The sequence below is a fragment of the Macrobrachium rosenbergii genome, chromosome 55 (genome assembly GCF_040412425.1).
Source record: "Macrobrachium rosenbergii isolate ZJJX-2024 chromosome 55, ASM4041242v1, whole genome shotgun sequence".
Taxonomy (NCBI): domain Eukaryota; kingdom Metazoa; phylum Arthropoda; class Malacostraca; order Decapoda; family Palaemonidae; genus Macrobrachium; species Macrobrachium rosenbergii.
Window position 1 is genome coordinate 60,697,045 of NC_089795.1, and position 116,351 is coordinate 60,813,395.

A 116,351-nucleotide genomic window follows, 5' to 3' on the forward strand; every position below is an offset into this window, starting at 1 on the left:
GAAACTTTGCAGTGTCTAGGAAAAACTGCTGTCCTGCATTCATTGGTAGCAGATTCAATTTCCATCGTGTCTTTTTCTGTTACAGAACTTGTTTTCCAATAAACTTAATGCAGATGGAACCGACAGCTTTGAAACATGATTCTACACTTTGCTTGTTTATACGCGAAGGATTCTTGTTAAAATCTTGGATTTTAATCTTCGGTATCTTTTAGGGCATCTTTTGCTCATTAGCCGTGATAGATATTGGCTGAATCCCCATGCATTTCAACAGCCACCTAACTGTCCAGAAACTCTGAAATTATTCGTTACGAGCACAATGATAAATGATAGCTTTCACATCGCTTTTACAATTTACATGTAACTTTATGTTAGCATATGCAGAACTGCAATAACCTACCGAAGACATCGTTGTTGCCATTCTCCGAACTTCACTGTTCCAAGAGCGGAAGTTTTTATTATTTATATCCGTGAAACGACCTCTCTCTCTCTCTCTCTCTCTCTCTCTCTCTCTCTCTCTCTCTCTCTCTCTCAAGCTGACATCTGAAATAGGATTAAAACATATGTCATTATGCCGCAGTGAAACTTTGATTTTGCTTCCTTTTTATCCCTCTAAAGCGATAATAATAATAATAATAATAATAATAATAATAATAGGTAAGAAAATACAAAAGTTTTGATTAGCTTCGCTACCTGTGACTTCACGAAAGAATGTTGCATTTTACTAAAGAGTTTGATTCGTTGATTGATTTGGTCTTTACGCAGGCGTGACAACAAAGAAGGTCGTCTTATGGATTAAACAGGTTTTTAGAATCAAAGGTGGGTAGCCAAACTGCCCGACTCTGGGGTATTTTCACATTAGCGGGTTATACAGATACGTAACCTTGCTTTCTTGCCCGAGTGGGTTCATTTCTACTATTCAAAGAAAATGTGAGTTTGGGTCTTTTTTATGATAAGAGTTCTTCTCCATTGCAGCCCTAATAATTTTTTGGCATGCATTATTTGGAATGAATTTTCAGGCAACTCTTAAGTAATCGCTTTCCAGAAAACTCCCTCTTCATGTTTGTTCGAGACTAAAGTGCTAGCACGGGCTCTCTCTCTCTCTCTCTCTCTCTCTCTCTCTCTCTCTCTCTCTCTCTCTCTCTCTCTCTCTCTCTCTCTCTCCACACCTAGAAATACTATCTAAACATTCAAGCTTCGTTATACCAAAATCTTAGGAGAATTGTTTAAGATATATTGATAAGCTTGTCAAACTTTTGCATTTTGTATAATCTTGACAGTGGAAATCAAGGACTGTCAACAATGCATTTAAGCAGTTCAATTAAATGTGTACTTTATGCATGTATATGTTTGCACGCAGCTATTGCGCACATTGTGTATATATAGAAAACCATAATGTTTAGTATAAACTCACGTAACATACATACACTATACATATATATACAGTATATACACACACACATATATGTGTGTGTGTGTTTACGATGAGAAGATATATTTATTCACATTAAAAACAATGTTCAACCATGTTTGCGTATTTTCCAATAACGTGGAATATCTCAATAAGAGTCCCATTCATGCTTACATAGATTTTTATGGGAGTTGTGACTAGCGAATGTTCCTTCTTTTTTTCACACCGTTCGACTCATGACTAAATAAAACCCACAGTTCCTGACGGAATAGCCACAGAAACCTAAAGCGAGAGGAGATGAGAATCGAAAAAAATTACCGGGAACAGTAAAAAAATCTCAACATTCAAAAAGATGTCAAGCAAAACCGTCAGTGTCTAGAAAGCAAAAAGCTTTCTGCTTCTAGTGAGTAAGCCAAATCCATCTGGCATAAAGCACATTACGAAGGTGCTGCCAGGACGCACATGAACCGAGCACAAGATTGGCATCGTATTTGAACAGATCGAAAATACTATAAAACCGAAAGTTATCAGCTTGCCTTGAGTTATATAAATGAAACAGGTGTGTAACAAACTACCAGGAGATACAACTATTACATATTTCTTCCCTTTTCTTAACTTTACTACTGAGCAAGATTTCACCATTACTCCATATCATTTTGCTCTCTAGACAATCGTGGTACAATTCGTATGAGAGAGAGAGAGAGAGACAAAATGTGTGTAGTGGATATTTTGGGAGATCAAATTGTCCTCGTAATAACATTTTAACGTGTTTTTATGTTCTAGATTTACGCTAGTCAAAAGTTCCTGTAGCCACCTAATAAGTCATTGTAAACGAATATGAGTCTGTATAGGGATATTTTGTTTTACTTATACGAAGCTAAAGATATATCAGAATGCAAAGAAAATTTTGCTTCGTAACATTTATTAGGATTTTTATGTAAATATTCCAGCAAGTATATTTTCAAATATTACCAGTTGAGCGATCAACCTACTACTAGAGTCCAAACTTGAAGCTATTTCATTCCTTAACGGAACTCTTGAAATCCAAAATTTTTTTGCTTATTTCTCATAGTCGAAAAATCCACGGATTGGTTTTCTTGTAAGTTTCTCAGTGTGGAAGTTTGTCTCTGTCTGTCAGCTATACCAGTCATGTCTTAGATAGTACCATATATTGTATACTTGTATAGGAACTCTCACCCTTGTCTACTAAAGACATCGTGCCTATGAATGCCGTTTTTCTTTGAAAACCTTTCTTATGCATCTTAGAAGATAATGATGATTCTCGATGAATATAGACCTAAGATTGTTTGTCTCGTTTAGCACACTTAATTCACCATTCATTCATTCATCAGATTACAGAAGAAAAGAATCATTACTTCAGAGAATTTGGGAGGCTTTTTTCGTAGAGTGAAGAAGCTAATTTTCCAGTGCATTTTCAGGTCATCAAGGGAATTCGTTCCAAAATATTCTTCCATATTCTAATGACTAAAGTATGAACGACCTCGTTTATCTTTTACTGAAGACTTCCCACATTCTCTCTTGTCAAATGTGAAATGATAACTAAAGCAGTACAATTATATATTACCTAGTCATTTCAATCACAATAGCACTGACGTCATGTTTTTGCAATAACCATTTTTTCAGTATCTATTTTCTTACCTTTTCGGGAATACTTTTCAATCAAAGTATCTCTTGGATTTTAATTCAAGACGAAGCATTATCGATTCTATTAAGAGGCATAGATGCTCTCATGCCATTTTTCTTCTGAAATCATTTTCTGTATGATTACTACGTCGAGACTGGAAGTGCCCCAGTGCACATGTATGGCGATTATATAAAGGTTATTTGTATCTGAGTAGAAATAGAACTGTACATTTGTATGGCATAATCTTTCATCCACTTTTTCAGCTATATTCACCATTTTCCAAAATAATCTCATGGATCTAAGTTGAAAAGTCTTAACATTACACGTCTGGTCAATGCAGACGATATCCATAATTCCTTTTTTAAAAGTAATTTCAGTCCATTTTTGTCCATCATGAAAACTCGTAGGTAAGTTTTACATCCTAAAGCATTCTTCCATAAATTGTATTAGCGAAAGGTATCTCAGTAATTAGGACATATAAGAATTTTAATATGATATTTATCCACTAATGTAAAGCTCGATCATCTATATTACCGGTGATAGCTACGGAAATAATTTTTTATAATATGGAATTTTTTTAGACAAATTAGATGAACGGATATTTACAGTAATCTAACGAATCTCTCTCATATAGCCATCATTGCTTCAGTTTATAACTTCGTAAGCTCTAGGTAGCCCATTACACGCTCCAACAAAATTTCATATCAGTTTCTGGTAAAATGAAAGTAGTTATAAAATTCGCTCCTATATTGCGATTATTTCCCTTTCAGTGGATGACAATATTATGTGACTGAATGTTGTCGTCTTTTCCTTGTTTAATTTTTCACATCCCATTGCCATTTGTAACGTTGAAGAATGTTACTTTGGAAATTCAGTGATATGATGAATTTTATATATATATATATATATATATATATATATATATATATATATATATATATATATATATATATATATATATTATATATATATATATATATATATATATATATATATATATATATATAATATATGTATACATATATCTACATATATATATATATATATATATATATATATATATATATATATATATATATATATATATTTTATATATATATATATATATATATATATATATATATATAATTATATATATATATATATATATAATGTAATGAGTTAATTATATTTTTGTTTTCATTATGATTTTGTTTTTACATTCAACTTTGTTTGAATACAATAATAAAATATAAATACAAAATCAATTTGTTTTTCATTTTTATTTACACTCCTTCTGTAGTAGTCAAAATATGGTTATTTTAAATTCAGTGTGACATTAGTCAATTATAAATTTCCCGTCAAAAATATTCAGATATAGAACTAACAAAATTAAGCAATTTTCAAAATGTAATGTCTCGGTACCTTTTAAATTTCCTATCCAGAAACTTAGAGACCTACAATGAAATACTGTTGCGTTATCTACTGACGTCTGCTGTGAGGGTTAGTATTTAATATTCTCTCTCATTTTTCTTTGAAATAAGGAGGTGTTCAATACACTGCGAATAACAGAAAGTGAAGCACTGCAAAGGCAATTAACAAACAAAACAAAAGCAAGCTATCCTGTATTGAAGATTGTAAGGCTATCGTAAAGTCGTTTTATTCGTATGGCAAACAGGACGTAAGGCCGCCATCATTTTCACGAAGTTTATCGCTGGGACCTATGAGGTCATTCTGCTCTGAAACGGAAATTGACATTAAAAAGGTGTAACAAGAGGAACACCTCGCAGTTGCACTATGAATCAACTGTTAGGAGAGGGTGGAAAGTCAGATGAAAGAAAGAATATGAACGGAGGTACAGGAAGAGGAATGAAAGGGATTGCAGTTAGGGGCCAGAGGGACGCTGCAAAGAACCTTAAGCAATGCCTACAGTGCACCGCATGTGCACTAACGGCACTATCCTTTACGGGTGTTGCTGTTTCGAAAAAATGGAATGTGAATTTTAATCCTTTTCTGCTAATATTTTGAGATTTTTATATTAATCTGTGATATATAAATAGTTATATTAATTAAGATTAAAGTGTAATGCCATTTGACTTTTCCATCTGCAGTAAAAACATTTTATTTATATAGTACTTTTCACAAAATGCTAAAGAACGCTACCACAGGAACCGTATACATTATAATTAAATCATCTAAAGGAGAGTCATATAATTCAGTTACAAGATATGCAGGAATTCTGTTACTTCCTGTCATGTATTTGCATCAGAAGTATTTTTCTTAACATTAAAATGAATGATTGGGTTTTTAATTCCTAAAGCAGCTTTTTTTTTGTAGAATTTTACCTTACTGTACAATTCCCACTGTAAATATATATATTTCTAGTTTAAAATAATAGAGTATATGCCAAATAAGGAATAACTTTGTTGATAATGTCGTATGAAAATGTGATTTTGCAAAAACAGCTCCGATGGATTATTTCATTTGCTTAGAGTACCTGTGAGGACCCTCCATATATTGCAATCTTTATGCGCTGCAAACAAGATTTCGTACCACTGAACAAACCCGCGGTTAATCCTTTCCACGCTTGGTTTTTACCTCTGGTGCCATTTGTTACAAACATAAGTTTAGGTAACTTAGCAAGAGAAATCGGTTATTCCATGCCGTATTTTACGTACAGAGATACTTTTGGTAAAAAGCATCGATTTTTAGGAGTAGGGATCGATGGAGGATAAGAAAAGATTTCCTGTGGGAGAAAAGGGGTTCTTCGCCTCGACTGAAGGTAAGACATCCACTTGGTTATTTCATTCACAGAATCTACGCATCTGCCCATAAGAGGAAATGTTCCATACAGTTAAATAAGTATAATCCTTCGGGCCAGCCCTAGGAGAGCTGTTAGTCAGCTCAGTGGTCTGGTAAAACTAAGGTATACTTAAATACGGGTCATTACAATATTTCCTGTCCTTTCCTTCCGAGGTCGGGGAGGGAGCTATAGTTACCGTTTTCTATGTAATGAAAATGGAAAGGCATCAGGCCATCGCATCACTATTCACTATTTAGTTCAGTTGCTTTAGAGCTGTGAGTGTAGTAAGGTGTGTGTTTGTGAGCATTCCCTCCGGTACGTCATCTCGTGATTGTTCAGTGATATTTGAATTGACTCTTCGATTGAAGATTCAGTTCCCATTTTGCATTAAGTGCTAGTAATTTATCTTTAAATGAAAATAGTATGGTATGTTTAAAGTTGGGGGACTGGACAATCGACTCTGAAAAACTTAAGTGTCTAGTCGTATGTGCGGGCATCCTTTTTGTCTATTGTCAGAATTCTGTTTTATGTTTCATATCTTCCTGTCTGTTTCTGTCTCCGTCCATATCAGACATCATGACTGGGTGTATGAACCTGTAGGAAATTTTCCGCAAAACAATCTTTTGATACTGTTCTTGTGTATCGACGTACTTACATGTTTTAGTGCATCAACGTACTTCCATTCTTAATCACTAATAGAATTAGGACCAGGATCTTCTGAATTTTTTGTCATGAATTGCCCTCTATCAGGTAACAAGCAGACAAGAACTCTATATTATTTGTGTATGTTTATTCGTGTGAAATCCAAATATATCTGCGTCTTTATGAATTCTGTCTCCGTAGGGGGTTAGTGCCGTCATGGCTTCTCATGCAGTGCACTGTAGCCATAACTTAAGGTTCTTTGCAGCGTCCCTTCGGCCCCTAGCTGCAACCCCTTTCATTCCTTTTACTGAACCTCCATTTATTTTCTCATTCTTCTACCTTGCTATCTCCCGTCTCCTAACAGTTGTTTCGTAGAGCAACTGCGATGTTTTCATCCTGTTACAACTGCACCAAAAACCTTTCTACTGTCAATTTTCCTTCCAGCGCTTGGCCTTTGGCCTAAATTCTATATTCCTATTTGTTTATGAATATTGTAGAAAAATGTACTTGTCTATTGCATGTCGTAATAAGGGTAACTGAACCACACATCTGCTCGTGAATGCCACTCTTACATTAATTTATTTGATTTCTGCTAAGAAATATGTATGGACCTTGATACTCCCTCGTCCTGACCGGGTCTGTTTTATTCTCCCCGTTTTCTTCCTTTTTCAGAATCCCCTTTGCCCATTCTCCACTGAACATACATACTTACATACATACATATATATATATATATATATATATATATATATATATATATATATATATATATATATACTGTACATATATGAGCGCAAGCTTAGTAATACAGTGCTTGTTCCAAAATTTGGCATGTCTGCAGACTGCAGTAATTAAAGGCCAATTTCTATTCTCCCTGTGCTCTTCAAAGTTGCTGAAAGAGTTATTTTTAAGCCACTATATAAATATGTGGAATCTAAAGGATTGTTAGCTGATAGTCAATATGCATATAGAAAGCGATGTTCTTTTAGACCTGATATGCCATTTGCAAAAGAACCTTGGTAAGGGTTTTGAGTGCAGAGTAATTCAAATAGATTTTAGCGCTGCTTTCGATTTAGGAATCATAAGGCATCTATTTATAAACTTCAGAATTTTGGTGTGGGTGGATATGTTTTAGGATTACTTCAAGACTTCCTTTGCTGTTGATGAAATCTTTAGTGAACCAAGACCTATTGTGCCCGGAGTTCCGCAGGGTAGTGTTCTTGGTCTACTATTATTTTTGATGTATACAGTACAAGCGATATGGTTGTTGGCTTGGAAAACAAGATTGTTCAGTGTGTCGGTGATGCAATACTTGTGGGTGTAGTGGAGTTTCCACTTGTGAAAAATGAAGCTGCCCTTAGTCTCAATCGGGACATTGACCGGGGTAGTGAATGGTGTAGTCAGTGGGGTATGAGGCTGAACTCCAGTAAAATAAAAACGCTGTTGGTTAGCAGATCTCGTACAGATTTTCCACCCAATCCTCCCCTTAAGGTGGATGGGACTTTGCTGAATGGGTCTGAAGCTTTAACCATTCTAGGTGTAACTTTTGACTCGCACCTTACTTTTGAGAAACATCTAATGAAAGTTTCAGGAAATGCCGGGCGAAAGTTAGGTATCGTTCGTAAGGCCTCATATATTTATAACAGTGATAAAATCAGTGCAACCAGTTTTAGGTCATTAGTGCTTCCTTTACTTGCTAGAGAATACTGTCCTCTGGTGTGAATGTCTGCTTCTTCCAGTGATTTATCTCTTTTAGATAGAGTTGTTCGTGGTGGTGGGTTTCTGTTTCCTAATATTAGCAGTTGTTACTTCGACCATCGACGGATGGTCTCATGTTTGTCACTTTTTCATAAGTTGTATTTTAATAGAAAACTTTCATTCACAATTGAACCCTGATCCATTTTTCCTGTCTATAGCAACCAGATTCGCTGAACAGCAGTACCAATATGCGGTGAATGTGCCTCGCTGTCGAACTTCTTAGTTCCAGAGGTCCTTTATTCCTCACTAGAACAGACTCCCAGAGGATGTCGTGCAATTTGAACTTCAAAAGTTCAAGCGAAGACGCAATACATTACTACCCTAATGCTATTATCCTTGCATTTTAATACATATTTATCTGTTAATTTGTTTTTCCTTTTTAATAAGCGAGATCTCTTCATTCTGTATTTCTCTTTAACTTCTCTTACTTCCTAATAAGCACTATATTGGAAGCTTGAATTTCAAGTCAGTGGATTTGTGGGCTTGTTCCATATGAATAGTTTTCATCTTTGAATAATATATATACACATACATATACACATATATATACATATAAATATGTATATATAATACTTATATATATACATATATACACATACACACACACACACACACACACACACACACACACATATATATATATATATATATATATATATATATATATATATATATATATATATATATATATATATATATATATATATATATATATATATATATATATATATATACTGTATATATATATATAATATAAGAGTTTAAAAATGCCAAAATGTAGAAAATAAAGGCTATATTTCAGAGACCAACTGTCTCTCTCATCAGATGAGAGAGACAGTTGGTCTCTAGAATACAGCCTTTATTTTTTACATTTTGGCATTTTTATGAGCTCCTTATATTTGGTGGAATTCCGTTTTAAGGCCTTATATAACCAAATTTCGCTGAGGGCAAAAAAAAAGAGTAATCCCTTTGAAAATTTTATTGGTGTTAACAAATATATGAAGGAGCTCTGCCTACCCAAGAATTTGAGGATTCTATCTGCAAAAAAAAAGGGAGAAAAAATATATATAAACACGTCGCTCACCTACCTTGACTTAATTTTTAATGGTTCCCAAGTATATCACCTAAGTTAATTTCTAATAATGAATTTAAAGCCAAAAGATAGCTTAACCATTGTAACATTTAAAATTTCAGAAAAATCACACAAAAATCGTATTTATTAAAAAGAAAATGCAGTAAAAATATTTCGCTATATTTTCAATAAAAGAATGGTAAACAAAAAAAATCATTCACAATTACTTAATTTTTTTTACGTTACAATTTTAGATACTTTCAATATCCACAAAACAAAGCAAAAATGCAAGAAAATCTGTCAATAAACAAAAAAGTTATTAACGCGAGAATAGCAATAACTTATATTTGGAGAAAAACGCATTTAAAGTCCATCAAAACTTCCCGGAGGCATACGCCGACTCGTCCTTGGCCACTCTTACTCTGAATTTTGTTTAAAGGGGCATATCCATTTTCTGATCCTGTTTTTGTAGGAAAGTCTCCAAACACTGGTTAAGGCACGCCCAATATTTTGTTCAAGTTGCTTTTTATATACCCACAGTTATAATTTGCTACAGCTTGAGCTGCAGCAAAGTCAAGATAAGTTTTACTTTTATTTTTGTGTTCGGGGCACATCGCCCAGATACGGCTACGCAGAGATTCATTTGGGTTTTGAGTTTTGCCCCTCAGACACCTCATCATTATTTCGTCTTTTGCAGGACACTTGTAAACATCGTCCTCCATCTGCAATTCTTCTGGTGCCAATGAAAAGTGCCCCGCCCCTTTTTTTAGAATGGGGCCCTGGTGTCTCGCCCTTCGCAATTGCCCTTTGATAAAAACACCGAGATGCTTCAGATTTGGGGCATAAGTGGTGCCTTGGATTTTCATCAGTTGATGAGCAATGGTAAAGTGAGGAAAGGATGGCATCTCTCATCTAACTGGCACTCGTTCCAACCATGTCCCTGACGTGTTTTCCAAAATATGATGTTAAAGTTTTAATCACATTCATTGTTAATCTCCCTTTACCACCAAGAGTTTTCCTCATATTTGATGGAATTCTGTTTTAACAGAAAATATTTCACAGTCATTATATAATATATATATATATATATATATATATATATATATATATATATATATATATATATATATATATATATATATATAAAGAGTACATCAGGTCCATGTTATTAATTCTTCCTCAAATAACCAAGTAAATCATCTTAATTTTTTATGAAACGTTTCCATTAAAATATTTAGGATAAAAAAACAATGACGTCTAAATAAAGTTTCTTGGAAACGAAATTGTAATAATGGGATGGGTTTTCAGTTAAAGCTGCCTTCCACAGTGCTGTGCGTCTTGATGTACTGTACAACTATGCTCTTAAGTGATACAACATGATTGCATAGGATTTTGTTCAAATTTCATAAACTGGCAACTAACATGCTCCCTATTTATCTATTATTTCAATGCAAAAACAAGATTATTGCATACAATAAGGCCATAATATGTTTCATAAGAGTGAAATCTGTCATATATTTCAAAACTGTAAGAAAATATCACGTATAGCCAAATTTCAGAGAAAAGTTACAAAACATTTTCAAAACTTTCAGTCACTCTTCGCTGATGCATTTGACAAAAAAAGTCATCTTCAAATGTTGAATAAAAAACAAAAAAAATTGACATAACATTAATATTGCTTCCAATGCAACCATAAAATTTGAAATAGTCCTGTTTGATTGTTTTTACACCTCAATGCTGTAAAAATGTAAATAAGTAAATACAAAAGTAGAATGCATCCACCGACATCAACGGGTGAGCGGAGCGTGTGTGAAGTAGTTATTAAGGCCGTTTCACACCGGATGCGATGCTAAGCACGCCATGCTATGGTAGCCATGCTGCGGGACGTGGCTTTTAATTGGTGGCACTGTTTTAAGCGAGGCCATTCACACTGGGTGCACAGCTATGCTACTGATGTCTGCGACATAGCTTTCATAGCTTCCAAGATTGTTGGGCACACGATTTTTATGGATGTAGCTCGCCTCGCACATGCGCACTTGGATCTCACAGCAGATGTTCCCGCCTCATGGCTTAAATCTAAATATACTGTGAATGTTATATTAACGTGGGGGTATAAAGTATACCTCAGTAAATTTAATCAAAGTAAAATTTTATTTCCAGTAGTGCATGGTCAAGTTCTATTATTATTATTATTATTATTAAACAGGAGCGCTTTCAAATGGGAGAAGCAAATGTCCAAAGAATATAAATGATTTCATAGATTAATATATAAATTAACTTTAAATATAGCAGTATAGATGCATGAATTGTTTGCAGACATTCATAGCTTTTGGTGTGAATACACGCATAGCGAGGATAGCTAGCATGACTCCAGAGCATAGCACACTTGGCATCGCATCCGGTGTGAAACGGCCGTTAAAGTGGCGGCGCAACATGAACCACCTGGTGTAACATAGGTCTACAATGAGTAGCGACAATGAAATTATCTTGAAACAATTTATTTTATATCTGTCAGAGGAATATTTGGATTTCCATAAAAAATAATCTCTTATGTTTCTTAACCACTTCAAAAATTGTGGCTTACTAGGAAATATTCCACTCTGCAATTATTCTTTTATTAAAGCCAAGATTTTGTCCCTCGACCCATTTATGTTAGATTTCTTTACTTATGAATACATCACATTTAACATTCTCATTTCTGTATTAACAATTTCTGGCCAGAAAGCATATGAAGTTATCTACACATTCTCGTGTAAGGGCGTCAAATCGCCTCTCCGTTCCTTGTGTTTCACTCTACATTTGTACATTAATCATGTCGTATTTGTCACTTGTTATTATGTACCTCATTATATGTATCATTCTACGGCCTATTCGGAGATATATATCTGCCTTGTACATGTTCTGTAATGCTCTGTATGTCATTTTATGTCTTTCAACAAACACAATTATGTATATGATGCAGTTAATATCACTTTTTACCTTGATTCCACTTTATCCGCATTATAAATACTCTGTCGTGAACAATAGAGAATCAGTCTCACTTGACCGGTTTCTGAACCTCACACTGGTGACCCCATGAAGTGACTAACTACGCCACAGCCTACTGTCAAGAACAGTACTTAACGGACTAAAACATGGCATGAAGTTTAGGCCTCTGGTAGCTCCTTCCTGGCGGAAACCGTGCATTAATGGACTAAATATGGTAATAGACTCTCAAAGGGAACGTTTTGCACTACAATCAGACCATTAACTGACTCAACACGGCGCATTTTCCCGCATTTCGGTGCTTGAGTAGTAAAGATGGCAGAAGATGAAATTAATGCGAATGCACGATTTTCTTCTGTCGCCCCTCGCCGACAAAAGCAGACAATTTCAAACTTCTTTTTCATATTAAACGCCGATCATGGTTCCTGCGCACAGAAGTACACTTCACATGACGATTCATAACAGGCGATGCAAGGAAATCTAGACATCACCGTGGTAGCGCTTTCCAGTAGAGTGGGTTCAACAGGACTTCCTTGGCCCCCTTCGGACGTTGATGCAGACAAAGTCACACGTGGCATTAAAAGATAAACTAATTCAAGACCTACTCACATGCCCGTGACGGAAAGAGCACAATTCTTGGCCTGGCATCCCAAGAGAAAGCATCACCCAGAGAGGCCTGGGACGAACTGCAGGGGCTTATAACATTACCAGGCCGAGATGAGAATGGGAGGAGTTCTTGAAAATCGACCTGGCAAGGGCGATCTTCCTTCAACGCCCCCGCAGGGAAGTAAGAGCCAGATAAGGGACGCTGACGCCTCGGTTCATATTATTATTACACAGACGTCCCCAGAAGGTACACGAGGTCACCAAGCCTCGAAACACACTGCCACCCTTGCAGCCGCCGCCCTGGAAGCCTGCAGCCTGACAGAGAGCAACAATGATGACGACGGAGAGATCAACGTTGTCTTCAAAAAGAAACCGAAAGAGAACAGAGGGAAGTCATTTGCGACGTGGAGCTTCTACTACAAGAAATTCGGTGACAAAGCAAAGTACTGCAAACACCCCTGTACCTTTAAAAAAAAACGATGTCAGCGGCCACAAGTAACAGCAGTGGCCGTGAAACCGATCTCCCCCTGACCAGCAAATTTTTTCATCAAAGATGAAATCTCCAAGCACCACCTGCTGGTAGACAAGGGGGCAATGCAATCCGTCTTCCCGCTGACAAAGGAAGATCTTAAGAAGAAACCTGACTCAACAAACGCGCTCATCGCAGCAAAGAGGACACCCATCCACACATACAGCACAACGATACGGATCATCTTGATCCTGGGCCGCAGATACCACTGGCCCTTCGTCGTTGCGGATGTTGAGTTCCCGCTGCTGGGCGCAGATTTCCTAGGACACCACAGACTTCTCGTCGACGTCGGAAAGGAACAACTACTGGACACAGGAACCTGCCACTCCCGCTAGCTCGCAAAAGGACCAGGGATGCCCACCATCTGCTCCACAGCCTCCAGCAGCTACATGTCCTTCCTACAGGAGTTTCCAGACGTGTTTAAACCGGAGCTAAGACAGTCACACCAGGGGCTTCAGCAAAGCACCGCATATTCCATCACATCACCACGGCAGGCCCACCAACTCATGCGAAGTTCTGGCGCCTGTCCCCGCAAAACCTACAAGATGCCAAACGGGCCTTCGCAGAAATGGAACGGATGGGCGTCTGCAAAAAAGTATCAAGCCCATGGGCATCACCCCTCCACATGATAAAGAAGGCGGATGGCACGTGGAGACTGTGCGGAGATTACCGCCGCCTAAACGCAGTGACAACACCAGACCACTACCCCCTCCCAAACATGCAGGACCTGACGAGCACACTCCACGGGGCAAAGATCTTCTCCAAAATGTACCCGCTCAAATCATATTTCCAAGTCTCTGTACACCCCGACAACATCCCAAAGACCGCCATAATAATGCCCTTTGGGACATATACATTCTTCTATTCAACCTTCGGTCTCAGAAACACAGGTGCCACATTCCAGCGACTGATGGACACCATTTTGGGGGACCTGCCCTTCTGCGTCTGCTACGTCGATGACATCCTGATCTTCTCCAGGTTGCCCAAGGAACACCTTTGACATGTCCGGGCAGTCCTAAAATGTCTACAGGAGAGCGGCCTGGTGGTGAGGTTCGACAAGTGCATCTTCGGGAAGGAAAAATAGATTTCCTCGGGCACGAGATCTCACCTGCCGGAGTACGTCCGACGGCATCTAAGGTGAAGGCCATAGAGAAGTTCCCAGAACCCCAAAACATCAAGGCCCTGCAGGAGTTTCTTGTGATGATAAATTACTACAGACGGTTCATCCCCAACATCGCCTGAATCATGTACCCGCTAACATCAGTCCTGAAGGGAAAGCCAAAGGCGCTGACCTGGGAAGCTCCGCAGCAAAAGACATTCAGCGAAACGAAGGCAGCCCTTGCCAGTGCCACGACTTTGACACACCACAACCCCGCAGCCGCCCTCAGGTTAACAACCAACGCCAGCAACATCGCCTGCGGTGCAGTACTGGAGCAGGCACTGAATGGCGCCCCTCAGCCCTTGGCCTTCTTCAACCGCAAATTCTCACCAATCGAAACCCGCTACAGTGCCTTCGACAGGGAACTGCTGGCTATCTACCGGGCCTTAAAGCACTTTAAGTACCTGCTGGAGGGCACCAGATTTACAATCCTGACGAACCACAAACCCCTGGTACATGCCTTCGCAAAGCAGGGAGACGCATGGTTGGCAAGACAGCAGTGGCACCTAACCGCTATCTCAGAATTCGGCTGCACCATCAAATACGTCCCTGGGAGAAAAAACCCATTAGCCGATTACCCTGTTGAGATGTAAAAAAACTCCTCCAGCCTTGGCATCGGACTAAGACCTGGCTGGCAAAGCAGATAACCCTGAGACAAGCCTTCCACAGAACATCACTGGACAGCACTGAAGTGGGAAGACGTGCCTCTTAGAAACTTTAGAACAACGCTCCCTTCGACACCAGCACAGGGCCCCTCGCCCTTGTGCCAGCTCCCATCCTTCAGACTATAAATGGCGCCTTATGACCAACAAGTTCGTCTGGCTCAGATCAACACGGACGTCATGTTGTTGGGCGAGGAACTGCATGGTGTGCTGGCGAGCAAACATCTGCCATTAACGGAATCAGGATCGGCGAATTTTTGGCAACTACATCAGTGCCATTAACGGCCATATCCACACGACGCATTGTCGGCCCCTTCCGCAGTCCGGAGAGCAAGATACCTGGACGATTATAGACCGCTGCCACCCATTGGCCCAAAAAGCAACCTGACATGATGGAGGTATCCACAACGTTGTGTGCAGAGGTTTCTCCCAGCTGGCATCAGCCGCTTCGAGTGCCTGACAGCATCACCACGACAGGGCCCTGCCTCTCCCTCAGAACAATGCTGGGTCTCCCCTGGCACGCCTGCTGACACGGCGCTGCACAGAACAACGGCGCATAACCCCACAGCGAAAAAGGCATGATCGAGAGCCCACCGCCTCTTAAAGCAGCTAATCATGGCACGCTGCACTGACGAGAACTGAATGCACAGCGCCCCCTGGGCCCTCCTGGGTCTCCCACTGCATCTAAAGCAGTTGGTGACGCCTCCCAGCCGAAAAAGTTCGCGGGGAAACATTGGTCATGCCCGGAGAATTCCTTCCTGCCGTCAGAACGGGGTCTCTAGATACGCCTCCCGAGGTTGAGGGAACTCACGAAGTTTGCCTCCGCCATAGGACCTTCACCAACAGGACTAGCAGATACAACCCACCACCTTAGACTCCCCGCCATGGCGCTGCGCTCAGGGTGGACTCTCCTTGGCCGCCCTTAATGAGACCCTACTGGGGGCCCCACAGAGTCATCAGGCGGGCGCCTAAAGCACTCCTGCTGGACATCCATGGGCGTGAGGACTGGGTAACAGTTGACATGCTAAAACCAGCATTCCTGTTGGACAATGAAACCAGCACAGAGACAGGTAGGTGACCCAGAGTTCCCCCTCAGCAACACCCCACAGAAACAGCCGCCCCCACACCGAAAAGAGGTCCAGGACAGCCCAGGAAACAGCCTGCACCAGAACTAGAGGTTGCGTCCACACCCTGCCCGCAGTTCTTGAGAAGTAGGGGCCCACCCTAGTCGCCGCAGTGCCTCCGTGACTGAGGTGTCATCCAGTAATTTCTACAATTACTGTCTTGGGGAGGGATTGTAAGGGCGCGTCAAACCGCCTCTCGTTCCTTGTGTTTACTCTACATTTGTACATTAATCATGTCCTATTTGTCACTTGTTATTGTAGATTTTTATGTTATCTCTATATGTTCATTCTGGCCTTTCGTCGATTCTTTATATATATATATATATATATTGTATCATTATATATATATTATATATATATATATATCTGCCTTTGTATATGTTCTGTAATGCTCTGTAGGCTATGTGTCATTTTATGTCTTTCAACAAACACAATTCTGTATGGACGCAGTGGGCGGCCGCAGGTCGTCACTTTAGTAGCAGCCTGATACCTTTCAGGCATAGATCCTTTGTAAGCTTTACCATTGATAAACTACCTGATTTCTGTGAAATGCAGAATGAGAGAATATGTTCCAAAAAATTACGTATCTTGGTAGCTATATCTCATAAAATCAGCGAAACTTTGGTGTAACCATATAGAACTCAGAGAAGAGTTTACCAATCAGCGCCTCCTTACAAAACATCATCATTCATAAACTGTATATCCAGGAACTGCTCTACTTGAGAGAGTTACCGATTTCTCCATCGGTGGTAATTCGTCCCTAACTCCTAAAAGCTGACAACAACCTATTGTGAACAATAAAGAATCAGTCTCACTTCTGACCTTTCTTGAACCTCACACTCGCACTCGAGGTAGTTACGTTGACCAGCCCGAGGAGCATGTTAAGCGCGCAGTCATTGACGGCACCGCTAACCTTATCACACCGTAAAAAAATAATAATAACAATAATTTCAAATCACACAGGTTACAAATTATACCAGTGCATAAAAGGGATCATATTTATATAAAATAACCTTTGGGAAAATAGTGTTAGCTGTGAATTCGCTAACTTGTCGACATGTATGACATTGTAAATAAAAAAAAGTTTAACACTATTTGGCAACGTTACGTTCAGTCTAAGATTTTGTACGATACAAAAAGAATCAAGTCGCCTCAGATTTGAGCATGGCTGTGCAATAACCTTAATGTAAAAATCACACCAAATACCAAATTTCTATACCAACGCATAAATAAAAAATATTTTCTAGATGTCCTAAAATAAACGAAATATTGCTCTAAACAGTATCCAAATCTGCCAAGACATTATTGGAACACAAGTCAGTGTTGAAGTCACTTGCCATGCCTCGTGAAGGATAGTTCCCTTACAGGGGCGCTGTTCAACAGTTGTACTGACCGTAGTCATATTGTTCTTAGTTTAGACCGAAAGTAAGTATCTTTCAAGCGTGAAATTGTGCATACGTACATGAATTACGTAGGTGAAGACGTTACATCATTGCTTCCTTCAGAAAAATTTTATTTTTCGCTTAAAAGTGTATATTAGTGTAGTCTGCCACAGGGACCTTGTGTCTTCTCAGTAGGCTATCTGCCACATTTCAAAACTGTCAAGTGAAAGCTTAATTACGGAGAGGGCTTATAAACAATCTCCAGTTATCGGTAATTGAAGAAATATTTAGCCGTTGGCCTCTGGACTTCGACTAAGGCTAAACAAAGGCCGGGGTGAAGGCTAAACAATTTTATTTAATTTTGTACCTTTAAATGTCTTTTTAAACAGTTAACGATAATTTGACTTAATAACCTATCAACTGTCCTTAAAAATTCAGATGTTTAATTGGAAATAAGAGTGGCTAGGATAGGCCAACACTGCCAGATTAACAATTTTGCAGCCTGAACAACTGTTAATATTTTCGTCGAAATTTTCGAGACATTGAATGTTAATTAATGGATTAAAAACTCGAAATTAATGGATTGAAAATGGTTACAAATTGGTGTTGTCTATTGTCAATCAAATACACTATTAGTTAATTACTATGTCGTAAGGTTTGGCTCATTTGGGCTCTTTTGATGACAGCTTTGACTATTAATGGAGAGTTCCGTTCTGAATTCAGCCGTGAATTAGCCTAACCCAACTGAATCATAAGTGAATTTATTACACTTCATTAGCATTTATTAAAAGCCTTGTTTTACTGTTGTAATAGTTTAAGAAAAGTTTTAATTTTTTTAGGGTAGATTGTTTGGTTTTGGCTAAAAATTTTCCAAAAGATTTCATCATTAACCTAACCAACCCCAAACCTAATACAACCCAAGGAATTGTGCCATGATTTGGCTGAATAACTGCGGATTGGGTGGCATAGGCCAAGTGTGCTATTTTGCTAAAAATTGTGGTAATTCTATATATTAGCTCTGTACCTGTTTTTACATTTTCAACTCATTTTTTCTACACTTTTAGAGGTTCTGATACTGGCGGTCCATCTGTTTGTTGTCAGCCAAATGGAATGACCCTTCGCCGTGTTTAGTATTGGCCCGGGGTGGGGGGTTACCCATATGTTAAGTTATTGCACTTGCCGGACGGGATATGGACCGTTTGAAACAGGCGTACCCGTGCTCTGTCTTGTGAAGATCGCATATGGAAACCCCTTGTTGGATGGACTTTGGGGGTTAATTACAGGTTAATTAGACTTGAGCGCCAAAAATTAAAGGTAAATTCATAATTAGCAACCAAAAAACTGTAGACAAAGTAAAGTTATAGTGCTGTCAGCAACGCGGAGCTACCCTATCGTAACCTTACCTAGGGCATTGTGCTCTGACCTGTTCGGGGTGGGTTTCAGACATGCCTGGTTGTGTTAAGATATTTTATCTGCCATTTTTGAGGTGGGGTATATTCCCTGGGTTACAGTGGACCAGTCAAGTTTTAATTGTTTTAACAGCTAAGCAGGAGAGTCCGAGGGAAATTGTGTCGAGTGTAAAGGACAGAAAGTAGAGCACCTTGAGCGGAAGGAACTTGTATGGGCATGCTGTGTCCCATTGGTTGATCACTGTTACTATTCATTTTTCCAAGTCTACAAAATACATTGTGTTATAAAGTAACCTGGTCTAGGGCATTACACCCCACGTGATCGTGCATAACCCAGTAGGCATTTGATTGACAGGCCAGATCTGATATCCATTTGCCATCAGACAAAATCCTTAAGCAGTTGACAATACTTTACTGAAGCCTATACTGTAGACAATTTATACTGAAGGGTGATGTCAGTGCATAATTGTCTGAACATACATAAATTATTGGGGATACCCTATCCGGTTTGTAGTTCTATCAAGTAGAGATATAATGCTCTTATGAAAGTAGAAATTACCGCTGGAACCTTGAACGAACTTAAAATTTACTCTGGTAACTTTGGTTTTTTTTTTCCAGTGTCATACTAAGAAACTCCAGTCAAGATCAACCAAAACATGAGACCAGGGGCGTTCCTAGATATTTTGGGGCCTGGGGGGCACAGTCCCATTTAGGGCCACTCTTATGGGGTGGGAGGCAAGCGAAGCAAGCCAAAGCAGCCGGGGGGGCGGCGGGAGGTTGGCTGTAAGCCCCCCGGGAAAATTTTTAGAATGTGAACAATTGTAGGATCATTTTAAAGGCACTTGTAAATGCAAATTTCAGAAATTTTGTTTCTTAAAACTAGGTATACATTGAGTAATTGAAGATCCACTTAATATATATATATAATATACATCCTTACAGGATAATTAGGACCCCTATAAGCAGTAATCAATTGCCTTAGATCGGCCCTGCCCTTAACCCAATCAACGTTACCTACCCTCCTGCGATCCGTATGAGAAGGTCTATAATGGACTCTATGATTGAGAGGGGTCCCCTGGAGAGCCTTATTTCTTTTACATAACATTTTTGTTCACAAAATTGGAAAATGGGCCCCTTTAGTGGGCCCCAAAATTTCAGGTCCAAATATAAATGGAGCCCTTGACCATTTTGGGGCCACTGGATTTAGCTTGTCCTGTCATAGCTGCAAAGGTTAAATTTTGCGTTTTGGGGTCCCCCCCCCCTCACTTGGGGCCTGGGGGGGCAATTTCAAACAGACCCCCCCCAGGAATGCCACTGCATGAGACAGTGTTTAAAAATGAATCTTTCATGTTTGACAGTGGACATCCATACAATGCGATAGGTATTTTGTGAATTTTCTCGGTTCTAGGGGAAAGATGATTATAGGTTTGAGGTATTGGTTATACAATGGTCTTCTGTGAAAAGGATAGGTACCTAGATTTTTTCCAGCAATGGAGACTCACTATGGATGTAATATATGTTGGACCTTGGCCAGTCCAATGAGAGCTGAATAAATCAGCTCAATGGTCTGATTAAATTACATAGGAATAATAAAACCTTTATTTACAGAAAGAGCACTTAATTGTTTAAATTACATAGGAATAATAAACTCTTTATTTACAGAAAGAGCACTTAATTGTCATACAAAATTTCCTGGTACGACAATAACACTCAGTTTAGCTTATGTTTTGTAGGTGAAATGTTTTGCATGGTGTATCAACTTTTATGAGGGTTTACCATGTACTGTATGGCCCCAGTTGCAGGGTTTGAAGCCTAATGCTTTTGGTGTGGCCTTGGATCTCTTCCTTCATAGCTGTCTAACTTCTCCAACTCGCCTTGTTTCAATATCCACCTCACTTTGGAATAAGCCCTTCAGTTGAACCTTGTTCATCCTTGGAAATCTGGCTTTGAAAGTAGACAGGTGACTTTAATCTATTGCCTTTTTGTTCTTGAAGGTCCTCACCCTCACTAGCTTTAAAAAGAGTTGGCATTAATTTTTATATACCCTAAAATAAATTGAATAAAAATGACATTAAAATTCATATACAGTAGTATTCTTATTGCATGTCTAAAGTCTGAAAATAGGTGGATTTGTATGTTGCTATTGAGTAAACATAGACATGATTATGGTTATTAAATATTTGCTCTTGGTTGAAAATTCTGAGCAATAGGCTTTTCTTGAACAGAGGAGAGGTACAGTACTTGTAAGGTTTTTAATTATTTTCCTTTGTCTTCCATGCTTTCAAAATTACTATAAATGCCTGCCTGCCATGCTTTCAAAATGACTATAAATGTCTTCCTGCCCACACCTGCCAATTCTAAGTGTGCCATAGGAGCACTTAAAGACTGCCGTCCAGAAGCTTTGGTTATCCCTTCCTGAGAATTTTGTGCACAGTTTCAGGACCAGTTATGCACTGTCCATTCCTCTTAACCCAATATTTGTTTGTTGAGAACCCATTGCAACATGAACAGTAACCTAAAACATCTTGTGCGAGTCCCCAAACTACAATTGAAGGCAGTGAAGAAATTTTCAGAATCAATGTCATTTTCTTTAGAAAACTTTTATAAGAGCAACACTTTTTTTTTTTTTTTTTTTTTTTTTTTTTTTCCCCCAGTCTCATAAGCCCAGAATTCATAACAGTGTGAGCTGGTTAAAATGTCTTTTGTAGCTAAACCCTTTAGCATTTTAAGGATTGCAAACTTGCATAGACTGTTTATCCATGTGATGGTGTGTTGCTGTTAGCATTCCCAATAGCTAAAGAACTAGCATGTGGGTAATTTTTCTTTAAATAGGACTAGAAATTCTACATATATCTGTAGTGATCTATATGTATTCACTTCAACATATGAGTGACGTACTTTGTAGTTCACTGCTACTTCCTTTCCCCAACTCTCTACCTTCCATCATTTACAAAGCAGTCAATACTTCTTTCAGAGTTCCTCCATTGCTTTCCCTCTCTGTCATATTACATTTCCTCTGATTTCTGTAGCATGAGGACACTGGACTAGTTGCCTCCAGAACTGTGCCTTTGACTTTGCAGGGTAAGGACCCTGGGTTCTCTGTTTTATTGGTCTGTTGGTCTCTGCATTAAAAGAATTATGGTACTCAACCTTGTTATTGTAATACCAGGCTGTTTAGCTACATTTGTAGACTCGTTGTGTTTATGTTGCAATATCCTTGTAGCTCTTCCTAGGTGTTTGGTTTTCTCATTATTGTCATGATAATCTTTATCATATCCCAGCTACAATATCCTTTTAGTCATGTAGACATATTTTTTACATCACGATTTCTTGTTCTTGCTTAGACATTGTCTTGTGCACTTCCTCTCTGAATTTCGCCTGGTTTTTCCCTCCTTTACATCATAGTTGGTCACATTGAGCTAAAAAATACTTGGCTTCTTGACTGTTGTCTCACCAGATTTTCTTAAAAGCTGAGGTGAAGTGTATTTCAAAGAATTTTGAAATGCTTCTTGAAGTATAGCAGACAAGTTACCATTCCTACAGTACTCTCTGAGTTTGCCAAAATAATGAACTCAACCTCTAAAGTACTGTACCTTGAATATAGATACTGTACTCTTTGACATCTACATAGTATGCTTGCGGGAATCATTTAGGCACTTGTTTTTCATTTTTATATCAGCCTGATCATTTTCAAGGAAAATTTAAGTGTAATGGAGTCCAAAATTGTCTGTTTTATTGATGTGCTCTGTTTTGATTTGGTTCACCATAAGGATCTTTTATAAAGTTAATTTAGGTAATGGAGGCTGCCATCTAGGTCACATTCACATTTATGTTAGTAACCAGTAGAGGAAAGCTGTTGGCTGTGATTTTAATTAGCTTAGAGATATATCTGATGTTCCTCACAAAAGTGTTTTTGGATCTGCAATGATTTTTTTTTGGCTTCTCTAGTACAGTATCAAACTTTCAGGCCACGAAAACAAGATTTAGTATGCAAATGGTGCCACTCTTATTGAAGTTGTCATCACGACCTTGATGCAAAATTAAGTGTGTAGTAGCTAACCTTCATGATTAGAGTGTTAGAGTGAATCTAAGTGGTGTTAGCTAGAGGGAATGAAGCTGAACTCTGGGGAAACCAAGACTTATTCAGTAGCCAGTGCAAATCCATGATTTGCAATGCAAAGATAGCAATGTACCAAAGATTCTGAATGTGACATTGCTAAGTGCAAGTTGTTCCTTTTTCTAATACTTGACCCTTCCAGTCACTAGGCCTTTGCAGCAGTTGTCAACTCCTCGTCCATCTCCATTTTCAGTTAACCCACATGCAAAATTTTTGAAGAGCAGTACTTTAACAAATAAATGTAAATCTTATTTATAATAAAGATTGATCCTTTGAGCCAGCCTTTTGAAAGTTAAATTAATTATAGTTTAGTGGTTTGGTTAAACTTATAGATTGTAATAATAGTGTCCTGTCTGTACCAGAGACAGAGGTGTGATCAGCAATACTTTGTTGTTTGTGTAGCTACTGTTTATGCTATGGTACGCAGTTTGTTCTTGTTTTGAAGCAGAGAACATACATTTTATGTTGGTATGCCCAAGGAAAGGCAAGACACAGAAACACAGATCAGAAGGATGTTAAATATTTCTGAAATCTGTCACAGGATAAGTGATGCCAAGAGTCATAGGGAGCACTTGTACCCTAGGCTAGTTCTGTATCTAGGTCCACTTTTTAAGATTTTCCAGGCATTTTACTGCTGCTTTCACATGTGCTTTTTCTAAGGAACTATTGTAGACCTCTACTCATCACTGAAGAATACATTTACAGCAAATCATAATAGACATATAACAACAAGGCCATAAGTAGTCAATGTTTGATTTGCTATAGAGGAGTTTTGGGACTCCCCAAATTTCTCAGAATGGTTAAAAGGACCCTAACCTAGTGAGAAGGACTATAAGCAAAGTTCTGTTAAAGGTTTAGAGTAATGAAAGAATAATTCTGATGTGAAACAGTGGGTAATCACCCGTAGCCTCAGGTTGCACTGCTTGACAACTGTTTCCTTCAACTGAAGAGTTTTGGAATAACCTTACTGCCTCTGCAAATCATGGACCATAAACTACCTTGTTTTTTTCGGTATTTATCACCTTGCTTTTTTTCGGTATTTATCTCAAGACTGCCAGAAAAGGACACTGATTCTGATTTCTGAATCTGTTCATACCTATCATATGTACTAATGTTTCAATTGTCGTGTATGTTGATATGACTGATGTGTAGGCTCCCTACTGTAAAAGGCCCCTGTACAAGACCAATTTGTGAGTGCATCTTTTTGGAGTGTTTTAAGTGATGGTTGGTAAAATAGAATACTTGGTTGAGAGTTATCATTCATAATACCTTGGTACATTACATCAGAGCATTAAGTATTTAATGTCAGTGTATTAAAACACCTAAGTTATTGTAATAACTAGAACATTGCAATTTATGGTAATTTGTTTACTGTTTGCAGATGACCTCCAGTAACTTGTCAGTGATGTATTACTGTGGTGGGATGACAGTTGTAAGGACTAGCTGTGAGACCTTGGGAAACATGCCTTCTTCAGCAGCAAATGTCAAGGAACAGTAGGTGTAAAAGTACTTCACGGTAATAGACTCCACCAGTAAACTAAAACTACAAGGTAAACAGTCTAGAAAGGTTAAATTGTAAATATTTAAATTACCAGAGTTGCATTTAACTGGAAAACACTTTTGTAAATATATTGTAATACTGACAAAATATGAACATTGAAAAATGCAAGTGTACCCTAAAAGCATAAAGGATATGAATTATAAAAGTTGTATAGTGTTAAGAGGCTGACAAGGAACACAATCAGATGACTTGTCATGGCAAGCATTGTAGTCTAGCAGTGTTACTGTCTCAGTAAACTAATTTTTTGAAATGAACCTTACCTCTCCATTATATAGCGTTTACCTCTGCGCCAGCAGTAGTTCAACAGATTGAAAAAAAAAAAAATGAGAACATTGTTCTCTATAAATATCAGTCTTCTAGCCATTTACTTCCCTCGCCAGGGGACCAATAGGTGCAAACACTCATAGCTGGTCAGCCTACTTCTGTCTTTGGTTTCAGTAGGAGTTCGACAGATTGTAATGGTTTTCTGTTGGTTTATTTTTAATATTCATTAGGTAAGAAATTTTAAGGTAAGAGTTGCCGTAGTAGGCATTAATCCAGTTTTATTGACCCTCGTATGTTTTTGCTGAGGGAAAGGTTATGATTGGAACTATATGAATCGTAGCTGAACGAAATGCAGTAATTGATCACAAAAGGAGAGAGCTTGTTAGGTTGTAGAAACAACTATGTAGGATGATACTTGTAAGACTCAAGTTAAACGGATGCATGTCTTGTCTGCTTCCCCATTTAGTAACTGGTTAGGTCCTCTGGTGCTTCTCTTTGATCTGTTACTCCAAATGAGCTTCCCATCGATTCAGGGCATTAGATTTGATAGGATAAAGTAATTTTTTATGTTTACTTGTCCTAAGTTTAGTGGGATATTATTATTGTTACTAATGTTTTCATTTCTGCGCTACCCTCTCGAGAGGTTTGGCAAGTTCGGGTTTCCTGCGTTGGAGTTAGGGTCAATACCCGTCATTTCTTGCCTTGTCCTTGGCACGTCCTATTTTTCTACGTCGTGGCTTGAAGTGATGGAACCGGGATATGTCAGAAAGCAGTACAGATCTGTGCCTGTTGCCCTTCCTCTGTTCCGTCTGGTAGAGCAATTTGTTCTCCAATAGGATCACTTGGGTATGTAAGAGTTTCCCAACATTTTTTTCCTCTCAAATTTACCGTATTGGATCGGCTTGGTAACAGTGATGCTACATCTCTTTCTGGTAGTATTTAAGCGAGTTTAAGCTGCCTTGTCGAGGACAGTTACCTTTTACTTTTATCAGTTTCACTTCAATCCCCTGTAGCTAAGGATCGTTCACGGTTTAAGGCTAGTATAAGTATCAGTTAGGATCTAGTGAGAAGCCTAGACTGTCTTCAGCTTTCCTGTATATTGTGGATTTTTTCAGCCAGGGCGATAATGCACCTCACAGTTTTGATGCACCAGTAGCATGTGTCTAGTGCAAATTTGCACATTTTGCTGCATTCTTACACATGCATTTCTATCACTTACCCATAAACCTATCGCTTGGGCATCTATGGCTTGTATGCCTATCATGTGTGCCTATTGCGTGCACGCCCATGGCTTGTGTGCCTATCGCACATGTATCTATGGCTTGTATACCTCTCGCGTGCATGCCTATGGCTTGTACACCTATCACTTGTGACCCTATGGCTTGTACTCGTATTGCCTGTGCGCCTTTAGTTTGCTGTGCACTTATTGCCTCTACACCTATCACTTGTGTGCTTTTTTCTTGCGCATCTAATAATTGTGCTCTTAACACGTGTGCATGTGTCCACTGCTTGACTGTCACCTGTACAGAATCCTGGCATGCGCTAGCGTTTAGATTTGCATTTAAGTAGGCAGGTGGTTGCTGTTACTAGTCTCGACATTCTGTTTTGGGAATTTCGACTCCTTTTCCAGTAGCAAGAATTTCTATCAGTATTTTTTTCTGATTCCCCCTTTGTTTAGGAATGTTCTCGTTATCACAACATTTTCTTGATCAGAATTTAGAACATTTGGTTGAGCCAACAGGTTTCCAACCGAATCAGTCTTCATTTTGAGCCGGAGCAAGTGGTTTTGGCAGCGATGATTAAAGAGGAGTTTTCAACCCTCAGTGGAAGCTTATCAGGAGTTAGTTCAGTGCAGTCAAGTGCTGCTCTTCTGCCATTGAGTGTGGTAGTCTTTGCCCCGGTCTCGCAGGCGTATTTTCAGTAGCTAAGACTTATCCTGCCTTTTCTGTGACGGGAGGGCAATTGCTTGTGCGTCTGTTGATTGATGAATCAGGTGTCTGATGTACAACCAGTGTATAAGTGGTCATAATTTCTTTTTTGAAGAGGTTAATTGCTTTCTGTAAGGAGATGTTAATGTATGATTTTGTGGAAATACATGGAACCTTTTTCTGAGCTGCATATCATTAGGTGGCTTGTGTATGTTCAAGGCTTTAATGCAGTTCAAGTAAACAGAGCCTTTCTTGAGGTTTTCTTTCTTGCTGCCATATACTGTATTAGAGAAAGGGAACTACTTTGTAATCTAAGGGTCTCTTTCCAAATAAGGGTTTAGCATTGGGGAGTACTAGTCCCTGCAAAGGTTTGATTTTGGAGTTAAAGGTATCCACACTGTTAAGGGTTTTCTTGCGGAGAAAGTTGGCCTTTGTGGCATTTATTGTTGCTGATCGCTTCTAAGAGGTTTTCAGTCCTTACAGGAGTTTTTTTTTTTTTTTTTTTTTTTTTTTTTTTTAGCAAAGCAGAAGTCTTCTCATCAAGGTTGTATGATTTTGGGGAAGTCTTTTGACCTGGCAAGAATTAGGCTTGGGTTGTTTCCTATTACCTGAACATGGGTCAGCAGGTTGTCTCTTATCAGATTCGATGTTAGTTTAAGCTCTCATGTGAAGAAGGATCCAGTTCTTTAGATGCCTCAGTGTAGGCCTGGGGTGTAACCATGGGAGATCTAGAATTTTGGGAGTTTACCAGTATTGGAGGTGGTCTGTTGCACCTATAATCCCGAATTTTTAGCAATCAGAGGAACTTCAAGCAGTGTGTATGTAAAGCACAAATAGCAATGTTATCAGACAAACAATCTTTCCTTCTTTAGGTATCTTAAGGTATATTTATACTTACTGCATATTTACTGTATACACATATCTAGGTATACATACATAATGTGTAGGTTTTCTGTATATTTATGCATTATATATAAAGTATACTTAGACATCTTTAAATATTTTGAGTTGAATCTCACCTACTGTTAAACTTAGCTTATATATCCACACTGATAGGGGAGTCGGCATTCAAATGAGATTGTACGGCTGCCATGGTGTATAGGTGCTTGTTGGTATTTCATGGTTGTCTGCTGCTATCACAGTAGTGCACATTAATTTTTCCTAGGATGCCTCAACTAGAATCAAGGCTAAGAATGTCAGGTTCTGTAGGAATGATTACTGTGTTAGCAGGATGTTGATTTTTTAGGAGATACACACTGTTTACGTTAGCTGCAGTGGTATAGACAGTCAACCCCTGGGATTTGCAGGGGATAGGGACCACAACCCCCACGAGTAGCTAAAATCAGCGAATACTTGACACCCCACTAAATATGCTTATACTTGAATATTGTATAGTAATAATTTTATCATGAAAAATGTATTTAGTCACAAAAATACAGTGATTAGTGAATATTTCCCTATGAAAAATTCTGCGAACAGGCAAATTTCCCACGAGTAATGTGGATATATGTTCCACAGAAAAATCTACGAATGGGGGAAGCCACGAATCCAGAATTGCAAATAGGTGGGGGTCAGCTGTATTGTGATCTTCAGAATAGATGTGAGGAAGTAGGGATTTTTGAAGGACTTTCTGCTGAAGTTCATTAGTTTAGGAAGAGAAGGGAAGCAGATAGATTGCAAAAGCATGTAGTTAGGTCAGGTTATCAACCTGTCATTTTTCCCCCTTCTCCAGGTCCTTTGTCTGTAGTTATCCTTCCTCAGCCTAGGCTTTTCCTTTGCTAATGCTTTAGTTAGTACTGAGGCTTCCTCTTTAGCTCTGACTTCTTCTCCCCTTTCGGTTCAGGAAAAGCGTATTGAGAATTTAGAATAGGACGTAAACCTTATATTGGTCAGTACAAGGTTTGTTTGAATTGGTTAGGGAACTGGTCTGGGTCCCCCCCACAGTGTGCGATCATTTTCGCGTTCCCTTATAAGAGGTAAGATGTTGGTGCCCTCGCCCATCTTTAGCCCAAGCCTAGGACTGCCCTGCGACGGTTGGAAGAGTCCGCTGCCAGGGAACCAAGTCGTTCTCTGGACACCCGAGTAGGACACCTTTGACGAGAGGTGAGGGTTGGGGACCCTGGCCTTTTGGGCCCGGGTCCTGACGAATCATCCATAGTTTTTGGTTTGGTTTAAATGGCGTGGACATTTCCACATTCGCAAGAATTTTACTGCTTAGGTGAGTCTGAGAAGGGATCTCGTTTTGGAAGGGGTTCGACTGAAGCCCCAATTGTGGAGTTGTAATTGGTTGAGTCGCCACCCGAGATAGTTTGGACCTAAGAGATGGTGATGGGATTTTCCCACTGCTATCTTGAGGCGGAACTATCTCTGGGGATCAGCCCATCGGAATCCAGGGGCTGGTTTTTGGAGGTGGGACTCCCTTTTGTCCGAAGCCCACCAGTACGGTTGGAGTGGGAGTCAGTCCCCATTAGTGGGGGGCAGAACTCCCAGCAGGCGCGGATTGGCTTATACCTGGGCCACTGCGGCCGTGACTGGTGCTATCCTGAAAGGGTAGGGTATGGGGTGGACTGTTGTCAGTCAACTCTCACTTGTGCCATTGGTGGAGAATGCGTGAATATCTGACTGATCTACGATACTTTCTTGATATGACCAAGCAGTTTTGGGTGGTGGATGAACCAGTTTTGTGTGGTGGTCTGATGTGTGCATGCTTGGCATCTTGGGGTCTCTTCGTGGGCTTTGGGAGTGTTGGGTGGGGAAGCTGAGCAGTAGAGCTGCCCAGTTGTCTTTTGATATGCTGTCGGGGTCTGTGTGGGGCTCTTGGGTGTCGGTGTGCACTTTTGGACCTTTGCATGGACTGGTTTAAACTTATGGAATTGGCTTTTAGTTCTCCCTCCCTGATCCATGACGAACGCACTGGCAACGACTTCTGGCATGAACATGGATGGGCTTGGCTGTTGGACAGAACCAAACACTGAGACACCAGGGTGTTAATAAATCTGTGGATTTGATTCAAATAATAGGGTCCTTTATTGCACTAATGTAAACTTATCATTAGATTACGAATGTTTTATACAGTGTAGGAAGCAATTCGGCAAAGTGGAAAGGATTAAATTAATTCTAGAAAAAGATAAACAGTCATTTTGTGCTTTTATCAAATTTTCCTCTCCTTGGAAGCTAGTGGAGGCACAACAAAGACTCCATGGCCACATTCTGAATGACTCAGTTGTCAGCACGAAAGTGTTTTCAGTGAAAAACTTGAATGATGAGCCATTTGACTTTGTTCCAAGTACAAAGAACATGGACCAGTCCCATGTACCAGAGAGCCTTCCCCCCCTCTATGGCATGTTGCTATCTACAAGGAGGAGGGAAAATTTGATAAAAGCTGCTGACTGCATTTGAGAGCAAGGTTGGTTCCATTCCCATTGGAAATTTGAAACAGTTATGGAAAGAGTCTTTTAATAAAAAGCTGGAAATGAGACTCAAGCAGTTCTGTTAGCTAACTTTAAACCTCCTGAAAGTGGAAATATTGAATCTATTTCATCTCAGATTCTTTAATACACTGAAAGGAGTAGTTTCTTCAAAAGATCTGCATGTTTTTAAAGGAGGAGATTCTCCATCGATGCCCTCCTTGTGTATCTCATGTAAAAAAACTGGGTGGTGATGCAGCTATCCTCTTAACCTTCTCCTCCAATTACCTTCCTGATACCATCATTGTTGGCCATGAGAGGATGCAGGTTAAAAAAATATAAAAAGAAGTCCTAGACAGTGTCGCAAATGCTTTGAATATGGCACATTCAAAACTCTTGCGATAACAATAAAAAAGATGTCCTGTGTGCTCTGCAGAGCACGATAATTTGATGATTGCAAAGCAGCCCGATACTGTTTTCTTTGCAAGGGTGATCACACACCAAACTCTAGGGCTTGTCCCAGATATAAATTTGAACAAAGTGCGGCGGTGGCAGATAATGAACATATTAGATTAGTGAAGCAAAGCGCCTTGCAGTAATGGGGGGCAAACAAAAGTGCCAACACTCGTATGCTTCTGGTAATAAAACTTATGAAAATCAACAATGTAAGGTCACCAATAACTGTGTCTGATGGAAGATATCACAAACCTGGTTTTCTCGAACCATAAATACTAATGAAAATCTCCAAACTGGTGAGAACTTTCGTCGGCAAGTGCTTTGAAGTCCAGTAGCAAAATTGTACTTCCAAAGCACAGAAAATTTATCTTCCACTACATCCACAGCTGTCGATTCATCTCCAAAAATAAGGGTGAATTGCAAAATATTCTGAAAATACTTCAAACCAAAATAAGCTAAAGGAACAATCCCAATTAGATAGAGCTTAGTTCAGAGCCATCAATCGCCACAGCCACAAACAAAATAATAATAAAACTACGGTTGCAACTACCAAGAAACGCACAAGAAATAGTTCCCAAATAATGATAATTTTATAATAAAAACTTAAATGGTTCAGTGTTTTGGAAGACATCTCCTCCTAGAAAGATGGTTCCAAAGTAGTCTCAGAACAAAAACATCCGAGCTCAATTCAGTCTTGCCGCCTAAGACAAATAGGATTAGTGGTGCACAGAACACAGCAATAATTCTGAACATCAGGTTCATAATAAAAAATATGAAGATCAACCAAAGACCCTGAACACTCAATTCAGATGAAAAGGGGTTAAGAAAACAATCTCTTATAAAGGAGAATTTCCCACTCCACCTAGGAACAGTACTTCCCCTCCAAGGAGTGGGAAGTAGCACATTTTACCACCTTAGCATTCTTGCCGACATTCTTCAGTGGGAACTGTAAAGGTCCCAGAGTCCATAGAAGACCTTAAAGTTTTAATGTACATGAATTTAATCCAGGGATTATATGCCTACAGGAAACAATGTTAGGCAACTCTGTTTTATAATCCTGGACTAAATTATTCAATATTTAAATCATATCCCCAATTGGTGATCGTGCCCATGGAGGTGCTGCAATTATTATTAATAAATCTCTACAGCACTCCACAATACAATTAAATACAACACTACAAGCTGTCGCTATTTCAGTCATTTTGGAAAAGAGATAACAATCTGCCTCATATACCTTCCACCAGACCTTGATTTTAACATTGGAGATATTCAGTCGTTACACTGACCAACTTCCAGCTCCTTTACTTCTGCTAGGTGATTTTAATGCCCACAACTCCCTTTGGGGGAAGTTCGGTTTTAGATAGTAAAGGGAAATTAATCGAAGACTTATTGACAGGAATGATGTTACCCTGTATAATAATGGGTCAATGACTTTCCACAACATTCACGATAATCATTTCTCTGCACTGACCTTAGTATTTTCTTCAACTAGTATCCACCTTGATTTTAATTGGTCTGTTAATGAAGATTTAAATGGAAGTGATCACTACCCGATCCATTTGAAATATGCTCTGAATGCTCCATCTGAAGTTTTACCTAAGTGGAAGGTAGAGGACGCAGACTGGGATAAATTTAGTAAGGGTGTCAATCTAGATAGGAGTTTGAGTCCTTTCATTCTCATCTAGATGCCTATGATTACTTTATTGAATCTACTTTGAAGAGTGCTGAAAGCTCGATTCAAAAACAAAGGCAAACCTCGTAGACCTGCAGTTCCCTGGTGGAATAAGACATGTGGTATTCTGAGAAAAAGGACTAGGAAATGCTGCAGACGTTACAAGACTGTGGCCTCTCAGTCTAAATTAATCTACAAACGTGTTTTAGCCAAGCAGCGGCGCTTTTTATAAAAGCCAAAAGAGAATGTTGGCTTTACTATATTAATGGAATAACTCAAAGACCCACTAAGAGTGGTGTGGCGCAAAATAAGGAAACTGAGTGGAAAATTTGTAAAGTCATCATGTTGCCCTCGACAAAATAAATGACACTCTAATCACAGAGCCCACTGAAGTTGCCAATGAGCTAGGAAAACACTTTCTAAAGTTTCCAGCCCCTAACAATTATTGTCAAATTTCAAAGGGTAGGAATTCAAATGTATCTGAAGTTTGATTGGAAAATCTGAACCATACAACTACAGAATTTTCCCTAAGAGAACTTCGTGAGGCGCTCTCCTCAAAGTGAATCCACAGCTCCAGGTGAGGATACAATCATATGAAATGCTGAAAACACCTCCCAGATGATGCCAAAAATATTTACTGAAGATTATAAACAAAATATGGGAAACTGGAATTTTGCAAGGACTGGAAAATATCCATAATTGTCCCCGTTAAAAGCCTAATAAAGATGCTTCCCAAGCCACCAGCTATAGACCAATAGCTCTTACCAGCTGTGTATGTAAGCTGATGGAGAAATGATAAATACTAGACTGGTTTGGCACCTGAGACCAAAGGATTACTATCGCCATTTCAATTTGGTTTCAGAAAAACCGCTCCACCCTTGATCCTTGCTGAGGCTGACCAACCAAATCCAGCAAGGATTAGCCAAAAGTGTCAGACCATTGGCATATTTTTTGACTTGAGAAAGCATATGACACTACCTTTTGAGAATTGGCATCATGGAAACAATTTACAAGTGGGCATATGTAAAGAATGGTCAGGTTTATATATTCCTTTTATCAGACAGACTTTTATAGTAAGGGGGAAACTCCTTCCTCCAACCTTTTATGCAGGAGGAAGGAGTTCCCCCAATGTAGATTTTAAGTGTAACACACTTTTTCAGTGGCAATAAATAGTGTGATTGAAAAATCCCTCGCCCCCTGTTAAATGCTCGCTTTTGTCGATGACCTTGCAATATACTGCACAGGATATGTTCCTGTCACGTATGTAAACATTGCAAAGGTCTATTAATGCTATTACTAGTGGGCTGATGAGAATGGTTTCAAGTTCCCTCTTCCAAAACAGTTGCAGTAAGATTCAAATGAGGTGCCTAAGGCGTGTGGAAGAGGTTCGCACTTAGTTTAAAAGGGTCCATCCTTCCTTCACGAGGAGTGAAGTTAAATTTCTGGGGATGACTATTGACCATAATTAACATGGGCTAGCCACATAAATGCCCTAAAGTTTAATGTTAAACAATCTATGAATATTTTAAAGGTTGTCTCTGGATTTAGTTGGGGGCTGATAAGAAGTCCCTTCTGAGGCTATGACTCTCTGTGTCATTCTGCTTGTGACTATGGCTGTCAGATTTATTCCTCAGCCTGTACAGCAAGCTAAAAGAACTGGATGTTGTAGGCACAACATGTGTGGTTGATATGCTCAGGGGCTTTTTAGAACTTCGCCTGTTGAAAGCATTTATGTCGACATCATTTACCCTTGATCTAAGAAGGCAAAGAGCTAGGGTTGCGATGCATAGCTAGAATGAAAGTGTCTCAAAAATCCCTCCTTTCAAGCACTAAAGAGAAACAGACTCTCAAGAAGTTTTTTCTGGTACAAGAGCTTCTAAACCATTCCAAATTGACTGAATGAGGATGTTAGAACAATCACCTCACGTCCCAGAAAGTCCTGGAAGTAGAATATCTATAAATCCTCCATGGCTTATCCCAGAAGCATCAATGTAAGAAACTGTTTAATAAAAGGACTGCACTGTAGAAGAGATTAGGGAAAATTCTTAGAGCAATGATGTTGCATACTAATTTTACAAAAATTTATACAGATGGATCTAAGTCAGATAGTGGTGTTGGTTGCGCTGTATCCTTGGTGATACAGCGATACACAGCTAAATTACCTGACTCTGCATCAATATTTACTGCCGAATTAACAGCCGTGTGTCTGCCCTAGATTTAGTTTTTCAAAGTAGTGACTCTAATTTTGTCATATACTCAGACTCTAGAGCACCTTAGAGAAGCTATTAAAAATTTAATAGCTTTCATCCATTAATTCAAAAAGTTTCAGGAGTGGCTTTTTCGTATATATTGTCGACGTAAATCAGTCTCTTTCTGTTGGGTCCTTCTCACGTGGGGATTCTGAAACGATGGCAGATAGGAAGCGAAAGCTGCTGGTATTTTATCAGAAACCTCTTTTAGAAAAGTGCCTCATACAGATCTAAAGGTCCCATTAGATCTTATGTTTTAGTAAATGGCAAGAAAGGTGGACTTCTCCCCTTCTTGCAATAATAAGAAATATAGAAATATTAGGGATAATGTACTACCGTGGTCTTGGTCATTCCAGCTTCTGACAGGCCAGACAGAGGTTATTTTTAACGAGATTAAGGATTGGGCACACTCGTCTGACCATCGTTTATTTTTGAAGAAGCAGCCCTCCAGAGTGTGCTTATCTGTGACGAGACACTAACAGGAGCACACATTCTGGTGGTCTGCCCCAGATATTACAACCAAAGAGACAGATATTTTGTGGGTAAATCCCTGTCTGATATTTTAGGAGATGAAGCAGATATTTCTGCTATAATCTCTTTTTAAAGTGTATTAAAATTTTAACGATATTTAATTTTTATTTAATTTATTACATCACGTAGAATTTTAATGACATTAATTTTTTTATATAGCACATCATTCATTAAACTTCATACCCTTATTTATTGGTCACATCACTTCATTTATTTATTAATTTCTTCATGAATTCATAACTTTAACATAATTTATTTTCTTTCCATTACGGCGCTGAATGGCCTTGTTGGCCCCAGTGCCTGGGCTTTTGCCCTAAATATCATACATCCATCCATCCATCCATCCGTTCTCGGGACAGTGTGGTTCTGTCCCCTCCGTCACCTGCCTCTCCATTTTTCACGCTCATAGTTTTGTATAATGCATTTTGGTAAACAATCTTTACTACATATGCGACTTCTGCTGTCATCGGCACCTAGTATGAGGTGGTTAGCATTGATAGGACTAATTATATAGATAGAGGCAGTTTTATTAAAAATGTCTGTAGCAAGTTTTACTTATTCTGATGTTATGTTGACTCAGTCAGTTGTTTAACCAATCTCATCTTTTGTTCATTCTAAATCCTTGTGTGCTAGGCTACTCCTCTTTCTCCGTTGAAATGCACTTGGTTGTTCTTTACGTGCTTTTTCTTCAGCTGTCGGCAAATCTCTTACTTCTGCCTTGATTAATGTTTCTCTTTTCAAATCTACCATGATTACAGTATCTTCTGTTGTTTCCAAGCTAGGTATTATTCTAGCCACATAGCTCTCTTAAGGATGTGTCATATGGGAATGCTCTCAAGTATGTTGACTCACTTTCGGATGAGGCAGGAGAGTCATCGTAACTCTTCCCCCACCTCCCAGCATTTCCTATTTTCATTTGGCGCCTCGTTTTCTTTCACTCAGCTGATGTGTGTGGACTCAGCCGAGTCGCTTCAGACTATCTCCTTTTCATCGCCAACAGTCTCCTCCTGTCATCTCTGGTGGAAGAAGAGTTTGAATCTGAGGATCTCCAGTTAGAGCGGTGTTTCCTGGAGTGTTGCGCTTCGCTGTATCCTCATTTAGTTGAGGAGAGGGCCCACATAGAGAATAGGTCTCGCTTGTCTGAGTATTTTCGCCCATGAAGTATTTGGAGAAGAGAATCCAAGCTTTCTCCTTAAACCATCTTCGGGAGAAGATTGTGTCTTTTCTCTTTCCTGTGAAGAGAAAAACTCAAGACTGACAAGTTTGCAAAAATGGAGCCTCAGTTTAGATTGTTGAAGTTTTTATCTTTTATTAACTGTTTGCTCAGTATATTGCCTCTTCTCTGCATCAGCTTAGAGAGGTAGAGGCACCAGCTTAGGGAGTTTGTAAAGCCAGCTTTAAGGGTTTTTGGTGCCAGTGGAAGTTTATTGCCCGTCCGCACTTTATTTTGTCCGCCCTCATATCTTAAAAACTTCTAAGGTTAGAGGGCTGCAAATTGGTATGTTGATCATCCATCCTCCAGTCATCAAACATACCAAATTGCAGCCCTCTAGCCTCAGTAGTTTTTATTTTATTCAATGTTAAAGTTAGCCCATAATCGAGCATCCGGCAACGATATAGGAGAGGTCACCACTTGCCCGTGGTTAAAGGATCATGGGCCATGGCTCATAATAGACTATATCGAGACTTCACCGAAAGATAGATCTATTTTCGGTACCCTTGATTATGTGATGCACAGAAAACTCAATCGCGCCGAAGAAATTTCCTTTACCTCTGCTCCTACCTGTAGGAAAGTCTTAGGGTGAACAGGTTAAGGTGATAAGGGAGGATATATTGATACAAGCCTTATTTTATACCTTTTGGGGATAAGTTCAGCCCTCAGGTTCTGGTAGATGGCCAGTTGCAAGCCTCCCTTTGTCTTTTCCAGCAGAAGTCTTGTTCTTTAGTAGGAGGTTGTAAATTAGAGAGAAAGAAATGGACCAGGTGGTAATTGTTCTTTAGTAGGAGGTTGTAAATTAGAGAGAAAGAAATGGACCAGGTGGTAATTCACTGGGATTTCACCTTTGACTTTTTCCTAGCTGCATAAGCAACTGGAGATAGGCGGTCATTGTTGGACACATTGAGACTGAATAACTTCGTGTGTCCCATGGCATTTGGTTTTTCCAGCATGGTTTTAGTAACTTTCCAAAAGAATGATCAGATGTGTTTGTGGATGTGCAGGAGGCATTTTTCCTCATATCAGTACATCCTCAGTCATGCAAGTTCCTTCCAGGTGTATTTACAGAGGAGGTATTGCTCTTCAAGGGGCTTTGTTTGGGCTATTGTACAGCACCTCTATAAGTACTCACAGGGAATTTGTTGCCCATAGGTGGATGGTGTCGATTTTTAGGAGCAAAAAATCTTTTCTACTGAGTCACCAGTTCAAGTTGGCCAACTCTGTCGACAGTATTCCGAAGGCCAACGCTCTGTTGCTTCACCTAGGTCAATCTCTGTGCATTATTATTTTCAGTCAATTTCCTGCTCAATCTTATCTAGTGATGTGGGGATGATACTTGAAATTTGCAGGCTTGTCTGTCAGAAGACGAACAGGCACTTGATTTTTGAAGAATATTAGCTCTGAAGGAAGTTTTCTAAGTGGTAAAGGCTTGCTTTGTTAGGAAACATGGCCTCACTGGGGATTTTGTCAGAATAATTAGGCTCAATTACAGTACAGTCTCAGCATTAGATACATGAATTTCTTCATAGTCTTGCACTTGGATTGGCTTTGTAGTGACAAGCTTATCTAAAAAGTGTAAAGAATTTGAGACGTTAAAGAGGGCATTATGGTTATTATAATTACATTTGCACATGGTAAAAAATGACCAGTATATATATATTGTTACATCATAACCAATGTCTGCGTTGCACTGTTCATTATGTACAATTTACCCTTGAATACTGATTGAAAACAGTAGTGCAGTAAGTCTACATAATATAAAACCAGTATGACTGCAAGTTACAGCTTTCATATCTATGTCTGTCACTCTCTGAAGCAATAACACTGTAGAGAACAGGATAGTAACCACTTATAAGAAAGCAAGCTGCAGAACTGAGAACAATCTGTGTGTAAATTTATCACAAACACCTCATTCCCTTTATTCTCCATCCCCACCTCATCAGCATGTTAATCGCCACACAGCCTTCTAATTTAGCCGATCAACTTATGTACAATGCTCAGCTGGTTTGCGTGGCAGAGCAGGGTTTTTTTTTTTTTTTTTTTATACTCACATCTAGGCAGTTTGATCTTCCAACATAACAGCCAACTACTTGAACTTCAACTTTACTCTGCTAAAATTTTCACCTCTCTTCTCTGCTTCTGCTAAAATTTTCACCTCTCTTTTAAGAACAGATCCTTAGGGGGTGTCATATTAATGTTTAAAAATGTGACTCAGTGCTGCTGTTGAGCTAATCAGTTGTAAATATATTAATTCATGATCTTCAACAGAGAGCTGTGGTCTTCCATTTTTAAAGAAAAAAAAATTCAGCTTGAGCCTTTGGACACTCAGTTTTCAAACATTCTTGTACTATTATGATATTTAATCAAGGCTGCTCTGCATACTATGCTTGGTCCAGCTTCCTTCTGTACTGAAAACTTGTATACCACTGGAAATAAATGTCTAAATCCTGTACACTAATATATATTTTATTAAATATATGTAAGGCATAAAAATAGTTTAAACTTTACACTTTAAGGTAATATAGATTGTTGTTGTTAACAAAAAAAAAATAGCACCACAGTATTTTTGTACATTTTAGCATGAAAATTATTGCACTGCATTTATTTCAGCTACAAATTAACCCATATATCATGGATAAATATAGTACATTTTACTGCAATATATATTACATTTTACACATATGCTCATCTCTTTTTAGGAGGCAAAGGAAGAGTACCCATATACTTGCAAATAATACTCAGCATAACCTCATCTGCACCACCTCCAATAGAAACGAGTCTCAAATCTCGATAAAACCGACTTACAAGAACCTGAAAAAGTAATCATTATTAGAAAAAGAAAAACTCTGTAGCCAAGAGAAAACTTATTAACTCACATCACAATGTGTAATATGGATGCTGAAGTCTCCATAAAGGTTTGTCTTGGGTTTATTCTTCCAACAACATGTAGTGTATGATTTATTCTTCCAACAACATGTACTGTATGAACTGGTAATACTTTTATAGTATTTGTAATTACATGTATATGTATAATCTCTGTGTCACTGTTAGTTGTTGACTGGTATTATTGTTCTTTCAGAATAAATGTAATTTTGAGCGAAGTAAAGCTTGGGACAGCAGCCAAGATTGACTAACCTAGTTCATCACAATTTACTTGACTCAAAAATGGAAAGAGTACTGAAGCCGCCTCAACCAGACTTAGACCTAAGCTCAACTACAGCAGCAAAAGAGTGGCATCATTGGCACGAGACTTTCTCAGACTTCACTGAAGAGTGTGGTGAAAATGCTCCGGTAAACTGTATTACTCATAAGGCAGAAGAAACACGGCTGTGTGCCTTGAAGGGAGCATGGCTATGCGAAGAAGCAAGAAGGCTTGAAGCAGCTCTGGATGAAGCAAGAATGGGTTTCACACGTATGTGTTTGGACAAACAGGATTAGCTGCAGAAGAGGAGTGAGAATCTGCAAATCTCCTTGCGTGGAGGAGCTACAAACAGGATTAGCTGCAGAAGAGGAGTGAGAATCTGAAGAGGGCCTGCAAATCTCCTTGCATGGAGGAGCTATTTAGTACATCTTCCTCTGATGTCTAACAGTGATGGACGGAACAGATAATGAAGAGGAGGAGGAAGATGATGTAGACGAGGAAGGAGAACTAAGACTTCTCTTTGATTTCAGCTACTCAGTATGACCGTACTTTTTCAGGAAAACACCTTTGACTGAAACAACATGGATGGTGATGGCATGGTGCGGGGAGAGCCAAGAACAGTTGAGATGTCGCAGAAACAGTCACGGGGAGAGCCTTTACGTTGAGACGTCACAGAAACTGAAGCTCTGGAAACTGTTACAGTGGTCAACACTGCGATGCAGGAAGACATGCAGTGAGACAATAAGCTGCCAAAGGTTGGTACCCCCTAGAAGGCCTAAAAGCCCGACACTCGGAAAACTTCTGGGCATTCACCCCTGAAAAGACTACAAGAGGGAACTGCCTCCTCCCTCAAAGGGGAAAGTTCCCCCCCTCTGATAGAGTAGGGACAGCAACATCCATTACAAGATCTCCCGAACGCCCTCGAAACATCTAAATACAAAGCAAAAGAAGAATGAGATGGGGTAAAATCTGCCAGAGAAGATGATGCAGTGACAGGAGATTTTGGCAAGTAAGGAACTGATGCGTCTTCTCCTACCAAAATTCTTCCATTGCTCAGGAGACCTATTACGACACTTGGGACAGGGATTACCCGAGTTACAAATCATTAGATCTGCACCTGCTACAAGTAGAATGAGGGTGTATCCAAGGCAGCCAAAGAATGAGAACATGGGTTGTTACCAACCCACCCCTAGGCATCTTCTCTAAGGCCTGGATTGCTTAGATGAGCACCAACTTGCTCTGAAAGTGGTTAGAGAGAAACTGGTGTCACTGTTGTTGTGGCAAGCCAGGTTGGGCTGCACCCCAATTGGCTGCTGTCTCCTGTTACCACCAAAACCCTTGATATTTTAACCCTACTCCAACAGGTGCTAGAGACATTCTCCTACATTAAGACCAATTTTTCTCCAGGACCTGTCTTATTGAGGATATTTGTTCAGGCCAATACAGTAAGAATGAACCATTAGTGGATGAAGTCAAACTCGTGGATGCTTATCCCACATATGCTAATAGGCATTGTGATGGACATGAATCAACAGTCTCAATTCATGATTTGGCTGCATGTCCTGAAGACCTTGTAATGTACCCTTCTGTTACTGCTGACACTCCTTATGTCACTGCTGAAAATCCTACTGCTATTGCTGAAAATCAAGATATCATCACAACAAGAAACAGGTGCTGAATTTTCTCCAGAGATTGAAGTGAGGGGGGCAGTATCTCACCAGCATCAGTAGTAAGAAGATCTAGTTGAATGTCAAAGGCTCCTGATAGATACGGCTGGGATTCAGGGATCAAGATGTTCTGTAGCCTACTGTGCATACCTTTGTTGTACTGTACTTAAGAAAAATACAAATTGATTAAAAATTTGTCATTTTCTTTCTAGAGGGGGAAGAATGTGATAGTATGTCTCCATAAAACTTTTTCCTTTACTGTATTTGTAATTATACAGATTATCATATATAATAATATTCCCAGTGTCATTAGTTATTGATTGATATTATTGTTCTTTCAGAATGAAGTAAAGCTTGGGATAACAGCCAAGTTTAACCTAGTTCATCACATACATGCATACAAAACTTGCTGTCTAAGGAAAATGTAGATGTGTAATCTACATTTTCCTTCATCTCTGAAATAAATGCAAAATTATATTATCCACTGGACCACAGACTGCAAGTTTAGTATGCGTGTGTGTGGTGAACTATTAAACGGCTGCTATCCCAAGTAAAGCAATATTAGTCATTCTGAAAGAACAATAATACCAATCAATAACTAACAGTGATACAGAAAATATTATACAAATAATTACAAATACTATTATAAAGAAAAAAAGTATACCAGTTCATATAGTACATGAAGTTGTTGAAGACATACTATCACATTCTTCCCCCTCTAGAAAGAATATGACTTGATTTTTAATCAATTTGTATTTTTCATAACTACAGTATAACAAGATTCACAGTTCCATCTACTTGAGCTGTCTCGGTTGGCTAATCCCAGCCGTATTGAGGCTATGGACGGCTGCGAGTCTGTCCAGGGGTCATGGCTGTACGTCTTCTGCCTTAGCTGCTGATGGTCGTCACCCCGTTCCTGATTGTACGGCAACACACTTGATTCATCAAAAGAAGTCCCCTCCAAGGGCTGCAGATCTGCAGATCGGGCTCCTCAAGAAGCTAGTCATTTCACCATCTTCCGCTCATCCTGCTCAAGAAATGAGTGTTAAGACCACAGTTGTTAAGGAAGACAAGGCTCCCACTAAGAAGTCTAACATCACACCTGTGGGAACGTTCTCATGATTGGGACCATTTCTGAAGACAAGAAGCCCTTGGTCTCCCTCACATGGCTGTGACCACTCTCCATGTAACCCACAGTCTCGCTTTCATGGCCATGACTATTCTCCACGTAATGAGAGTCCCCCATGGTCGCGGATTCAACCATGGCTGTCATCTAATAGTCCTTGCTCTCATTCTCACAGGTAGGACCGTGATCAAGACGGAGCAGGGACTCTTGGGTCAAATGATATATTTCCAAGAAAGTCATGGGCCCCGATCATTCCTATGCTTCAGGAATCAACAAGGATGCAAGTGATCCTGCTATTTTGCTTGACAGGCTGGACTGAGAATCTTGTGCCCTGGAAGCTGAAGACGAAGAACTGTTGAAAACATATGAGGTAGTGTAACTCATACATGGATACAACAAGCGTAACTCATACATGGTTACAACAAGCTACCTGAAGATCCTGTGGCTACCACTTCAAATTTTCCTTCGGGTCTCAAGGCCCTTGTGGGTCTCATGAGAGAGAAAGGCATTGTTGAGCATACCATCTTCCATTCATGATGACAGTGTCCTCAACTAAGTCAATTCTCTCAACTCTGGATGGGACAATTCTCTACAATCTGGCAGGCCATTTAAGATACACTCCCTCCTCCTCTTCCACAATGTAGAAGTTTTTATGCAACCCACAACGTCACAAGACGGGTAGATCCGGATTTTGTTCGTCTAGGCCCAGGTCTTTCTTTCTCAACACATCAAGGGTCAGCCTCAATGTAGTTGACAGTCTTCACCTCTCCAGGCAGTTTCCTGGCAAAATCTTTGGTTGACAACAGTAGGCAAGATTTCTTCGACTGCCATGGCTACTGACACTGAGGACTATGCCACCTTCCTAACAACCAATATGTGGGCCAACTGGTTATTGAAAAGAAGGGAAGCTGCCCTTCCTAAGATGTCAAGATTGGTTGGCCCTGATTCTACCTTAGCACTAAGAAACAGACCCATTCTACGATCTTTGTCACTTTTTCCTAAGGAACAGGTTGAGGCGGCAGTCAACAGAAGTGGAGTGGACAACAATTACCATCTGGTCCATCAAGCTGTGAATAAGTCTTCTGGCCCTTCAGTGCCAATGTAGCAAGACCTAGACCTCAGGCTGCCTCTTATTCTCCACCTAAGAGATCCCAAGCCACAACTGGGCCTCGTAGAGGTCGCCATCCTTCTCCTACCCCTGCCAAGAAAACAGTTCTGCAACATCCCTTTCACCCCTTCTTCCAAACCTGGGAGAGGAGGCAGAGGCAGGGCTAGAGGAGGAAAATGGTAGAGTGGTGAGGGGGGGTTGCCTGGCGAGCCATTGGGCAACTTGGCAGCAACATAGAGCCGAGACCTGGGTAGTAGATGTTCTGTGCGTGGGATATCTACTCCCCTTCGAGTTTCCTCCTCCTCTCACTTATTAGAACTTAAAAAGTACATAGTGATATTGTACTGTACATTATACTAGCTCAGAACATCATGATCCCTTAATCCCAGCCATATGTCAGGAGCCTTTAATATTTGACTAGATCTTACTACTGATGCGGTGTGAACACCGCCTCCCTCACTTCAATATCAGAGGAAATTCAGCACCTATTTCTTGTTGTAATGATAGCTCTTGATTTTCAGCAATAGCAGTAGGATTTTCAGCAGTTGTTACATTACGAGTGTCAGCAGTAACAGAGGACACACAAGGTCTTCAGGACATGGAGCCAAATCACGAACTGAGACTGCTGATTCACGTCCATCACGATCCCTAATATTAGCACGTGTGGAATTAGCATCCATGAGTTCGACTTCATCCACCAATGGTTCATTCTCATTGTCCCGAACAAATCTCCCCAATAAGACAGGTCCTGGAGACATATGCCATGGGGGTAGAGAACTTCCGAAAGATGAGCGACGACCTAGGAATGCTACATGTGGTGTAGCATTTGGAGATGTGGACAAAATAGATCTAATTGAGTGTAGTACATCAGCAAGGACTAATTCCCAATACTGAACTGGCAGATTACAAGACTTACGGGCTAACTGAAAATAAATGTAAATGATGTATCAATAAAATATAAAATTACAGCTGTTTCTTATAGTTAACACTTGCCTGAATTTTTACAGATATGTTTTTAGCAACTGGCATCTGGATTAATACTGCCATGTTTTCAGCAACTAGCATCTTTACTAGAAAGTAAAGAGCAACATTGTAAAGTCACAAGTACATATTATACAAAAAACTGACTCTAGGTCACATGACAAAGGTGAAACAATTAAGCATCACAAATAGTTGCTTGCAAGCAGAAGTTTAGGCACAAAGATCTGAAGCAAAACTGACATATGGGTAATTTGGTAAAGTAAATAAATATGAGTAACCAGGTGTTATCATCAAGATAAACCATAAACCACTATTAAGCCTTTTCATTCTTAACCAACACTTTTATATTAAAAAACACGAAACAATGGCTTACATTTTCTTATGGCAATAACAGTGCTAACTTCCAACTCAATACAGGTTTTAATTAATTCAAAAATAAAAATACGTGTATCTAATTCATCTACAGAGACAGTTGCATGGAGACATTACTGTGAAGAATATGCACTTCTTTAAACAAAAATTATGTTTGTGGTACAAACCTAATATTTTACAATTGTCTAACCCTTCAGTCAACAGCTCACAAACACACCTCCAAAAACAAGGCCACCTGAGCTCCAAAGTTGTTTTTTTTTTTCCAAAGAAGTCACTTCCTGTGCTACCTGACCCATCAACTGGAGACACAAAACCAGAGTATTGGTAATGGCATAAAACATTTTTTTGGTAATTTGTTTGGCCACAAACCCATTACTTTACTGTACCTGAGTGACTACTGATGAGAGGTAACCTAACATCCTCACTCAAGACTGGTTGTCTAGAAATTTTGGAGCCATTAACTTCTGGAATTAATGGACCTGAAAACCAGTTGTACCTCTAACAAGCTATGAGGACAGAACCTTGCTAGTAGGGAGTTTGTGCTTAACCTAATTCCACAAGTAACATGACAGTATCCTTCCAAGGTGTAGATGCCTATACCCCAGAATTACATGCTGAATGATATAGGACAAGCGCACTATTATGATATGATAAATCTGATAGATAGTAAGTATGACCAAGGTTTGTTACTAACTGGCCTGCAGCTACTACTCCAACAGAATATACATCTAGATTCTTATGTGAGACTCCTGTGGTAAAACCTGATAAAAGTTGAAGAGGATTTCTATGATGCAAAACAAATTATGGAAGACACAGCCATAATTCTTACATGCTAAGAAGTTACCTACAAACCTAAACTTGTGACTCCTGACCTAATGTTGGAAGCCTCTGCCTCAGAGTTGCATATATACACTTTTTTGATGAACTTTCATCCAAATGGCAATGATAATTCTGCAAACCTCTTATTTGCATTGATATACAAAAATAACCTTGTCACACTTTAAAGACTGGGTCCTCCAAAGACACCCTTGCATCTCTCGCAGAGCACAAGAGCGTCTTCTTTGTTCCTCAATTGCACAGGTAAAGCGGGAATGATAAATCTTGATGACTGTTGAGTCATAAGAGGAAATTGTGACTTGGCTATGAAACTATGAATATACTGTAGTCCAGTTCTATGACAAATTTTAGTGTGGGAGATGTCCTTAGAAAGGGAGTGAATAACGCCAATTCTTCTTCTTAAGGCTAAGGCTAATTAGAAAACAATGATGTTCTTGAAGGGTACTTTCTTCTAGTGGCTTAAAACTGTAAGACAACAGATGCTGGAGCACACATGACAGATCCTATGAAGGAGGTTTCAGAGCTCCAAGCAAGACTTCCCTCTCAAAACTCTGGTATATTTGTCTTAACTCTAGGGCATTACCCAAATCAATGCCCAAAGTCTCAGGATCTTGAGATATGGCCAGCCTATAAACTTGAATATCTGACACAGACACATCCTATTCTCTCATAAGTGCAAAGAAAATATGGTACTAATTAAATACAAGCATATTTTATTATTATTATTATTATTATTATTATTATTATTATTAACCCTTAAATGCCTACTGGAACGTATCATACGTCAGATTAAAATTGTCTGTTAGGTGCCAAGGGATTTTACGCGTGACGTCGACTACAAAAAATTTCAACCTTGGTCAACTTTGACTCGACCCAAAATGGTCTAAAAACGCAATTGTAAAACTCTTCTACATTCTAGTAATATTCAATCATGTACCTTCATTTTGCAAACAAATTGAAGTCTCTAGCACAATATTTCGATTTATGGTGAATTTTTGAAAAAATTTTTCTTACGCCCACGCCGTAACTCGGCGAAAAATTTCAGAAATTCTTTCGTCATTTTGTCGTAATTTTTGCACTGTTCTATATTAGCCGTTACATAAAGTTTTTATATGAAAATGTGCAAATTTTCATGTACAATACAACAGAAAATAACTCATGGTTGTATCTTTATCAGTTTTGAAATATTTTATATAAACCACAATAACTGCTAAAATTTCAACCTTGGTCAACTTTTGACTGACTCGAAATGGTCAAAACGCAATTGTAAAACTCTTACATTCTAGTAATATTCAATCATTTACCTTCATTTTGCAACCAATTGGAAGTCTCTAGCACAATATTTGATTTATGGTGAATTTTTGAAAAAAACTTTTCCTTACGTCCACGCAGAAATTCTTTTCGTCATTAGCGTTTGTCGTAATGTTTGCACCATTTTATATTAGTCGTTACATAAAGTTTTATATATGGAAATGTGCACAATTTCATGTAGAATACAACTGAAAATAACTCATGGTTGTAGCTTTTATCAGTTTTGAAATATTTTCATATAAATCACGATAACTGCCAAAATTTCAACCTTCGTCAACTTTAACTCGATTAAATGGTAAAAACGCAATTATAAGCTACAAAACTTTACATTCTAGTAATATTCAATCATGTACCTTCATTTTGCAACAAATTGGAAGTCTCTACCACAATATTTCGATTTATGGTGAATTTCAAAAAAACTTCCTTATGTTCGGCGCTGGCTGCAACTCGGCTTAACATCTCAGAAATTCTTTTTCACGTTGTCGTAATGTTTGCATCGTTTTATATTAGTCGTTACATAAACTTTTATATGAAAATGTGCGCAATTTCATGTAGAATACAACAGAAAATAGCTCATGGTTGTAGCTTTTATCAGTTTTGAAATATTTTCACATAAATCACGATAACTGCTAAAATTTCAACCTTCGATCAACTTTAACTCGACCAAACGGTAAAAACGCAATTGTAGCTAAAACTCTTATATTCTAGTAATATTCAATCGTTTACCTTCATTTTGCAATAAACTGGAAGTCTCTAGCACAATATTTCGATTTATGGTGAATTTTGAAAAAACATTTTCCTTACGCCTGCGCGTAACTCGGCCCGAACATCTCAGAAATTCTTTCGTCACGTTGTCGTAATATTTGTACAGCTTTATATTAGTCGTTACATAAAGTTTTATATATGAAAAATGTGTACAATTTCATGTACAATAAGCAACAGAAAATAACTCATGGTTGTAGCTTTTATCAGTTTTGAAATTTTTATAAATCACGATAAATAGAAAAATTCTAATTTTCGGTCAATTTTTAACTTTCTCGACCGAAATGGTCGAAAACTGCAATTGTAAGCTAAAACACTTACAGTCTAGTAATATTCAATCAATTAGCTTCATTTTTTCAACAAACGGGAAGTCTCTAGCACAATATTTTGATTTATGGTGAATTTTTTAAAAACATTTTTTTACGTCTATGCGTTACTTAATTCATGCATCATTTTTTGTGATAATATTTTCTCTGTGTTGCTTTGATCGTTTTACAATTTGTTATATACCAAAATCATCGCAATTTAGTGTACAATACAAAGAAAAACAAAATAACCCATTAGCTTTAACCGTTTTGCTCACAGCGCGATTTGTATAAAATTATATATGAAAAATTTTTTTGCGCTGTCATATATTTCAATTATTTATATACGATAATGATATTTTTTCAATTTTGATGGTTGCATACTAAACTTCAGGCAATGACAAAAAAATGAGCCAAAATGAACTCTTAATCTTAAAAACTAAGTGTTGTAATTTTTGAAAAAACTTTTTCCGCTTCGGCGCTTAACTCACCGAACGCCACCGGCATACGGGAGACGTTTTTGTAAATAGAGGCTCGGCGTTTAAGGGTTAATCTATTTATATGGAAACAAGCCCAAAGGGGCCACTGACTTGAAATTCAACCTTCCAGAGAATATGATGTTCATTAGGAAGAAGTAGGAGAAGGTAAATGGAAATGCATAAAGAAGAGATCCCACTTAAAAAAAAAAATAATAATACATACACAAAAAGGTATTAAAATGCAAGGAGAGTATTAGGGTAGTAATGCATTGCATCTTCACTTAAACTTCTGAAGTTCCAATTGCATGACATCCTCTGGGAGGCTGTTCCACAGTCCAATGGTGTGAGGGATAAAAGGACCTCTGGAACTGAGAAGTTTGATGGCAAGGCACATTTACTTCATACTGGTGCTGCTGTTCAGCGAATCTGGTTGAGCAAATGCCCCTTTCACTGAAGTAATTACAAAATACTCCTCACTATGTCTCTTAATAAGACCACGTTTGATAACCTAAAAGTGTGAAGAATAAAGGCAGCGAGGTTTTGGTGGTATCTCCGGAAATGAATCTAGCAGAGTAATTTCATCCACTCTGGAAACTGTCTTAGACTGTCCACTTGCATCACCATCTTCCCCTGTAGACCTGTTTATCACAGATGCCTTCAGGGCTAGGTTGTCTGTTTACAGAACCAGTTTGTTTCAGGCCACAGTTCTCAAAGAGGTTAACATAAACCTTTTTGTGCTATGGGCAGTATTTTTAACACTGCAGGTGTTCTAAGGAAGGCATCTTAACACTGTAGTGGGCCTGATGTCAGACAGTCCATCACAATTGCCAACTTAAATATAGGAGAAGGTGCGAGATTTCTGTACATTTGGGCAAAGGAAATGAATATCAAGCAAAATTTCTCAATTTAACCCATTGAAAGCAGGGCCTTCATCCAGCAATTTGGAAGGCAATACAGGCAGTCCCCAGTTATTGGCGGCCTCAGTTATTGGTGATCCAGTCTTACGGCGCTTGTCTCTAGTGACAATGACAATTGCCCAAACTTACCTATCTCGCAGAGCATAGCAGTAATTGTGAAGCTTTTGTTGAACTGTGTGCCACAAAGACCCATGAGTAGGGTACCCCAAACCTCTCATATTACCTTGCAAATGACTGGATGAAGGCCCCATTTCAAGAACCTGCTCCTTCCAGCTCAGGAAGTCCACTCACTGCAATACTTTTCTCTCGATTAAATCTGGGAATTAGCTTGATATTCATTTCGTCCACCCAAAAGAGGATCTGAATGGTCGGATGACAAATTTATAGAGATCTCACACTTCCTTCATCCTTTAGGTAGGCAACTGTGATGAACTGTCTGACATCTAGCCCACTACTTTGTCAAGACACCTCACCTTCGAACACCTGCAGTGTTAAATACAGCCCTCAGCACATCAAGATTCATGTTATCCTGTTTGATCTCTTCCTCTTGAAAACAGCAGCCTGAAACAAACTCGCTATGTAAACAGACAACCTAACCCTCCTTGGGAGCATCTATGATAAACATAGGTATACAGGAGATGCTAAAGGTACTATCATTAAGTTTCGTAGAGCTTGCCATCACACTAAACCTAACTGGACATCCTGAGTGAATGGTACCATAAGGCTTCGACTTGCCAGCCAGACCTTAACCTGAATCAACTGCATCAAACTAACTTCTCCAATCAAGTAAGATGACCCAGTAAATTCTACCACTGTTTTGCTGGAGGAGACTGGATTAAAACTACTGCAGCACTTGCAATATGCAAACCCAGCACATATTTGGACAGTGAAAAACTGTCTCAATCTATGCCCAGATAAATAACCTATCTAGTCAAGACTAACTACAATTCACCCTAGTTGATGATTACACCCAGATACTGACACATGCCTAAAAGATACCTTAAGAGGAAGTGAAGTTAGCTGCCAATGTTACAACTATCAGCAAGTCATTGAGGAATCTCAATAGGCCCTCTGCTGAGACAAAATCAATACTGGGACCAATCCAAGTGTAAATACTTGTGAATCTGTGGCTTGCCTGAAACAAAAGTGCCATGAATGGGTATGACCTGCCCTGCCTATTGAGCTGAAAGAAATCCTGGAAGATCTGTTTATGAGTATGAGTCTTCCAAGTCTACTGATAAAAACTGCCCTCCCATGCAGAGCAAGGTCTACTGGTAAAAACTGCCCTCCCATACAGAGCAAGATCTACTGATAAAAACTGCCATCCCATACAGAGCAATAGACTCTAAGTGACAGTTTCCATGCAGAAGTGTGAAAACAGTAAAAATCAGTTTCAAAAGACAGAGGTCAATAACGGGCCTCAAACCTCACAAGTCCTTTGGAATTACAAACAGTTAGCTATCATTCTGGGTGTAGATGGCCTGATTTCAGTATTATAATGGTTTTTCCTAAGTGGGTTTCTAGAAGGGAGACATAATACTGTACTATTTTTAACCTCTACACCCAGGCAAGTGTCTTGATTGGAAAGGTGCTGTTGTGACAGTCTTATGGTATTACAGGTGGTATCCACCAAGGAAGGTGTAAATAAATGCAAGTCCATAATATATGACATTCTCAAACTTTCAAAATCTGAAGCTGTAAGTGCACTAGGATTAAAGTCCAATTTCTTTGGGATATTATTGGCTAAAGAATATCATCCAAATATTTAAATTGAGAACTCTACCCAAAGAGATCACTAGTCTCTGGCTTAGCCACATTGTCAGGAATCTCGGAAGTACTCTCCAACAACTTGTGACCCTCAAAATCAAACCATGCACGTTGACAGCAACAAACATTTCCCCCAGACACTTCTTACCAGAATCCATCTCCTCTAGCGTTAAAATACCTGCCAGATTCAGGAGGGTACTCCAGAGCTTACTGCATGTGTAGTTAAATTGGCCCATTTATAAAATTGCTCAGACTTCTGTATCAGGCACAGGAAAGACCTGTGCTGTTACCATGGGCTTATTGACATCCTGGTTTGGTGCTATGACCAGCACTTTAGCCTGTACCTCTTCTAAGATAACTTCCACCATTAATACTATTGGCAGCTAAAAATCTAAGGACGATTCCTTTGCCCTGACTAATATTTTTGGTTCTGCTGCTCCTTGAGTTGTTTGAGATTTTTGTTGTCTCTCTAGCCCTGTAGCTTCACATATACAGTATTTAGTTATGAATTTAACTGTAAGATGCTGTACCCTGGTTGGTAATTGAGCCACCCTTTTCAACTGTGAGAACATGATATCCTCATTGAAGAGCTGCACAGAATTTGACAGTAAAATCTCATCCAAAACTCCTTACAAAATTCTGCAGTATAGAGAGGAGGAAGGTATTTCTCTCTTATGAGTTTGAGAAATGTTAAAAGGTCTCAGTCAGTCTTACATCTTACTAATCAGGAGTCTTTCTGCAAGTAAGTTTCCAATATGTGTGTTGGAAACACTGAAGGACTGTGGCCCATAACTGCAAAATATCTGCTCTTCAATTTCTATTTGAAATTGAAGAGACAAATGTTTTCTGTCAATGGTAAATAAAAAAAAAGTAGCAGCAGAGATCTTTATACCGTGTGGGGAAACTGACTATACCCACTGTCTGAATGAGTCTTAACTATCAGAATGTAAACCTGTAGTCAAATCTGCAATACTAAGGGGCATTTTTGGAGCATTAAGTTCACATACCCACTTAGAAACAACCCCTTTTCCCAACTCTGATAATAGGGACAATCCATACTTGCCAGCAAAGTCACACTTATGATCACAGCTTGGTGCATAATTTTAAGATTTTTAAAAAGTTCCAGTCCATTTACCATTTCTAACATACTAGGTGATTTTGCCAGGTCATGCATATGACAGTGATGGCTTTCAGGTGTAAGTGGCAGAGACACACACTCAGCCTATGGATGCGATAGTCGAGCCATGAGTTTCAAATAAACCTGCCATGATAGCTGATTCAGCAGTCACATGTGCTGCTCAAAGCATCCCCATTGAGACTGAGAAGTGTTATGTACACTGCTACTAGACCACTTGAATGTTTCCTGAAAATAGCCTGTTTTTTCCTGAAAAAACCAAGCACTCCACTTAGTAAAAGTAGCTCCTCAGCTAGATGGTAGTGTTCTATCTAGAGTTTCAAAACCACTAAAATCAGTGGAGTCACTTGTCACAGGCCTATGATGAGGGAAACTTGACATGTTAGCTAAAGGTAAACCCTATTTCAATAATTCAAATCTTTATACAATTCAAGTCTTTTTAAACTGGAGTCCCAATTTGATTTGTTAGAGTTTGAAAGTTTGCCAGTGCCTTGGTAGGATGTTGTTCCTGTTTATTAGAAGAGGTTTAACACTGCATGAGCACTTTCTCTCTCAAGGCTGAAGAACCTGAAATGGTGCATTAACAAAAAGAGACAGATTTTACAAAAGATGCACAGGAAGTGACCATTTTCTATTTCTATAATGGAGCTTTGGAGTCCATATTTACTTACCTGACCATGTGGAAGCATCCTTTTACTTGGGAGCATGTCTGGGAGTTGCTGACTGCAGTATTAGCTACTGTAATGTAATGGGGGCAAAACAAATCTACACTTTGAAAAGAAATACAACCCTACCTCATTTGTGAATCCCATGCCTCCCCAAAACTGCAAACATGAATCAGTAACTTCACGTGCAAGTCGACCACTCTTCAACTTGCACATAGAAGCAAGCTTTGTAACATCATCTCCTGACACATATAGATCTGAAAACATTGAAACAATATAAATCTCTGTTGTACTGTAAATAAAGAACTTGGATAAGTAAATATTAAAATTTTTTTAAACTCCTGTTTGGCATAAAACCCTGGCTGTGGTAATAATATTTTTTATAATAATAATGAAGTACTTTAACATGTATTCCCTACAAGATTTGTTGACTAAGTCTTAAAAGATGTCTCAATGATCTCAAATCCTTTACTTGAAAACTGGAGTAAAGGAAGTTGTTCTTTATCTCATCCTCAAAATAAGTTCGTCTGGTATTCAAAAATGCCTGAAAATGGACACTTAAAACTGCACTTGTGGTGTACACCTCTCCCAAAAGTAGCTGGACAAGTACAAGACTTGTTCATCATATCTTATAGGTCAAAATTTTTCTGTCTATACAAAGGTTCCCTGGACTTACAGCTGGCATAAACGACCTTCCAAGCAACTCCAGTTTAAAATTACAGTCAATCGACTTGAATTACAAGAGTTATGGTTATCCTTATCACCATGACACTGCTACACTTCAGTATCAGCAGATTTCTACAGCAATCTACTCTCTGAAAGTTGCCTCTACTAATCACAAGTTTCAGTACAATACTGTAATATCCTTTCATAAAACGTGGAAAAGGCATAAACATACCAAACATGAAACAAAAAATGCTCTAGTGAAGTCAAACACCTCCCTACACCTCTTCACCCATCCCATACTGCATTTCCACCCACCTCCCAGCCAGAAAAACTCCTTCCCCAACAAATATTTATGGAGATGTGTTTGACTAATACAGTAACTTTTATTTAAAACGAATTTACCTGTAAGCATTGTCAAATCAGCAGCATGTCACAAACAGCCATCCACCTAGTGCCAGCAGAGGGAACCCAACCCATGGTTGCCAGATGTACAATAATTATTGTACAAATATGATAATTGACCTGTATGATGTATGAGACCATTTGTACCATGACACTGTAAGTTACAAACTTGCAAAATAATCAATTGGAAATGTACCATAATTTAAACATTTTTGTCAATATGAATAATGTAAATACATAAACTATTTTCTCTCTCTCTCTCTCTCATAATTGTTTATGAAGTGAAGTGCAAACTAAGTCTCATATAGTGAATATAAGTGTTCAGTTGACGCAAGAATTGCATCTGAGCACTGGAAATTATGTAGCCTATTACTCCATAACATTTTAATCAGAATTTAAATACAGTACAGTCAAGTGAAAACTGGTGTTTTTATTATTGTTTCTGTTATCTTCTAATGTATTAATACTATTTCTTTACATGTTATAACAACGTAATATTTCTTAAAAGTTACAATACCATAACCATCAGAATAGGCAAGCTTTCTCAAGTGTCCAGGATAGGAAGTCCCCTTATTAATAACGTTTATGGGAAAATTATGTTTGAATAACACGACCCTGCATTAGTTGAGAGGTAACTGTACTTGAAACATAGCAAGAATAGCTGACAGACCTGATGAATCCAAGCAATAGGTCAAGAACTAGAAACAAGCACTTGATCTATGGCTCTAGATGAAGACAGTCAAGTGCCACGTTGAAACCCTGGCAGTAAATCATAAGGACTGTGTTTCATGATCATTAGGATATTTAGTCAAGATTAGCTCTTACCTATTTTGTAATGTGTAGCAGCAAGTGACCTTGGGCAACCTATGCCTGGTAGATGCCATAGTGAAAACAAATAAAGATGAAGGAGATGAGGATGTGGACTTACCAGAATGTAACACCCCAACTGACAGATAAAACCTGTCCTGCTGCTACTACTTAGTCTTGAATAAGAATCCCACCACTTATGAATTGCATTCCTAAATTTGTGAATGTGACTTGGCATCTATAAGTGTTAGCCATTAAAACTGCGCTGATCTCTAGATGTTTTTGGAAAAGACAGGTGTAGTAAAAATGTAGGAGTTCTGATCTACTGGACAAGCAACTTCATCACCTGTTAAAATGTCATACACTTCACCAAGGCCAAAAGGAGATTGTGTTCCTTGTACCTTCTTCCTATTGCACCTTGTGGAGATAAACATCAGATATGCCTTCCTTGACATCCTTGGTTCTTTGAAGATCAGCACATATTGCCAAATTGTGTAAAGAAGAAGATCCTCTCTATTTCCGGCATGAGAACAAAGGCTAAATGCCGAAGAACACCACAAAATGGTCCTGGCTATTGGAGTTTGAGTCTGCTACAAAGTCAGCTACAAAAGACAAGCCTAAAAAATCCCAATTCTTGAAATGGGTTAATCACTGGAGACAGCATGAGTTTACTGACCTATTTCCAGGTCAGGTCTGGATGAGAAGCTTAATTCAGAGGTTCACAAGGCTTTTCAGTACAAAAGAAAGATTCCTTAGTTATTAATCAACTCTGGAAAGACCTCCTTATCAAAGTGTTGGATTAAATCTATTAATTCCATTGAAGAACCAACATTGGATCCACACAGTTTAAAGATATGAGACAGAGCGACCTATGTACTTTGATGGCAGAGACTGGGTTCAAAAGATAACATAGTGGTATAAAATTAATGAATTTTCTTCTAATACTCCTTTGACCATTTTCCAAAATCCCTTCCTCAAGTAGAGTAAACTATTTGTCCTATAACAGAGATCCTAACAGCAAACCTTATACTTTAAACAGAACTTAACAAAACTGGGAGAATAATTACAGCTCCATTATCAAATACTGTAAATACACTGTTCAGCAGTACCAAGGAATGATACATCCTTCAATGAATAACTAAATTGTTAGTATTAACTTACTAATACTTTACAGTACTCTACACACTTATTCAAGAATTACATAAGAATTTTTCATTACTGAGCTTAGGCATCTATTAATTACTATTTGAAGAATGTACTCCAAGAATCTGGTATATCTGCATTACGTATCACTGCACTGTCACACTGTGCACTCAACAGAAACTTAAATAAATTCACATACAGTATATCAAGTCTTACCTGTTGCCCGGTATATAAGAGATCTAAGACATTCAACTTCAGTCATCAATTCAGCGAGTCTAAAGTGTATATACTGGTTATTGAGTATAGGTTGTCCAAAAGCTTTCCTCTCTTTTGTGTAATCTATTGTGCTTTGGACCGCCATTTCCACTGGAGCAAGAACTAGCGCTGCTGCTGCTAGCCTTTCCTCTTGAAACTATGGGAAAAATTATATAATGTGTCAGTTTATGTAAATTAGACTAACATAAACACAGAAAATACATATTCTGAATGATATAAAAATACAATGCAAAAGTAAAACCATCTTTCAACTTTCTTCAATTTAACACTCATATTTCCTCACTTCACAAAATTGTAGTTTTTATCAAATGAAACTTTTCATGCAAACCCATCAATTGTAACTAGCATTAATTTGCAGTTTTGAATTCTTTTAACATGTAATGTCTGAAGTCTTGAAGAATAGAGAAAAACAGACAGAAAATTTACCACTAAGTAACTATATACATATGCTTTAATCTGACCCAACAACAGGAACATCCGACCTCATTCTTCAAATAAATCTATAAAAAAGCACAATGGAAGGAGGGCAAGACATCGAGAATGATGGATTCATATAAAAAAATTTTGCTCTCTCTAATAAAAACATCAACTGTTTTGCAACAAACCCAATCAATCATTATTAGCCTATCCATACTTACATGGAAAGTGAGACAGTATGATCCCCAGCTATAGCAAAGTTCTGCACGCAGGGTCTACTGGAGCACTCTGGGACATATTTGAATAAGCAAAGTCTGTAGCTATTTCACTTTCAAAGTCTCATCTTCAGAGCTACTCATTCTTGAAGTCTTAGCTTCTTCAGAAGAAATGGAAAGTTCTTGGCAAAGAAAAAGGTGCTTTGTATGAGGAGAAAATAAAGCTGGGCTGACAAATAGGGTAGTGGTGCAATCTTGCCTACCGGTTATCTGAGCCTTGGTGACCTGCTAACGGGATAGTGAACTTCATAGAAATACTGTGAAAAAAAACAACCTTTCAACCAGCTTGTTAGCAGCCTTGGCTCCAAAAAGGTTCCCTAGGGGCTGGACTGTCCTACAAGGAACCCCTTCACAGAGTGCTGGAGGAGACATGTCAGATCCATAGACAAAGTATCTTCCATTATGCAGTGTTTCAAAAACTTGAGATAGAGTTGCTCTCCATTCCTTTATGGAATATACTTACAGCTTAAAATCACATCTGCTAAATGGCCAACTAGTGGTGTTAAGATCTTCGTGGATAGAAATAAGCCAACTTCCTCCAATTGGGTTGACAGCTGAAGTACTAGTCTCAGTTGTAGGAACAGACCCAGTCTTCCCACAGTCCTGCTGCTGTGTCACACAGAATCAGTCAATCATCCAGGCACCTCCACAGCCTTATGCCAGGCCATTCCATTCAGACTGCTGTTTAAGCTAAATTCAAATTGAGGTCTTATGGAGTGATCACCAGGCCAAAGCACAGTGAATTGGACAGGAAAATCTTCCTTCTCCAATGAAGCAACTGTATTTCCTTAGTGATGGATATATGAGGATATGGAAATAAACATCCCAGATATGAACATACCACAGAGCAGCCCTTACGAGGGAAAAAGGCTGTGGAAGGTACTTGTTCAGCATGCTGATGTCACTGATCAAGCTGGAAGCTCTGTCAGAGATTGATATTGGTTATGTAAAGATGATCTTATTACAAATGCTGTTTTACTTACTGTATCCTTAGAAATTCAAAATACTGCATATACTCTCGTTGTACAGGATATCAAATTCCTCTGCATATTGGTGGCAAATGTCGATGAGTTGCTGGAGACCTTGCATCATCATCATCATCATCCAGGTGCCATATCCCCAAGGACGTCGGCAATCATGGCTCGCCACTCCTCTCTATTTCCGGCTCTCTGCAGCAACTGAGCTGCAGACATTCTTCCTCCAGTCATTCTCACCAATCCATCCATATATTTTTGTCTAGGTCTTCCTCTCGGCCGACTTCCATTGATTTTACCAGTGAGAGAGAGATGTTCTAGTTCTTGTCTTCTCACTATGTGACCTTGCACTAATGGAGAAATCAGAACCATATCATCGGCGTAACAGAGGTTGTTTATTGTTGTTTCTTTGATAGTGCATCCGATTGGGAGTGAGTTCAGTACAAAAATTAGGCTAAATATAAAACATTGTTTTAAGGTTTGTGTATTAAAATAAGATTTTCATCAAGTTTAATTACACAATGTTATGTACATGACTGTGCTTTTGTTATGGAACATCAATGTGTGAACACAGCCTACAGACTAACCTGTGAGTATATACACATATATATATAATTTTAAATACACTATGCTCTCTCTCTTCTTCTTCTTCTTTTCTTTCTTTCTTTCTTCTTCTTTCTCTCTCTCTCTCTCTCTCTCTCTCTGGTACAATATTTTTAATGACATTTATCTATTTGACTGACATTTACTTACTGCAGTACAGTATTGTAATTAATACAGTAATGTATTGCTATATACTATACATATATTTTTCAGTATGCACATACACACACACGCATCATGTTAAGGTAAACTAAGCACTTAGTGCGTATTTGTTCAGCTCTCTCTCTCTTAAAATCTTTTTCCTATAAGGAATAAGCAACAGACAGAGGTGAAAAAGCAAACAAACACTGGATTCTTAATGAAAAAGATTTTTAAGAGAGAGAGAGAGAGAGAGAGAGAGAGAGAGAGAGAGAGAGAGAGAGAGAGAGAGAGAGAGAGAGAGAGAGAGAGAGAGAGAGAGAGAGAGGGGGGGCAAATGCAGTGTTATTGCATATAGTTTCCAGATGCTTGTCAACTCTCAAATGCATTAGTGTGAGCATCCATCATCTGCTGTATTGATGTATGGATTTAAGAACACTTCAAACTACCTTCAGAGGTGGGAGAGCACAGCATAATGTTCAGTTTAAGATGCTAAGAATTATTTAATAACAAAAATGTTTACTGTTGATTGAATGGCATAATGACAATTCAATATACAATTATGATATTTTGGAAGATATCTCTCATGCTACCGCCAAATTCAACTACAGTAACAAGCAACTCTTTGGTCACAAAGGTCCCAGTTATTATTGTAACAGTAACAGCAGTAGAAATATTTATGATAAAATTTCAGTTAATAACAATAATATTAGAGTACAGGTCGACCATCACTAATCCAGCAATTGTTAATCCGGTTCCATCACTACTCCAGTTCTCATTTCAAATTTCCCAGGCCACTGCACCAACCTGCCGCTACTGTTTGTTGGCTCTACTTCCGTGTGTACGTACGTACCCTACACACACAAGATTGCGTTTAACTTTTGGGTTGTAAAAATATAAAAATGCAGTAAAAATATAAATGAGAATAGCTTAAAACATAAATAAGAAAATCATAAGTGTAGCATCACAAAAAAAAAAAACCGTACAAGTTGTCTGACACCAGCAAATCAGTTTGTGCATTCGCACGTACCCTATGCACACACTTGCGTTCATCATTTGACTTGTAAAAATAAAAAATAAGAAAATACAATAAAAATATATAATGTATGAGAATGGCATAAAATATAAACAAGAAAATAAGTGTACCAACACGAAACAAAACAAGCTGTAGCAAGTTCTCCTGATGCCAGTGAATGAGTTTGTGCATTTGTACGTACCCTACACACGATTGCATTTATCTTTTGTGTTGTAAAAATAAAAAATGAGAAAATACAGGAAAAATATAAGAGAATACCGTAAAATATAAATAAGAAAATCATAAGCGTAATGAAACAAAACAAAAATAAGCTGTAGCAAGCTCTCCAATGCCAGTGAATTACTCTGTGCATTGGTAAGTACCCTACACACGATTGCATTTATTTATTGGGTTGTAAAAACTAAAAAAGCGACATACAATAAAAATATAAATGATAACGGCATAAAATATGAACAAAAAAAATCGTAAGCATAACAATACAAACCAAAACAAGCTGTAGGAAGTTCTCCGACGCCAACGAATGAGTTTGTACACACCCTACACACATGATTGAGTTTACCTATTGGGTTGCAAACAAAAAAAAAAAAAAAAAAAAACAGTAAAAGTATATATAAGAACAGAATAAAATATGAATAAAAAATCATAACCATAACAACACAAACCAAAACAAGTTGGTGCAAGTTCTCTGGCATTAGACAGATAAGGGTGGATTACTCCATACATGAAAGCAAAGGTCTGTATACGTGATGGAACAAATTACAGTAGAAGCATAACAACACAAACCAAAACAAGCTGCAGGAAGTTCTCCAATGCCAGCGAATGAGTTGTGTGTTCTTATGTACCCTACATACATAATTGCGATTATCTTTTGGGTCGTAAAAATAAAAAATGAGAAAATACAGTAAAAACACAGATGAAAATAGCATAAAATATATATAAAAAAAATTCCTTAACCTCATGACATGTAAATGTGATTAGTTGTAAATCCCAGCTCTTCACTTTGAAAATGGCAGTGATGAACTTTTTTGTGTAAGTCAACAGAATTACCTGTACCATATATCAGATCCACAATAATATTCAGTGGTGAATTATTGTTGATTTTATAAAAAAGTTACAAAAGCTTTCGAACCTTGTCCTGGGTTCATCTTCAGTCTAACTAAAAATTATTGACACAACAAATAAATATGTTAGCTCCAGTTTTAAGTATGAAACCAGTGGACGACCTCGACGATGTGTTTTTCCAATGGATGAGGTGACAAGCAGGATGATCAACTATCCAACTAGGTGATTGCTTCTCCTCTTCTTAAATTTCACGTGGTTATCCTTCTTGATCTCCTCACCTGTTGTTGCTGTTCTGCATGTAATTCATTGTTAGCGGTGACATCCTCAGAATCCCGGCTGTTATAAGGTGTCTGCAGGGTGATGTCAGAGACAACAACAGCATCAGACGAAGGAAAGACGGAGCCCATCCTAACATTAAAACTTTTAATAAATGTTTTGATTACATGGAAGTTAACAAGCTGGTCCTCATTAACGAACGACTTGTTTCCCTTACATGATTCTCCTATATTTATGGCGGCACCCTCAACTAATATTCTTATGTTTACGTTTTTACTTTTGTGAATGATGTTGGCTCTATTCCAGTCTGGTCTATGATCATTATTGAATGCGTGGGTAACTATTACACTATTTTGAGAATGTAATGAGAAAGCCCGCGTATGTTCCCCTAAACGTGTTTCTAACCCTCTACCGCTTTCTCCTTCGTCTGGTGTTGCCGTTATCTCTGACATCACCCCGCAGACACCTTATAACAGCCGGGATTCCGAGGGTCACTGCTAACAATGAATTACATTCAGAACAACAATTACAGGTGAGGAGATCAAGAAGGATAGCCACACAAAATATAAAGAGAAGCAATCACCTAGCTGGATAGTTGACTGTCCTGCTTGTCGCCTCGTCCGTTGGAAAAACACATCATCGAGATCGTCCACTGGTTCCATACTTAAAACTGGAGCTAACATATTTACTTATTGTGTCAATAATTTTAGTTAGACTGAAGATGAACCCAGGACAGGGTTCGAAAGCTTTTGTAACTTTTTTATAAAATCAACAATAATTCACCACTGAATATTATTGTGGACCTGATATACAGCATATCCCGTTCTCAATCTAGAGGAGAAAGGCCTAATTACCTGTACCATTTATCTTGCCTGTGCTGAAATAAATTGGATTTGATTTTTATTTGTTTTTTTTTTTCTTCTTAACCAGCTTGTATTGATTTACAGGGTATGTTAAAGGTAGGATGAGGTGGTTAACTGTTGGGTTAGGTGTTTTCTAACCTAACCAGTCTGTAGTCTGGCACCCTGCAGGTCCCAATGATACTGGATTAGTGATAGTCTAAACCATAACTATCATGCAATTATGTCTACACCAAAAAGGTTTAACATCCTTGTCCAGATATAGAAAAAAATCTATCAACACTGCACCATAAGATCTGATATATAGCATTACTGTCATCATTTCTATATTTATAGGAAGCCATTCAAACAATACCTTGCTTTCTAGAAGCATTATATCAATTTTTTAATACTGAACAAACTACCTGATTAACTATAATGGTGTTAAAAGGCTAACGTCACGAGGTTAGAAAACAGCAAAATTATGGTTTACCAATCAAGCCACAGGAATGACTGCTAATTATGCAACAGGCAAACGAATGGCTTACTAGCAGGGCATGAGGCAGTTGATCCCCTCTCTAAGGATTATATTCTATGATTTTCCACTATAATTTCTGGTCAATTTTGAATGGTCTCTTCAACATTTTACAAAAGACTCATGTAAATTATTAGATTTTGCATCTGAGTAGAAACAAAAGACTAACAACAATCCTGAAATAAATAGTCTCTAATACCTGCAACATCTGGTAAGTAAATCCCATGCCTTCTTCTCCAATTATGTTCTTGGCTGGCACCCTTACATCTTCAAAAAAGAGTTGTGCTGTGTCTGAACACCTCATTCCCATTTTGTCAATTCTCTTTGCTAAATGAATTCCTGAAAAAATTTTGAAATTGCTTAATGAATACCTGAAAACATCTAAAATGATATTTTCATAATAAAATAAATTTTTGAACATACTTACTGGTAGTTATATATATAGCTTAAGTCCCTGACGCGGCAGAATTTCAAACTCATGCAATCGCCGATGGGTAGTCAGGTGTACCACTAGTGCGCCTCTACCCAGGTACCTTGAACCATTCCAACTGTTCCTCAGATCTTCCATGCCCCTAGTCTCTAGGGGAGGAGGGTGGGAATTTAATCATAGTAACAATAGGTAAGTATGTTCAAAATTTATTTTATTATGAAAATATCATTTTTAAACATCTGACTTACCTGGTAGTTATATATATAGCTGATTGACACCTTTGGTGGAGGGTCAGAGACAGCCAACATCTTTGGAATTTTGCTTAAGGGTTAATAAACCAACTTGGTTCTTACCTGGTTTAAGGAAGCTGACTTCAATGAACTCCCCCTCATTATGTCTGCTTTCCTTAAGAGGTCCAGCGATCCACCTCAGGGGGCTGAAGACCTCTAGGAGCTGCCAACCGGTATACCAACCTCTATGTGACAGACAACCTATAATACCTTTGTTCCGGGCGCTGCTGCCAAGGAACAAACTGATTACCTGACTAAAATCAATGATTGCGGAAGATTGCGTCCATCTCCACAAACAACCATAAGATTACAACTATTCCAAGGCAAGAATCAAGGGTATCAACAGGGATTGCAGGGGTAGTCCTCCTCCCACTACTGAGTTAGCTACAAACGGTCCCAGTGTATAGCAGTCGTCATAAAGCGTTTGTACTTGCTTCAAGTAGTGAGGCAAACACTGACTTGCTTCAGAAGGTAGAGTCCATGATACTTTGTAGGGACCTATTCTGTCAAAGGCTACAGAGGTTGCAACCGCTCTGACTCATGGGTTTTAACCTTTGTAGCCTAAGGTCCGCTTCATTACATTCTGAATGCGCTTCCCTTATCAACTGTCTAATGAAAAAGGATAACGCATTTTTTGACATTGGTAGAGAGGGCTTAACTGAACACCAAAGCGCTCTGACCTGCCTCGTAAATTCTTCGTCCTTTGCAGGTACGCTCTCAGAGCTCTTACCGACAGAGGACTCTCTCTAACTCCTCACCTGCGATCTCTGCCAGATTCATAACTCAAGGACTTGGGCCATGGTTAGAAGGCCGTTCATTCTTAGCTAAAAACCCCAATTGTAGAGAGCAGATAGCTTTTGCTGCCCTAAAACCGACGGTTTTATTGAAGGCATGTACTTCACTGACTCTTTTTAGCTGTCGCCAAGCAAAACCAAAAATAGAGTCTTCATTGTGAGATCTTTAAATGAAATCTCTTGCAAAGGTTCGAACCTATCGGACATGAGGAGCTTTAGGACCACGTCTAGGTTCAACGCTGGTGAGATCTGACTTTTCTCTTTGGTAGTCTCGAATGATCTGATAAGGTCTTGAGATCCTTATTGGCAGACAAGTCCAAGTTTCTGTGTCTGAAGACCTGCCAACATGCTCCTGTATCCCTTAATAGTAGAGACTGAAAAGATTCGTCTCCTCTTAAGGTAAAGAAGAAAACCCGCTATCTGGGTCACAGAGGTACTGGGCGAGGACACGGAGTTGTTTTTACACCAACCTCTAAAAATATCCCACTTGGATTGGTATACCCTGATGGTAGATGACTCTAGTTTTGCGATCGCTCTAGCTGCCTCCCTTCGAAAATCCTCTAGCTCTTGAGTTTTTCGATAGTCTGAAGGCAGTTAGCTGTAGACCTTGGAGGTTTTGGTGATACCTTCCAAGTGGGGTTGTTTGAGTAGATCTGGCCTTAGGGGCAGACTTCTCGGCGTGTCCACCATCCATTCCCAGACCTCTGTGAACCATTCTCTTGTTGGCTGTGTTGGGACCACTAGAGTCATCCTGGCGCCTCGTGGGACACGAAATTCTGAATGACTCTGTTTATGATCTTGAAGGGGGAAAGGCGTAAACGCCCAGGTTGGACCAATTTAAAGGAACGCATCTATGTGCATTGCCTTGGGGTCTGGCACAGAGAGCAGTACGTCTCCATCCTCTTCGTTTGAGCTGTGGCGAAGAGGTCTATGCATGGACGACCCCAAATCCGCCACAATTCTCTGCAGACATCTTGGTGAAGAGTCCATTCTGTTGCCAGGACTTGACCTTTCCTGCTCAGACTGTCTGCCCTCACATTTCTTTCCCCCTGAATGAAACGTGTCAACAATGTCACATTTTTCTCCTTGGCCCAGATAAGAGTTGCCCTCGACGTTTCGTACAGTGACCCGGAGGGTTCCTCCCTTGTTTGTTGATGCAGGCCAACGCCGTCGTGTTGTCGGAGTTGACCTAATACGACCTTGTCTTGGACTGAGTGTTGTAACTCTTTGAGGGCTAAAAAATATTGCAGTCAGCTCCTTTTGATTTATGTGAGCTTCTCTTGCTCTCTGGTCCAGAATCCTGATACTTCCAACTTTCCCAATGTTGCTCCCCACCCGAACCGACGCGCCGGAGAACAACACTAGGTCTGGGTTCTTCTGTTTTAATGAAAGGCCCTCCTGAAGCTTGACTGGGTCGTTCCACCACTGAAGGCACTGTTTCATCGCCTCTGAAATGGGGATACACTCTTTCTCTAGCCCGTTTTCTCTGCCCAATACCGATTGAGGTGGAATTGGAGTGGGCTTAAGATTTAGTCTTCTAAGGAAACGAACTGTTCTAGCGAGGAAAAGGGTCCTAGCAGGCTCATCCATTCCCTCGCCGAGCACATCCGTTTTCCCCAGAAAAGTCCTTTTTAATTTTACTAAGGTCTGTTCCATCCTTGATGAGACGAAAACCTGAAAATCCCCGAGACTGAATCCTCATCCTAGATACAGGATCTCTTGAGATGGGGTCAGATGTGACTTTGCCTGTTTACCAGAAGTCCTAGTTCCTCTGATAAACAGACTGTCATTTGAAGATCCTCCAGACAGCGATTGAAGGAAGGAGCTCTGAGAAGCCAGTCGTCCAGATACAGAGAGGCCCTGATGCCTTCTCGTGTGCAGCATTCTGCTACATTCGACATCAGTCTGGTGAATATTTGGGGCGCCCGTGTTTAGGCCGAAGCAAAGAGCCCGAAACTGGAATACCTGTTCCTGAAGACGAATCTCAGGTATTTTTGAAGCCCAGGTGGATAGGAATGTGGAGATATGCTCCTGAAGGTCCAAGGAAACCATCCAGTCGTGTTGTCTGACTGCCGCTAACACTGATTTTGTTGTTTCATGGAAAACTTCGTCTTTGTACAAAGGCGTTGAGGGCACTCATATCAGTACTGGTCTCCAACCCCGAGCTCTTGGGAACCAGGAAAAGGCGGTTGTAGAATCCTGCGAATCCAGATTTTGTATTTTCTCTATTCGTTTTTCTGCAACACACCTAAACTTGCTGTCGAATCGCCTGTGCCTTGGACTCGTCTCTGTATCTGGGAGACAGATCTATTGGTTTGTCTGCCAACGGGGCTTTCTTAGGGAAAGGGATTTTGTATCCATCCTTGAGTAGTTGAATGGACCAAGATCCGCTCCTCTTTTCTCCCATACCAGAAGTTTAACAGCCTGGCACCTACCGCTGCCTGAAGGGGGAACGCAAGTCCTGTTTCTTCCCTGTCTAGAGGCACTCTTGCTGCAGATCTTCTACTCCACCGAGGAACCTCTACCTGAGGGCCGACCACTTAAAGGGCTGGAGATCCCTGAAGCACAGAAGCCTCAGCCTTACTCTTTTTAGTCATGAAAGTCGTTGGTAAGACTTTCTTTGCTGTCTTCGATATAAGATCTTGTGTGGTTTTCTGAGCTAAGGAGGTAGAAATCTCTCTTTAACCAAGTCTTGAGGGAAGAGTGTGAGAGGAAAAAGGGCGTAAATTAATTCGGCTTTTTGACTGGATGTGACCCCATTAGCTAGAAAGAGCAAAGATGGGTCCTTTTCTTCAAGATTCCTGCTGAAAAGTCGCGCTAATTCGGCTGGCACCGTCTCTGATTCCTTTATCCATACACGACATAAGATGTACAAATTCTTCTTTGTCGGTCGTATGTGCTGAATAATCCCATCTTTCTTCCTACGCTCCCAGGGTCCAGTCCAGAGTTAAGACCTCAAGGCCCTAAAATTCCTTTGAGGAGGTGTCCAACTTGATGTTGACCAACAAAACTTCTCCCCATGGCCACTTTCGGCGAGATGAATCAACAAGATTCGAAAGTCTCCTTGGGAAGAGGTAGGTATTTGGGCGAACGATTCTCCCGTTTGATACCAAAACGCTCGATCTTGAAGCTAGCTTCTGGCTGGAGGAAAAGCAAAGGCTGTCTTTCCTTGTTCTTTCTTTGAAAGCATCCATTCATTCATCATTTTGAGCTCTCTTGGACCAGGTGGACCAAAACCATCTTCATAAAAGCTGACTCCTTAGGCGCCTTCCCAAGAGTAAATTCTGAAGGTGGGGAACGAGGAGCCGCCGGAATAAAAGTTTTCAGGAAAAACCTCCGCAAAAAGTTTCATAAGTTTTTGAAGAAGTCTGATGAAAGTTAGAGGCCTTTACTATCTTCTTCCGAAACTTGTTAGATCAGATCCACAGGAGACTGAGGATATCATCAATCTCTTCTTCTGATTGACCAAAACCAAAGAAGCGACTTCTTTCAAAGTATCACCTTGGCGCTCGGCGTCCTGGTGTCCAGTCTCGTGACGATCTGGTGTCTTCGTGGCGCCTGGCGTCTGGCGTCAGATTCTTGGCGTCTGGGCGTCCTGGCGACCAAGATCTTGACGCTTCTGAAGCCCTGGCGTCACCCTCTTGAGCTACTGGCCCTGAAGCCCAGATTCTGGACATCATTGTTCCGCCCAACCTTAAGGTGAAAGCAGAGAACTGGCGCCTGTCGCGACATCTGTCAAAAGCTTCCTCAGGCTGACGAAAATGATTGAGGTTTTTGGAATAGGCGAAACATTTTCCGCGCCGCTGTGTCTGCCGCACCCTGAAGTCACTGAGAGCTGGCCGCCTGTGCGACATCGGTCAAAAAGTTTCTCAGGGCGACGTACAGCCATCGGTGGACAAACGTCTGCATCCGTCTTATCTGCAGGCTGAAAGACTTGCATCAGGGAAGAGAGTTTCCGTTGCATGTCCTGAATTAGACTGATCTTGAGCTACCTGTTGCTGGGGATCGACATGGGGAGCCGCCAATATCAACTACTAATTCATTTTCATCGATCGACGTTGAAATGAAGTTCGGCGACGCCCCGGTCTTATTTCGTCATCAGCGGAAGCAGACGGGCGCCGATCGCGACAACATACGTCTGCTTTTCACTGGAGAGCAATTGTCCTAACTAAGAGGGGAACGCTCTGGGCTGCTCCAGTGACTACATCCCGAGTAGGAAGTGTCAAATCCCGACGCGGCCCACCAAGGAGGTTTTTTTGAGGGGTCTGATATGTCGTATGACGCCAGTCCCTTCTAGTAACAGCGTCCTCCGACGAGGATGAAAACACTTTAACCTCGCCTTTCCTATGGCGGGGTGAGCGCCCTGGGAAGCGTCAACAGTACGCCGAGGGGACGACTGCTGGGGTAGCAGCCTCTCGCCTCCTTCGCCTGTCGACATTCCTTCTCAGGGGTTGGTGAGCTTGGAAGAGGTCTAGGACTAGGAGCACGACAGACGAACAACCGCACCCTCCACAACACTTACACTCTTATTTTTCTCATTAGCACTTGAATGTTTCAGATCTGAGCATTCGACCATAAATCCTCTCTTCTGTCTCTTGAGTAGGATTTTACCTTTTGTCAAAGGGTTTGAATGGCCGTCATCATGTCCTTGAAGGCTGTTTTCCTTATCAGTATCAGTGGGGGTTCTGGGACTACCACTACTGGGGAATGAATAATAGGATTGATATGAGGAGAATCTTCAATTCCCTGCTATCTCTGAAGAGCTTCTAGATTTTCTCGGCTCTTCTGATCCTATCCCTTCAAGCTTAGAAACATATCGGCAGTAATCCATCCACTCTCTTTCTGATAAACCAAAACATTCATCACATCTATCTTCAATCCTTTACAATTTTTTTCCCTCTGCATTTTACACAAATAGAGTGGGGATCCAACGCTTGACTTTAGCAAGTCGTGGGTTTTACACCCCTCACACACATTCTCACACTCGAAGCCAAGTCAGACATCTTGGAAAGTGAAAAATCGTAAGAAAAATCCAGCGAGCAAAGGTCAAAATCAACAATATCTAACAAATCCAGAAAATCAAATCAAATCCAAAGACGAGCTTAAAGCCAAAGCCAAAGTGTACTTCACCAAAACTCTGTGAAAATCACGGGCCAAACGAGCAAAATTTAACGATGCAACCGGTATGGCGGCAGGGGAAGATCTGAGGAACAGTTGGAATGGTTCAAGGTACCTGGGTAGAGGGCGCACTAGTGGTACACCTGACACCCATCGATTGCACCGCGAGTTTTTGAAATTCTGTGGCGTCAGGGACTTAAGCTATATATATAACTACCAGGTAAGTCAGATGTTTAAAAAGTTACAGTTAAACAATATGATGTTTTTATGTACAGTAATAAAACAAACCCTTTAATCATAAACAGCCTTAGTCTGTGCAATGGCTTCCCAACCACACCAGCTTGCAAATCCTCAATTGTCCCAATAAACTATGACCTTAAAAAGTACATTTTTGGTAAACTATAATTTTCCATACATTTACCACTAAATAAACACACTAGAGTGTTATAGCTAAAAAAAATTCTTTGATAGGATTATGGATAAGTTTGTGAACTTAATTCAAGGCTCTGTCAGCCACTGGGTTATAGTGCATGTCAAAAGTACATGATAGTTCATGAAACCTCACCTGAGATTACATGCTATTTACTCATTCAACAAAGGAGTAATCTTTTGAAGTATTTGTAATCAAGTAACAGAAACTGAGACTAACACCAGACTGAGGCAGGGCTATCATAATAACTCATCTCTTTATACATAACTGAACAATTCCATACCACAAGATTTGAAAATTAATATGAATGTTTAAGTGACTCATATACATTGTACATTAGTCTCTCCTGTATCCAGAGTACATTATTAAAGCACATCCAAAGCCCTGCTGGATAATGGAAATTTCTGGGCATGATAAGAAAATACTCTACATATGTAAAACAGCAACTCATACCATTACTCCCCCTACCTTATCAATACTCCATAACCATATACAATGAATATGCTTAAAAACAACAACAACAACACACTTTAGTATGCTTATAAACAACACAGTATGCAACATTCAGTACAGTACACATAATAAACACTGAACTGTATACTCTCTCTCTCTCTGTCTCTTGTGAGAAGTGCCCAAACTGCTTACACAGGGCTCACTTTTATTTATAAAGAATAACCCAGAGAGAAAGAGAAAGGCAAGCTAGCTACCATTTAGTACTGCATTTTGGTACCTCTTCACTAAAAATCTAACAAACATTTTATTCAAGCCTGTGTGTGTGAAGGACTTTTTAAAGATGTGGTACAGCAATGTTATTTATTTTGTATGGTATATAAAAAATTCATGAAACCTGTACACCATCCAAAACATACTGTTAACTACTAGAGCTTAGTTTATGTCATGCACTATTTTTACTGATAAACACAACTACACTAATTACATTCCCATGAGTTCTCATAAGAGAGAGAGATGGAAATCTGCAACTGTCAATGGTTTTGGAAGTTTTACATTTCACATTTGACTCAGCAGATTGCAAGAGCTTTTAAACCTGCTGAGAGAGAGAGAGAGAGAGAGAGAGAGAGAGAGAGAGAGAGAGAGAGAGAGAGAGAGAGAGAGAGAGAGAGAGAGAGAGATGCAGTTTTTAAACGATTACAACTAAAATAGCAGCAAACAAAATCTAAATGTTGCCTAATCATTTTATCATGTCTTGGGCTCATGTGCACATGCTATACCTATTATGACCTAAATGCTGTCTACTTGTTTTATCATGTCTTGGACTTGTATGGACATGCTATACCTATTGTAAACTAAATGCTGCCTAATCATTTTATCACGTCTAGGACTCGTATGGACATGCTATACCTATTGTGAACTAAATGCTGCCTAATCATTTTAACATGTCTTGGACTCATATGGAAATGCTATACCAACTGTGAACTAAATGCTACCTAATCGTTTTATCATGTCTAGGACTTGTATGGAAATGCTATACTTATTGTGATCTAAATACTGCCTAATTGTTTTATCTTGTCTTGGACTCGTACTGATATGCAATACCTTCTGTGACATAAATGATGCCTAACTGTTTCTTCATGCCTTGGACTCATATGGACATGCTATACCTATTTTGACCTAAATGCTGCCTAATCATTTTATCACGTCCTGGACTCATATGGACATGCAATACCTACTGTGACCTAAATGTTACCTAATTGTTTTACCATGTCTTGGACTCATATGGGCATGCTATACCTATTGTGACCTAAATATTGCCTAATCTTTTAAATCTTGACTTGGACTAATATGGACATGCATTAACAATTGTTAACTAAATGCTGCCTAATTGTTTTATCATGTCATGGACTCATATTGGCATGCTATACCTACTGTGACCAAAATGCTTCCTAATTTTTTTATTATGTCTTGGACTTGGATGGACATGCTACATTAACCCCCCGTATTTGCATTCTCATGATTCGCGGACTCACCGATTTGCAGGATTTTCTGTGGAACGTATCTATAAATTATTCGTGAAAAATTCGGCAATTCGTGGACTTTTTCGTCAGGAGATATTCACTAATTAGTGTATTTTGATGTTATTTTCATGACTGAATACATTTTTTTTGATAAAAAAATTATTTACTAATTTTCAAATATTATTATTAATAATATATAATAATACTGCAATTAAATAATACATTAATAATAATACTGTAGGATTAAATAATACATAATTCAAAAAGAGAAAAACTGGTTTTCTCCCTTCCGTTCAAGACGGACCCGACCTCATTAAAGCAAAGATAGATGCTCAGAATTGATACTATTGAAATATTAAAATTATATGAAAGTACTATTGAAATTATATTAAAATATATAGTATAAGTGTTTCAGGATGATAGTATAAGCATTTTTAGAGGGTACATTTTACGTACTAATTTTCAAATATTAATATTAAGTTTAATAAGATTAAATAACGACATTAAATAAAAATAATAATTCTCTCTCTCTCTCTCTCTCTCTCTCTCTTATTTACATGAGAGAATTTTTCCGACATGTAATATGTACGTATGTTTCTTTTGTATAATAAATAAATGATTTACCTTATAAGTACTAATTTTCAAATATTAAGATTAATAATAATAATAATAATAATAATAATACTATTGTAGGTACCGTCGGCATGTTTCGATTCCAGCTCATTGGTCATCCTCTGGACTTGGTTGCAGGAGGTCTGAAGAAACGATGTGCCGGTTGGTATTTATAGGGAGGTCTTGATCGGTGCTGAATTATGATTGGCTGCCTGGGGCATGTACCGGCGGAGCCTTCCCATCCAAGTTCTGTTTTCGTCTTGCGTGCGGCGAGCGTTGTAGTGCTGAGGATGAAGAGAAGAATTTCGATCCCGGATGCGAATTTGATTTTGCTCGACAGCTATGGGGATCGCTCGGTGCATGTCTCCTGGCTGCCGTGGGGAGGAGAAAGGTTTCTTGCGTAATGTTGAGTGTTGGTTTCTCCTTCCCAAAGTGCAATGCTTCCAAGAGGCGAGGCGCGGTGGTCGGTAGTTGGGTCAATCATTTCGATGTTCGTGATTATGTGTTTTCTTGCTATCCTCCGGTTATGGACGGTCCTGGCATGATTAAAGATAGCCCCCTCTGGGCGTGGCAGGAAATCCTTTTGGAGAAACGCATGGTGGTCATATCGATGTAGGAACCGAGGCATCTCGGACGGGCATGAGTACCCGGTATACCACGTTGGTCTTCTTCAAGGGGTCCTGCTGAGGGGGCTGGTTGTTCACGCATAACCAGGCTGCTGCGTTTTCTGCTCTTGTAATAGATGACCAGATGTATGTTTTCTGTTGAGTCAACAGGCTGACATTATTCTTGATGATGTTTTTGAGGCGCGTTTCGTCTTCTTTATATTTATGATGAAATTACCCTTTGTAGAAGAGCTCTATGCGTCAGGGGGCATCGGGGCGAGGTTCCTGACGGTACCATCTATCGATGTTCGCCTTTGGATAGATTCTTCTATATCCCGGTTTGGGTGTCCATTGTCGACGCAGGGTTTGGGCTACACGTTCCATTTCTCCGTGGGTGTCGTTCCAGGAGGAGCAGTGTGAGAGGGCCCTCCTGGCGTAGGCGCTGATGGTGGAGCGCTTATACCTCTCGGGGCACTCGCTCGCCCGTTCATACACATGCCCAGGTTCGTGTGTTTCGTGTAGACCGCGTGGAGAAAGAGGCCTCTCTGTTCCACAAGGACGCAAGGAAGGGAGGCAGCGGTTTTGGCTCTGCTCGATCGTGAAACTGAGGCAGCTATGGTTGTGGAATGCACGCCTCAGGTTTTGAGTCTCCTCTTGCGAATTGGCGCTGACGAAGGTGTCGTCGATGTAGCGCACGTGCATCCTTGGTTGGCGTATTTCTTGAATACCCTTTGCTCCACAGTGCCCATATAGAAAGTGGCGAAGAGGACTCGAGGAGAACCCATCGCCACCCCGTCGATTTGGGTGTACATATGGCCACGATGGTTGGAGAAAGGGGCCTTTTTGGTGCAGATTTCAGGAGGGCGCGGAGGGCATGCTCAGGGATGTTCAGGGATGGGGGTGGTGGGGTCCCTATACACGGGTCCATGATCATTTGGATGGTCTCATCGACGGGGACGTTGGTAAGAGAGACTCCACATCCATCGGCAATACAGCCTCCAGGGGCGCGCTCTTAAGGCCTCCAGGAACTCTGCTGGACGCACTTCAGACTGTGGCTGCTCGGAACATAAGGCGAAGGATGGTATTTAGCCTCTTAGCCAACTGGTATGTCAGGGCAGGAATCTGACTGATGATGGGGTGCAGGGGTTACCTTGCTTACGCGCCTTGGACGTTCCGCCAGACGTACCCCAGGTCATAGTCCCCGTGATTGGTGGTAGGTGAAGGGCGTTGAAGCCGGCGTTGACCGTCTCTATGATCCTGTTCGCCTCCCGCCTGATCTCGTCAACGGGGTTCTTAGTAATTCTTTGGAATTTGGTACTATCCGCCAGGGATATCGCCCAACTTCCGATGGTAGTCCTCAGTGTTTATGAGGACAAAAAGCGGTCTTCTTGTCGGCCCTACGAACGGTGATGTCTTCTCTAAAGATTCTCTAATAATACTAATAATAATAATATTTTCCATGCATTTGTGTAGTAAATTTTTTAACATTTTAAACAAACAAATAGCGATTCCCAGTCTTTTTATTCTGACTTGAGGAGGGGAAGGGTAAATGTCAATTTACTTGACAGTTTGACATTGGCCAGAGGGGAAGGGGAATGTTGCCCTCAGAAGCTCAAAGATTTCAATCTTCTGATATCGTAAGACGTTATTTTCTCTCTCTCTCTCTCTCAGGAAAAGATACTGTTTGTTGTGTGTGTGTTCATAGTGTTTTAAAAATGTGTAGTAAAGGTATTACACCTTTGGAAGACAAAAAAACAAACAAATTTTCTTGTTGTCAGATTAAAAAGATAAACTCTCTCTCTCTTTCTTTTGCCCCAGCCAGACTTGTTGAATATAAGTCAAATTGGTAACTCTCTTTCTCTCTGCTTTGGCTAGAAGGCTTAGAAGTACATATGTATATATTTTTAAGGGTACTAATGTTTAAGATGACTTTGAAATTATATTAATAATATAATTTCAAAGATTAATATAGTAATAGGATAATAATTTAAGGTATATTTAATGCAGGATGATACTTTAAGTAAGTATACATTTGGTATTTGAACTTTCAAGATGGGGGGTAGCAAGTATTCACAGATTTTACCTATTCACAGGGGGTCTGGAACGCATCCCCCGTGAATAGGGGGGGTTTACTGTACCTATATACCTACCATATTGTGTTTTGCATGTGAGAGAGAGAGAGAGAGAGAGAGAGAGAGAGAGAGAGAGAGAGAGAGAGAGAGAGAGAGAGAGAGAGAGAGAGAGAGAGTTTCTTAATGTAAAATATTTTTTAAACACTATACAGTATTTCTTCATGTGTTTAGGCAAAATAGTTGAAGCAAAGTGTTACCCATGTTATCTTGTAGTGTACTGTACATACAGTACATACACTGTATTGTGTTGTTTACAAGAGAGAAAAAGAGGTTTGCTTCTTTTTTCAACAAAGTGTATTTACACAGTATACAGTATTTTGTGACAAATATAGGATAATAAGCTAACTAATTGCCTTTTGGATCAAGTTTTCATTTTAGGTGTGATGATTTTTATGCACATTTAGAGTTTACATTTATACAGTACTGACAAGGTGGGGGAGTAAGGGTATGAATTGACATTTTACATCTGTAGAGTTCTATTTGACTTTATCTGGAGTTTGATCTGATCCAGCAAGGTCTTGGCTCTATTACTGCAGATACTCAAAGGATTACTGTAATATATAAAAAACAATGACCAGCATAACTAGATGCTTGATATTTTACAATAGCAATATTAAAGACATTTAACAAATCAAACCAATGTATGAGCCACTAAAAATAAAAACACAATCTAGAACTGATATACAGTAAGAAGCAATGTAAAAGAATAAAACAAAGAATATCCTCCATAATGTGAAAGATAGGGAAGTCATAAAAAAGTTAGTTACACAATCAGTACTAACCGGGTGTATCCATAGGTAAGCATATTAAGGACTTGTTGCGATGATTTGGTCCCTGAGATGTATTTGCCAATAAACACATCCAATCAGCTTGCCAGGCATTAGTGATCCACATTTTCTGCCCATTAATAATAAGGTCATCTCCTTGTCGACGTGCTGTGGTCTGAATGCTAGCTACATCTGACCCAGCACCAGGTTCACTGACACCCAGGCAAGACACCTTATCTCCTGCTATGCTGGGAGTCAGGAATTCTTTTTTTAAGAAATCACTTCCAAACCTTAAAGAAAAAGTCACAATGAAAATATACCCTAGACCTTTTAATTACGAGGTGAAGCTTTTATACCATAACGTCATCGAAATAACATTAAAGGTGTGTGGTATTTTGCAGTTGTAGTGTGTGATCAGAAACTTCTAAAATAGATGAAAAACTTACAGAAACTCTAAAAATGCATACGTGAACATAACTAATACTAAACGTACATCATGCATGAATTACCTTGCTAGTGCTGGTGTTGCCATGTCTGTCTGAACAGCCACAGCCATTGGAATACCCCCACACTGAATATTTCCAAGAGCTTCTGCCATAGCAACACTGTACCGATAATCAAGTCCCAGACCACCATATTCTGAAACATGAACAATAAACTCTAATAGCCTACAATCTAAATCATAAAACGTGGGTTTCAAATACACTAAATAAGAGCAAAATTACATAATTTTTACTCACATAAATACAAAAATCTAATTTAGTTTAATGCCAGAGTGGTGCAGTTACTATTCACAAAATCACATCCAGTTCCACAGGCAAGCAGAAGTTTTGTTTGAAAAGTACCAATCAGAAGGGATAAAAAGAAGGTATGCCCTATAATATAATTTTTGTATTGACAACATAAATGCGACATACCCAGTAAAAACCTCTTTATGCTATGTTAGTTAAATAACTCAAAGACTTTCCTCAATTTACAGCTATTAAATTTGCATTCATCTGTACTTATCATGCCAAAATTTCAAAATAAATATATATGTGTGTATGTGTATGTGTATATATATATATATATATATATATATATATATATATATATATATATATATATATATATATATATATAATATATATATCTTATATATATATATATATATATATATATACCATATATATATATATATATATATAAACATACATATATTCCATATACATATATACATATATATATAGATATATATATATATATATATTATATATATATATATATATATATACATAAAAACAAAGGTAAAGAATCAATCATGCAAATGAAGTATCCAGTCTTTTAAAATAAAATTATTTTTCAAACAAAATGCTCAATTTCATGTTCAACAAAATCCCAGATATATCAGTCTTTTGTTTAACAACCAAAAACTGTGAACAAGTAACAATAATTTACACACACATATATGACATGCATATCTATATTTTTTGTTACATACTCCATGACATCTTTATATCCAAAAACATTAAGCCACTAATATTTTAATATCTAATTCATGATACCTTGGGAATAACTTACACCCAAGGTGAATTATAACTGATAAGTGCTTTGTCACCAGTTTGGTTTGAACTGGTCTAGTTTAGAAACAATGGCATATTATTATTATTATATTCAGAAGAAACTTATTCATATGGAACAAGCCCACAGGGGCCACTGACTTGAAATTTGAGCTTCCAAAGAATATGGTGTTCATTATGAAGAAGTAAGAGGAGATAAAGGGAAATACATAAAGAAAAGATCCCACTTATTAAAAAAGAAAAAAAAATAAATTAATAAATTAACAAACTGATAAAAATGTTTTAAAAAGCGAGGAGAATAGTATTAGGGTAGTAATGCATTACACCATCACCTGAACTTCTCATGTTCCAATTGCAAGACAACCTCTGGGTGGCTGTTCCACAGTCCAACAGTGTGAGGAATAAAGGACATCTGGAACTGGTTAGTTCCACAGCTAAGCACACTTACTGCACATTGGTGCTGCAGTTCAGCGAATCTGGTTGCTTTCGGCAGATAAAGGGGATCAGAGATCAATTGTGAACGTGAAAGACCTCTGTTCAAATACACCTTATGAAAAAGTGACAAACAAGAGACCATCCGCCAATGGTTCAAGTCATAACTACTACTATTAGGAAACAGAAACCTACCACCAGAAACCACTCTATCTATAGGGAGATAAATCTCTGGCAGAAGCAGACATCCACACTGGAGAACAGTACTCTAGTAAAGGGAGTACAAATGACCTAAAACAGGTTGCATTCATTTTATCAGTTATAAAATATATGAGGCCTTACGACAAATACCTAACTTTCGTGCAGCATTTGCTGAAAATTTCATTAGATGTTTTTGAAAAGTTAGATGTGAGTCAAAGGTTACAGCTAGAATAGTTAAGGCTTCAGACTCATTCAACAAAGTTCCATCCAACTGAAGGGGAGGATTGGTGGGGGGGGGGAATCTGTATGAGATCTGCTAACCAATAGTGTCTTCGTTTTACTGGAGTTCACCCTTATACCCCACTGACAACACCATTCCTTAATCCAGTCCATGTCCCAACTGAGGCTGAGAGCAGCTTAATTTCTCAAAAGTGGAGACTTCACTACACCCACAAGCGTTGCATCATTGGCATACTGAACAATCTTGTTTTCTAGGCCAACAACCATGTCACTTGTATACACCAAAAATAACAGTAGTACAAGAACACTGCCCTGTGGAACTCCAGACACAACAGGTCTTGGTTCACTAAAGATCCCGTCCACAGCAACTTACTGCTGCCTACCTGTAGAGAAATCTTAAGTAATCCTAAAATTGAATTTAGCCACTTCCTGTGCTTTGCATTACAGTCTCCACAAATAACGAATGAAGCTTTTGAATTCTGTGACTGAGCCACACTAATCCTCTCCAAATGACAGTCTTATATAGAATTGTTGATATTTGGATTACTTACTGAAAATTTTCAAACATACAGTAGAACTTCATGGCACACGCACTCCAAATTTTTCTGACAATAAACAGGTCGTCCAGACTTTGAGTATGCAGCCAAACCTTGTGCATGCAGGACTTGTTACTACTTGGAAGAGTCTCAGATAAAAACAACAAATCATAGCTATGGGCACAACTCTGGAGATCAAAAAAAATTTTACACTAAGCCCCTATATTTGAGGAAAGTACTTTGCAATTTTTCTTCTGTAATGAGCAACAGGCCCAAGGTTCAGTTCAATGTCTCCCGAAAGAATTAAAATTAACAACTTAAAATCAGAGTCAAAACCAATAAATAACCCATAACAGTATCATTGTAAAAATCAACAGAACAATATACAACAATACCATCAACAACAACAGTGTTTACATTATTTACAAAAATTCTGTTGAGAGTATAAATAAACGTCACCATACGTCACTGAAAAAGTGCTGGAAGCAACTGATGAACAAGGTGGAGCCAGCACACCTTGTAAGGCAAAAGAGATCTGCCAGGTTTGCCACAACTGGGGGAGGACAGTCAGGGTGGATTTGGAAACAAAAAGCTCAGAAGGAAAAGATTAGGTGAAGACGAAGGCACTTTCCTGATAATCCACAAAGCAACTTTTGCTTTCTCATCAGCCTCTCCTATACACTTTTCAAAAAAAAACAGGCAAGGGAACTCAAACCCTAGACCATGGAAGGCCACGGTACAATGGTTATGGTACAGTCCAGGGTTGGAGAACAAGATCTGTATTCAGAAACCTTCTCTTAGAAGGGTTGCCTACCAAGGCTAAAGAGTCCCTTCTACCCACTGGTCTGATTTCAGAGTGTCCTTCTCCTAGAAGAGTTGCCTGCCAAGGCCAAAGAGTCCCTTCTACCCACTGGTCTGATTTCAGAGTGTCCTTCTCCTAGAAGAGTTGCCTGCCAAGGCTAGAGTCTCTTCTACCCTACGGGGACTTTGACCACTTAGCCATCGAGAAACAGCTCAGTGGTCAAAGCTGCTGCACATCATTGTTTCTAATCCAGGCAGCCACTGGAATTCAACTGGTGACATAGCAGGTATCAATTATAATTCTCCTTGGGTGTAACTTATTCCTGAGGGCTCATGAATTGGATATTATACGATATTTGTGTCTTAATGTCTGTGTAACAATCAATATTACTATCCTACGGCTCCAGTGGCTAAATGCTTCACGTTTTGTGTAGTTTGACTAATTACAGTAGCAGTGAGAGCAAGTGAGGATTGGTAGGAAGGAATTACAGTATATTTATAGGTAATGGGTTGTAAAAAAATTTTTTATATATTACATGTGTTCCACCACAAACTTAGGTTAGAAGGACTAAACTATTCAAATCCCAGAAGTGGCTGATAGGAACTTGCAGAAACCCAAGAAAGCTCCTTGGGCTGTTAAAAGGAATCGTGGCCATAGCTCTAAAAACAACAGATACATAAACAGGAGCCTAAATAGAGCAATTTGCCATCTTGGGAGGCACTGTGACAAATGACCCTAGAATTCTAAACCATGAAGGATGCTATATTGAAAAGAAAGTTATCTTAAGATAATTTTTAATAAAAATACAGCATTAGAAACCTCATTAGAAGTGGATACTTTTTGTCCCGCTACTCCAATCACCAGACCTAAAGAGTATACCCATTAGCGAGTCATGCCCCCAAGATAAAGACATGCTACAGCTAACTGGCACCTCCAAACAAGGTCCTTTTTAAGAAACAAAGTACATAAAGCTCTGATCTTGCGGCCCGGTACTCTAACTTGAATTCTGCTTCAACATGAGTTATGATGTCATACCACCTAAAGATAACTTGCCTAAGCCAATAAAAAATTAAATTACTGGTTTTCTGCTTCCTGGCATACTGTAAAGAGAAAAAGCTGGATTTCTATAACTGAACAAGAACCTCTTTACCCTTGGTGTAGGTAGAAAGACAAGATATGACAAAATGGCACAATGGATTGGTCCTGGATAACCAGAGTCGCAATTACCTTATTGGAGAGTACAAGAAGTTTGCTGACCTGTCTTGAAGATGCAAAAGTCAGAAGAAAGACTGTCTTCTGCATAAGAGCTGAAAGTGAACCCTGATTTACTAAAGGCTTGTTGAGAGGTTTAGTGATTCACTTGAGTACTAAGGAGAGGTCCCATCAGGGCAACCTTCTCAAAACAATGACATAGCCTTTAACTACACCCAAGAAACCATACTGAGCCCACAAAAAACATAAACATGCAGAGGAACATATCTATATCCTTTAACTAAAATTGGAATATAAGATTTACGACAAAGGCCAAGCACTGAGACCTGTGAGGTCATTCAGCACTAAAAAGGAAATCAAGAGTAAAAATTTTTTAAAGGTGTAGCAGGAGCAAAACCTCAAAGTTGCACTACGAAACAATTTTTAGGAGAGGGTGGAAATTAAGATGGAAGAAAGAAATGAACTGAGGTACAGTAAAAGGAATGAAGGGGGCTGCAGCGAGGGGCCGAAGGGATGCTGCAAAGCACATTAAATAATAACTACACAGCATTGGGGCAATATCTGAAAACTAGTCAAGACGAGTGGCAAAGAAGTGCATGGGAAGAAGGACTGATAAAATTAGACAAAGACCAAAGTAGATGAGAAAGAACGAGAAAAAATTTTTAAGTATCAAGAACTGAAAATAGAAATAAGAAGGATGTGGGATATGCCAGTGGAAATTGTACACATAATCATAGGCACGATCCCAAGATCCCTGAAAAGGAACCTGGAAAAACCAGAAGCCGAAGTCGCTCCAGGACTCATGCAGAAGAGTGTGTTTTTAGAAACAGCACACAGAGTGAGAAAAGTGATGAACTCCTAAGGAGGCAGGATGCAACCCGGAACCCCACACTATAAAAACCACCCAGTCCAATAGGATGACTGTGATAAACAAAACAAAAAAAATAATAATAATAATAATAAACTACCATAATGTATAAACACAGCAAGCAATCTTTTATCTTTCTCTATAAGAGAAAAACAAGATATCAATTATAGGCAAAATGAATAAATGCAAGTGATATGTGCACAGTACAAATGCATCTCCAAAAGTTAAGCAAATTTAAAAAGCATGCCTACAAAAAAAATACTTTATACAGGAAAAAAATATGAAGCTCAAATAGGAACATTTTAAAAAACAGAACTGAATTACACAACAAAAACTGAGGTAGAGATGATTTTCATGAATAATAATCCAGTGATACAGGAAGTTGGCATCAAGCTGCAAAAATAAGAAATAAAATAGTAGATTGATCAATTTATTAGATGCTGCCTGGCACCCTCACTGTCAGGGTCATCAATGCCAGGAGAAAATGCTGAAGAAAATTTCTGAGAACAGATGGCTTTTCCTTAAATCTGGAAAACAAGGCAGAAGAAATCATTCCTTGGTTATGCTCACAGCAAACCAGACAAGCACACAATGAAGACAGCTCTTAGTTCCCTCTTAGTTCCTACCAAGGGTCTATGGTACACAAGTGCTGACAGTCACTATTGGCTAGCTCTTTTCTGTCTGCAAGATAAAAGAAATCATGTTTCTCGGAACATCATGTACTGCTACAAAGGGTTCATGCTGATTGATGGGTTTGTTATTAAACAATTGTTTACCAAGGAAACCATTACTGCCTCTAAAAAAGATAAACAACAAAAACAGTCATATCTAACAGATACTACAATTACTGCAATACTGAAACACTATAGTAGCCTAAGTTACAATTAATGCAATACCGGAAGACTGTAGTAGCATAAGCTAACATAAAATATGTCATAGTAATACCTGCTAAGTTTATTGCTGACTTTCGGATAGAAAGTCAAGGAAATACGTCTTGTAATAACTGTATTTATATATTTTCAAAAAAATATGATATTTTAATGATAAAATAAAGTTTGTTCATACTTACCTGGCAGATATATATATAGCTGTATTCTCGAAGGTCCGACAGAATTTCAAATTTCGGCGTACACGCAGTGGCCGGTCAGGTGCTTAGTGCCATTCCCGCCGCTGGGGCGGGTATCAGGAACCATTCCCATTTTCTATTCAGATTTTCTAACGCCACTGTCTCCTGAGGGGAGGAGGAGGGCAATATGAATATATATATCTGCCGGTTGCAAGTATGAACAAACTTTATTTTATCATTAAAATATCATTTTGTTCATGAGACTTACCTGCCAGATATATATATAGCTGAATACCACCTTTGGAGGGGGTAGAGACAGCCAAGAATTAGGAAAAACCAAGTATTGGTAAAATTATTTTGGTTCCTTATCTGATAGCGTAGCTGACTGAGTGGTTACTGCCACTCTAGTCTGCTTCTGCTTTACTAGAGACCAGCGAGGTAGTGACCTATATAGCTGGCGACTTCTAGATGATCTGTCAACGGGAAGTGACCACAATGTGACTAGATCATAGACCATACAAAGAGGACAAAAGAGTATTACTAACCACCCAACTAACACCTAAAGCGTTAGTTTGCAAAGGATTGGGAAGACTGCCTTCCAGTAGTCGTGACCCAACAACCACAAAAACACAATTAAAAAGGGGATAGGATCAGAGTTACCCCTGTCCCCAAGGTTGCTGAAGCAGCAATGTATGGTCCCAGCGAAAAGCAATTTTCGTGATGCTACCTAAACATCTTGCCAAGAGTGTGAGGCAAACACCGGACTGACTTCGCCAAAATGTGGCACTAAAAATGTCACTGAGTACCATATTTTCCTTGAACGCCATGGAGGTAGCAACTGCCCTCACCTCGTGAGCGTTAACCTCAACAACTTGAAGTTGGAGTCGTCACAACTAGAGTGTGCGTCCTTAATGACGTCCTAATGAAGAATGCCAGTGCATTCTTCGACATAGGTTTAACTGGTTGCTCTCACAGAACACCATAAACATCCAAGGGACCACGAGTGTCCTGTGTTCTTTTAAGGTACTTGAGAGGCTCTAACTGACATAGAACTCCCTCAGGTTCCTGTCCAATAAGGTCTGCTAAACCTTTAATTTCAAAGTGTCTAGGCTAAGGGTTAGAAGACCTATCATTCTTAGCCAAGAACTTAGGGCTTAAAGAATAGACAGCATTGTCTTCCTTGAAGCCCACATGACGGCTCCTCGAACTTCGCCACTCTCTTTGCCGCGAGGAATGCCAAGCTTTCGAGTAACATCCTTAAGAGATGCAGAGTGGAGAGGCTCAAAAGGACTAAAACATCAAAACTTGAGCATTACGTCCAAGTTCCAAGCAGGGGGAATTAGCTGAGGAACCTGGACGTCTTGAAAGAGCTCGTAAGATCGTGAGGTCCTTATTGTCAGACAAAGCTAATCCTCTGTGTCTGAATACAATCGAAAGCATGCTCCGATAACACTTGATAGTCGGAACTGCTATATCGAGTTTTCTCTTAAGTAAAGGAGAAAATCCGCAACCTGGCTCACAGTGATAGAGGAAGAGGAAAAGCCCTTCTTTCTACACAACCTTTGAAGGTTGCTCACTTCGCTAGATATATCCTTTAGATGAAGAACTTGCTCTAGCGATGGCCCGTGCTACCTGGCCAGAAAAACCCCTTCGCTCTGACCAAGTTTCGATAGTCTGAAAGCAGTCAGGTTCAGAGCGGGAGATTCAAAGATATCTCGTGAAGTGGGTTTGTATGAGCAGGTCTGCTCTCAGGAAGGGTCCTCGGAACGTCTACCAACCAGAAGAGAAACTCCGAGAACCAGTGGTTGAAGGCCAAAACGAGGGGATAAGAGTCATCCTCGCCCTTGTGAGGCCGCGAACTTGCGCATGACTTCTCCCAGAATTTAGAACGGGGAAAAAGGCGTAAACATCTATTCCCGTCCAATCCCAGGGAAGAGCAACTATCGCAACTGCCCCAGGGTCGAGTACAGATGAGCTTTATAGAGGAGCCTCGCTGTTCTTGAGGTCGTGAAAATATCCACAAAGATGGCGGACCCCAAAATTTCCAAAAATCTTGGCAAACCTCCTGATGAAGGGTCCATTCTTCTCGGCAGGAGTTGATGGCGTTAACAGAGCAGGTCTGCTCGAACATTTTTCGACCCCTGCAACAAAAACTCTGTGAGAATCGAAATGTTGCGAGCATAGGCTCAAAGAATAATCTCTCTTGCAAGGCTGAACAGGGAACAAGTAGTATTGTCCGAGTTTGCTAGAACTACACGACAGTAAAACTTGACCTCAAAAAAGAATTGGCGAGCTAAAAAGATAGCCGCCAAATCTTTGAAGTCGATGTGCCAGGACACCTGTTCTCTCCGGGTTCCTAACACTTCCTCTCCTCTAGTGTTGCCCCCCAACCTGTTGATCACCTGGCCGGAAAAACAACACTAGGTTGGGGTTCAGAAGCTTGAGGGAGATCCCTTTCTGCAATTTCGTTGGATCGAGCCACCACCCCAGATCCTCTTTATATAAGGAAGAATTCTCAATTCCTCTTTCAAGTCTTCCTTGCTTTTGCCAGTTCTCCAACAAAAAGAACTGAAGAGGCCTGAGATGCAGACTCCCAGAAAACAAACTTCTCCAGCGAGGAAAATGGTCCCAGCAGACTCATTCCTTCCTTCACCTAGCATGTTTCCTTTCCAAGAAGGCCGAGACTTTTCCGCATAGAAGCTGCGTTCTTATGACGGAGACGCTTATAAAAAGCCGCTGAATAGATCTGAATTCCCAGACACAATGGACAGTGAGGGATCAGCTGCGACTCTCCACAGACCAGAAGTCCCAGGGACTTCACGAAAGTTGCAGAGTCAACTGAAGGTCCTCCAGATACCTTCGCGCGGACGACGCTCGAATCAACCAGTCGTCCAAGTAGAGTGAGATCCTGATGCGACAGATGCAACTGCATCGCAACGTTTTTCATGAGACGTAAACACCTCGGAGCAAAAATGTGACGCCAACAGCATCTGGTGTTCCCAGGCGGTCAACCATCCAATGTACTGACCAGACTAACGTTGCTTAACTTCGCTGGATCGGACGAGAAGCGGTGTTTTTTCAACGTGGTATGGCCGTACAGCAGAGTCCAAAGCAGAGAGCCCTGAACTGGTACGTCTAGTCCTCCAAGACAACCTGAGATACTTCACCGAACGATGGATGAATTGGGGCGTGAAGATAAGTATCTTGGAGATCCAAAGATACCATCCAATCCCGGGATGAAGGGCTCTAGTATTGACTGCGGAGGTCTCCATCTTGAACTTTTCCTTCCGACCAAGTTGTTCGACCTGTTGACGTCCAAGACGGGTCTCCAGCCTACTGAAAGTTTTAGGACTAGAAACAATCTGTAGTAAAATCCCGGGAACACCGAGTCAAGACCTGTTCACTGCTCTCCGCTCGAACATCTGAAAGCAGGTCAAACAATTTTCTGTTTGACAGGAAGGCAGCTGGGAAACAAAAACAAAAGAGGAGGAGACAGGAAGGAAATCAAGTAACCTCTCTCTAACAGTAGGAGGGACCAAACGCCTGCCCCTCACTCTTTCCAGGCTTGTGCAAAATGAAGCCTGGTTGTAAAGGAGTCTGGAGATGAAAGGAGTCACTTGCTACCTCTTGGAAGTGACATTCCTTGGAAAAAACTCTCTCTCGTGGTGGGGGTCGTGTTGCTTCCCATGGAAGCCCTTTGTTAGGGCAAACATTTAGCTTTCTGCTTTTTGTATCATTGAGATCGGTGCAAGCTGTTATGAAGGAGATGCAGTTTGAATGTCTATAACTTTAGTTTTGAGAAAAACGATATTTTTTGCTTCTGTGTATTTATTTGCTTGCCGTTACACAGTTTGATGTTTTATGACATAATGAAAAGCCAAAAAATAGACCTGCAAGTAATATAACTTCGCTAAATGAAGCGAGTGTCAAACACGGCTGAGTTGGCCAGTGCGACGTCTTACTTAGTCAAGCCTGAGCTGCTACTGACTGACTGCCACTGACTGCCCCGCGGCATTCCTGTCTTTTCGCTGATGCGCACTATGTCCACAGGGTTGCCATAGATCGCATTAGATATTATTTCATAGCTAAAAGGAAATTACCACCGATATACTGACAATATCATTACATTATATGAAAAAAATGTAATTTGACTATGATAGGTTACTGTTTTGTTTATAACTCCAACTGTGGCGAACTTTTAAATAAAATTCTGAGAAGATAGTCAGGATATGTATGATGCCATAAATAAAATATCCCAGAAAATTTGATTTCCGATTTTTCACAAACGCTTCCCTTAAGACAAAGACAACTGCTAAGGTGGAGAGAGAGGAGCGAAGGTTGAAAAGTCTCAGAAACAGATCCTTAAGAAAAAGCCAGAGTCTGATAATCAGAGGAAGAAGAAGACGAAAGAAGTTTTCTTCATACAAAGGCTGTGCTTTAAAGAGGATGTTCTTCCGCAGCTGGCGGGTCTTGGAGTGAGTGGTGAAAGTAGTTCGATTCGCCGATACGTGGCGGGAACTCCAGCGAACTAAGAAGTCGCCAACTAGAGTAATGATAGTAAACATAAAATGGAACGCTTCACGATTAGCGTGTCATCCTTAGCGCAAGAGCCATGCTAATCTTTCTGTATCGTTCAATTTAGTATATGTACTGCCAAGCAAGTACTGGCTAAATTAAGAAGGACATCAGATGTTGAAGCGGTAGTTGTGCGACATGATAAACAACTGGAGCGGTGTCAACACAAGACTTGAAGCTATACGGCGGGCGAGCGCTGAGCGCCATGGCGTGACGCCGCGAGGCTCCATGGCAAGTACTAGAAGAGAGTCACAGCGTGCGCGCGGGGGAGCGTCATGGCTAAAGCGCGCCGGCCGCCAAGGTGAGGCGCCGTGAAGCGTGAGAGAAAGCACGAAGAGCAAGACGCGCCTCCTGGCGCGAGACAAGAGAAAAGGCCAACACCTCAACCGGGAAGACGAATAGGAAGCCACTAAACACTCTCTCTAGACGACAGACGCTCTGTATCGTTCCCGAAGCGGGAGACGAAGGTGAAAGTCTGTACCTCTTAACAGGCAGATTCGAAACTTGAAAGGTTCATGAGAGCATCCAGCTGTTGTTGCAAACCCAACAAAATCTTACGCTGCTGGAGAAGCCACTCTCTCGGGAGAGAAGGGCTGAACCTGAGAGAAGGAAAGGGGCGAGAGACGTATACTCTCTTCCACAGGAAGAAGCTCTAGCCCTTGCCTTAGCGCGACAGGGGGGAAGTAGCGTGATCATTCGAAAAACACTTTAGTCTCTTCTGCAGAGAATATCCACGCAACTTTCGGGAAGAGTAGTAAACGTCTCAGAGGAAGAGGACGTGAAGCGCCCTCTCCTCTAAGCTTCTCTTAAGAGGGCGAGAGTCCAACCGAGAGCTCCAACCCCGAGGCGGGAGGACGTGTCGGAGGACGAGAAGCAATCCTTCAGGATGCGTGCCTGAGCACGATCCCCTGGCAGCCTCAGAAGGCCAACAGGACCTGCCAAGGACGCCAGATCGGTGGGAAGCCCCAGAACCCTCATGCGGCTTTCGACATGCCCCTCCCTGGTCCTGGGAGTTCGACAGAGGTCCAGGCCTAGAGGCATTATAGGGCTGATCTGACGCCCCTCCACAACACTAGGGCACTAGCACTAACACTATCTTGCTTGAATTGCATTCACTTTAGTTTCAAGAGCACGCATTGACTCCACACGAGCCAGGGAATTACCTTTCTGCAGCAACAAACTACAGGGTTAGTACTAAAATTTACTACAGGGTTACTAGTAGGAGAAAACCCTGACTGTCCATCTAAGGATGCACTCTAGGAGGAAGATTCTCAGCCTATCACGCTCCAATTTAAGCATATAGGCTTCATATTTCTTCCACTCACCCTCAGACAATCCCACACATTCATTATCGATTATATAGAGCATTGAACACTTACATATCATACATAAAGAGTGAGGAACTATCAAAGTCTTTGATAGCCTCACCTTACATTCACCCAAGCTACAGACTCGATAGCTAGAGGTAAGACATCTTAATTATAAGAAAAGTCAAAAGCAAAATCAAAACGGTCCACAAAGAGGCGTATGCCAAGTCACAGATCCAGTCGAATACCAAAAAACCAAAATACTTAAGTGACAACAAATTTCAAATCCAAATGGCGGAGGAACCACAACAGGTGTTGACAGTCCGTGACAGAGAAAATCTGAATAGAAAATGGGAATGGTTCCTGATACCGCCTCCCAGCGGGCGGAATGGGTACTAACCACTGACCGACCACATCATGCGTGTACCAAATTTGAAACGGTCGGACCTTCGAGAATACAGCTATATATATATCTGGCAGGTAAGTCATGAACAAACAGAAATTTATAACTTCATAGATAACTGCAATGAATGGAGAATGAGATACCGTACTATCAATACAGTACTGGTGGTAAAGTAGTAAGAAAACATCTCATATACATTAAGAGAAGTGAATGTCAAGAACAAAAAAGACATTAATTTAAACAAATCTGATATTTAATGATACAGTACTCATATACTCAGTATACAGTGAAACTGTATCTAGAGTGAAAATTCTAATCTCATTAGAAAATTAATAAATTTGAAAGTTCAAGACACTCATGACATAAAAATGTCTACTACACCTGCTGTACCCATTCAGAAGCTACCCAATCTAACTAAGAGAGACCGCTGACAATTTAAATTCAGTGATGAAGATACTACATTACATTACAATCTGAAATACTGTATGCAAAAGAAATATATACAGAACAAAATTGCCTTTATCAATACTGACTAACCCTAAATAACAAAACTATGAAACTCTACATCTCTCAGAGAAACCTATTACACTAACAGCCAAAAAAACAGAATCACATTATGATATAGGGTAAACCTGAATTCACTTCTGAAAAAAGAAAAAATACATGCCCATTAGTAAACTACATCTTCAGAAGAGCAACAAAAAAAATTACAGCCACAATATCATTGTTATTCAAAATTTGCACACATTCACATAGAACAGGGGTAAAAGGTCAATTAACTTGTAAGGCAGTCTACAGAAATGGATGCAAACCATAACAATACAGATGAATGTAAATAAATCAACAAAAAGACAATGCACACATGTTGGAGTTGGGCAACAGAAAATCTGACCCAATGGAACATAGCTCTTTAAAGCAGTATTATATCCTATCTTTAACTCTCATCTACATCAACTGCAGTGTCAGGAAGATTGTTCCACAGTTTCAGTGTAAAACTGGAAGACCTTGTTTACTATGCAGCATAGCATTATGACACCGTGAGTAGTACTGTACAATCATCCAATAACTCTGTAAGTAAGGTTACTACATAGCTGAATCCCACATTGAATGGGGGTGGGATACTGTACAAGGACATATTCTATTCCAAAACATTAAGGCATGGTAATGACTTTGAAAGAGAAATTGCTAGCACTGAAACAATGCTTGTCATTTCCTTACGTGGTAAGGGAGCTTCTGCAGGTGAATACTGCTTCTGGTTGGTGCTCATCTTAACCTGTAGTGGCGTGGCGGTAAAGCCATGGGGCACCTCTACTTAAGTGGGAGCTTTGCAGCAAAGGATAGGACTGATGGCTAGCAAAGCATATGTAAGTCCCTTGCCCTGGGTGCAGTACCATTATAAAAAACAACCAGATAACACTTTCACCTACACTGAAAACACCAAAGGCCATCCACTGAGACTGGTGGGTACTCCCGGTACATTGTACCCACTGGCTCCCAAAAATTTGACACCTACTTCAAGCTGAAGAGATGATAGCAGAAAAAGAGATTCCTAGGCTTCCTCCCCCAATACCATGCCAGCCATTGAAAATGGCCCCAAGGTACTGCAATTTTCAAACACTTTTCAACTTCTTTCAAATAGTGAGACACAAAGATCAGTTTGCAATTCCAGTACGCCGACTGCAGAATGGAAGTGAGGGACATATGTGCCTGAAGGCTAATAAGGTACAGGCTGTCCTGACGTCACGAGCTTTCACTTTAAAAGTAAGCAAACTATCTTCCTGAATCTGAGAGTGCACCCCAGAAATTAAGTCTTTGACGAAGAAGCACAATGCGCTCTTAGTCAGAGGCTTCAAAAGGTTCTTGACAGAGCATCAGCGGCTACTGGATGGTCCTCTGATCTTCTCGGTCCTGCTCAGGTAATAACTTAAAGCACTAGCAGGACAAAGAACTCTCTCTTCTTCTCCAGAGCCAAGGCATCCCTTACGGTCTTCATGGAGAAAAAATGGGGCCAGGGCTTGGAAGGGTCCTTGTTCTTGGCTAAAAAACCAAGGGTAAAGTAGCAAACTATGTCTACTTATTAAAAAAAACCTACCCTTTATCGATGGCTTGGAGCCCGCTAATATGTTAGCAGCAGCCAAGGCCATGAGGAAGAGAGTCTTCCTAGTAAAGTTTCTCCAAGAAGAGGAACTAAGGGGTTCAAAAGAGGGACTTGTCAGCCACTTCAACACTACGTCCAGGTTCCATGAGACCAGATCTTTCTTTCTTGCTTATACGTATCAAAGGACTTGACAAGGTCGTTAAGATCTGGGATTGACACAAGATTCAGGAACCCTGTGTTTAAACACTGAGCTAAACACAGCCCGATACCCCTTAATGGTGGAGGACGAGATTCCTAGATCTCCTTGGATGAAGAAGGAAATCTGCAATTTGGGTCACAGACATCTCAGAAGAAGGTGTTGCATTGAGACACCAGCTTCAGAAAATTGCCCCTTAGCATGGAAAATGTGGCTAGAAAATCGACGCCAGCTTCTTGCAATAGCCTCTGCAGTGTCTTGAAAACCCTTACATTCTGACAAGCTTCCAAGTGCTCAGGCAATCATTACATTCAGCACCAATTCCTCCTTACTGCATTACTGCACCCTACACTTACTGCAAACTATATGTCTCCTTACTACAAAGGTCATGTGACAATTGATGTTTTGCAACCTCCACTACAGTAACGAAAACTAGATGAAGAATAACAACAAAAACTGGAAAACTGATCTTGAAAACTATCAAGGCTTGAAGGCTACTCAAAATAAGCGATACTTCACCGAAGTCCAGCCATACAAACGAAAATCTGTAACCAAAAGCTGCAGCAAACCCCCGATGTCACTCGAGAGCCAGCAGAAACAATGAGGTTTTTTGCTAAGTCATTTCCAGTACTGTACAGTAAACACCCCCAGATTCGCTCTCATGATTTATGACTCCAGATTCATGGATTTCTCTGTGGAACGTATTCTACAATTATTCATGTGGAAAATTAATTTCTTCAAAAGAAAGAGTATTTTTCACTGAGAAATATTCACTAATTACTGTATTTTCATATTTTCATGACTAAATGCACTTTTTGTGATAAAACTATTAAAATACTCAGGTATAAGCATTTTTAGAGGGGTTTTTTTGTGTTTAAACTATCAAAATAGGCAGTTCTAGGTGTTTTTTGAGGGGTTTTAAAAATTTGCAGATTTTAGCTATTCGCGGGGGCAGGGGAGCGGGGTGCGGTACACATCCCCGTGAATACGGGGGGTCTGCTGTACTCCTGTTAGTGGGCAGGGCTTGTCACCTACACTAAACTATTGGAATGTTGGAATGCTACCACGATTTTTTACATTTAAGCTGCCGCATGAGTTGAAACTATAGCTATGTAATTATTTGGTAAGTTATTTATATGAAAATACAAATTCACTTATCTGCATTCATAATTCCATTGCAAAAATAATGTTATAGGAATTTCCTCAAAGGACATAAAAATGGAGAAAATTGCATGCGAGCAGTCACTAAGAATCCACTTGCAATGCAAGCTGAGCTATGACTAAAACTGTAACACAGTGGGATGAGGGTTCCCTAGCCATAGGAAAACACTCATTACTGTACATGGAAAAAGAACTAAATATGAAATATGAGTCTGCACACACTGTGGATGCACAAGTTCTTTAAAATGAGAATACTCAGTGTAAATTAGATATTCAGTACAACACCTTCTGGTTTTGTGACTCCTAAAAATCCAGCCTGGCCAAGCTTCTTGAAAACTTCATGCGCAGGAAACTGTCCTTCTGCTTCCCATTTATCAACATAAGGGTTAATCTCAGTTGCAATCAGCTGCAAAACAATAATTTCCTATTAAAAACAAGACTACACAATAAAAGTACTACCTTGTTAACAAGACTACACAATAAAAGTACTACCTTGTTCCAACTATGGTAAATACATCCTTATAGTCAGGATTCAATGGTTAATTTTCCTAAGTTATTGTAAGTTACCTAAACTGCCACAGGAGTGCTGTCATCTGCCTACACTGAACCCAGTACCATAACCAATCTTAATTGCTACATTACTGTAAACTCTACTCCGAAAGAGGTACCATACCTATTTAAACTCTCACAGGGACTTTGTAACCTCCTTAAATTGTTGTGCGGGCTCTGTACAGGATCAAAACTGTCACAAATGCTCTGTACCTTAACGTTCACTAAAGTACCCTACATGACACTTTTCCAACTTTTGAGTTTAAAATACTTCACACACACAAAAAAGGGCCACCAAAACCCTCAAGAATATCCTAAAACATTTGTTAATATCTTTAACTCCAAAATCAAAAACTTACACAGGGACTAGTCCTTCCCCAGTGCTATCCCCATATGTGGAAAGATACCCTTAGGTTACAAAGTAGTACTCATTCTCCAATATATGGTGGCAAGAAAGAAATACAGGTCAAAAAAAGGTTTATTTCCACAAAATCTTATGGTAACCTCTCCTTACAGAAAGCAATTAACCCTTTCAAAAAAGAAATTGCGACCACTTATACACTGGTTGTATATCAGATACCTGTATATCACACACCTGATTCATCACTCAACAGAAGCACAAGCAACTGACCTCCCGCCACAGAAACAGCAGGGTAAGTCTTAGCTACCGAAAATACACCGGAGAGACCAGGACAAAGACTACCACGCTCAATGGCGGAAAAGCAGCAGTTGATTGCACTAAACTAACTCCTGATAAGCTTCCACCGAGGGTTAAAAACTCCTCTTTAATTACCACCGACAAAACCACTTGCTTCGGCTCAAAAGGAAGACTAATTCCATTGGAAAACTGTCGGCTCAACCAAATGTTCTAAATTCTGACCAGAAAAATCTTGCGATAACAGGATCGTTCCTAAACTACAGGGGAATCAGGAAAAATGAAATGGTAACAACTGTTTAGCGATAGAAACTCCCACAGCTGGAGAAGGAGTCGAAATTCCCGAAACAGAATGATGAGACTATTAACGGCAACCACCTGCCTACTTCAATGGGAGCCGAAACGATGGCGCACGGCGAGATTCTCTATAGGCGGGCAATAGTCAAGCACGAGACACGCACTGGTGATGGGAGTACATGCGATAAGAGCCCAATCGGTAGACGCACAAGCGAAAAGCACACAAGTGATAGGCATACAGGTAATAGGAGCACAGGTGTATGATTGCAAACTAAAGGCGCACAGGTGATTTGACCGCAAACCATAGGCACGCTAGCAATAAGCGTACAAGCCACAAGCACGCAAGCGATAGGTAAACAAGTCATGAGTGTGCACGTGATAGGTAAAACCATAGGTGCGCACATGAAAGGCATATGAGCCATAGACGCACACACGATAGGCGCCCAAGCCATGGGAGTGCACATGATAAAAGTGCAAGCCATAGGTGCGCCAACCATAGGCATATGGGTAAGCAAGAGATATGCATGCACAAGAACACGACATTGCTGCAAAACTCGCTCTAGATGCATGCTACTGGTGCATCAAATCTGCAAGGCACGGGAAAGCCAAAGATAGTCTAGGCTTCTCACTAGAACCTAACTGATACTTATACTAGCCTTTAATTGCAAACAATCCTTAGCTACAGGGGACTGAAGCAAAAGGTAACTTTCCTCGACAAGGCAGCTTAAACTCGCTCAAATACTACCAGAAAGTTACAAAACATCACTGGTACCAAGGCGATCCAATACAGTAAAATTACAAATGGAAAAAACATCAGGAAACTCCTCTTATTCTTACCCAATTGATCCAATCAGGGAACAAATTCTGGTGCTAGAACTGGTGCCATTAATGCCGGACCTGGTGCCCTACCAAACCAAACAGAGGAACGGGACAACAGGCACAGATCCGCACCAAACCACGAGGGAGTAAGACAGGATGTGCCAAGGACAAGCCAAGAAAAAGCGAGGGTATTAAACCTTCCTCCAACACGGAAAACAACCCAAACTTATCGAGACTCTCAGGAGGGTAACACAGAAAAGAAAACACTAATGACAGTAACAATACAGTAATAATATCCCACGAAACTGACACCAAATGAACATAAAAAATGAACCTGTTTTATCAAATCTAATGCCCAGAATCAATGGGAAGCTCATTTGGAGTAACAGATTGATGAGAAGCAGCAGAGGACCTGACCAGTTACTAAATGGGGAAGCAGACAAGACATGCATCCCTTTAACTCAAGTCTTAGAAGTATTATCCTCTCCGTTCGTGATCAATTACCGCATTTCATTAAACTATGATTCATATAGTTTTCCAATCATAACTTTTCCTTCAGCAAAAACATATCATGAGGGTCAATAACACTGGAATAATACCTATTACGGCAACTCTTACCTTACAGCTTCTTACCGAACAAATACTAAAAAAAATAAAAGAACAAACCAACAGAAAACCAAGTACAATCTATCGAACTCCTACCGAAACCAGCAACAGAAGTAGTCTGACCGGCTATGAGTGTTTGTACCTATGGGTCCCCCGGTGGGGGACAAGGAAGTAGATGGATAGAAGACATATATTCATAGAAAACAGAGTGTTCTAGTTTATTTGTATCAATTTGTTGAACTAAGACTGGTGCAGAAGTAAAAGCTATTTAATGGAGAGGTAAGGTTCATTTAAAAAAAATTGATGCACTGTAGTTGGCTAGAAAAATAAGCGTAAAAAAATCACACTATGTCATAAAATATGCAATAAGCCTAAGTGATAAAGCCTAATCTAAATGCCATAGTTCATATGATCTAACTTATGACAGTCTGGTCTGATGACGTGGCAATACAACCAACTGGTTAATACATGCCATAGTAGTGAGGACAAGAGAAGGTTAAACATACAAGAAATGGAGAGATTTGAACAGTATTTACAAGTATGAATGTCAACTCACTCTCCATTAATAAGATTAGCTTTCACAACAACCACACTGGTCTATATAACTTCTTTGGCAAGCTCTTATATGAGTATTGTGTATGTACAATATTTTTAGCCAATAAAAATGTTAAAATATTCAGGGTTTATACATTTTTGGATGATTGTTAGGCTACTGTTGACATGCGTGAGCTTTTTATTTTTCAACTGATAATGTTGCGATTCATGCATTCCCTACCTTCTGTTTTGTAAGTTGCACTCTGTTACTTATTTTGTTTTTCCCTCACCCAAAATCCTGTTTCACACCAGGGTCCCAAAGAATTTTTGGACTAAGGGGAATTATGTGTTTCTTCATTAAACTTGTTGGATGGTTTGTAAGGGTTCCCTCACTTTTTAAGTACATACATAGACAAACCAGTATTATTTTACTTTCATGTTGTGATCTTCAATCTCGTACATTGCTTTGCACAAAACTAATACTACTAAAATTCATTACAAATTTACTGTTACCAAGATATTTACCAACGAACGTTGTTACCTCCTTGCATTTTTTTAAGTTCTTTGTTTATGTTAACAGTGCCACAGGAGTGGAGCTCCAAATCAGATTTTCTTTGTCCATGTGCATTGCAGGGACAGATGGCTTACATATCTGGTTTGTCTTCTGCTATTTTCAAAGGGAAGTGTGAATGCATGGAAAATGCCTGAAACCTAACTGGTGCTTTACTATTTAAGAGTCATAAATTTGGTGCAATTCTGGAATTCAGGCACTTTTTTAAAAACCCGCTTCAGTTCAAAGTCATTTCTTCATTAGGCAAACATGTACCTCTTGTCATTGTACATTTTTTTTGTTTGGACATTTCTGATGTTAGTTTTAACAAAATGAAAAATTTTCAATCAATTTGTATTTTTCATGACTAACAAACCAGAGGTCTTTACGTCAGGGGATTTTCTCAAGTGCTTATATGGAGTCCAGTTAAAAATAGCATAAGGTTTTGGTGGCAATGGGAGATAGCCAATGGGGAAAGAGGTTGGTGGAGGCTGACCTGGATTCCCTCCTAGATGATGGTGTGACGCTTCAGTTCTCTCTTTAACTGTCGAGTGGAATAGGCCTACAAGGAGGTAATCTAAAGTCACCATGATAGTGTACTTCCGCAAGTTCTTATTCTGTGAACCATAATTGTAATTTTGAGTTGATATTATGATTTCCCTATATTTTAGTCTGTTTTAAATGGAATGGAATATAGAATTTAGGCCAAAGGCCAAACACTGGGACCAATGAGGTTATTCAGCACTGAAAGGGAAACCGCAAAGAAAATTTTATAGTTCCACTACGAAACAATTATTAGGAGAGGGTGGAAGAGTAAGATGGAAGAAAATATGAACAGAGGTATGGTAAAAAGGAACAAAAGGGACTGTAGCTAGAGGCCAAAGGGATAGCAAAGAACCTTATGTAATGCCTACAGTCCATTGCGTGACAGCACTACCTCCCCTACAAGAGTGTTTGTTCTAATGTTTCTGATATTCATTGTGGTTGCATATTAGTAGACTAGGCATGGTTTTAGAGATGCTAGTTCCCTCTTATATCCTACAGTCATAAGGACCACAGTGGAGTTTATGGGTATGGGTGAATACAAAAATGGTGAAACACCCTACAAGGAGGTATTCTAACATGTCCACGATACTTCTCCAAGTTTTGATTCTGATTAAGGTAAAGTTTATTGAAGATTTTGAAAGTGACATTATTCAAAGGGTAAAGACCTGGTAACCTAAACTGTATTGGTGATGGAAGTACCTGGTGTTCTGGTTAGATTGGGTGCAGGTCCAGGAGGGGCAAAGCCTCCCTGTCCCCATCCTTGTTAAGTAGCCTAAGGCTCTGGCACCTTAAGTTAGATTAGGTAAAGTCTCAACCCTATTACTTTAATTTACAGTTCCTTCAGTTAGGTTAGGCAGTGGGGGTCCAGGGGGGCAAAGCCCTTGACTAGGTAAGAACCTGACCTCCTAGGTTGGGTAAAGTTAAAACCATCCTTGCATTTCACTTTTGTGTTTTCCCCCATCCGAAAACAACTCTTTCACACTGTGGCCCCCCGAACTGTCAGATATAACCTAAGGGGAGCCAGTATCTATAAAACTAAAGTTGACGAAATGAACCTTAGCCTAGAAACATTTAAGCACACATGAAAACAGGGAAAACACCTTAAACTTGCCGTGTTTAGTACCAAGCTAGGCTAATGGGAATGAGCGTTAAAACATAAACAAAAAACAGTATAGGCTATCTAGGTAAAAGGAAATTTGCGACACTATAATTTTCGTATTAAGCATAGGGCATGTCTATTAACTTAACCTTACAGCACAGCATAAAAACTCGATATATCGAATTGTGGAACTCAAGTACTTATGTATTTCGCGAGTTATTATATCATGCAACTACTTAGCTTGTAAAATACAAACCTTTTTCAAAGAATTTTGCAATTCTCTGTGCTCATCTCCATAAAATTCGTCTGCCTCCTGGGCCTTCTGACATTTTGTATGTGTTACTGACAATGACCTGGAGAAAGGTGATTTCCTGACACCGTTAACTATATTCCGTGATAGCTTTGCCAGTGCCATTGCTTGACCTTTTACGTCTTGCTTTTTCGAAGTGGAAATTGAGGGATCACGTCTTCACAGAAAACGATGAGACCTTCTCTTGTTGCCAAATTGCCAGTCGTACTCGTAGTCATTCATAGACATGGATTTTATATAAATCAATTCTTTTTTGGTAGTGTAATCCTGGTTCAATCTCTCAAATATTTCTGTTATAATACATAGCATTAGGATATTTTTGAATACGCTGCTATGCATATTAAAGACTGTTTTGATTAAATATAAAAAATATGACGCCTATTGTTACTTAATAACTTCGTAATGACACGTAACACCCACAATGATGGTGACCAGTGAAAATAAGAATTGCGTTTCGTGATGGCTTTAATAATATCATGTCTATGTGTATTATGGTCCAATCTGGAGATCAGCTGATTAAATAAATAAAATGACGCCATATAATTTTGATAAACTATGACGTAATTAAAAAGACAATGCCTTGCGTTTATTGATTTTTGCCGTATAAAAGCCTGCATACCGATGGATTTTTATCTTAATCATTCCTTGACTATTTGTGGACCATATCGTCCCTTGCCCTTCAGTCTATCAAACAGTTCATTTTCTTTATATGATTACACACACACACACACACACACACACACATATATATATATATATATATATATATATATATATATATATATATATATATATATATATATATATATATATATATATATATATATATATTAATGAGGCATGTACGGTTTGGAAGAAACTGTTCTTTGTAGTGTCAACTACGACAAGCAGGGCCGGCTCGTCTTACAAGGAAACCAGGCAGTCGCCTAGGGCAAGAATGAAGGGGGCGCAAGAACTGGGAACTAAATAAATAAATAAATAAATAAACAAATAAATATATATGCAAAGCAATTATATATATACAGAACAATTATAACAATTATACATAACTTTTATATATATATATATATATATATATATATATATATATATATATATATATATTAATAAAAGAAAAAATATACAGAAAGCTACAATGACTTTTTGCATAGTTCCATACAATGTCTCAACTGAAATTAAACATTTTCTAAAGAATGACGCTGTTTTATACTACATACAAATACAATAAAAGCAAGGATAACATTTAGTTTACTTGAACTGAGTAATACTGAATAGACGGAAAAAACAAAGTAATGTAGTTAAATGTTGAGTCAGTTGACAAATATTTCTGCACCAATTCTTTAAAAGAGAATTATTTACTTTTAATAACCTAATAATATTAATTTTAGAATGAATTATGATATGCTTACCATAAAAAAAAAAATGAAGTCTCATGATATTATCGAGATTACATCATGCCATACGCGTATGGGCCACAGAATCTCTCTCTCTCTCTCTCTCTCTCTCTCCAAGTGCGGACATTTTTCCAGATTTTTTATTTTATTTATTTATTTATTTTTTTATGCTGCAACCCATCGAGCAACGTATTAGGCTAAGTTACCGTCTACCTGTCTTACTAAAAGTAAAGTTAGTGTGTGTTCCTCTGAAAGCTACAAAGGCACTTCACTTCTTTTCTTTGGTGAGTCACACCGTGAGTGGGGAAATCTTGAGCACAGACATACTGCACATTCCCTACATGTCTACAAGTTGAGACTCTAGAGTGAGGCTACCACAATTAATTCAAGTCTTCAACATTCCTGGTAGACTGTAGAATCGTAGATCCTGCATATGATTCCACCAAATTCGTGGATTCATCACTTACCAGGTAGGAATTAGGCCTAATTTTGGTTATTGATTTAACTTACACGGTATAGATGTCGGAGGGTAGCCGATAGATCACAACATCACATAATTTTTTTTTGCTAATATTAGTGCATGTAACTTGATAGGCTAGCTGCCTGCCTAAAAAGGTATTATGGTGACAGAAAATGATTACTCAAAAGGATACTGATAAGCGATAGTAAGATTTAGCGATGATACTTTTTAGCTCATTTTAACTGATTCCGTACAATATTATTGAGCAGATTCTCACCAAATTATATTTGAGGATAGTAGCTAAGCTTTATTTCAGAAAAGCTTTTACTAATGTTAGCATAAATTGATTTTCTAATAAAAATTCGAAAGAAAAATTAAACCCACTTGCAAGTGTGTTTGTTTTTTAGTGGGCTTTTTTTGTGGGGGTAATTGCCAGCCTGATACACACACACATACACACACTATACTTTATATATATATATATATATATATATATATATATATATATATATGTGTGTGTGTGTGTGTGTGTGTGTGTGTGTGTGTGTGTGTGTGTGTGTGCAATTGCACATAATGCGACAACTTAATATTTGGTAGCTGGATTTACAATTAAACTATCCTGAAATGTCACCCAATGGGGAGCTACTGACTGCTCACCCCAGATCTCCTAGCTGGTGGACCTGGGGGCAAATTAAAATATTAGCCTAGGGGCGCAGGAAACCTAGAGCTGCCCTGTATATAGTATATATATATATATATATATATATATATATATATATATATATATGTATATACATATATACATATATATATATATATATATATATATATATATATATATATATATATATATATATATATATATATATATATATATATATATATATATATATATATATATATATATATATATATATATATATATATATATATATATATATATATATATATATATATATATATATATATATATATATATATATATATATATATATATATATATATATATATATATATATACATATATATATATATATATATATGTGTGTGTGTGTGTGTGTGTGTGTGTGTGTGTGTGTGTACATATATAGAATTCGGACTTCATCACCCAGAATTATAGGACTTTAAAGCATTCTGAGCTATTAGGGCTGGAAATTTGGCTTGGGCGAGTCTAGTTCAGGTGAATAAAGATATGTGATAACTAGAGTTATGAAGAAACTTAGGACTCATGAATTAAAAACAGGTACAACCTAGAAAAGGATAGTTTATATATATATATATATATATATATATATATATATATATATATATATATATATATATAATGAAAATCGAAAACTTTATAAAAAACACTAATATTAAAACTTTTTCGAAGAGAAACCATCGATATTTAATGTCCAAAATCTATGTTAACGACGAAAGTGTTGGTAACTTCACAAGGAAAGAGTTTAAAAGATAGATTGTACTGGCTATAAACAACACTTACTTTTTATTCAGTGGACAATATTATGAACAAATAGACGGATTAGCCATAGGATCTCCTTTATCAGCAACATTGTCCAACATTTTACTTTGCCAATACGAAAGAGAATGGTTAGAACTGTGCCCTATTGACTTTAAACCTAAATTATACCGACGTTACGTGAATGACACCTTTTTTTGATAATCGAGAGCGAGCGGCAAGCTAACGTGTTTCTAAACTACATAAATACAAAGCATAATAAGATAAAGTTCACCACTAAATTAGAGCAAAACAGCCAGTTACCTTTTTTCAGACGTGCTTGTTTCTCGACAAAGCACTGATTTCAATATTACAGTCTATAGGAAACCAACATTTACTGCTCTAGGGGTGAATTTTCTCAGTGCTTGTTATAAGACATTTAAATTTAATACACTTAACACTTTATTTTTTCGAGCTTTTAGACTTACCAGTACATATGAATTGTTTCATAAAGAACTGTTGTTGTTAAAAAATTTTTTTAATGATAACGGTTTTACCGATAAGTTGTTCTTCAACAAATTAAGAGTATTTTAAACAGAATGTACATACAGCCTCCAAAACTATTTGGGCCTAAAAAGATGACTTTCTATTTCAAAATACCATTCTTGAACGACAAAACGCACGATTTTTAAAAGAAAGAAATGTATTAATTTTTTAGCAAATACTTTTCACAAATCACCCCTTCAGTAATATTCTATAAGAACTACAAAATTAAGAATTTTGCAAACCATAAAGAAAAAGTGCCACCTTCTTATGAATCAGGAATAGTATACAAATCTGTATGTCCTCAGTGCCATCTAGTGTACGTTGGCTCCTCTGTTAAAACTATTTCAGATTCTATGATCATAAGGGGGTGAGTTGTAGAACTGGGAGACCGTTGGCAAAGCCTTTATTCTCAGCCATAAGGGACCACTGTCAAGAGTGCAACATTATTGTAAATGTTGAAGATTTTAATATATTTAGAGGTATAGTTGAAAATGATGTTAGATTAGCAGAATCTCTGTATATAAGAAAATTAAAACCAGTTCTAAATGTGGACTCGTCCAGCTTCCTTTGAAGTTTAATATCAGTGCTTTTATAAAGTTTTCGGTTTTCACTGTAAATGTTTTATATACTGTATGTATACTCATTAATAACTTTTTTGACATTATGTATATATATATATATATATATATATATATATATATATATATAACAATATATACATGTGTGTGTGTGTGTTGACACAAACTACGTTACCGTCTATTTTTTTCGGGGTGCACAGCGTCTCTGACGGGTTGGACTGAGGATAAAAAAGATAGCACAACTGATACAGCAGCGAATAAAAGAAATAAAAACAAAACAAAATGGAAAGACTACTATAAGTTTCCAGAGAGCTCTACACAAAGGATTAACGCGTATCGAGAAATCGCTTTTTAAAGTAAGAGACGTGTCCCAGTCACGGCATACTGATCAAATTTATTACTCTAGTCCTACCATATAAAATAAGTTGGAACCTAAGTACTACATACCTGAGGTTTTTACCGGGCGGGCGCCTAGCGTCCAACATACCAGCGAATTTTACCCAACTGCCTGGCCCCCATCCCCCAACTTTTTCCGTCAGTCAAACATTCATTCTTAATTTTATTTCAACCGTTTCATTTCCAGCCACTCAAACTTAGTACCTTATGGTCAATTCTGTTTCTAATCCTCTCAATCTCCTCCACTAATGTTCTAATCTTTTATTTACAGCATGGCTGATGTCAGACATATATATATATATAATATATATATATATATATATATATATATATATATAGTATATATATATATATATATATATATATATATATATATATATATATATATATATATATATTATATATATATATACACATATACTTTATATATGTATATGTGTGTGTGGAATCTCATGCAATTTATCTACATTGTTTAAGCATAGAGTTGAAATCCTAGATCTATGATTTGCTCCACGTTTCCTGAAGCATGGATCATTCTCTCAGTCTTTAGCAAGGCAATTTCACTCAATGTGACAGTAATTTTGACGGTGGCATGACATCTGTCTCTTACATTGTGTCTCCAACTCTAACTTTATATTTTAATGACTTATAAATTAAATAAATCTTTCACTAATGGATTACTTTCAATATGTAATGCTTAGTATTACAGGCAGCTGGTTTATCAAAAATACTTGAAAGCTTGATCACATTATTGTCGACATTCTACAAATATTCATTAAAAAAAATCAGATTAGTCAAGACCTTCATGTTTTGACATGAAATGCGAGTGAAATCCTCTTCACGCTTCTTACGCTTAGGGCCTACTTTATCAACATTATCAATCCAACAGGCCACATCATCTCTCTATCCCCTAGTCTAAAAATTCATATAAATTTTTTGCTCTGTAAATCTGCTGTCAACAATTTTATTTCCTCCCAGACCGACAATTACGTCCTTCTCTCTCTCTCTCTCTACCTAATACTCCGCTAAAGAATTAGGAGATTCTTCTTAGCAATTTTCATCTTGACCATATCAGTACATGAAAAATGCTGTGTCAGCGTTGAATACCGACCTTATCGATGGCCTCGTCTTTCTCTTCATCTATCTTGACAGAGTTAGGATCAACTATCTTCCCTTATGTCTTCCCTGAATTATTCTTGAAAGATCCCGACTCTTATAGCAAATGGTATTTCAGCTCTTCCCAATCATAATCACATACCGTAGATCCAATTTATTTACTGTAGGCTTTCACTTTTCATCCTGACACTGTCTTTATCTCCCTTCCAACTCAACCCCACGGCATAATTACCAAACACTCATGACAGGAGCGAAAGGCACACATACCCGACCGTCACAACCAGGATCCAGAGAAGTCTGGATCCTGGTCACAACTATACAATTGTTAACTACGCTGTTTTTTTCAGTATAGCTTTTATTTGCGCTGCGTTTTGTGGTCTGTTCAACTCAATGTTGAAAGATGGGTCCAGGACAAATTAAGGTGGGGGGTGGGGTTGTCTGAAGGACTTCCCGGGAACTTGACTGGTTTGACCCAAAGGTCGAAAAAAACGCTACAAGATTTTTGTAAGTAGTGTTGGCATTCCCAGGCATGACGCAAACTTACAATGCAATACGGAGTTCAGAACGTAAAGTAGTTATATTTTTCGGAAAAAATCAATATTTTAGTTCGTTTTTTCACTCAGGCTCGGAAAAACACGTCACAATATACAGGGTTTACCAACAAAATTACACTTATACAGACCAACTAATGAAGATCTGTTAAGGCATCATGGTATAAGTTCAACACAGTACTAACTCCGGGACGGCGATTATATCAAGCTCCTGTTAATTATTTCTCTAAGATGACAGCATTATTGTTGGGGTTGCAATGTACAGGGTATCCTACTTACATCACAGTGTATCTCTTTTAGAAATACAATTTTTGTCTAAAAACGAAAAATCTTAGGTGCTGTGCTTACATACCCATCAGTATTTTACATGCAGTCACCCAGTCTTGCGACCGATTCTGTTTTTTTTTTTATTAGTTAACTGAGGAGCATTACGGTTGCATAGAGTACACATGAATGCTTAAGGATGGGTCATTTTACGGTGACGCCTATTTCCAGCTTTACAATCTACTGGGTACGTTTTCCCCGGGACCGTTGTTGTCTCCGTACCCATGAACAGAAATATAACGGATTTTATAACAAATCCTACCTTGAATTTCTATATCGCTTTCGCCAAAACCCTCAAATTACAGAACTGACAATCCAATGCAAATAAGACTGTACGGGGTCTTTGCCTCGATTTCCCTATGCGTTTGATATAGCCATGATTTCGGCAGTGACAGAAGAGCAACTTCCATATTTGCAGGAGTATCTTGTCCGATAATCTTTCCTTTTGTTACCTTTGGTACATCTAGTTCCCCTTGATTCTTGAAAAATTATGTCACCCACAACAGACCCAGAGAAATGGAGACATAATTTCTAAGGAGCTCAACAACTGACTGAATGTTGTCAAGATAATCGGTCAAGAATAAATTTCGTTGATAGTCAAGCATAGTTGCTGTTACGTCATTAAGCGAACAATGTTTATGTATTCTGTGTTTGTCTCACAGCTATTGGGTTACTGTATTTTTTTTTTTAAGAACAAGCTCAAGAATAATGCAGAATTGTCTGAATCATGATATGCTGTAGGTACCTGCCGTTCTCTCTTACGAAAATCTTCGATTTCCTCAACAAAGTAACATGTTCCACTTTCGTCTTAATCTAAGCCTTGCTTGTCATGATAGCAGACTTTATTGTGTTTACTATGATGAATGTATTGGAAAGTGTCAGGTAAACCTGAAAGTCATTTTTATATCATCAGAATCACCTAAGAGGTACAGAATTGAAAAAAAATGTACACACAACACACACACATAATATATATTAATATATATGTGTGTGTCAATGTGCAATATAACGTATATATTTGTTTTATGAAATGCCGAGAGAGAGAGAGAGAGAGAGAGAGAGAGAGAGAGAGAGAGAGAGAGAGAGAGAGAAACACTCTTTATCTATTGAACAAATGGCAGCTGACACTGTGTAATGTACTACGAGAGAATCCTAGAGGGAGAAACGGAAACAAAGACTTTCTGTAGCACATCTGGTCTCTGCATGTGAGAGTAGCATCCACGTGTGGTATTCGTGGATGATAAGCTATCATACGTTACCTATAGTAACTGCCGTGATCACATTTCTTTCCAACGATATAATTTACGTGGGTTAAATGAACGTTAACGGTGCAATTTAGAGCGTAGGTGGCTGAGAGCTTTCCATTACTGCTATTCTTGTTTGTCTATAACATTTTTGGTTTTCTTTTCAGAGGAAATGTAAAATACACTTTGGTTATGATTTCTAAGTATAAGCTATACTTTTTTTATATAAATTTGTGGATCTCTCCTCCCCTCGTCCCCCTCCCCCTTCTCTCTCTCTCTCTCTCTCTCTCTCTCTGCGAGAGAACATTTACGTAGACACGTAGGATTCATGAGCTTCATAAAACTGGTGACACTTTTCAAATGTGTCTACGCATCATTGGCACAAAATCGAACCACTGGAGATATATTTTAATTGTAAGTGCAAAGAATAAGAAGCTCTGTGAGATGTATGCAAGAGTCCCAACAATCATTCAGCGCCTGAGATATAATGTCTTTAGACCGTTTGTTGACCGAAGTCTTACTGGAGTCAACTGGCAACTGAAAATGAATTTTTCTGGCTAATACCTCGTGCTCTATGTGGATGGTCTTTTCGTCCCAATGTGGGCGTCTTAAGCAAAATTGTTTTATGCTGTCTGGGAAAAATGTGATTCCCTCTGGTTTAGGTTGTATATTTTCTGGGAAGAAAACACTCAGCTATTTATGTATTTAAACACGCAAGAGACAAATTATAATGATATAGACATCGTCACTACTAAAAAGGAAAATAACATTGAATCTAAAATACAATGTCCGAATATTTTTTGTTTTGTCTGTAATATTTCGTAATATAACGGACAATTCCATAGCCAACCTTTGCAGAATTGAATACAGTTAACAGCAACAATTCGCTTGTCCTGACTGTATAAAAACTACAAAGGATGTAGTTACTCTTTCGGTGAATGAAAATGGAACATTTAGAGCATGATGGGCAAGTGAATGTCTACATGTGTGTAAATGTATAAAAGATTAAAAACGAAGCCTAACAAGCAGCTGTTATCTGCACTAGTGTCTGGGAAATGGCTACAGCCCTAGTAGAGATTCAACTAAGGTTGTAACTGTTTCGATAGCCAGTGACAAACGTGGCACAACAGCAGAGGCTATCATTATGATTACTGCGATTATGGTTACGTATAAAAGTTGGTTATCGTAGCTCCGGGTATGAATAATTAGGTAAGGCCACAATACATTTACATATTAGTCACAGAAAAAGCCAATTACTTTCGGAGGAATGCCGTCATTGTCATTACAGCACGTGATCTCCCAAAGGCAGTTATCGATGAGCACTTGTTGTTCTGGCGAATGAACACTTGTGTAACCTTTCCGTTATACAGGATGCTACCAGAGGTATTTAAAGAAGCGTGGAGAATATCCCTGAATCTAACTTTGCAAGCTCCACATCATTTACATTCAGGAAAATAAAGAGTAAACAGATAATTCAATGGGATGACAGCTTCCAGTGACAAAAGAGGAAAAGGACAGGTCATCAGTTAAACCTAGTTTCACAGTATTCAAAGGTTCCTGTATTTAGCTGACACTACAATCAATTTAATTATAACCGACGTCCCCGATGAAACAACAAATAAATGTATCATTTGCCACGAACGTACACAGTACAGTGAAAGACAATGAGAGCGTGTGACGAACTAAAATATGAAGCACGAATGTTCATCGTAGAGTTTTGCCATTTCAGGAACCTGATTGAAGAACTGTCTACTGCTCAGAATTTAGTGTGATAAGCTTACGCTCCTGCCCTTGAAAAATTATTTCAAGCTTAATTTAGCTAGTTTAGCTTAATCGGATAGTGCAGAACCAGCCGTCTATCCGAATGGGTAAGAGACTAATTGGAAAGTCAGGGAAGAAATGGAAAAGCTAAGCTCATGTGAAGGCTGAGAATGGGGAAGATGCATTGATATTTCATAAACACATTAAGCACCCCTGAGCGCTGGATTGTGTAATGAAAAATAGAGACATGCACACTTATGGATATATGAAGACATTAGGTGAAGTGATTCCTTATTAACGAAAAATACTCGGGGAAACCAACATGCTAGAAGCTGCCATCAGAGTACAACAATGAAAAAAAGAAAAGATGTGAATTTTAATACCACAGGTTTCAGGAGAAAAGCAATAATAATCCAAGTCCTGAATTTGTCCAAAGGCAAACGCTCTGATGTTTGTGATGTCATGAAACGACAAGGTGAAAATTTTCGCCATTTGCGCACTTCTTTTGACAGTCACCCCATTTAAATCTTTAATGAAAATCTTCCAAGAATGGTTGTAGGAAGTTAAACACTGGGTGGGTTACGGAATGGAATGGACTATAAAATTTAGGCCAAAGGCCAAGCGCTGGGGCCTATGAGGTCATTCAGAGCTTAAAGGGAAATTTGGGCGGTCACAGTAAATTGACTGTACCTAAAATTTTAAAAAAATCAAATATCGGTTCGTTCAGAAAGTCTAGGGTTAACTGAAGCTTATGAAGCCTTTTCAAGCTTTTACCAGGAGGGAGAAACCGTTTTTGGATAAAAATAAATTCACTGGACCGCATATTTTATGTCAAATGGAAAAACCAATACTAAAATCTTTTTCTAGAAGAAAATACGATAGCAACTGTTCCAGAGTGCCAAAAAAAGGAAAACATTTGTAAAGACAGGTGTCACGCTCATTACTATCTTTTCTGTCCCTTTTGCTTAGAAAGACCGCTACATCCAACTTAATGAAGGCGATAAGGTTTATTTTCTCCTCTATGAATACTCATCTTTTGCTCTTATATGGGCAAGTACCTAGGCACTCACATTTGCGATGAGCAGTGTGTAACGTACAATAGCTTCTTTAACCTATGAAGTTAGGTAATCCAAGCTGTTTTTCATAGGTGGACATTCTCTCGCTCTCTATAAGTATGGAGATAAATATACAAAGCACGGTACGTGTGTATGTATGCGCCTTCCCGTTTATAGTAGATAACGAATGGTGGTAGGGACAAATGCGGGAATGATCCAATCTTAAACATAAAGCAAATCCAATACAATCACTTGGAAGAAATCTCAGTAATTAAGAGATCGGAAGCAATATTTACAGAAAATGAAAATCATATAAAATCATATAGATTCGTCTGGGAAACATAAATACCATCATCAGCATTATCATCGGGTTCCCAGAGGATGCGCGGGCTTCTGTAATACGCTCGAACCAAATACCGCCCTTTACTTCGCACTGCCCTCCTCGAAGCTTCCTAGTTCTTCCACATTCTCTATCTTTTTGGCGTCCACATAAACATCTTTTGCACTGAATAACCATCCTTTATCAAGACGGTTCCCATTACAGACTGTCCTGATAGTCCTCTCATCTTTTAAACTCAAGCTTCTTCCAGAAAGTTTGTTCTGATGTGGTGAATCTTTTGTTATCCATATTCGGCATCACAGATCTATCGCCCTCAAACAGCAGTGATATTGCCATGTTGACATATTACGATATATATATATATATATATATATATATATATATATATATATATATATATATATATATATATATATATATATATATATATATATTATATATATATATATATATATATATATTATATATATATATATATATATATATATATATATATATATATAATATATATATATATATATATATATATATAGCTTAGTATGTGGCGACCCCATTACCCACTTTTGAAAAATTCACAGAACCAAGTGCCAAGTGCAAGGAACACTCTATTGTCTGTACCAATCGGCCACCAGTAAACCAAGCTATAAATGGGTGTCAGTGTCTACTGGGGTAAAAACAAAGATAAAAAAAAAAAGAGGTTCGCTTAGGGCTGAAAATTCGGGAGGCTCTGTACTAATGGCGCCATCTCCTCCGAAGGAGAAAAGGCGTCTAATGAAAAATATGCACACACACAGACACACACACACACACACACACACACACACATGTATATATATATATATATATATATATATATATATATATATATATATATATATATATATATATATATATATAATATAAGTGCGTTTTATGAAGAAATTCGAAGTTTTCCGATCATAGATTTTATGATCTTTCGGTGAGCAGGTCTGCTATAAGTAACACGCTGGGGCGGGCCCCTTCGTGACACGAGCCACGCCTTCTCACAACCGAGCGCGATAAACAATAGGCGTGCGGCAAGATTGCCATTTGCCAGTCTCACATAAGCCTTCATTCGATCTGAGGTAAGTGCTGTAGATAAAAGATTTCATATATATATGTTGATACATACATATATATATATATATATATATATATATATATATATATATATATACATATATATATATATATATATATTTATATATATATATATATATATATATATATATATATATACATTAATGTGTACATGTATATATATTATATATATAATTATATATATATATATATATATATATATATATATATATATATATATATATATATATATATATATATACATATACACACACACAATGTTCAGGGAAGTTGAAGAGAATTAATTAGTGGCCAAGTCATTATGTATGACTTGACGATGAGTGTCTAGGACCTTTTTGAATAATCTACCTCTATGACAGTGAATCCTTTAAAATTAAATCTGGAACTTTTGATAAGAAATAGACTTTTGATAAGCATATATTATATACATATATACATATATATACTGTATACTGTATATATGTATATATATATATATATATATATATATATATATATATATATATATATATATATATATATAATTTATGTACATATGTAAACGTATTCTGGTAAAAATACCCAGCGTTGTCTGAAAAAAAACACATGCTAAAAAAAATATGAAATGTTTTCAAGGTATTTTAAAGTTTTCCCACTGTGATTTCAAAGAATCAACATGAGATTCGGATGAAGTATCCTTTTTTTTTAGATTTCCTATTAAAACATTATTTTCTATTCTTCAACTAAGAGATTTGTATACTTGTTGAACTGACCTTTTGGAGTATAAGTAGATCCAGATGTTATATCACCCCGGAAAAAGACAACCCAGAATCAATTAACCAGTCTAAATTATTAATTACTCTATCGCAAACTCAACTTCTACAAATCTAGTCTTATGCTTAAACAATGTATCCAAAAAATGGTGGTCTATGATATGCAAGACAACAGTTGATGCATGCCCATCCTCTAACTACTGAATGAAGCTAGATCCCCTTATGAAGAAATATTCAGTGGCATTAGCCACTTCATCGACCCCTCTTGCCCATAATTCCACGGTCATCCATATAGCACGTTGCATTGAACTTGTATAAGGCCTTTCCACTCCAACTACCTTTTCCCACTACTGAGCCTGCACTTCATCAAATCTCACCCCGGCCCTAACCTTCCTCCTAATGCCTTTGAATTATACCTCTTCATCAACCAGTTGTCGTTCATTCCCTCGACGTAACGAAACAATCTCAGAAGACTATATAATCTATCTTTTCAGCAATGCTGACTTTTAACTATATTATTTATCCTCAAATTTCCTAGACTTTCACTCGGTATACTTACTATGCAAACGATTCATGTTAATAGCATTCGCCTTCATTTCTTTCTTGTGAGTTGAACATCTACAAGTTAAGTCTGTAAGGAAATATTGGATAAACAACCCTGTCATGCATGTAATTTTGCTTCTACAGACATTCCTCTTCTCTTCAAAAATCTTTTACAAAGCTCGTGACGCCTTTCTCCCTTCGCCTATTCTGTGATTGTTTTCCCCTCTACAACAGTGGCACTTACTCTCAAACGCTTATACTGTTTATCCACATCTATTTCCTACCATCCACACTAATTATCATTACTCCATCTTCCCTGTTCCCCTTTATCCTCGAAAAATTAATTAAAAGACTACTGAGGGCATACGGGCTCATCTTACTTGAAATGAACGCATTGTTGATAAACACAAGAGAGTGATACTTTATATTCTAGCGTGGTCGATTTTCATATCCATTTTTTTCTTTTTTTGTCTTTAATTATTGTTTCTGCTAACAAAATCTCCATTGATAATGTTTCCTTTTTATGCAATTTTCTTTGCCATTTCCAGGTGCTTCTGCCAAAACAATCATGAAAAATGTGTACGTGCTGTGTCTGCTGGTCGCCTGTTCTGTAAGTTTTGACTTTTGTTTATTGTGTTTTAGTTTCTTATAGACGAGAATAACATAAAGATCAAGGCTTATGAATTAAACATTCGAGTCTCCCTCCTTCTGGGTAGAAGCCTTGGCATAAAAATGAGTGATTTTGGTAGAATCTAGAAGTAAACCTGATTTTTTTTGAGAATTATTCTGTCTCTTTTGAGATGAGTTGAGTTAGTCGCCTTGAAAATTATAGCTACATCACTGACTTTACTTTATGACACCTACAGAAACTCAAAACATGGAAAACTATGGATTATCTTACAAAATGACAAACAAATAACAAAGAGCCTAGTTTACAGTGCTTAAGAAAACTCAGTCAGGATATCATATATTGTAATAAAATTTACTGGTATCATTCACCAGAGCTATGAACTCAAATGGCCACTTTGACAACTTAACCTCTCGATTTTTTTATACTGTTTCCACTAAAATTCCTGCACTTGAAAATGGAAATAAATAAATGAAGTTTCCTCCGGCAACTCACTGCACCACCAATAATGGAAGCGGGTTGGCACTGACCTAATTTTCCTAATCCTGGTTGGGCTCGAATCCTCCTGAGAATAAATTGTCCCTTCATTTCCTCCTCCGAATATAAAGCTTTAATTGGCAAGCATATTCTACTAAGCAATCAAGAGGTAATGGACTTACTATGGCCACTACAGTTTACAGAGTTTAAATGTAAAACTTTTGATGATGAACACCAATAAATGCCGCTATGTCATTCATCACATTTCATCCTTAAGGTTTCATACCTTTAATAAAAAAAAACTTGGCATTCAAGATCAAATATAAATGATCGTGAATTTGAAATGTAAATAATCTCTTCAAAGCTAGGAAATTCCTCATCATCTTATTATTTCTGTCGTTACTTATTTTATTAGTATTTTGTTTTTACATGGCACTTTCTTCCTACGTACCAGATACGTCAGGTTCGTCATTCTTTGGTGATTATAAGCCGAAAGCTGTGCTAGGTCAAAGAATAAGACTTAAGTGAACACAAAAACAGCAGGTGGATCTGCCCCATTCTTCCTTTCTGCTATGGCTTTCATTTCTTCCATTTTCTTTCTTAACTTCCGAACTACTCTGATCCACATTCAGCCTAATTTATCCCAACTAAGATACAGCTGATTCACAAGCACAGCAGAAAATAGTTTCTCACAAGATGCGTATACGAGTCACCTTTGCCCATTTTCACGACTGTCAATCTATTTTGCTTTATCCTTATCGAGCTACAGGTCCATGCGATGCCGAACGTTAAGAATCGAATAAAAGCTGAAGATGGGGCAGTTCGAATCCCGGGTAGAATTAATCTACCCTTGAAACATCGCCGAGTTGCACTCCTCGGGGAGACTGACACGAGGCAAAATGAAAGCTTGTATAAAACTCTCAAATTCAATGGCCGTCAAGTCAAAAGACTGGTGAAGCCGGCTGAAAATGAAGATGACAGAGAAGACGAGAAGGGAGCTGTCAAAAAGAACAGGAAGAAACGAGACATATCTGGGCTTCCTGAAGGCTTGGATCTTGACATCAACTTCGATTTGGATATCCCTCCCAAGGATCTCAAACGTGCTGACATTGATTTTAATATCAAAGTCGAAGTCCTGCATCCACACGAATGTACAGACGGTTAGTGATTCTTAATTTCCAATAGAGTCCAGCCACTAGTCTTGGTGAGAATTATATACTTTTCTGGAATTTCGAACTACATCACGTTCTATTACGCAGGTAATATATCATCCGCTTTCTATTACATTTTGAAGTTGATGTTTTCTTTATGGATAACTCCACCTTTGCACAAATATATTGTTGTTTCCATTCACGATTGTGTCCTAAGTATTATTTGAGAACGCCAAAGAAATAGCCTTTACGACGGGCCATTGTCTTACTCTGTTATGCTTGTACTGTGTTTGTGCTTGTAGGTATAAGAGTTTCAATACTGAGCTTTTGTTTTCCTGTATACACCAGGTTCTTTCTTATGTTTATTTGTTTCCTTTCTTCGATTTCTGCCATGCTTTTATCTAAAAATCTCAAACGTCACCCGTGAATCGTTCTTGTGGAGGTTGTTGAACAATTTAATATCTACTTCAGTAATATAGGCCGGGCATTGTGGGAAATGCTCTAAATTTCCATTATCTTGCATTGGTGATGGTTTATTGCATGTTACTTAGTTAAATGATAAATTAATTTTACATTTTCCTGGCGTCACAGTGAAAAATATAGTCAGAGACAATCGGTCGCCTTACTGGCGAACCTTCCTTCAGAAGTTTCTTTTCAGATCGGAAGTGTGGCACTGGTCCACAGTATTTCACAGCGAGAATGTTCCTGCGTCGAACCGTGGAAGACGTATGGGTGATTTGTAAGGGATTGCGGTGGTCGGGAAGGATCGAGGGATAATACGCCTAAGCATCGAGAATCTGAAATAGGACTTTGCAAGGACGCTAATGATCTCCAAATAACCTGCGGGATGACAAGATATCATCAGAAGATTTTCAAGATCTTTGGGTATGTGAAAATAACCATTAAGAAGTAGATCTTGTCAGAGATACAATTTTCTCTAAATGCAGAAAACTCATCGAAGATGCACTGAATAAGAACCTTAGGAAAAGAGACTTTCACTTGGGGACCCATAATTTTTAGGTAAAATACGGAGAAGACATAAATCCATGGGGTTGCATAGGAAAGGCCTCAGTCAGTACATTTGACCAGAGTAATCCGATTTTTTGGGAAATTTGTTTGTATATCACAGTGATACAGCTCTGAAAAAACTTCACTTCTCCAAAAGACTAGCAAAGGTACCAAGAATTAAAATAATCATGCCAGAGTGCCAGTTTAAAAGAAAAAGTTTACTTAGACGGTATACCAAATTCTATAGGTAATAGCTAACTAACATAAAGGGAGCATAAAGAATTTGATGGTAACAATAGCTCAAACATTCAATCAATAATTTGTTTCATCGCCAAAGTTTTCACAGACATTTGAGCGGTGTTAGACCACTGAAAGTTAACTTAATTTCAAAACCATTTTACAGTAAGTCACTTAAACAGATTTATTATAATTCATTTTAACAATATTGTTCATTATATCAGGCCACTTATAAAGCAGCAAGTGGTAACTGTAATAAACGCAATAGTTTCAAGTGTATTCTTATATCAAACTTTTTTTATTTCTTTTTTATCTTATATTTTTTTATTATAATTTTTCCTCCTTGACGTCTTTTTTTTTTTATATATTTTCCCGACTATATTGAACTGGACGGTGTAGAAAAATGAGGAGATATTTATGTCAATGGGCCCTTGGCGGGAAAATTTCTACTCCATCATTGGCTATTAATCACCTCTGCTAATTATGTCAGGTTCCCTGGCCATTGGACACCAACAGATGGTGGTTACCACCATTCAAACATTATGTTTCACCTGATCTGTGGCTATTGACGGAATACTTTCCAAAATATTCAAAGAACTCTGTCTCTTTGTGACTAAAATAACATGCTTAAACACGCTGGGTTAATTCTGGCCACCTTTGTAACATAATATGGCCACAATAATACCACGTAAACAGGTAGAGTAACAGACGCAGGCGACCACCAATCACTGCTGAGGAAGATTTAACCAATGAGAGGACAGAAATTATGGTCAAAGAGATGCATAAGACAACAGCTTATTCAGACCGGTTTAAGTGACTTCCGAAGAACCACCTAGTTTGTTAAAATAAATCGTTGTTCTTTGTCATATTA

At 38.8% G+C, this 116,351-nt stretch overlaps 1 protein-coding gene, 1 long non-coding RNA gene and 1 other non-coding gene across 3 annotated transcripts; 1 reads left to right on the forward strand and 2 right to left on the reverse strand.

Moving 5' to 3' along the window:
• The first annotated feature begins 17,688 nt into the window (after window positions 1–17,688).
• Window positions 17,689–41,727, forward strand: LOC136835310 (uncharacterized). The gene is made up of 4 exons (XR_010852098.1): window positions 17,689–17,797; window positions 24,662–24,830; window positions 39,264–39,479; window positions 39,644–41,727. It is a non-coding gene; the product is annotated as an uncharacterized lncRNA (long non-coding RNA).
• LOC136835309 (probable acyl-CoA dehydrogenase 6) lies at window positions 39,010–98,580 on the reverse strand. Its single transcript, XM_067098630.1, has 8 exons — window positions 98,306–98,580; window positions 92,680–92,800; window positions 76,248–76,377; window positions 75,754–76,028; window positions 62,787–62,926; window positions 56,373–56,568; window positions 53,268–53,395; window positions 39,010–39,375 (listed from the first exon to the last, which is right to left on the reverse strand). The coding sequence occupies exons 1-8, from the start codon at window positions 98,462–98,464 to the stop codon at window positions 39,250–39,252; spliced, it is 1,275 nt and encodes a 424-aa protein (XP_066954731.1). The 5' UTR covers window positions 98,465–98,580; the 3' UTR covers window positions 39,010–39,249.
• On the reverse strand, window positions 87,217–87,319 carry LOC136835991 (U6 spliceosomal RNA). Its single transcript, XR_010852328.1, has one exon. It is a non-coding gene; the product is annotated as a U6 spliceosomal RNA (small nuclear RNA).
• Window positions 98,581–116,351: the final 17,771 nt, after the last annotated feature.

Excerpts from the sequence above, each read along its gene's own strand:
- LOC136835309 (XM_067098630.1), bottom strand. The coding sequence starts at position 98,464 with ATGGCACTGGCAAAGCTATCACGGAATATAGTTAACGGTGTCAGGAAA. Across the intron at positions 92,801-98,305 it reads TGCAAAATTCTTTGAAAAAG|CTGATTGCAACTGAGATTAA; the intron begins GTTTGTATTTTA and ends ATTGTTTTGCAG. Across the intron at positions 62,927-75,753 it reads CTTACCTATGGATACACCCG|GAATTCATTTAGCAAAGAGA; the intron begins GTTAGTACTGAT and ends AAATTTTTTCAG.